The sequence below is a fragment of the Caretta caretta genome, chromosome 1 (assembly GCF_965140235.1).
Source record: "Caretta caretta isolate rCarCar2 chromosome 1, rCarCar1.hap1, whole genome shotgun sequence".
NCBI classification, from domain to species: domain Eukaryota; kingdom Metazoa; phylum Chordata; order Testudines; family Cheloniidae; genus Caretta; species Caretta caretta.
In genome coordinates, this window is record NC_134206.1 from 177,484,649 (window position 1) to 177,628,827 (window position 144,179).

Here is a 144,179-nt window from a genome sequence, read left to right on the forward strand (position 1 = left end):
GGTCTTTTAGGTAGGTGGGGCCTATCCCATTAAAGCTTCTGAAGAGGAAGACCAGGACCATGAACTGGACCATTACAAAATAGAATCACAATTGTAAGCAGAGTACAGATGTGATGTGTTCTCATCCACCTGTTCTGCATAGAAGATATGTGTAATTGTGTGGTAGACCATCTGGACCTTCTCTGTGGCTTCTTCCATCAGCCTCAGGGAGTGAGCATTGCAGTAGTCCACCCTTGAAGAGGCAAAGACCTAGCTCTCTCTGATCTGGTCTTGGTGCATGAGAAATGGGTTTAGTCTTTTAACCAGCTGGAGATGGAACTGTTTTTTCTAGCCACTGCTATAACCTGAGCATCTGTGTGCATCTGAGAATCAAGCTGACTGCATAAGCCTGACTCACCATCATGCAACTTTGTCATAAGACTGATGTAATAAAATGGTTAACCAGGGATAAGACTACACACCTTCCAAGCTATCAGTTTCCTTGGATTCTATAAGATATTAAAAATACTTCCCCCTAGCCACCAGCATCGTGTCTGTCTTACTTGGGCTAAGCTTGAGCCAGTGCTTATTTCTTTCAGAGACTGAGATAACTGGGTAATGTCATGATCCGTTTCAAATGAGAATTCTGTGTATGGATGTGTATAGCTGATATTTGAAAAAATAAACACTAATTGAGTGAATGTTTGAAAATAGAGTCTTAGTGGTGTCTCCCAGGAGTCTGTACTGGGACCAGTCTTATTCAACATATTCATAAATGATCTGGGAAAAGTGGTAAACAGTGAGGTGGCAAAATTTGCAGATGACACAAAACAACTTAAGACAGTTAAGTCGCAGGCAGGCTGCAAAGAGGTACAAAAGGATCTCTCAAAACTGAGTAACTGGGTAACAAAATGGCAGATGAAATTAAATGTTGAAAAATGCAAAGTGATGCACATTAGAAAACATAATCCATATAATACATATAAAATGACAGGGTCTAAATTAGCTGTTACCACTCAAGAAAGAAATCTTGGAGTCTGTGGATAGTTCTCTGAAAACATCCACTCAATGTGCAGCGGCTGTCAAAAAATCAAACAGAACGTTGGGAATCATTAAGGAAGTAATAGATAATAAGACAGAAAATATCATACTGCCTCTATAAAAATCCAAGGGCACTATTTCTTGAATATTGCTTGCAGATGTGGTCGCCCCATCTCAAAAAAGATATACTGGAATTGGAAAAGTTTCAGAAAAGGGCAACCAAAATTATTAGGGGTCTGGAACAGCTTCGGTATGAGGAGAGCTTAATAAGACTGGGACTTTCCAGCTTGGAAAAGAGATGACTAAGGGATGGATATGACTGGTGTGGAGAAAGTAAATAAGGAAGTGTTATTTACTCCTTCTCATAACACAAGACCTAGGGGTCACCAAATGAAATCAATAGGCAGTAGGTTTAAAACAAACAAAAGGAAGTATTTTTTCACACAAAGCACAGTCAGTCTGTGGAACTCTTTGCCAGAGGATGTTGTGAAGGCCAAGACCATAATAGAGTTAAAAAAAGAACTAGATACGTTCATGGAGCATCAGTCCATCAATGGCTATTAGCCAGGATGGCCAGGGATGGTGTCCCTAGCCTCTGTTTGCCAGAAGCTGGGAATAGGTGACGGGATGGATCACTTGATGATTACCTGTTCTGTTCATTCCCTTTGGGGCACCTGGCATTGGCCACTGTCAGAAGACAGGATACTAGGCCAGATGGACCTTTGTCCGCTGACCCAGTATGGCCGCTGTTATGTTCTTATTTATGTGGAGTACTTTTCTCCAGAGGTTTTGACACACAGACAAGTTAATTTTCCCATTTTCCACAGAGACTCATGATTTTGGGTGCCCTCTGGTATAATCCTGGGCAATTGCCTGGATATCCAGAGAAAATGGTAAATTCAAAAGGAATTGGATGAGACACTCTAATCCCACCGTCTCCCCCAAAACAACTAACAAATCAACATTCCTGATCCCTAAGATCTCAGGCAGGTTGCTATTGTCTGTTTCTTTTCACATTTATTTAGGTACTTAAATACGAATTTGGGAGCCTTAAATTTTAATTTACATTAATTAAATTAAATGAAAGCCTTTAGGCACTTAAATTTTGGTCTACTTTATTTTCATAGAAAATAAATGTTAAATATATTATTTAAACCAACAAAATCAAGGAAAGTCAGTGCTGAGGGTGGAACACTCCTCAGCTCCATGCAACTGTAACTTAACACACCTTTTTGTAACTATATATTACAAACTTCATCAATCAATCAACAAGTCACGTGCCCTGTCTGGTGACACAACAAGGTGGACTGACAACTCTGTCACATATGGTAGTTTCTTTCATTCCATATGGTGTTAAATCACTTTGGCCCAGATTCTCATACCCTTACTCGCCTTGAATAGTACCTTACTTGGGAAGATTTCCCACTGATTTGATTAGGACTATCCAAAAGTTAAGGTGATAGGCAAGAGGAATTAGGGTATTGGAGAAACTGCCTATTTAAATCATTTATTTATTAATTTATTTATTTAGATTTATAATAGAGAGGCATGTTTACCCAAGGCTCTAGGTGCCCCTGCCATAAATTAAAAGAATCAAAATAAAATTAAACAGCAGCTTACCCCTGACAGCCAACAGAACCCAAACCCTGACAAAACATACAACTCCACGCAAAGACCCAGATCTAACCCACTTTCTTCAACAGCTAGCACATATGAGATGTATCTTGCAGTGCATCCTTAGGGTCAATGTGTGAAAAATGTACACAAAATATAGACTGCAGCTGAGAAAAAAATTGCGTAAAATAACAACTAATTTACCATATACAGAGCAAAAACTTATTCTGCAGTCATAGGGCATAAGAGCAGAAAGGTGCCTCCCGCTGTTCATATCATAGCTTTAAGAACTTAGAACAACGGTCATATAGGGCATAAGCCTGTTTTCATTGAAGTCAGTAGCAAAGTTCTCATTGACTTCAGTGGTGGCAGAATGTGACCCCTAATTAGTCTATCTTAATATAAAATCCAAGATACAACCAGCGCCCTCTCATGAAAGACTTTGTAGGTCATCAGCAATTATAGCTAACGTAGATCCCATGGGTAACAGATAACCAGTGTGTCGATGCCAAGATGTATAATGTATTTGTTTCTCTGCACAATATAGTGCCCTGGAAGCAGAATTGGGTATACAAGATGAAATATGATAAACAGTCTCATTGGCAGATCAGCAAGGCAGGCATTACTGTAATCTAGTCTAGGGAAGATAAAAGCATGAATGAGCAATATACAAAGCAAAATACTTTTATTTCAAGTAATAGGAGGCCTTAATCTTCTGAATGCAACACTAAAGGAGAGCTTGCAATCAAAAACCAAAACAAGGTTTTAACCAATGAACCTAAGCTGAATTTCACGGATGGGTTAAAAGTTCAAATGCCAGTCATAAACAACTCTGCTTTGTTTGATTTTAACTAAAGAAAATTGATGCTCATATAGGCTTTTATAGTCACCAACTTGTCAATATGGTAATAGCATAGTTTGAAATTGCACACATAGTTGACACATAGATCTGTGCCTTGTCGGCATAGAAATGAAAACCAATATCATACCAATGAATAATCCTGCATAAAGGCAGTTTACGAATGCTGAATAAGAGCAGAGCCAAAGTGGAACCCTGCGGAGCACAAGAAATAAGTGCACCAGCAAAAGGCCACAAATTACCTTTGGAAATATACTGCAGATAACTGTTGGATAAATATGATTCAAGCCAATTTAGGACTGTGGCAAACAGAAAGTCCCTCAGGCATTCAAGAAGAACATTGAGATCTAGCAAAATGAGAATGGATGGAGAATGAAAATCTGCCTTTAGGAATAGATTATTTCATTTATATTTTATTACGAATTTTAAACATACAAAGACAGAGCATATGGGATTTGATGCTACGCCCACTTAAAATCAATGGCTGCTGTGAAATGAGATTAGGCCCATGCAGACTAAAATATCGTTCATTTAGGGACATCTATTTTTTCCACTATCATTATAGATAAAATTATGTGCATGTTTCATCTCTTACTTATTATGGCGCCAGCTCAGAGATAACACTTCTATTTACTACTACTCCTCTACCTGCTGATATTCTGGTCTTTATCATGGGGCAAATTTGAAGAGTATTGTAGTGAGGGAAGAGGAGGAAAGTAAAGAGAAAAATCAGTCCCAACCCAAATTAAATGTGTTAAGTTTTTGATCTAATAGATTGTACCTGAATCCATAGACAAGATTATTTTCTGATCACTGAAAGCATATGTCTTTGGCAGGATCCTTTTCTTCTACCTAGTGTAAAGCTATAGGATGGTGTTTCTGCCCCAAAACAAAAGCAGGTGTGTTTAGAGTATCACGGTCATTAACAGAAATCTCTGAGGCCCACCACAATCAACAGCATAGATAGGCTGGATTTTTTTGCAATTAGAGTTTTCATAAAAATTTTGAATTTTGACAAAATAAAATCACAAAATATTTTCATGAAAATTTCCCCTTCAACCACCCATTTTTCAACCAGGAAGGGATCTAGTCGAAATTCTAAAGTTTTGATGATTTTTTGGTTCATATTTCAGTTAATGAAAAAAGAGGAAGGGGAATTTGCTATCTAGGAAGAACTCTTGTATGATCCAATGCGTAATTCTTCCCCTCCTTGCATCTGGGTGGTGCAAAATCTGGCCCTGGGGGAAGACAGCAGAATTTTCAGTGAGAGTGAGAATAGAAACAAAAAAGTATAAATTGTAGATAACAGAAGTCTTTGTGTTTCAGATAGTAATTTGTACAGTCTTTTAATCATGTGAGTGTAAGAAGAATTCACTCGTTGAATCATGTTGGAGCCTCTGCTTCTGAAAAAAGAGTGCAGTCCATTGTAATGAAGACCAATTAGCATGAAATTATAATTAATATTTACCTTGTCTCTTTCTTGTAAGAAATGAAGGAAACCTCCTAACAACTGGGGAGATAGTTCAAAAAACCATAAATATTTGTTGCAATAAAAACTGTGAATTTGCTTCAGTGGTATTTATGGACTCTTTCCCCAGCTTTCCTCAAACATTCATATAAGCAACTTTCTGTTTGTGGACCTAGAGACTGGTGGGAATACTCCTGCAGATTTTTTTTGTACACCAAAAGTGTTCATTTGGTGATTTTGAAGTTTTTTGCAGGCCTGGAAATCATCCAGTCAGGGAGAAGAAATAATATCATGTGATTTAAGTGATCAGTCAAACAGAATCTATAATTAATTACAAATGGCAAATAAGTGAAAAAATAGTTTGGGTGAATAGGTCATGAGCCATCCCTGAGCTGAAACATGTTAATTTAGGGACTGAAGCTAAGTGTGGTGAAGTCAATCAGCTCACAAATCATTTGTCAAATAATTCTGAACAATGAACAAATTAATAAGAGTTGGTCTTTTCATAAATAAATCACAAATAAAAAATGAATAATTATTTGTTGCAAACACATCATTCAGTTCTAAACTCTTCTATATCTCTTTGGCAACTAGACAGAGTCACCTGCCAAAGAAATAGAAGAAAGGTACTACTACTCTATGGGTATGTCTACACTATCTTTTTAAGTATGGAGGCATAGTTTGGGAGAATGATCCAAATCTTGCCGTCCTGCAAAATGAAGTTAGCTATAGCCCATACTGGAATAAAACCAAATTTGAAATCTCAAAATCCTCTGTGAAATGGAATTACCATATTCTGCCCAACTCTACAGTTAAACAACTCTCTGCCACTGAGGCTTCTGTGTAGTGGATGCCATTTGGGCAGCAATGTGTATATTTAGGAGTATGTTTGAAGAACTTTGACAGGAGGACTGTGTGCTGTGAATCCAAAACCCTGACTGTCTACTGAAAATGTTCTCAAGTGTGTTTTGTTTTATTTCATTATACATCAGACAGAAAAAAGCTGCAATCTTTACAAAATTAAATTTAGAAATTCTAGACACAGCCGCAACAGTTGAAGTTTATATTTGGAAATAAGTCACGTGCTTACTAAAGGGTTTTTAAAGCAAGAGTAATCTTGTGAAAGCAGTTCTTTGATAAGACAAACAGTATGAAAAATAGCAAGAGAAATTTCCCCACTCCTGTCAGAGGGACACACTCTGTATGAATATAACGGTTGCCTTCTGGTGAGTCAGACTACTATCCTGGTCCTGCCAGATTTATGTGATGTGCAAAATCACAGTCTTATGATCAACAATATCAAAGTCTGATTTGTCATGTATCTAACATTTACTAAGGCTATCTTCTCCTAATATAACTTGAATATTGAATGTTAATAAACCCACCGAGGGGTATTCCATTGGATCTGCTATCTATACCATGAATGTGATTATAAAATAAAAATAAATAAAATAACAAACGGGCAAACAAAAAAGCCACACATGGCCTATGTTGTCAGAAGTGCCTAGTGATAGTGGGTGCTTCAGTTTTTGGGTGTCTAATTTAAGGCAACTTGAAGTGTTCTGTGCTTCTGATTTTCAAAATGTTGAGTGCCCGACAATCTAAGGTAGCCAAAATCACTAGTTTTATGTATGTAGGGCCAGATTTTCTTAAGTATTCCGCACCCACAATTGGGACGATATTTCAGAAGAGCTCAGCTCTCATTTAGGTATCCAAATGATATGTCCAGATTTTCAAAAGTACTCTGTGCAGTCAGTGCATGCAGGGTTTATGGGAGGTGTCAGCAATATTCAGGTAATACTGCATCTTATCTTCACTTCTAGTCTGTTTTCCTGCATTTGTCAAAGTTATTAATTGTAGGCTTTTGAAAACAAAATGATCTGTCGTCATCCCCATTCATCACTGGACAGGAAAACCTTATAGGTCTTAGCTTCAGCACTCAGCAGGCTCTGAGGTTTTGACTCCCACAAAATCCTTGGGAGAAAGGATCTCTTACTTTTCCACTCACTAGTTCTTTTCTTAAGGTCACAAGGCCTGGTCCTACAGACAGAGATATTTTACCACTAATTATTATGGCCCAGTCTTCTGAGATTGCTAGGTGCACTCATTCTCAATTATTCAGTGAAACTGGGAGTGTTCTGCACACACATGAACAGGCCCTACTTACTTTTTCTCAGGTGTTCTTGGATCCTCACACTTAATAATTCTCAATTCTTTTTTTGAGGAAAAACAAGCAGGGATATTAAAACACCAAAACTTTAGTTACTTTAATCTTAAATTTACGAATATAAGTGTTCAAAAGTCAGTGGAGAGAAAATGATTGTCCATGCAGGGATCGGCAACCTTTGGCACATGGCCCGCCAGGGTAAGCCCCCTGGCGGGCCAGGCCAGTTTGTTTACCCGCTGTGTCCTCAGGTTTGGCTGATCGCAGCTCCCACTGGCCGGTTCGCTGCTCCAGGCCAATGGGGGCTGCGGGAAGTGGCCCAGGCTGAGGGATGTGCTGGCCAACGCTTCCCGCAGCCCCCATTGGTCTGGAGCAGTGAACCGTGGTCAGTGGGAGCTGCTATCGGCCGAACCTGCGGATGCAGCAGGTAAGCAAACAGGCCCGGCCCACCAGGGAGCTTACCCTGGCGGGCCGCGGGCCAAAGATTGCCGATCCCCAGTACATAGTAATAACTTGGCTGCATTGCACATATGTTATATTTTCTATTTCTGTTATTCCTTTAAAGGTGAACTGTCATATATAAATATATGTGTAGTTGAAGATATAACATAAAATATACACGATATGCAGCACAGCTGAGTAAACAGTATCATAACATTCTCATTTCCTGAGTCAGAGCACTTAAATTAGGAACATTTATATTCATGTATTTTCTTGATTTAATATGTAATTAACATAGGTATATGTTATGAAATATTTACTTTCGGCATAGTTTATTTTCAAAGTTGAACACAGAGAACAACACTTAGTTTGTCCTTTCAATTAATTCCTAATGTTAATGTCTCAAACTTTATTCTTTTTATCGTTGGGCACTGGCTGCCAGCTTTCCTTATGTATAATTTGTACATAGTGTTCATTTTATTTTAGAACATACAGTTTCAACAACATGGTTTGTCTCACTTAAGGACCAGTGCAAAGGGTTATCCAGATCAGATGATAGCCAGCCAACAAACTGATACTGTGAAACAATGGTGTTGTACTCTGATAACCACGAACTGTTTAGTCTGACAGAGGGCCAAATCCTTAGATTATTACTCAGTTTGTTCTCACTGATGTGAGTGACATCTTTGCCTGAGTAAACACTGAGGAAGACCAGGGTAAGGACAAAGTCCAACAAAGAATATGCATAGACTAAAGATGTTGCAGATGCAGTCATAAAAAACCGGAACATCTCCATATGTAGCAATACCATTAACCCGTGGATACCATGGTTTTTTTCACCCAGACTTTTATACCTGCTATACTGGTGCTCTCTGATGTCATCCCTGGAAGCAGTAACTCCAGACTATTTTGCTTCTGGGCATCACTTCACCCTATCAATAATGGTGATATGTCAGTGTATTATAACATCATTCTTGGAAATACATTTTTCAGGAATTTTTCGGAGAGTGACTGCAGTAGTTTTACAAGTACGGGATGTATTCCCATGGGTAAAGACAGAAAACAAGTATTTACTACCCGGATATGTTGAAATTATTTAAGCTTATTTCTAAGGGATAATTATTTAAGCTTAATCAAGTAATGTTTGTCCAGCTCTTTGTGATTCTTACATGAAAGGTGTTACGGGGCATGAAGTGTTATTATTTATTAATAAGGCTACGATTTAGTCATGGGTATTTTTAGTAAAAGTTATGGACAGGTCACAGTCAATAAACAAAAATTTATGGCCTGTGACCTGTCCATGACTTATACTATAAACATCCCTGATTAAAATTTGGAGGGGGGGCACCCTGGGAGACCTCTGCTTGTGAGGGAGCTGGGGCCTGCTGCTGGGGACGTCTGGAGGACCCACTGCTGGGGGGCTGCTAATAAGGGGGAGCTGGGGCGGCTCCAGCAGCTGAGGGCCGCTGAGCAGTGGCTGCTCTGGCTGGGACCACTGCTGGGGTCCACCGAGAGCGGCTGCTCTGGCTGTCCCCGGGACAGCTGTTCTGGCAGTCCCCGGGGCCAGCTGCCCAGGGCTGCCCCAGCAGCAGCCGGTGTGGCTGGCCCTGGGGCTGCTCCAGTAGCAGCTGGTGCGGCTCGCTGCAGGGCTGCCGGGGCTGGCTGCGGAGCTGCTCCAGCAGCGGCCGCTGTGGCTGTCCCCGGGGCCACCTGAGCAGCTGGCCCTGGAGCCAGTTGCTTGGGCAGCCCTGGGGTCAGCCACACTGGCCGCTGCAGAAGTACCTGGAGGTCATGGAAGTAACGGATTCCAAGACTTCCTTGACCTCTGTGACAAACACAGAGTACTATTAATTATTTCCTGACACAAAATATAAGGACGAAATGGTAGTTCCTACTTAGGATGTAGGCATGCACACACATGCTCATGCGCATGCACACACGCACATACACACACATACACAAACATGCAAATAAACACAAACAAGTCTTAGTGTGTGAATCAAAACAGATACAGGCATGGACAAAACCAACCACATGTTGCAAGGCATATGATGCCTCCATGAGTTTATAGGGTACAGCTGGCTTCACATGTTTTTGTAATTGAAAAGGCTATAACATTTAGGTCCTTGGGTTATTACTCTTAGATCAAAGAGTCATGATATGAAGTCTACTTTTTAATCATCCAGAGATTTCTGATAATGAAATAGTGAGAAATATATTTTTAGAATAGCCCATCCAGCTGAAAGAGAAATTCCAGAAACATGGAAGACTATGAAAACAAAAGAAAGAAGAAAGAAGAGAGTAAATATTGGCAGGGACTTGAGGTGCTGAGGGTACCTCTCGTGGAATGACTTTTCTAGATAATGTTTGTAAAAAGCATTTGGTCTGAAAAGCAATGCCAATACGAATGTTAAAAGAATTCACAGAACTTCTGTAAATACATAAAGAGTTTTATAATTTTTCGGAAATATAACTTGGTTCACTTTTTGAAGACATTTTGAAGTTCATTTTTTGAAGTAGTCTATAATGGCACACACTTTTGATATTTTTTTACTTAGGTTTGGTGACTCCCCTTTGCAAATACCCTTACATAAAGATCCAATTATCTTTCATTTGCAATTATTATAGACTTACTACTCACATGCACAAGGCAGTGTATGAACAATGGTATGTCTACACAGAAATTATCTCTCTGAACCAAATTCAGCCCCCAGTTACACCAGTGCAATTCCCACAGATTTAAGTTAATTATAGATATTACTACTGATTAGAAGATAGATTCTGATCTCCTTATTTGAGATATACAGATGACGAGCACTAGATAATCGTCATGTGTTGTTATTATTATTATGTATTATTATTTAGGCAAAACTCTCATTAAGTCAGTGATCCAATATATAAGATGTGTCAGTGTGATTTTCACCTGTGTACAGGCTGCAGTATTGGGTGATCTGATTTTCTAAGGGACCTTCCCAAAAGTGGATAATCTGACATATTGTATGAATTGAACTGGGCTGAATCAAGGATAGAATTTAATCATTTGTCCATGAACCTAACAAACTATTTTAGAATAAGAATTTTTGTGTAAATATATTTCTGTGAAGCCATCTAACTTCTCAAGCATGCCACAAGCACGGTTTAAAGCTAGGCTAGCCTAATCCTGCTCCAGTTGAAGCTCATGGGAGTTTGGAAGTTTTGTAAGATGCTTTTACAAATATACGGTCCATGTGGGAAAAGATGTTATCCATTTATGTATTTTATTTCAACATCAGACAGACAATCTTTTTCTAGTTGGAATTGTATTGTAGATTTGTTAACCATTTATGGAAGTAATTTTCCTAAGCATAAAGGTGATCAAATAGAAAGTTATGTATAAGTCAACAATTTTTAAACTGTTTTCACATAGCTAAATAGAAAGATCAAATTTGTACTTCAAGAATGTAAAAAATGCAATTACATTTTGATTTTCAAGGGGTTAGTAATACAGAGGCATGTTTGCTTTTGATCTATTTTGAAATTTCTGGTGAGAAATGTAATATGTAAGTAGAAATGGCTCACTGGCTTTGGCAAATATGAGTTTATACTTCACAAATGTTAAGCACAGTACCAACAACTTTCCAGTAAGTGCTTGTAATTCTGGGAAGCAATTCAACAGTAACTTCTGTAAATATATATGTCTTTCAAGAGCAATTCAAAAGTAGTCTGCTTTCTAGCTGTCATAAAAAGTCTTGGACTTGTAGATGATTTGACAATGAAGAAGCCCCCTAAAGCAAAAACTGAAAAAGTAGCCCTCTATCCTTCACATTGTCTATAATGAAAAAAATGTATTTAGATTATCTACTGCGTGTGTACATCACACATGCACACATGTACACTGTCTATGTTGGGGAAATGAACACGTATTTGACTTTAGTTGAAGACAAGCTATAGAAAGAACCAATAAATATATACAAATAGCTTGATAAAATCTGGCAGACTGATTCATTTTTTCATTATGGGCTAGATTCTTCCACCTTTATGCATATGGCGTAGTACCTTATTTGGCAGCGTCATTTGAACTGCCCAATGAGAACTCAGTGTGAGTAAGGATGTCAGAATCTAGCCCTGTATAAATATGATTTAAAATACTCAAAATAAACTGGTTTGTAAATGACAACACTACTTAATACAATCTCTGCTGACTGTGCCACATAAAAAGATGCTTTCCAAGCCCTGTTCATTTTATATTTTGCTAAAAGTCCTATTACAGAATATTTCAGATAAGCATTCTTACTATTGCTTGTTCACAGTTCCTCATTTTGTAGGTTCCTTCTCTATGCAAGACATTCCCTAAGGTTAAGAATGAAAAGGTAGCTACTACAGACATACTTGATTGAAATAGCTGGTAAATTGCTGCAGTAATGAGAAAATTCCCTTTCCTCTGGATAGTCCAACTGCTTAGCACTGAAGCATTTTTCAGATAAAGAATTTTAAAGAAATTAAAAATTAAAGAGAATTTCTTTAAAATCACAAAGGGCCTGCACCCATGGAAATTAGTGGCAAAACTCTCTTGCAATGTTAGGCAAGATCAAGCCATAACATTAGTTTATGCTTCATAATACAGAGACTGATTTTACCGGCATTCTGATGTGCAAATGCAATGATGCTTTAGAAAATACTGGTGCCTCTTAAAAAATGTGGTTAAAAACACAAGATGATGAAGTTCGCCAAATCTCTCATTGGCTTAAAAAAATAGGTCAATTAATACATTATTAGTTCTGCTAGTACACAATTCCTACATTCCAAAGTGCAAGAGATTTTGCTTAATATTTCAACATCCTGTTTCATTCATTAGTCTGTAGATTGAAATATTTGGCGTTAGCCATGTGCCCCTCTCTTTTGTTTTTTAAACTGGAATCCAGATGCTATTTGTATAGTTATATTATTAGATATGTCTGTTTATTTAAAAAAAAGTTTGAATATAGTCATTTGTTAGTTTCTTTGTGGTTTTTGTTTAAATGTGTATTTTTGGGTCTGTTTTATCTCTAGAATGTTTGCCTGTGTTTTTGATGGTTATTTGCTTGTATGTAGTTGTGAATGTATTGTTTTCTTTCCTCCTTTAATACTTTGTTTTTAAAAAGGCAAACATTGTGTTGATTTAGAAAAGGCAAGGATTACCATGTTTTTTGCTGTGTGCATAAAAATCTTAAAGTGTGCTGCAAAGTACTTATAAACCCATTTGTTATGTTTGCAGACTCTAAGCACAAGCACTCTGTTTGTATAGATAGGATGTGACCAAGGTCAGACATTTTGTGGTTTTGCACATATATAAAACAAATAAAGCAGCAGCATATCCCATATCTATCTTCAACTTTTTTCCAAGAACGGCACTAGAATACCTGTAGCAAGAGAAATTAGACATTAGATTGTAATTCCTTGGGGGGCAGGGAAAGTGTCTTCTTCACATAGGTTTGGACAGCACATCGCAAAATATTTGGTAGCCCTGAATAAGTTAAACACAAAGCTTTGCTCAGCCTTAGCGATGAGCGTTACTACCACAGTACCCCTTCACTGAAATATTTGAACTAAAGGCAAAGATTCAAGGCCAATAACAAGAGTTTCGTCTAGCAGTGAAAATGCTGGTTCAGTGGGCAGGACTTGGGAAAGGAAGGACGCAGTTCTAATCTCCTGCGCTCCCTTCATCACTATTGTCAACTCTGGAGAATTTACAGAGCAACTCACCATATTTGTTTTCTTTCCTTCAATCCCAGCTTCTGAAGCCATGTGATTGGAGAACCCCAAAGTCTCAAAACCAAGAAGGCAACGAGAAAGAACCCCAAGTTTATTATTTTCTAAAAACTCATTTGTTTTAACCAATCTGAGGGGGTTTGGGGGCCCTGGCTCCATGATTTTGGAGTGCTGGGGGTTGGCAGGACTGGCCCTTTCCAGTCTCACTCCCAGGGACGCCTTTCCTCTCTTTGGATGCTCGATTTCAGGCAAGATTTATTCCCTGGGAGCCATTTACCACCGTGTCCTATCATCTCCCTTACGCAAACAGAGCCAGCTTGCGTGGCAGCCCTGCTGAGCAGGAGGCAGGGGAAGTTCCCTTTCTCCGCCCCTCCCTCGCGGTGGCGGGAGGGGCCAGGAAAGGGTTAAGCAGAAACTTGGCAGAGGAGCTGAGCGGCATGGAGAGGGGAGGGACTGGGCTGCGCTCAGCTGGGTGGAGAGGGAGGGGAGGATGAAAGTCAGCCTCCCAGCCATTGCAGCAGAGCGAGCCAGGGCGGAGGGCGGGCAGCGAGCTGTGTGTGTGTGGATGCGCGCTGCCTGGCAGGGGAGGCTGCCCCGCTTGCCGTGCAGCCCAGGGAGGAGGCTCGCCCCCGGCCCCCACCCAGCAGCCCTCTGCCCTGGAAACGCTCCCCGGAGCCCGGCCCCAGCCAACGCGGCTCCGCGGGCGCCAGAGGGACGCGCAAGGCGCCTGCGGGCCGGAGGGGCGCCGGGCTGGCGGCAGGGGTGAGTGCCGGCACCGGCCCGCGGGGAGGGGGGCTGGCCCGGGGCTGGGGGTGGCCCCGCCGCGCGGGGAGGGAGGCGGCTGGGAACAATGCCGGGGTGGCCGCGGAGCGGGCGCTGCTGCTGGCTGGGCGGGGAGGGATTGTTTCCGGTGACACCTTCCTCCCCCCACCCCCCTTTCTAGCTGCCTGCCCAAGCCTCGGGCGGGTGAGGAAAGCGAAAAGTTTGGCCCAAAATTGCGGCTTTGGGCGTAGCTGGGAGCGTGGCAAAGTTTGTGGCCGCCGCCCCGCTTTTTCCTGCAACCTCCTTCCCCCCCCTCCGGCCTCTGCCTGGGTGCAGGGCTCCGGCAGCGCGAACTCCGTGCGCGGGGGCTGCACGTCCAGCAGCTCCCCGGGGCTGCGTGGCTGGGGGGCGGGGAAACAAGCCCTGGGATCTAGAAGCGTTAGACCAGGTCCCCCAACCCCGCTGTCTCCCCCCCCCCTCCATCGCCGCCTCTTGCTGCTTGCACGGCAGTAGGCAAGGCCATGCTTCCTTCTGCTTGCCCCTCTTGTTGTTCATTTCCCTCTCCCCGCCCCTTCCAAAGGCGCCCACAGTTTACTGTGGGTTAGGAATTCCCGCCGCCCCTCCCCACCGACCCCATCTGCTGTGTATGTTACACAACTCTTCTCCCACCCCCCCACCCCCGGCGCAAAAAGCTGCCTTCTCACCATTTACCTTCCATAACGTGCAGCCCCTGGGGGCATCTCTTTGCTTTTTAAGCTGAAGGTTTGTATTTCAGGACTTGTCACATATTTGGTGTCCCCAAAGCCCTTCAAGGTTGCCTTTTGTCCCCTACAAAATTATAGTGATTGAGGGTTTTCCTTACTTCTCTCAAATAGTAACAAAACTGAAACGTACAGAAATGTACTTTTGGGTCATAGGATAATAAATTAGACAAATAAATAAATTAGATAATAAATTAGACAATCAGACTTCCCTGATGTGCACTATACTATGTTGCAAAAAGAAAAGGAGGACTTGTGGCACCTTAGAGACTGACATATTTATTTGAGCATAAGCTTTCGTAGCTCACGAAAGCTTATGCTCAAATAAATGTGTTAGCTACGAAAGCTTATGCTCAAATAAATATGTTAGTTTCTAAGGTGCCACAAGTCCTCCTTTTCTTTTTGCAAATACAGACTAACAGGGCTGCTACTCTGAAACCTGTACTATGTTGTGTGGCTGTGTGGGGTACTCTTTGTCTCCCTTGAGTGTGGTGGTATGCATTATTATTATTATTTATTATTCTTTTTTAACTGAAAGCACCAGGGTGGTACTGGAAATCCTCGACACATGGAGATGATGTTCTAAGAACTGTGGAGTTTCTGACTTAGGGAATGATTCAGCGTTAGGGCAGCTGGTATGCAGTTAACTCGTTCTACTTATTACTCCTTTCACTCTTCTTGTGGCAAGATACCTTTTTCAAAAGAAAGTTCTATTTGAATTGTTTGATTCTGGGAATATTTTGTGGGTATTTGGGTGCTGTATTCAGTTGATGACACACATTCTATCAGATATATACATTTATTGAGTTTGTTCGCAAAGAATTGTAATACAGCACACAGAACTTGGTAAGGAAAAATGCAGTCACTTCTGAAAAGGGAGTGATCTGTCCTTGAATTTATGACACAAAGCCCACTTTTTTTAAAAATGTGCTCGAGTCAATTGCTGTCTTAAATGGTTGTTGGACTAGAGACTGGAATGTGACACATCAGTAAGCCATCTCACAAACAAAAGTTGTCAGAGGTGAGAATGTTTTGTGGTTAATCATCTGATTTAATGGCATTCAAGGGAAAACTTGCTGTAAAGTGAATTTTACAAACTTATTAAAACTGCAAATTTGCCAGAACTAGAGTTGACATCTCACGCAGTGAGCTCTCATGCAGAACACCTAAATTCAAAGCAAATACAAGAGTTCGCTGTCTGGCCCATTGCTGTGCTCTCAAACTTCTTGTTAACTTCTCAGCATTCTCTTGTACAGCCTGAGAGACAGAATTGAAATTGACATTTAACTGACAGGAGCGCTTGACTATAAGTTCAGCACACATACTTATGTGCAAGTTTTGGTTGTGCAAGAGATAAATAGTGAACAGGCATTCAATAGTGAATGGGAACTCCTGCCTTTCTCTTGGACTGGCCTGCAATCCTTTATTATTATCATTATCTAATGAGGGCGAGATCCCCTGGTACATGTTGTTTTAGAGCATGAGTGGACTAAATACAAAGTGAAGTCAAATGCACAATATAATTAAACTGGCAAACCCAGGTGAATTACTTTTCTAGTTGTCTGAAGGGTTACGTATAATTATGACACATACAATGTTTTCAGAGGGAAATTTCTGTGGGTTTTTTTCTTTTTTGGTTGAAGGTGACTTTTTTTTAAAAAAATCAACATTTGGAGAGAAACAGATTTGATTTATTATGGTACTAAAAACAGTACTAGGTAAAGAAGTATTGGTGATGAGTGTCTTCATTTAGTTAGCTTGAATGACTTATTTAAATGTTGACTGTTATATGTTGTATCTATCATTCTGCAAATGACACCAAGGCAAAAATTGATTTAAAACGAGAGGTTTACTAAAGGTCATCAGAGTTCAAACCTGAGTGAACAGAAATACTGATCTTATTTCCCTTTAGTTTCTGCTTAATATGGGATCTGTTAAAACAAAGACACATGCCTGCTAGATAATGGCTTATCATATTGTCCTTGCAGAGAAAATTTGTTCTCTTTTTGCATAAGTAATGTAGTCTGACAAAAGAAGGCTTCTAGAAATTTTAATACCAGGCCAAAATTAATACTGTCTTGCGTGACCTTCTCATAAACAACCTAAATGGAGCAACTGTAAGGTGGGTGCATAGCTTGGTTGGAAAATCATCCCCAGAGAGTAGTTACCAGTGGTTCACAGTCATGCTGGAAGGGCATACTGAGTGGGGTCCCGCAGGAATCCGTTCTGCATCTGGTTCTGTTAAATACCTTCATCAGTGATTTAGATAATGGCAGAGAGAGTACACGTATAAAGTTTGTAGAGCATACGAAACTGGGAGGGGTTGAAAATCTTTGGAGGATCGGATTAAACTTCAAAATGATCTGGAGAAATGATCTGGTGTAAATAGGACGAAATTCAATAAGAACAAATGCAAAGTACTCCACTTAAGAAGGAACAGTCAGTTGCACGCATACAAAATGGGAAATGACTACCTAGGAAGGAGCACTGCAGAAAGGGATCTGGGGGTTACAGTGGATCACAAGCTACCCGAGAGTCAATAGCGTAACACTGTTGCAAAAAAAGCAAACATAATTCTCGGATGTATTAGCAGGAATGTTGTAAGCAAGACACGGGAAGTAATTCTTCTGCTCTACTCTGCGCTGATGAGGCCTCAGCTGGAGTATTGTGTCCAGTTTTGAGTGCCACATTTTAGGAAGGATGTGGACAAATTGAAGAAAGTCCAGAGAATAGTAACACAAATGATTAAAGGTCTAGAAAACGTGTCCTATGAGAGAAAAAAAAAAAAAGGGTTTGTTTCTTCTGGACAAGAGAAGTCCGAGAGGCGACATAACCTTTTATGTACTTGAAAACTGTTACAAGAAGGAGGGAGGAAAACCTGTTCTCCTTAACCTCTGAGGGTAGGAGAAGAAGCAAAGGTCTTCAATTGCGGCAAGGATGGTTTATGTTGGACATTAGAAAAAGCTGTCTAACTGCCAGAGTGGTTATGCACTGGAATAAATTTCATAGGGAGGTTGTGGAATCTTCATAGTTTTGAGCTCCATTTGTATTCATATGTATATGAACATATGTCTAAATTTTCCCCAAGCAAGCCTATGGAACTGCATTTCACATAGTAGCCCTGCCCAGGAAACATGCAGTTGTGGTCGCTCCAATCTCAAATAAAATATATTGGAAGTGTTGATGGGGAAAGTATGGAGAAAGGCAACAAAAATGATTAGGGGGTATAGAACTACTTCCATTTGAGGACAGATTAAAAAGACTGGGGCTTTTCAGCTCAGAAAAGAGACTGGTAAGGGGGAATATGATAGGTCTATAAAATGATGACTGGTGTAAAGACAGTAAATAAGGAAGTGTTCTTTACCTCTTCACATAATACAAGAACCTTGGTTCATCCAAGGAAATTAATAGGCATCAGGATTAAAACAAAGAAAAGAAGGTACTTTGTCATACGACATACAGTCAACCTGTTGAACTCGTTGCCAGGAGATGTGAAGGCCAATATTATAACTGGGTTCAAAAAAGAATTAGGTAAGTTCGTGGAGGACAGGTCCATCAGTGGCTGTTTATTAGCCAAGATGGTCAGGGATGCAGCCCCATTCTCTGGGTGACCCTAGCCTCTGACTGCAGAAGCAGGGAGTGGATGACGGGGGATGGACTATTTGATGGTTGTCTGTTCTGTCCATTCCCTCTGAAGCACTTGGCTTTGGCTATTATTAGAAGACAAGATACTGGGCTAAATGAACCATTAGTCTGAACAGTATGGGTGTTCTTATGTAGGTGCTTGACTCCTCACTGAAGGACTATTACTGGGAAGTCATCAGGATTACGCTCTGAGGCTGTTGACTTTGAACTACTGACCTACCCCTATGGAACAGTTATTTTTCTACAGCTGGCTGGGGAGGCTGAAGTATTCCAGTTGCACACATAAGGAGACAAGAGACTTTAAAAGCAGAGTACTGCTCTGTCCAGGTGGGCTGACCATTGCCATGTGTAATAAGGACATATTAGATAGAGGGCAAGAGATGCTGAAATGCTCATAGACCTCTGCCTCACAGAAGAGGCGAGACCAGACATGGGGAAAGTGCAGCTCAGGACCTTTGATTGTTTTCAAAAATCTGTAAATCTCAAGTGCTTTAACAGTGAAGTTATGGTGGTTAAGATAGTCCTTTTGCTAAGCCTGTGTTCCATGCTGTCCTCCCACATTGTTCCCAAATGAGTTAGAGTAGAAGCCCTGAAAGCCCTAGCCTGAGTGGAGCTCTGGGGGAGTGTGTGTAAGCAACTGGGGGGCTTGAGAGCTGTGAGACACTGGTTTTGGAGTCTAGGATGGCTGGACTGTGGAGTTCCATGTTTCAAGGAAGGGCATCAGATCAGCTGTGAGCCTGGGGCTGTGCCTTACAGACCCAAAGCTGGGAATGTTGATCAGACTTTGGCCAGCTCCAGTTGACCTAGAAGCATGCGAGAGGCCACTTGCAACTGACTGATAATACAGAGAGGTACTGGGCCAGGTTGTAACCCTATCAACCGCTAATATTTTACAATCCTGAGACCAAGTGTCTAAATATAAATTAATCATTAATGACTGTGGGTTTAATAGGGAGTTATAGATGAGTGGAAAAATTACCTTTACTAGTTTCTAAGAGAACAGGTATAGTGTGAAATTTGAACAGGAGGGATAGAATATAAACCAACCAGAATAACTAAACAGATAGGAAAACTTTAATCAAGAAGGAAAAAACAAACACAAAGTTTGAGGCCAGTGTATGAAATATTTAGGGTTATATGAAGCTTTTGGTTTTAAAAACCAAAAATTTAAGGTCAAATTAAGACTTAGTTTCAGAAACTTTTTTATTGTACGTAACGCACATTTAATGATTACTTGATATTCCCTTAGTTTATTTGTTGTTGAAGGACATTTTGTTCTGTTTGAAAATACTGAATTTGAGAAGAACATCTTGAGATGGGGAGTCTGCGTTATATGTGAGAAGGAAAAAGTCCTTCCTTATATTCTCATATGTAAGAAGGTCCTTGCTACAAGAAGAAACTGAATGTAGCAACTGAAATTTCAAAGGAACGTCGTTGGTAGAGATGTATTTATTTATGGGAATCCCCACAGAAATATGGACAGAACTATGGTACTTGGATTCCAGGAAATTTGAGAGAATGATACGATTTGGTGTTTTGTTGCCCCTCTTTTGGGTACCAGGCATCTAGGCTTCCGGGTTAAGGAAGTAGGATGCAAGCTAAGGATTTGTAAACATGGCAAACTAGGAAGGAGAAAGAGGTTCTGTCTTGCCTCTGGCCAAAGAAAGAAAGAAACCTTGTCTTCCGTTAGGTCCCAACAACAATTTACATTCCAACCTATTTCTTTTATAAGGAGGGTGTTATTTAATTAGTGTGACCTTGAGAAAGACGACATGTTCTCAATTTTTATATGTATATTTTATTTCTAAATGTGTCTGTGTCTACAACAGAGGAAAAAGGAAAGGTTTTGTTCTAGACATAATCAGAATAAAGCCAGAAGCTGCCGCCTGTTTGGAAGAATGCCTGTCTTCTGTCGGAGATCAGTTCTTTGAAGTTGATCTTCCTGAACGCGCGCGCGCGCACACACGCAATCTTTCCTTGTGTGAAGTACTGTAGCCTAGTTTTCCTTAAACATATCTAGTTTGAGCAGGAGTGAAATTAAGTGAGATAAATGCATTTTATAAGCAAGTGCTTTGCTTTGTGTGTGGGGGTGTGTGTATTTGTTTGGTTTTTTGGCAAGGATTACATGAAACAAATAAGGGAAGATTTGGAAGGTTCCACAAAATATCTTATTGGATTTTTGTGTAAAAGTGTCTGGCCCATAGGAAGCACATAGTACTTCAGTTTCCTTTGACAACTGATTGGTACTAATGTTCCGTATTGTCTGTTTTTCAATGTCTATATTAAGGTTTGTGGCTACTACCCTTTTTAATTTCAGAGCTGAAGAAGAAATTGAAATGAACTTCTTTTGTGAATGAAGTGGGCTCCGATTCTCACAGAGATAGAAATGCATTTCTATCTGTGTTATCCCAAGTGGTTGCCATATTCAGATCTTTCATTTTTTCTTTTCAACCGCCCGTAATTTTAAAACAGTCAAACTTAGTATTCCTGCAGAAACTATACACAACCCATCTTCCAATTCAAGGAGTTGTTCTTCCTAAAGCTTTTATCAGAATTTTGGCAAGTGTAGGAATTTCTTCCATCTTTCCAGAAGTATCAAAATGGAATTGCTTGTGCCTTTCTCTCTAAACTTTTGTAAACTTGAAGCCTCTTGTACATCCTTGGAAAAAAATACAGCACAATACTTAGCCACTGGCTTTTCTTGAAGCCAGCAGTATGTTACGGCATCAAAACGGTTTGCAGTTACATAGAAAGCTTAGCTTCTTTTGCTAGTTTTGTTTTATTTTGGTATACAAGAAACTTTTGATGTGATGGTGATGGCAATACAGAAGAAGACTACTCAGATTTACAATAAAGAAAAAAAACTATTCAAGAAAACACCTTGCTGAGCGCTAAGATGGTCTCAAAAGACAAACATCCTCTAAAGAAGCATTGCTTCCGCCTCCTGTCTTACCCCCTTTCCTCAATTTGTGAGTCATAATAGTCTGTGAGAAAGGTGGATGTTGTTACTGTGACTACATTAATAAGAATTAGTATTTGATCAGATTTGTACTCACTTGTCTGTCCTCCTTGCACTTTTAAGTTAAAATGAAGTGAAAGACTCAGAACCCCTGTTTTTTAATGCTTTTTGGCAGCACAGGCTAAACCCACCATTTACTTATTAATTTTTTTATTGTGACTCCAATGATAGCCTAATCTCTCTTCCTAATTAAAACAAAAAATGGAGACTCGCTTCTGTTTAGCGAGGCCAAATAACTTTTTGTTTATTTGGAGAAGCATGGAAAAATATTACCTGCTTTTGCCCAAAAGATTTACAGTATGGTGGTCCTAATAGATCCATCATTCCCTATGGATTTGGGTGGCAGCAGTGGTCCAGAGGGCATCCAGTTTATTTGTAGCTGGATGCTTTGACTGCTCTTCTCTTGGTCGATGACCCTTGTGGCATCTATCTGCAACTTTATTGCTCCTGGTTAGATAGCACTGTTACAGCCATCTTTAGAATTCCTTGGAAGTTCATCTGGAAGCATGCTTCTGTTGGTGGACATTACAGCTGGGTGTCACTGCAATAGAAGGAACTACTGTGTACACACAGCACAGATGCTCTGGTTTCTACACTAGCTACTTGTTCGTTTCAAGGTGCATTGAAGGTGTAGGTGATAACCAGTTCCTATGGCTTTTAAAGGTAATCTCAGAGTAGTAGTTAAAATTGATTAAAACAGAAGATGCACACAGAGCCCTTTTGGTCTATTAAGGCATGTTGGTAGTGATAGTTGTGGGAGCAGCAGATTTAAAATTACCTATAATGTGTATCACTTTTTAATCAAAATTCTTAGTTGCTCTAGTGACAAGCACTATAGAAGTTCTTTATTAAAAAACCCCAAACCTGGTTTGGTCCACCTCTAAACTTGAGGGTTTTATCATGTGTCCATTTAAGGAATGGTAGTGAGGGAAGTAGTTACAAAAGTGCTTGAGGTGGATCGTGATCTCACTATCCACCAGCTTTTCATGCCCGTGGATTTGTTTTAAGTCAACAAATTTCTCCAAACTAAAAGTCTTTTGTGTGTGGTGGGTTTTTTGCCTGGTCTTTAGAATGTTTTGGGACATGCAATATGGTATATAAAGTAAAAGGTTCTGCTATGGACTGATATTTTCCTTGTTGCTATATTCATTTTAATAAGGGCACTTTTAGAAAACATGACCTCTGGTTATTTGTGCATATGAAATAAGTGTTAAGTCATAATCCTAGTATAGCAAGTCCAAGTTTAAAAAAAAAAAATCAAAGAGCTATTGTCTCTGAATCCAAAGTTCACTGTTTTACATGGATATTATAGTTTTTATGTTGAAGAAACACTGTCTGGGTAGTGGAGTAATACATTTTTCTGTATTTACTTCAAAAATGGTCCTGTCTGGGAGGTCTTACTTTCTGGAGTTCAAAGTTATGTTTATTTTGCTGACATAAGCCGTGCATTACGTGTAAATCTAACACACTCAGTGAAGCGTGTTAACTTTCCTAACAGTAAACCAATCCCTGGGTGCTGTGATAGAAGACTGTTATGCAGATACTCATGGTGTGTGTGTGTGTGTTTTTTTTTTTTTTTTTTGTCTTCAGATCGAGCATGGAATTGTTCAGGAGAACTAATGTACCCTTGGGCTCCTGAAGGATAGGCTTTCTGGGTTGGAACATTCTGAAGGTAAATCTTTTCTTTGGGTTAACTATCTTTGACGTCCGATGAAGTGAGCTGTAGCTCATGAAAGCTTATGCTCAAATAAATTTGTTAGTCTCTAAGGTGCCGCAAGTCCTCCTTTTCTTTTTATCTTGACAGTATCATTATTTAATTAAAAAAAAAAGTGTCCGTTGGATGACTCTCTACCATATACTTTTAATCTTAAAATGTCCTGTATAATTCTATCTATTTTTTTGAAGTTAAAACTCGCCAAAGCAAGAAATGGAGAAGTTTTTATACAATGTATACCCAAGAGGCAGAAATAATACATTTTGGATGTTGCATTTTTTTGGTGTGGAACTGGCTAGTGGGCCCTAAGATCTTCCAGACTTGTTTGGGAGGTCATTCTTGGACAGGGAGGGATCCTGTTTTCTCACATTATAAGACTGAGAGGGGAAATAAAATACAAATTTAAAAATGATTTTTTAACCTCCTATAAAATGAGCTCAACCCATAATATATGTAATACGAGACAGGTGAGCTTATATGGGAAGTGACTGGTATTTTAAAATGGTTAATGAATATTATCCTACTTATTGCAAATGGTTTGCAGACATTTAATGCAACTATCAGTTTGTCGATATATGCTAACTTTGTCTCCATTTCTCAAATTCTGTTTCCCTTTGGTATATTGGAATCATCCCTTTAGTCTTGTCCAAAGATTGCCTGCTTTATGGCCCAATGCTGAAAACACTTAAGCATGTGAATAACTTTAACCACTTGAATATTGAATTCAGTAGCAGTATTTGCAGAATAAGGCCATTAATGAGCATGAAGGAAAAATGAAATGATTGGGCAGGGAGTGGTTGCAGGGTAGTCTGTTTGTTTTATATTTAGTACTCTTAGGAGTGTTTACTTGGAAAGGACAATGTCAATGTCAAACCAACAAACAAAAAAGAAGCAGTAACAGAGCTGTACTCAGATTTTAAGACCACACTGAAAACTCAAAAGTACCTGGCTTATCAACTTCATAATTGTAATCAGTGTGGTTATAATGGATTCTTATTCTGATAAACCAATCCATGTACCACCTGACTGCAGCCCACATACTACCAGTAGTGGATGCACTACAGTTTGAGAACATCTGCACTAACACAGTATATTCAAGGATAATCACCAGAAAATCTGCATCATGTTGTTAAACTTTAGATACTTGAGTTTCAGAATCCATTCAGTATCTTTGATTTTTGCAGTAGCTAGCACAAGTGAAATCCAAATGTGGCTATCAGTCAGGATATATCTTCGCTTAGAATACTGCTGCTGTAGCACTTCAGTGTAGACACTCGCTACAGCGACAGGAGGGGTTCTTCTGTTACTAGTTAATCCACCTGCCTGAGTGGTGATAGCTTGATTAAGAAGAATGCTTCGGTAGACCTAGTCTATACCAGGGGTTAGTTTGGATTAACTGTCACCCAGGAGTGTGGATTTTTCACACCTCTGAGAGACATAGCTGGGTTGACCTGACTTCTTTGGTGTGGACCTGGTCTCAGTCCATGATTCTTTAGTTTGTTACATTTAACCACTCAGAAAAGTGTAGAGGATGATCTCTTGACTTGCTCTCGTATTTCTTGGTAATCTTGGCAACACAAGGTTGTTGAAAAGTTAGTTATGACTTTTGCTGATCTCAAAACCACCGAGTTATAAAATTTACTATTAAAATACATGGGTTTAAGTGGCCACTTTAAATTTATGAATTACTATTGTCAACAGCAGATGTTCCTTATGCTGTATTGTGCTTAATAGAACTGTGGCTTTTGTGGAAATGAGTATTTGAATATATCACAAGTGGGTTGAAGGTTTTGTTCAAAGAGCTGTGCTTATCTTTTCTTTTTTTTAAGAAAGTGGTTGGTTGTGCAACACAAAAATATATTTCCTTCATGGGTTCTAAAAGTCTGAATTGTAAATAAATGTTGTGCATTAAGTATATCAACTTGTCAAAAAAAGGTAGCTATTTGATAAACTTGAGGGAATATTTATTACCTGTTTATGCACAGCATATATCCTGATATGTTTAAAATTGCTTTTTCTCTGCCCATGCAGACCAATACAAATTTTGAGTAGGTGACCACATTCTGTATTGTGGTACAAACAGTCTTGTTATGGATGGTTTTTGTATTCAGCCTATTTCAATGCACAAGCTTGCATTACAAGTTGTTACAAACGGTTGTGCTGTATTCTGCCCTGAAACTACCTCTTGCATTAGAATCAGACATTTGTTCTTGTCGTTGGAATTGTTTTTTTGGATATCAGAGTTCTAGATCATTAGGGCAATTCCCAGAAGATCTTCTGAGTTCTTAAGCAAAAGTAATTTGCGTGTGGTAGGGAAGTACCAATCATCCTGCATACCAGAACAGATTTATTCCTTAAAGCAAGAGCTTTCAACCTGTGGGCTACAAGTTATGCTACTAAATAAGAAAGGTGTCTATTCCCCTATTGCTAAAAGAGGGGTGAGCCCCAGATACATCTCAATCCTCTTTCCCACAACAGACCATCAAGGAATGTGACATGGAAAAGGTTGAGAATCCCTACCTTAAAGATATTGCAAGTGAATCATTTAAGGCTAGAGTCTACCAGTTGGGGTGAGTAGTATCTTACTCTGCAAGTAGTACAACAGATATCACTGAGGCCATTGAAGGAGGAAAGTATTACCCAATGTGAGCAAGGACGGACAGAACATTTGCCGTCAGTGAGGAGAAATTGACATCTTAAAAATAAAATAGTGATTTGTTTTACAGGCTTCAGTGATCATCCATACAATAATTTACCATCAGAGTGTATTATGCAGTTTAAAAAAAAAAAGCGTAGAATGGGCAGTTTGAGGAAGGATGGAGGGCGAGAGCAAACATTGCAGTATTTTTTTTTTAAAAGTGATTTAGTGACCCTTTTTTGTTCTAGGGAGCATACTATACTTCATTACAGAAGAAAAAGAAACTGTATTTTTCTGTGAATGCGGGTTAGTGTTTTTAGTTAGTGGTTATGCAGTACCTTCTAGGATTTAACCCTTACATCACTGCCATTTTCCATTTTGCCTGCTAAATGAATTTGATGATATGATGTCTATAACCTTCGGGTTAAGAAAAATGACCCTTATGCTTTCAGTAGCTTGGCATTTAATATTTTACAGCAAAGTTTTTAGTTTAACATATGTGAACTTGTACTGGATAGGGTTAATAGGCTAGAACAAAAGGTCAAAGCATAAGGCATTAGGCTTAATTAAGGGAGAGCAGGAGTGGCAGGAGTATGTGACAGTTAAATGGGTTTCCCACAGACTAATGTCGGTTACAGTGCAACCATGCCTCAATTTAAGTGGGTTATTTTGTGCAAAGGGCAACAGTGATTAGCAGTTTGACATGCCAGACATTTCTAGCCAATCCCATCTGTTTTAGAGGTTAAGAAAGCACACCTTTATGAGCTGATGGATTGAATTGTGTGCCTGTCTGGTAAAGATTAGAAGTCCAAGGCCAGTGCAGTAAATGTCAGTTGCTGAATATTGTACTTTCTTGGTGGTTCTTTGTTTTAACTGTAAAGTGTTTTGTAATAGGTATAACTGCTATTATAGTGTTATAAACATTGACTATAGAACAAGAAAAAAACTGCAGAGATTCTGAAGCAGGTGTCTTGAATTGAAATAGGTCAGGGTGTGGGCACATTTGTTTTTAAGTTTTATTTTAAACCTTGAGCTGTAATGCTTGTTCATTGTATAAAATCTTTTATATGAGTTACTTTGTTTTGACATGTGGTGCATGATTTTTCTTCACAACCATCACTTTTTTTTAAAATGTATTTGTCCAGTGGTTAATTGTCTCAGTAATAATCTTTCAGACACAAATTAAGCTGAATGTAAGGAGGTTCTCTACATTTAAAAATGTCTGACTTCACACTTAACTTCATAATACTCCCCTAAACCTCTCCACTTTGTTACTTGACCAGAATATAGATAGATAGCATGTGTGTGTTGTCGTTTTTTCTTTTTTGCTATTACATTGCCTGCTCCTGTGGATCGCTTTCCCAACTGTGTCATAAGTCTGTTTACGAGCCTAAAATAAAATGAATGGTACAATAAGTCTGATTGTTTCTTGTCATCTTTATGACTTTCTGAAGTCAGGAAAGTAACATCACTATTGATATAAAACTATTAAATTGAGGCAATAAAAGTATTTTTGATGTTCAGAGTTCATACATAGTGAAAAGTGGTTATCCTTCTTTAAAGTCACGCAGAGATCAGGTTATGCTGTAAGATATGACATCAGCCCAAATGACATGTGGGTAGCTTCAAAACCAATGTAAAGCATGCTTTATACAAATAAGCACCCCACATTAAATCATTGACTATGAATGAGAGTCACGGTAACTTGCTGGTAGCTTTAATAATTTCTTAAAGGGAAATAATACAATGAAATAACTTTCTCTGTTTGATTAAGACTACCCTGGCTTAAAGTAAATGAATACTTAAAGTTTTGAGTTTTTAACTGGTTCCATTCCCTCAATTCCAGCTATGGTAGTTATGGCTGTACAAAAAAGGGAAACTAAATCACAGTATACATCCATTAATGCTCTGACTCTATCTGTTACAAAATTAGTCCATTTCCTAAAATTTTAGTTTCTAGCATCCCACAAACTAGTATAATTTTCTTACTGTTGTTCAGGTGGGGGGAAAGGGGGTGAATAAAATATTACTGATACATACCAATCTCTATTAATCTTGTGGAACTGTGTTCAGAGTATCTTTGGGGCATTTATAACTGATATGTAAAATGAGTTTTGCTTTATCACATACAAGGTGTCCTCATCTTAACTGAAATTGTGGTACCCCCTTCATTTTTTTTTGAGGGAGAAATTCTTTCCTTTGACTTTTGGTTGAAAAACATGGAGATATTTTCACTGTCTTTTTTTAAGAGGGGTAAGACAGCATCATTATCTTGCAGTTATTTCAGCTCCATGTTACTGAATTGGGTGTATTCAGCATCTTGTTCTCCGTGGAATATCTATTGAAATTATTTGGATCTCATACATATTTACATGGAAAAAGCATCTTGCCCTTCTCTGTGGGGAGAGAGAAGGTGAACAAGCATAAATTTTATAATACTCATTGCTTCACTTGTACTAAATCATTCTTAAATTGCAGAAGGTTGGCTTGAGAGTTGTGTAAAAGTGCTTGGCTAGTAAACTAAGGCTGTATGGAGACATCTAATTTACTACTAAAAACCATTGTCAGCTTCAGGGAATTGATGTGCGGTTGCTAGATCTCAAATGCAATACTTGAGATTTTTATATTCTCACATTTTGTAAAATTTAAAATGCTTCTATAAAAGACAATTGTAATTGTGCTACATTTCAGGTAATTTTATTGCTATTGATCACACCTAACACATTATTCAGTGCAAATATGATTGGGAATGGGATGGACTTGGTATCAGTCTTCTGCTGGTCCACAGAATAACATACTCTGTTCATACTACTTAGTGGTCACTGTTACAATCTTTACGATGCTGTTTGTATGTAATTTTGGTATTTCCTATAGTAAGTATAGCACAAATACTGTAGTAAATTGAATTAGGTAAAATAGAAAAGATGTTAATGACAACGACTGTGCTGGATATTTTCTCTCCTTCAACCTCAGGGGTGACATATTGGGCCCCATTGAAGTCAATAGTAAAACTCCCTCTGATAGGATTTCACTCCTAAACCTAACATCACTTATGTGATCCATGAGCTACAATGGCATGAAGGTAATACAGTGCCTTTTCCTACTGCCTACATTACGAAATAAATCAGTGCAAAACATTCCCATTTCATATAACTGAAAATAGTGATGTGGTGTTGGTAACAATCACAGCACATTTGGCAACCAACATCATCTTGCTCTTAATATTCTCTGTGCTCTCAATTAGAACGTTATAAAATATTCATCTTGCTTACATTGGTCGTTACGCATTAAAAGCAATTTTAATTGTCCAGTGTCTCCCTTTTTGAATCCGATCTAAAAATTGGAAATATGGTGTTATACAGTTCAGCTTTTTAAAACGTTGTTCCTTACATGTAATTGATGAAAAGGCAGGCGCTTGTTGATATCATGGGCCCTAAATAATTGGTGAGAAGAGACTGCCACAGCCTGTTTGAGTAAACTGCCCCATGTGTGTATCTCTTCATTTTACTTTTTCCATACTCTATGACCTTGCAGTAATTGACTTCAGTCTGGAACAATTTCAAAGTCATGTAAATGTAATTAAGGTATTGCTTATCATTTTGCAGAGTTCAGAGGCAAGCTTATTGGCTAGAAAGGTTTGTTTACTTAAAATGGAAGGTCAAGCTAAAGTTAAACTTTTTTTGCATAAAATGGTAATATTTTGTAATATTTTTATTTAGCTGCTAGAGAACGTAATGTTTGGAAAAGCAAATAGTTTTATTTGACCTCAGGGTGTTTGCTGAAGCTTGCTTTATTGAAGAAATTTATTTCCATTCCACAGCATTTGTGGTATGTTGTCTTCATCTCCCATCCTCCAAAGAACTCTCCATTAAAGCTAGTGTCTTATGTCTCCACCTATCAGTACTGAAGGAAGTTCAAAAACAGCCAGTCATAATTAGTATAAATAGTCTAGTTAGCCCACTCTCTTCCTCTTTTTCTCCTCTCCTCTCCTGGTGCTTGGATGTCAGGTTTTGGTAATCAAATAACCTCTTTTTTATGTCTTTTCCTCTCAGTCTAAGCAGAAAAGACAAGGAAAAATATAAAAACAGTTAAGTTACATAATTTAGTGACTTAATTCCCTTTCTCTTTCAGTCAACCCTCTGTTTCTTGGTCAGAGTAAGAAAAATGGCAGCTTCTTAGGCTTATTTCCCTTTCTTTTCTAGTCTGTTTGGTTTAAATACATTCAGTTCTTTCACTTAGTCTTTTGGACTTGCTCATCAGTGCCACCCTAAGGATGAGTAGAGATTGCTTGAAGTCCTCTTGGCACTGGGGAAACTGATTACTTTCCAGGAACCACTGCAGAGATGGATGCTGGCTTCCCCCTTAGCCATTCGTTCAGTTTGGACTCTGGGCCTAACTCTCCACTGCCTTGCACCCTGTGTAGTCATTTACACCCAACCAGCGTGAGTTCAAAAACATTACCAAATCAGGATGGCAGCATTTTACAGTCCCTTTGCATTCAGTAGGCACAGGTTAAAATGATAACGCAAGGTATGAGGCATTGGAGAATCAGGCCCGTTGTCTCTAGAACTCAAGTTATCCTTGGAGTACAATATCAAAAATGAAAGCTTGTCGTGACCTTTTTGGTGGAGCTCTTGAACACGGATGCCATTATTTTCTTGCTCTCAAACCTTTCTATGAAGTAATTTCACAGGGTGTTATTTTGGAGAGCCCTGTTTCCATTTTTGAAGCCACCTTTCTAGGGACCCTTAGTGCCAAGAGATGTGATATGACCATTTCCCTCTTCTTCAAAGCAGCCTTATGAAGGCCTTGTCCTTGCATCTCCTTCTGTTCCATCTGCTAAATGTAGGACGTGGCTTAACTATTTCACAAAGGGGCATACTCTTGCTTTCTCAGATTTCAATGGATTAGTTTGTTTTGACACTAAACTTGAGCCATAGAGCAGGAGCTAACATATATGATGACCCAAAAAGCTTAGTCTCAGGCTATAATGATAGGGGGCTGAACCAGGTGTGTTACTCTGGTACTTGGCCCAAAAAACAGGGATGTCTTTTGATCCTGACTTCTGAATCATAAAATAATTGAATAACTTTATGGGGGGGGGGAAGGCTAGACTCTTATCTATTGCATTTATGCTTATGCTTTGTAAGTCTTTTCCCCATATGCCTGGGGCAAGGTCAAGATTCTAGGTCATGGGCTTATTCACAGGAACCCACAACCTGTCCCTGACTTTTACTAAAAATACCCTGGGAGTGTGTGGATGAAAAACATAGCGTGGCCAGGGCTTGAAGCTGTTCTAGCCCCGCTGCTGCTCCTGTGGCTGGGGCTGACTGCTGCTGCTCCAGCCCCAGGGAGGCTGACCCAACCCCAGCTGTTGCTCCTGTGAGCTACAGGGCTGGCTGCCGGGCTGCTGCTCTAGGGCTGGCCACTGCTCTGGCAGCCTCAGGACTGGCCCAGTAGATGTCATGGAGATCCTGTAAAGTCACGGAATGTGTGACAGAATCATGTCCTTAACTATGATTCACAATTCTGATAGTTTTCAGATCTGCCGGGTCTTCCCAAATCTCTAGCTTCGGGGCTCCATTTTTCACCACAACCCTTCTCTACTGAATCATCCTCATGGGATGAGGGACTGCTTATTGAGATGGAGTCACTCTTAATAGGCACATGAGTGTTTCAGATAGTGGACAATTTTCTGACTGCTTAGGGTCATATTTTTAACGTGGTACAAAAGACGGAATTCCTAATCCTCTTCATGCTCCCTGTGGTTTGTTTAGGATTTATAATTGAGACAATGTTTTGGGTTAGCAGACTGAAGTTTCACATGGGAAGAGTGCACTACTGCAGCCAACATATTCAGGGCCTTGACTATGCAAACACTGACTGTGTTTTGCCTTTATCTGAGTAAACTTCAGCATTAAAATAGCTGTGTGAGTCCAAGCTTCTTCAATCGCCCCTCATATGCCTTTGGGAAAACTGTTGCTTTGGAGCTTAACTTTCCTGGAGAAATCGGCATGCGCGCATCACAATTAGATACCAAGAGCACTGAAACTCTTCGCATTTCAGCTACATGACTCTTTTTTGGACATCAAAGGAAATTGTTGCTGTGCTTGTAAAAAGCGATTCAGAGCCTTAAGTCTCTCTTACTTGTTGGATTAAGGATTGTGTGAATTTAACATACAAGCACTTTTGCCTGTCTGCTTCCTAAAGGTTATTTGTTGGCAAGGTGAAGTTGAGTCATAATATTGCCACTTCTGGGGCTGCTATTTTGAGCTAATCCTTGTTAGTTTATCAGTTATACTAACTGGACCTGCTGTTGTCTGAGGTGTTTTGGCAGAAAAATGCTTCAAGAGGCTACAAGAAAGTAAGCCCATTTCTGTTACAGGGCCTGATCCAATTCCTATCAAAGTTTGTGGGAAACTTAAGTTAATTTTAGTGGGCTTTAGATCAAATCCTTAAAGAAGGACTCATCACAGCTACTTTTTCAAAAGAAACTTCCTTTCTAGAAAAGCGGGGGGAGGGCAATATGGCAAGGAAGTATGATTTACCTGTAGTTTGTGTTGTCCCATTTTTTCTCCTACCCCGTTCTCCTGTGTATCTCCAAACATTAACCTCTTTTCAAATGTTAACCTGAATTTCTTTCAGTACTGAATGAGAAGGAAGTAGGTGGGGCTAATTCATATCCTCAGAGACCATTCTTGCTTCCTGGGAAGTGGAAAAACATCATAATAGCAGTGCTGCTTCCTTTAGAGGAGGAAGAACAGGACTCTCTGATCATTACAGGAAATCTGTTTTAAGGTTGATACAGGTGAAACACTTCGGCAGAAATCAATGATCATGCAAATAGAAGCATTTCTCTCTCTGCCTTTTGCTATTAAAGCAATGTTTCGAAACATGCGGGAGAAAGTGGATCTGCAGGACAGAGAAGAGGAACGTGGGGAAAAAACTGTGACTCTGGATTCACCTTTGTCCGACTTAAAAAGATGCTTGAAAGTCATCAATGTCCATTTTGCTGCCCTTTCTGTGACTGTGGGAGAGTAGTTAGCACATGTGAGCTGCAAGGTCCTCTGTTTCTCCCACATGACTTAATTCAGCCATGAGATCCCGTCCCGCTTTGGGTAGCGTGTCTAACTGTTAGAGACTGAGGAGAAACTTTCAAGGAGAGAAAAAAAGCACCTCCCTCCCCCACCTCTCCTTAAAAGAGAACATGCTCTGGAGGAGTTAGTGAACTCTATTAAGCTGTGGTGAACTGTAGCAAGAGGTGCCTTTGTTAGTGTTTCAGAAAAGAGACATAAAATGCAGAAGTGCCACTGTATGGTAGTTGCTGTGTTCCAGTATGAATTTATAGAGTGGGGAGAAGCTAAGAGAAAGGAATGGGATGGTATATTTTACTGGTGATGGGACTGGTAATTTGAAATGCACTGACTGTCTCCCTCAGCTTTAATGGATGAGGATTAATTTTTCAGTTCTTGGACAGCTATCCTGGTATCCCAGGGATGAAGATTCAAGCACATAACAATTTTTTCTCAAATCCTAATTTAGATTCTATATTTAAAACCTCTATCAAATGACCACATGCATGCTCATTAGGGAGAATTAGGGCATACTGCCACCTCATCCCATATTTGAAACTGTAGCGATAGTAAAGCTGACTTTGTGGAAACTTCAGAAAAACTTAACATGATGTTTGTCATTGCTCTTCATAGAGTATGAGGTATATTATTTTTATGGTTTTCATATAGTTTTCTAACGAGTAAGAGAATAGACCTCTTCAGGATTACAGAGGTCATTTAGCATAGATAAACTACTTGGCACTTTTGAAACAATTCTGCCAAAAGGAGTTTGTGTTTGAAGGCATTTCATGATTTGATGGATTAAATTAATTTTGTGTTTTTCAGAGATTCTTGAGAAACAAATACTTTACTTTCCAGGACAGTATTTTTTCAGAATGTACAGCTTGGTGTATCTGTTAAAATAAAGCTAGTTCCTCCCTCCCCACCTTTTTATCTAAAGATCTTGTCAGTTACTAATATATAGTTTCTATGAAACTATAATTTATGTAGCTAAGGGCCAGATTCTTGGTGGGTGTAAATTAGCATCGCTTCATTGACTTCAGTTGACCTATAAAGGCACTGTCTATGTCCTTATTTATTCAAGAGTATTCCTACATCATATTCTGGTGCTTTTTTTTTTTTTTATTTCCAAGTGAGGCACCTAAATGGGGAAGAACATTGTATTGTCATGTCTGTCATTTTCAGGTTTTTTTCTCCCCTGCTCACCTCATTCATAAGAGGGTTATGAGATGTATTTTTTTGGCATGTATGTATGAATGTATGTATATGTATGGCAGCAGGTTTTTGAAAATCACTTGTATTTGCCAGATGTGCTGTTCAGTCTTCAGAATTTGCTTATGTGTTTGGTTTGCATTAAGGAAAGGGTGGAGGGAAAATAAGTGAAAAATCAAGAACAATTTTAAATGCAGTTGTGTAATGGCTTTGTGGGGCTAGCATAGCAACCAGCAGGCAACTTGCCAGAAGGCAGCACGTGTTTTCATGCTGTTAGAACAGGGGTTTTCAAACTTCATTGCACTGTGACCCCCTTCTGACAACAAAAATTACTGCGTGACCCCAGGAGGGAGGACTGAAGCCTGAGCCTACTCAAACCCTGCACAGGGGCAGGGGGTGGCTGATTCCAAAGCCTGGTGGGGCCAAAACTGAAGCCCAAGGGCTTCTGCCCCAGGTGGGGAGCCTGTAACTGAGCCCCGCCATGCAGGGCTGAAGCCCTGGGGCTTGGGCTTTGGCCTCGGCTGGTGAGGCTCGGGCTTTGGCCCCAGGCCACTGCAAGTCTAATGCCAGCCCTGGTGTCCCACTTTGGGGTCCCAACCCACAGTTTTGAGAACTGCTGTATTAGACTGATACTAAGGACTTTGACCATTCATGTGAGCTATGAGGTCCATTCCCTCAGTATAAGTCAGTATACTACACTATTTTCTAGATCTGGATCTTCAAATGATGTAAATCTGCATAACACCCTTGAAGTCAGTGGAGCTTCATGATTTACACCAGCTGAGCATCTATCCCCTGTATTTAATTTGAAGTATTCGTTGTGTATTTTTTAATTTACTGAAACACATTGGTCTTGGTGGTGCTGACTTATAAAAAGGAATAACATAAACAACTGGTCTACTGAGGGGCACTTATTACTGCTGTCACAGGAACATAAATGTGGGAGAAAAGTATGTTCCTGTGAGAGCAAGTGTTTTATTAAGGCAAGAGATTGTTTTGGTGAACTGTTTCAGTGTATTATAAAATAGACAGGTGTTCCTGCCTAGTAGTGGAGTAATGAGGTTAGAAGTAATGCCTTGGGGTAAAATATGGCTCTCTCAAGTTGGGTGTACTTGGAGACAGAGTGGTTCAGTGTGTCCCTTCTGTCTCCTTTCCCACAAGCAGGAGTGAATCATAACACTGCTTTCTGTGCTGAGTGCCTGGGGAGCTGCTGCACTGAACACACACTACACATCCAGGATGTGAAAAGCTGGCATCATCTGCCTGGGAACCTCTGTCTGAAATCAAAGGGACTCGACTTGCTCATGTTCTTAGGCGCTTTACTGAATTGGGACAATCATGCTTCCTTGTGTGCTGCAGATACTCCAGTCTACACTCCAGTGGCAGTTCTAAGTTCTCCCGAGACATAATTTGCTCCTCTGCCATTTTTTGTGATGTAGATAAGTGTATATATATGTTCAGTTGTACCTTACAAGGTGGGACAATTTACAGATTATTCAGTGTGAATAAGAGCGTCTGAATCTGTCGCTTTTATATACATCTTAAGACACGTTAGCAAAATTGAACATTCTAGCTAGTTGTATGCCACTGTCATTATGGAGTGGATCAAATGAAGCTTATTTGTGCCATCACTGAGTAGTCTCTTTTAATAAGATGTACAATACTAACACAACTCTGCTTCTATAAATGCAGTGTAAAATGAATGTATGCAGCAACAATTTCTCTTCTGATTCATATGTACTCACCACAGGCTTTTAAGTACAGCACCTTTTTGTGATAAATTGAGGTGTGTGTTTAAAGATTATATACAGACAGGCTTTGATGTTTAAAACTGCCACCTTTTTGAGCTATATCAATTTTAAACATTTTTCAACACTGGTCAAAGCATCGTAGGTTGAAGTATATTCACTAGGGAGAAAACTGGCACCAACTTTAGATCCTTAATATCCTAAAGCCTACGGTATGTTTGTTCTGTTGCAGGGCTGTTGTCAAGACTGGTTAACCTAGCCTTAGACCTACTAGCTTATGGGTATAGACAGATATGTTCACAATTTCTCCTGTTTCTAAAATCTGCTTTAACAATACCTCTTTTTGTGTGTGTGCGTGTGCGCAAGGTAGCTATATATACAGAATGGTGCCTTCTGTGACAGCAATCGTGTAATGGCATGAATACAGTAGGAAGATATGGGTCTCAGCCAGCATGTACTGCTTGGGTCTTGTGCACATGGTTGACTTTCTTTCCTTGCTGGATTTGGCATCTATTTTAATGTAAAATAGTTGGATATGAACACTTTGGAAAAATTTGAGGCTGACTGACTTCATTTCTTCCTTGCTTTCATGAATGGTGTCAACAGACACAATAGGAAAATCTGCAGCATGGGATTTGAGCTAGTTCCAGAAGACAATCTAAGGGAGAGACTTCAGAACATATTGGAGCACTTCTGTGTGTATACGTGTGTGTGTGTGTGCGCGCGGGGGGAGGAGATGAATCCTGGAAAGACTCACTTCATTTTGATCTCTGAAACAGACAGGTATCCCTCTCAATTTGGGATGCAGTATTGAATAAATGAGGGCCGGGGACACACTGTAATAACGAGGGATACACAGATGTATATATCTGAGGAAAATGGAACACTCCTTTTTCTTTAAATTTAACAATACACTTCCTATTTTAAATTATTATTTAGTATTATAGTAGTTTCAGGCCCGCCGACAGCAATTCTGAGCCCCAGGGCCATCCCTTATGGGATGCGGGTCCCGTGGCAGAAGTGACAAATTCATCACTTCTGGGACTGACTGCGTTGGCCAATCGCACCAGCCCGTGGGGCCGTGAGTGGTTGTTACCCCGCGTGTGCCTAGGAGCCCTGCAGCCTGCCTGGGCGGTTTAAAAGGGCCCAGGGCTCCCAGTCACCACCAACAGTGGCTGGGGGTCCTGGGCCCTTTTAAACTGCCCAGCCCCTGGGCAGTTTTTTCCCCCTTTGCTCCACCCTGTCAGCGGGTCTGAGTATGTGCTGTACAAACTCATAGTAGAAAAGAGTCCCTGCTCTAAAGAGTGTATAGTCCAAACAAACAAGAAAGGGAAAAGAGGAGGGGGTGTGTAGTAGTGGTATTCCTATTATACAGATGTGAAACTGAGGCACAGAGAGCTATTAAGTGATTTGCCCATGGTCCAGTGGCAACACTGTGAATTGAACCCAGATCTCCAGAGTCCCAGTCAAGTATCTTGACCACAGGAACAGATTTCCTCTTTATGCAGAGTTCATGATTTGACAGCTTCACATGCTAACAACATGCAGGGTCAGAAGTTACTTAGTAGAGTACAGGGGAATAGAACCAGAGGAACTGGGTTGAAATTAGCAAAAAGGAATATTTAAGCGAAAATATTGGTGTCTTCCTAACAGTGCACTCCATGATACTCTGGATTAGATGCCAAGGAAAAGTGGCTGAAGCCTTTCCTAAGGGGTAGATAAGACTAGATGAGACCATATGTTAGACAGTACACTCCAGGAATTTTCTTCATTAGATGCAAAATAGAATAAAGGGTATTTTTCTTTTCTAATTTCCAAGAATATGAAGTGAACCAGGTAACCTTGGGTTTAAATTAAGGAAACAAAGACATTTTCTCTAGTTGGTTTCTAAATATAGGGTTGTGTGCTACTTTAATTTTACACTTGTCTATACCTTAGACTCCTTTACATGTAAGCAGAGCGGGTGTAAATAGGAGTCTAAAGTGGCATAAGCGGGGAGAGGTCTGATTTGTGCCAGTGTACTAGTCATTTCTGACTTTGACTCAAAATGTCAAGCAAACTGAATAATGTGAAATTAAAACTTTTGCCTGTTTTGGCAGACTCTCTACATTTGCAGAGGAAAGTTTGAAAGCTATGACTGAGTCATTTTCTGAATTAGGAATGACCTCCCAGGAGGCATGAGAGGAGTGACTCCTTGGCTATAATCAGCTGGCCTTTTTTTTTTTTTTTTTTTGGACCCTTGAAGGGTGAGCCTGCAGACCAGATCACCGAGAGCAGCAGCAGGAAAAGAAAAAGCAGGTTCTTATAAATGAAGGAATACTCTTTTCTTAAAAGAGAGCTGGCTACCTCAATGTTATGAACAGTTGTGTTTTTTCTTTCCCTTGCCCCTCTTTTGCTGCTGGGTTTTATTTCAGCTGCTTGCAGGGGACTAATTAATCGCAAAGGAGTGGGGGAGAGGAAATCCTCAAGAATTTAGGTGAAATGGGACCAGAGCCACCCGGAGAATATTTGCAGTTCATGCTCTTGTAAAAACCCTAATCTAGCCTATGGTTGTTCTTATTGGAAGTTTAGTTCAGGAGCCAGGCATGTAGAACTTGGGAAGTAGGACAAAATTTTATTTGTAGAAATTAAATCTGTATAGAAGTAGTCACTACAGTTAACACTTAGACCCAACTTTTAATTTAATTATTGTTGTATTAAAATGGAAATCTAAAAAGTGTTGTAGCACTTAACGAAGGATTATTTTGAATTACATAAATTCTTTAAAAAAAAAACATATACAGTAATATATACTAAGTTCCAAAACACTGGAAAAATGTTCTGAAATTTTTAGCTATTTAAAAAAGTAACTATCACAGCCATTTCATAACCTCCCCGCCCCCCCCCCCCAGTATTAGAAGGCACCAATCCATGTTATAGACTGTAAGACCCGTTTTTGTTTTTTTTTAAAGCTCTCCTTGTTAGAATTTCTGTCTAGTATATTGAGTTGTTTTATAAACAAGCCTTGGCAAAAGCAAGCTTGTCCGCTGTTTGTTTTTGTTTTTTGAGTAATTATTAAAATGCTCTGGACATAACTTAAAACTCTTTAGTCAATATAGTTTAATTTGCCTAGAAATACCAACATCAAGTTCTTTGACAAGTGGTTTAAAAGGTTGTCTAACTGTACTATAAGTACTGGAAATACTTTCATATTTTCTGCTGAAATGCTGCTTTGTAAATTGTTGCAGCAATACTCAGTGAATCTGAACAAAAATCCTTATTCCTCTTACAACAGTACAACATAAGAAATACTATTCTCCCCCCCCCCCCTCCTTTTGTGGTACAAGAACACCCATGACACACACATTGGTGCTAAACAAGGGAACTGGCCATTTCATCAGAACCTTGGACTAAAGACCGAGGTTCATTGCAGATTACTGTATTGTGTAAGTATATGAACAAATACACAACAAAACAGAAAAAAAAAATCACAGAATGTATATCGTAAACTTTATTTTGCAGATAGTTTTAACTAAAACCTTCAAAGTAAATTGTAAGGTAAATATTATTTTCAAAAAGGGAAATTATAGTTAAGAGGATCCATTACAGCATCTCCGATTGAAACTGCTCAGAGGTGGTAAAATTCACCCTACACTAGCTGTGAAAAGATTTAATATGGGCCTGAAGGGCCAATTAACTTGCCACCTTGCACCTGGAGTGTGGGCCAAAAATAAAGATAAAGCCCAGCTGGGCGAGAGCACGGTTTGTTTCCATAAAGAGCTCTGTGAGCTTTGTTGTGGGGAGGAAAACCTGAGGAGTGGAGATTAGGAGTTCCTGCTCCCTGAAAAGCAGCCTAAAAGAAAGTTGAGAAGGAGAAAGGGGCAATGATGGGACAGGCTTCTCCAGGGGTAAGACCTACCAGGAAACTGCCTGAACCCCTCAGTGGGGGAGGAATGGGCCAGACCCTGCATTGTGGGGTGGATTGAGGCATGGGACCGTCTGAAGGTGCGCCCCTGCTGCTTTGACGAGATGGCTGCCAACTGAGCCCAGCTGGACTAGAGGTTTGGTTTTTGTGTATTTTTGTTGGACTCTGATAAAAGACTCCTCCTGGAGGGGGAGTACTCTGAAGTTGTCTGGGTGGAGTAGGCCAGAGGACAGTGGTGGGGAACTGAGGCACAGCTGCCCCAATGCCACATCTGGCCACAAGGGTTCATATTAAGACATCAGCCTAGCACAAGTTGGGGGGGGGGGGGGGGGGGAAGCCACCAGGCTTTTTTTATGCTAATTAGAAACTGTGAATTAGTAAGGTTATGCTATAGCTTACACAGCTTTCTTGTTAGAGGGAGAGACTGAGACTCACCTCCTTACTTACAATAATAATCTGAGAGCATATGAGTGAAAAGTGTGTATGTTTAAATTGAGGAATATGATGGAGTGTATTGCAGGTATAGTATTTTTGTGACCAATTGTGGGTGACGTACTATTTCTGTTTGAATACTTTATCTTGCATTACTTGGAAGCCAAGACAGTCTAAATGACAGTAGGGTTTTTGTTTTTGTTTTTTTCTTTTTTATTTTATGGAAACTGATATTTTAGTTGCCTTCTGGTGTCTGTTTGCTTATTTAAAAAAGCAACATTTGACACCAGCAAGTATGTATTAAGTGTCAGATTGTAAATTAGTCTCTCTCTCTCTCTCCTATTTTTAATACTTGTTTAGTAGCTCAACCTTTTTTGATTATTTATATCAGATGCTAGACCTTAGGATCTCTGTATTGCATAAACAAATAATATTAAAACATGACAGATGTCTTTGGAACGAACATTGTACAGTGCTGCTGGTTTCACAGATGACCAAAATGGACATATCAACAGGCGCTTTCAGATCTGTTGAATTACTGCTCTTAAATATGATTCACTTTTCAAATTGACAAAAATAATCTGAATATTTTTGCTTAGTAGTTTTTCCAACTTTAAACATGTTTACAAATGTACTTTTATTGAAATATGTCAATTTCATGATTATAAATTGGTTTTTAAAACTGTTATATTCAAAATTATATATCAACTGATTTTCAATAACGCTGTTTTGAGGCAAGTATAGCAATCAGTTTGTACTGGATATTTGTTCAGTGTTAGTTGCTCAGGCTAATATATAGAACCACTGCAAGGAAAAAAAAATTGTTTTATAGTAATACAAATGGGCCCTCAACAATAGTGGTGTTGCAAGGAACTTCTGATATTACGTTTACACCATAATATAGCTATATGTAATATTGAAAGTGATTTCCTGGCATTTGGACATGGGAAAAGCAGTAGGCTGCAACCAAACTTAAATGTAAGGAAAAATACTGATTGTTTTGGAAACCTTCCTTTTGTTATTGAGTAATCTTTTACTCTTTAATTATTAATCCAATCAATCAATCAATCTCTCTCTCTCCTTTAAAATGCTCTTTCATGCTGCGAAGTCTCAAGAGTTTGAAGCTTCCCAATATTTGTTCTGATATCATTGGGCAATTGATTGATACAGCCAGAATTCCAAGAATACTTGCTTATTTTCTTCACAAGAACACATTCCGTGGCTTGCCATTCTGCTGTGACTATTGGCAGGAGTTGCAGGGGAAGATGTAATTGTATGAATAAACTAGCTCTCAGGATTTTTCCAGGAGCTCTCTTGAGAGTGAGTTTTGAGGCTTTCTTACAATTCTCTGTACTTAATTTGACCCAGATTCTGCCAGACTTATTCAGTGAGTGACCCCTTTTCGAATCACTGGGAATCCTGGGAAAATAATCCAGTACAAACAGTGATATTGGAATCTGGCCCTCTGTCACTTATCAGCCCAAGTCTAGGAATGGGGTTCATTAACTTTGAATTCTTTCATTTTTGCATTCGAAGAACGCTATTGTTTGTCTTACATAACTGTTAGAGAGTTTATTCCTTCACTCTCCCACTTCCCTGGTCCTTCTCACATGAACAGAGAGCAACAATACCCGAAGTCCGAAGGTGCAAACAATTCGATGTTTATTGGGGTGAACTTCCAGCAAGCTTACATACAAGTTCCTTTTCCTTATTTCCGAATCCCAACTTACTTCCTGTTTGCCCCTAATTTATATAGTAATATTTTTAGCTATACCTTAACCAATCATTCTACTAAAATTTAACTAACCAATCCTAACATATTGTAACATGATTATGTAACCAATTATATCCCACCACCTTAATTAGTTTACACCCAGCAAAATTAATTATACAGCAGACAGGAACAATCACAGAACCAGACAGAGATTATACAGACAAACAATAGCAAAGTGGGAACTATAATGGCAAGACAATACAGAAGTGAGGATTTCGCATCCCAGTATTGATAAGTGAGTTCTTGCCAGACAGTATGCTATCAAACTAAGTTTTCTTTTACATTTTCTAGGCACTTCCCTTTCTCTGGAGCTGATAAGCACTATCGGGACAGGATTGTATTCCTAACAGCCCAATAGCACCTTCTTTCCATGTGACTACTTTGGAATGTGAGGATGTGACCGGTCGCTTCCCAGCTTATGGCTGCCTCTGTCGCTTAGCCAAAGGCCTTAGCCTAAGAACGGGGCCCCAGACTGTCACAGTAAGAGAAGGACCTTACATTGGCAGACAGTGATTTTGATTCTTTCTTTTATACCTCTAACTAGCCAAGTGATAAAAATACGCCTAAATTCTTAAAATACAGGCCTTTACAGACAGGCCTGAATATCTATATCCTAACAATAACCAATTTTCAATTTTTTTTATCTACGCTTTCCTTTCTGCACAAGATTAAGTTGTTCTGAGGTATCTCTGGTATCGTCTGGATATTTTGGGCTTCCTTCAACCCCTTTCATGCTGGTATTTGCTCAAACAATGATGACAGCCTTAAAATACCCATTTGTTGGTTTCTCCCTCAAGATCTTTGCACTTCCTTGTGTGCTGCCCAGCTCTTAAATAATCCATCAAGCCACTTCCTTCTCCTCTCAGATCCTCCTGCAAGACTTTTTGGTGTGATGACACTAACAAAACAGCCTTGCAACAATGGTTACCCTGTATAGCAGTCGGGGAGCGCTGATTTTATTTATTGAAAAAAGAAATTAACTTACAGGCTCAGGGTTTCAAATGATCTCATCCTTCTCTGGAGAGAAGGAATTGCCCCAAACCATTCTCTGTCAGATGGAGCTCCAGTGAGTGGGATTCTGAAACACTTTTAGTGATCTGTCTGGTGGAAGATTGAGGCAATTTGGCTTGTTCTTCTGTCAATATGAAGGCAACCTGCAGCTCTAGGTCTCATTTGCTTCAGAGCCAGATACTGCGAAGGGTGAGTCCATGCACTGTGTAGACAAAATTGGTATGTGGTGAAACTGAAGATGCAGGTACTACTAGGAGGTTGGAGGAAAGGCTGTTTGGAGTGTAGTAGGGTGGTTTCTGCACCTGTAACTGAGGGTGTTTCATTTCACCTTTTTGCCTCAAGACTTCTGCACTCTGGGGTTGCTCTTGAACACCTTTCTGCTTCTGTAATTCCAGGGGTGTCCATGTCTAAGAATTTGCCTTATTCAATTTTCATTAGGCCAACTGTTTTCTTTAGGATATGGACTTTACTACAGCCCTTTGTGCCTTTTGTAACTTCCACATTGGACTACAGAAATATGGTATTCTGAGAAGTCTTCAAGCTTAGCCTCGAAGTTTGACTAAGGGCTTGTCTATGCTTACCGTGCTGCAGCTACGGCTCTTAGTGAAGATGCTACCTATGCCAGTTGGAGAGTTTCTCCCATTGTTGTAGGTACGTTGACAGGAGAAGCCCTCCTGTTGATGTTGCACTGTCTACTCGGGGTTAGATCTGTATAACTATGTCTCATGGTATGGATTTTCTACACCTCAGAGTGACATAGTTATACCGACATAAGTTTGTAGCATAGATCAGGGTTCATGAAGAATGCAGCTGCCTGCCTCTTAAGTGGAGTTGTGTGATGTAAACATACAACTGCGGTTCTTCAACTGCTGCACTGGCTTCCTATCTGGTTCTGGGTGCTATTGGCCTTGGTCACTGCAGCCCGACATGGCTTTGACTCAGGCTGAACGAGTGGGCTGCCATTTTGATCCAGCATGAAAATTAATGTTGGTTGGGATGTTCGACCTGAATTGCCCTAGATTTTAATGTCAAGTAGCCTTTGGCAGGAAGTTCTCTGAAGGACTTTTGAATCTGGAAAGAGCTCCACAACTTGGCCTGACAGAGTCAGTTTGCTGACAGGGTGCAATGCCGGGCCCATCTCATTTCTTTGCCTAAAGAGATGAGGAATTGTTCTAGGGCTTGTTCGTTTCCTCTTTTTGCCTCTACAAAGAGGCAGGTTTGCATGGGTTTTTAGTTTCTAAATTTTGGATCTGAGCCGTTTGGGACAACACATAAAATCATAGAATACCAGGTTGGAAGGGATCTCAGGAGGTCATCTAGTCCAACCCCCTGCTCAAAGCAGGACCAATTTTTGCCCGAGATCCCAAATGGCCCCCTCAAGGATTGAACTCACAACCCTGGGTTTAGCAGGCCAGTGCTCATACCACTGAGCTATCCCTCCCCCCCCCCCAACTAAAAATCCAACACAGGGAGGGGGAGAAACAAAAAGGGAGAAATGTGTGGTATGATGTGGTATTTTTCTTTAATGTACGTGTGTTAAAACGAAAGCGACTTTTCTTTGGATAGAAGGGTGAATTTTATTACTACATGTATTTGGCTCATAGAGTTCAAGGTAAGAAGGGACCATCATGATCCTCTAGTCTGACCTCCTGCACATTGCAGCCCACAGAACGTCACCCACACTCTGGCTGAGTTCCTGAAGTCCTCACATCATGTTACAGAAAATCCACCATTTACCCTAGTTTAAACCTGCAAGTGACCTGTGCTGCAGAGGAAGGCAACCCCCCCTACCCCCCCAGGGTTTCTGTCAATCTGACCCAGGGAATATTCCTTCCCAACCTCAGATATGGCAATCAGTTAGACCCTGCGCATATGGGCAAGATCCACCAGCCAGACACCTGGGAAAGAATTCTCTGTAGTAACTCAGAGCCGACCTCATCGAGTGTCCCATCTCTGGCTGTTAGAGATATTTGCTGCTGGCAGTCACAGATGGACTACATGCCACTGTAGCTACTTTCATTAGACCAGCAGTTCTCAAACTGTAGGTTGTGACCCTGTTTTAATGGGGTTGCCAGGGCTGGCTTAAACTTGCTGGGGTCTGGGGCCTAGCCCAAGCCCAAGGGCTTGAGCCCTGGGTGGCGTGGCTTAGGTTGCAGGCCCCCTATCTGGGGTTGAAGCCCTTGGGCTTCAGCTTAGAGACCCCCGCCCAGGGCGGTGGAATTTGACTTTGGCCCCCCACCCAGGGCGGTGGGTCTTGGGTGGGCTCAGGCTTCGGTCCCCCCCTCCTGGGGTCATTTTGTAATTTTTGTTGTCAGACGGGGATCACGGTGCAATGAAGTTTGAGAACCCCTGCATTATACCATTTTCTCAGTCTTGAAGCCAGTTAGTTTTTTTGCCTCCACTGCTCCTCTTGGAAAGCTGTTCCAGAACTTGACTTCTCTGATGGTTAGAAACCTTCATCTAATTTCAAGCCTAAACTTGTTGATGGCCAGTTTATATCCATTTGTTCTTATGTCCACGTTGGCATGTAGCTTAAATAACTCCTTTCCTTTCCTGGTATTTATCCCTCTGATGTATTTATAGAGAGCAAACTTCTCTCCCCTCAGCCTTCTTTGGTTAGGCTAAACAAGCCAAGCTGTTTGTCTCTTCTCATAAGGTAGGTTTTCCATTCCTCTGATCATCCTCCTAGTCCTTCTCTACACCTGTTCCAGTTTGAATTCATCTTTCTTAAACATGGGAGAGCAGAATTGCACACAGTATTCCAGATGAGGTCTCACCGTGCCTTGTATAATGGTACCAACACTACTTTTTCGAGTGATTGCTCATGTGTATTCCACAATAGGTGTGCGTGCTCGCCACATGCATCGGTGTCAGAAGTTTTTCCTCTAGCAGTACGGAGCGGCCCCCCATGACCCCTGGTGTGGTATAAGAGAGAGCTGCATGCTTCCCCCCACCCTCAGTTCCTTCTTGCCGACAGTGAAGGTGCATTGGAACTGCCCTGCTCCATCTTTGCTGTAGCTCGTCCCCAGAATTGTTCGTTCGTTCTTTCGTTTATTCGTTCAGCGTTAGTACCTGTAGTTAGTTAGCTGTTTAATTAGTTCGTGAGCCCGGGCCAGGGCATGCCCTGCACCCCGGGGTTTAAGTCGTGTGGCTCTTGTAGGCGTTCTATGCCAAGAAGTGACCCCCATACAAACTGTTTGTGCTGCTTGGGAGAAACCCATATCAGTGAAAGGTGCAAGATTTGCAAGTTGTTTAAGCCTCGGACCAAAAGAGAAAGGGACATTAAGCTCTGGGCCATCCTGATGGAGTAGGCACTAACCCTGACCCTGACTCCGACCCCAGCACGCTGCTCCAAACCAGCACCGCAGCGTCAATACACAGTGACCCTCCAGTGTCATCGACTAATTGGCACTGCTCCCCATCCAAGTCTGGGATGGAGGCTAGGTCCATATTGGGCTGTCCTCGATCCCCATTGGGCCCCAGGCTTCCGACTCACGTTGAGTGGAGTAGCCTGGCCCCTTCGAAACAGGCCTCTCTGGATGTCCAGATGCCGTCCACGCCTGAAGCCCTCCAGACAGCCCGGGACATTATGTCCATGCCTGTGCCTGGAGTGCCACTGATGTTGGCCCTGTGCTCCAGAGGTAAGCCGCCGCTGGGATCTCTGCAGTCGCCTGCGGCCCAGTACCGGTCTCTGTCGAGGGAACTTTCTTGACGCCGATCACCGCCCAGCGATCACTCGGGGCAGAGTCCAGGTGGATTGCTCTTGACGCTGACCAGAGTGTCTGGCTGGGTTCTGTCCGGCCGGGACTCGCGGCACCGCTTGTCCTCAAGGAGCAAATATTGGTGGGGCCACGGCAGGCCTCGTCTCGGAGAGAGTACCACGGTCAGTCACAGTGCGGTCGTCGACGCCGTTCCTGCTCCAAGTCTCCGCTAAGACATCGCAGCCCCGGGCGTCGATCGCCGGCGTCTTGACCTCCAGTTTACTTCCTCCCCACCCAACCATCCCCCCCATCCCTCTTGGGGGGACCCCTCTCATGAAGCTCTGCTTGAGCAGGAGGTGGGGCAGCTCCTAGGACTAGCAGCAATAGAGATGGTTCCTGAGGAGTTCATGGGCAAGGGGTATTACTCCTGTTATTTCCTTATCCCGAAGGCCAAAGGGGGGCTCAGGCCCATCCTGGACCTCTGAAGTCTGAACCAGTATATGGTGAAGCTCAAGTTCCTCATGGTCTCCCTGGATCCCGGGGCCTGGTATGCTGCCCTTGATCTACAGGATGCATACTTCCTCACATAGTTGAGGGGGCACAGGTGCTTCCTCCCATTTCGTGCTGGTACCGAATCATTACCAATTCAGTGTTCTCCCATTTGGTCTGTCAACTGCCCCCAGGGTGTTTACAAAATGCATGTCGGTGGTAGCAGCCTACCTCAGACGGCGGGGGGTCGAGATATTTCCCTATCTGGACGATTGTCTGGTCAAAGGTTTACCACCTGCAACAGGGAGGTGCAACACCTGTTGGTAAACAACACCAAGTCCACATTAGTCCCAGTCCAATGCATAGAGTTTATCGGGGCTCTCCTGGACGCAGTGTCGGCCAGGGCGCCTCTCCTGCCAGACAGATTCGAGACCCTGAAAGGTCTTATCGACTTGATCACAAGGTTTCAGGTGACGACAACCAGAGTTTGCCTGCAACTCTTGGGTCACATGTTGGCGTGCACATACGTGGTCCGTCACGCCACTCGGGGTGAGGCCCCTCCAGCTCTGGTTGGCCTCGAAGTTCTCCCAGGCCACAGACAGGATGGACAAGGTCCGCACTGTGCCGGACTCTGTGATCACCTCCCTGTGATGGTGGTCCGCCCCAAACAACATGCTCCAACGGGTCCCATTCAGGGACAGGGCCCCATCGTTGGAGCTGGTGTCCGATGCATCGGACCTGGGTTGGGGGTCCCATGTGGGGAACTTTCAGACCCAAGGCCTGTGCTTGCCTCAAGACCTGACCCTATATATAAATGTCAAGGAGCTCAGGGAGGTGCGGCTGGCGTTCATGGCCTTCCGCTCGCACCTGGAGGGCAAGGTAGTAAGGGTCCTCATGGACAACATGGCCTCTATGTTCAAAATCAACAGGCAAGGCAGGGCCCGATCCTCTGCCCTCTGCCACGAAGTCCTCAGGCGGTGGAACTTCTGTATGATCCACGACATCCACCTGAAGGCCTTCCACCTACCGGGCGCCCGGAACAGGAGGGCAGATTGCTTGAGCAGGGACTTTTCCTCACAACACGAGTGGTCCCTCCACCTGGAAGTGGCCCACCGGCTCTTCGAAGGTGGGGAACTCCCCAGGTGGACCTATTTGCGACTCAGCAGAACTGGCGTTGCCCCCGGTTCTGCTCCAGGGAAGGCCTAGGGAGGGGCGCTGTCTTGGAGCGCTGCCTTTCTCATGTCCTTGTCAGGCCGGCTTCTCTATGCCTTTTCCCCCATTCCCTCTAATCAGCAGGGTCCTAGAGAAGATAAAGATGGACAAGGCCTGGGTCCTCCTGATTGCCCTGGCGTGGCCCAGGTAGCATTAGTACGGGACCCTCGCAGGCGTGGTGGTAGCTCCTCCATGGCGTTTGCTGCTCCACCCGGACCCACTCTCTCAGGACCAGGGCCGCTTCCTCCATCCCAGCCTCACGGTGCTTCACCTCACGGCGTGGCTGCTCAGTGGTTAGGCGAAGAGGAAAGGACATGCTTAGAACAGGTTCAACACGTCCTCCTCAAAAGTAGATGACCCTCCACTTGCCGTGCTTATTTGGAGAAGTGGTCCCGGTTCTCTAGGTGGGTGGCGGACCAGGGTGTCTCCCCAGTGGCCGTCCTGATCCAGCTTATCCTTGATTATCCCCTCCATCTGAGGGCCCAGGGCCTGGCGCCCTCGTCCGTCAAGGTGCACCTGGCGGCCATATCGGCCTTCCATCCACCAGTGCAAGGTCACACGGTATTTTTCCATGCTGTGACTGGCCGGTTCCTTAAGGGTTTGGATCATCTTTTTCCATATTCTAGACCCCTAGTCCCGCAGACCTAAACCTGCTGGGGTCTGGGGCTCCTGTTTGAACCACTGGCCACGTGCTCCTGGTCTCTCCTCTTGTGGAAGGTGGCCTTCCTGGTTGCAATCATGTTGGCCAGGCGGGTCTTGGAGCTCAGGGCCCTGACTTCTGAGCTGCCGTACACGGTATTTCATACGGATAAGGTCCAGCTCTGCCCACACCCTGCGTTCCTCCGAAAGGTGGTGTCCGCCTACCACATGGGTCAGGACATTTTTCTACTAGTTCTCTGCCCCAAGCCTTTACGCATCCAGTGAGGAGCGCCATCTCCACACGCTCGATGTGCGGCGGACTCTGGCTTTCTACCTCGAGTGGACCAAACCATTCAGAAAGTCCTTGCAACTGTTCATCGCCTCAACTGAGTGCGTGAGGGGTCAGCCGATTTCCACTCAGTGGCTTTCTAATCGGATCACTTCGTGCATCTGCTCCTGCTATGAGCTGCCGGGTGTCCCTCCGCCATCCATTGTCAGGGCACACTCGACTCGGGCACAGGCCTCGTCGGCTGCCTTCGTGGCCCATGTCCCCTTCCAGGACATTTGTAGGGCCACCACATGGTCTTCAGTTCACACTTTCACCTCACACTATGTGATCGTCCCTCAAACCAGGGATGACACCAGGTTTGGCAGGGCTGTCCTCCATCCTGGGAATTTGTGAACTCCTACCCACCTCCAAAAGAAATAGCTTGGAATCACCCATTGTGGAATACACCATGAGCAATCACTCAAAGAAGAAAAGACAGTTACCTTTTCTGTAACTGGTGTTCTTTGAGATGTTGCTCATGTCTATTCCACATCCCATCCTCCTTCCCCTCTGTTGGAGTTGTCTGGCAAGAAGGAACTGAGGGTGGGGGGAGCGTGGAGCTCCCCCTATCCCGAGCCAGGCAGGCGCCTCTCCAGGGATCGCGGGGGGCACTGCCCTCCTCTTCTCCCCCTCCCCCCCAACGGGTGCAGCTAGGGCAAAAACTTCCGGCACACGTAGCGAGCATGCACACCTATTGTGGAATAGACATGAGCAACACATCTCGAAGAACAGCAGTTACGGAAAAGGTAACTGTCTTTTCCCTGCCTCTACTGGAAATACATTGCCTGATGCACCATAGGACTTCATTAACCTTTTCCATTGCCTCATCACATTAGTGGCTCATAGTCATCCTGTGATCAATCCATACATCTAAGTCTTTCTCCTTCTCTGTCTCCTCTAATGGGTATGTGCCCAGTTAATAGAAAAAATTCTTGTTGTTAGTGCAAAGTCATGTATTTAGGGACTATTAAATTTTATCCCATTTCTTATTACTCTAGTTTACAAGTTTGTCCAGATCATCTTGTATGATATTCTGGTCCTCCTCCGTCTTGGCAAAACCTCCCAACTTTGTATCATCTGAAAAAGTTATTAGCATGCTCCTGCTTCTTGTGCCAAAGTCAGTAATAAAAATGTTAAATAAGATTGGTCCCAAGACTGATCCCTGAGGAACTCCACTCATAACCTCTCCATCCCGAGAGTTCACCTTTCAGTTTGACCCATTTGTAGTTGCCCCTTTAACCAGTTCTTTATCCACCTTTCAATTCTCCTATTAATCCCAATGTTCTCCAATCAATTAATAGTTTCCCATATGGAACTGTATCAAATGCCTTACTGAAATCCAGGTAGATTAGATCTACTGCATTTTCTTTGTCTAAAAAATCAGTTATCTTCTCAAAGAAAGAGATCGGATTGGTCTGACATGATCTACCTTTTGTAAAATCATGTTGTGTTTTATCCTAGCTACCATTCAACTTTATCTTCTTAACTATTTTCTCTCTCAAAATTTGTTCCAAGACATTGCATACAATTGAGGTCAAACTAACAGGCCTGTAGCTTCCTGGGTCACTCCTCCTCCTTCTCCTCCCCCCCCCCACCACCCTTTTTCATAACAATAGGAGCTATATTAGCAATTCTTGGATGTTCTAAGTTTACAGATTCATAGAAACCATTGCTGTTGGGCTGCAACTTCATGTGCCAGTTCCTTCAATATTCTTGAATGGAGATTATCCAGGCCCCCCAGTTTAGTCCCATTAAACTGATTGAGTCTGACTTCCACCTTGGGTGTGGTAATTTCTACTTCCATGTCCCCATTAGCCACCCCGCCGCTAACTTTAAGCTCTTAATTGCCTCAGTTTTGAATAAGTCTAAAGTAATTTGTTTAGGTGTTGGGTCATGCCTAGATTAGCTTTAATCTCCACCCCATCCTCAGTGCTTAACAAGGAAAGTAGAGGGGCCACTTTCTTTTTATTTGTATGGCTATAGAACTTTTTTTACTATCGGTTTTAATTCCCTTTGCAAGAGTCCAGCTCTGCCTGGCTATTGGCCGTTCTCACTTTATGCCTGCACTTTCTGACCTCCAAGAAGTAACTTGCCTTTCTGATCCATCTCATCATCCATTCCTTGTAGGCTTTCTTTTAATCACCTGTTTGAGATGCTTGCTCATCTAGGTTGGTCTGCAACCCTTCCCTACAATTTTTTTTCCCCTTGCTTGGGACTCAGGCAAGTAATTTCAAAAAAGTAATTTCAAGCCGCCGCCGCCGCCTCATTCAGATCCTTGAATTTTTTCAATTCAGTCCACTTCCCTAACTAATGCCCTTAATTTTTTCAAGTTAGCCCTTTTGAAAGCAAGGACCCTAGTTCTAGATATATTTGTCTTTATCCTTCCATTTAGTTTGAACTGAATTAGCTCATGATGACTCAAACCAAGGTTATTCCCTACAACCAGTTCTTCTGAGGTCCTCACTACTACTCACCAATACCAGATCTAAAATGCCATCACCTCTTGTTGGTTTAGTGACTGATTTGTTTGGTGAAGAAATCTGTCGGTGATCACAGCCAGGAAAATCTGAGCCCTACTATTATTAGTAGCTCTTCTCCTGTAATCTATATCAAAGTTTCCCATAATCACACAACTCCCAGTAGTTTTTATTTCACTAAAAACGTTAGAGGTGGCTATCCATATCCAAATCCAGATCTGGGGGTCTGTAGCATACCCTAAGCACTAGCCTGAAGAACCTCTATTAGCTTTCTTCCCCAAAGTGATTTTGACCCAAGCAGACTGTTATCCATTCCATCACTTCTAATTTCTTTAGTCTGCCTCATCCTTCATACCTTTAAAATTGCTGTCTGGGAGGTAAGGTGATGGAGTAGCATTGTATATGATCAGTTCAAATTTACATCCCCACAGTATTTTCTTTTTCAGCTTTGTGTGAGAGACTAAGGTTGCATGTGAGTCCTTGAGAGACACCTTCCTGCTGGGAAAGGAGGACTTTCAAACCATTAAAATATCTCCAGCTTCCTGAAAATTTAAGTAGCCTCCCCCGTTGGCTGAAAAGAATGTAATAGGCCTAAGTTGGAACTGAGGCCTGGTCTACACCTAAAATTTAGATCAACCTAGCTACATCACTCAGAGATGTGAAAAACTAACACCTTAATATAGTTAAGCTACTGTAAGCCCTGGTATAGACTCTGCTGGGTCAATGGAAGAATTAGTCAGAGAATAAAATGCTGCTTTGTTTAAGTCCCAGGAGCTTGTATCATCTTTAGAAAAATCAGTAAAGTCTGGGGAATGTTAGTAGTAATAAAAATGTTACATTTGAGTCGTAGCTGACACAATCTACTGAAGGTTTGTTGTGTCCTTGTGGGAACCTCCTCAATGTTACTGAAAACATACATAGACAATTTTTTTCTTTTAATTATTTCACTTATGTTTTGCTGATTTCCTTTGTACTAGCTCATGTAATACTATATAGAACTACACCTTTACCCCGATATAACGCAACCTGATATAACGCGGGTTTGCATACAACGCAGTAAAGCTCCGACACGCTGCTCTGAGCAGCGTGTTAAGGGTGCCGGGCCGGGGCCGAGGGGTTGGATAAGGGGCAGAGGGTCTAGGGAGCAGTCATGGGCTCCCCTGACCAGGGTCTGGGAGGCAGGAGCAGTGGGGGGCACTTTTGGGGGTCCCGCAGTCCCAGAGTGGCCCGGGAGATTAGTGGGAGGCTGGGAGCAGCCCACTCCGCTTCCCTAGCCCCGGCCCCAGCCCCATCACTCGGGGGAGGGGGCTTGGGGGAAGAGATTCCCTCCCCCCCCAAACTCACCAACAGCGATGGAAGCGGAGCAGCCCGGCCCCAGCCCGCTCCACTCCACCAGCTCCCAGCCGTGGCGCTCCACTTCCCACCACAGGTGAGTGCAGGACCTTTTCCCCAGCACCTCCTCCCGCTCTCCCCCCGACACGGCTGGGGCCGGGGCAATGAAAGCGGTGTGGGCTGGGGCCGCGTTGCTCCGCTTCCCGCTGCTGGTGAGTGCTGGGCAGGGGGTGTAGATAGGAGTCGGAGCAGACAGGGAGCAGCGGGGATGGGGTCCTAGGGGTGATTAGGGACGGGGGTCTCTGGAGGGGGAGGTCAGGGAACAAGGAACAGGGAGGGCCAAAGCAAATTCAATATAATGCAGTCTCACCTATAATGTGGTGAGATTTTTTTTGTTGTCTCTCAAGGATCGTGTTATATTGGGGTAGAGGTGTAGTTGGAATGGTAGTGAAAGTATGTAATTAAACCCTTTCATAATTAAACTAAGCCCCAACAAAGTTCAAGTAACATTGGCAGCCAGATTTTTATCTGGTAAAACAAGGCAATTCAGAGTTAACCTCAACTCTGTGCTTTTGGAATTTTAAGACCTAATGGTATACTAAATCATTAGTTCTCAAGCAAGGAGCTCTTTATCAAATTATTTGCCAAAATTCAGGACTCACCCATATTTAATATAAATGTTCTGCTCGGCTTCTTCTGATCTTCAGCCTTACTGGTGTTGCAATAGGAGCTTGGGCTATGGCTGCTATAGCACTGGAGTTGCAAGTGCCAAGTGACCTGGGGCAAATAAATTTAGACCAGCTTACAAAATGTTGAGCACGGGGTTTACGCCTGGTGCCACTGAGAAGAGTGAATGACTTGAGGGGAAAAGGTGGCTAGGTTGCTTCAACAAATGATCATGCAAAGTGCTGTGTGCTCTGGCCTGCCCTGACATGCATTTGATATGCCCCATTCCCTGATGGGGGAGTAGAGAAGCTAGCCTACCAAAAGCAGGTGGAGCTAGGGTTGCAGATCTTGGCCCTCAAAGTGTGTGTGTGTGTGTGTGTGTGGTTGGGGGAAATGGCATATTGGGTGTATTGTTACAGCATGGCTGCATTCTCTATTATATAACAGTATTTCAATTTGCTGTCTCTTAATTGCTCCTGCCTTTTTACCTTCTCTCTCCCTGCACTTCGCTTTCTTTCTTCATTTATTTTCTGGGTCTCTTTTTCACTTAATCTCTTTGGTCTATCTTCCCTCATGTTCTTTCAGTCCCTCGCTGTTTCCTTTCTGTCTTTTCCTTCCTCCTCCTGCTCTGTTTTAATTTAGCCACCAATCCCCATCCTCCATCTCTCCATCCTTTCTAGTACTTCACTTTTCTGATCAATCTATCATACCTCTGTTCCCCTGCATCTCCTCCAAAATCCATTCAGATCCAGCCTCTGCTCAGGACCAGCCCTCTTGGAAATTACTGGGAATATGATGGCACCTTTTGAGAGCACAAGCCACCCTCCTGAGGCTGTCTGAGGTTAGCACAAAAATGGAGGGTATAAACATGGCTGCTTGATGTGTGTTGTCAAAAAGACTGATAGAATGGCCTCCCAGCCTTGACTCCTTTCATGCAGCTCATTGCAAGGACAAAGGGGAGGAAGCTAGCTGGGGAACTTTCCTCTTTCTCCCAGCACAGAACAGGCAGAGGTGAGGATTTAAACTGAGATTGGCTCAGAAGCACAGAGGGAGCTATAGGACTGGGGCAGAAGACCCCGGTTTAGGAACCCTTGGTTTAAATTCTTCAGTTTGGCGATAACTACACACTTGTCTGATGGGTTTGCTGTAAGGATAGAGGCTAGACGTGCTTCTGCAGATCCTTGCTTTTTGGAATTAAAATTAGATCCGTGTGTGTGTTTTGTGAGATTAATCTTTTTAACAATTGCAGTATAATACACTGTGTACATAACCGCTCCCCTCAATGCAAAAGTTTTGGTAGTTTTTTTTTTTTAAGTTTAATATTAAAGATCTGACTTGCACTGACAAAAAGCAAAGCAATTATTAAAGTCCATCGTTAACTCAAAAAGTAATCTAAATGTCTCTGAACTCATGTAAACTCTGCTTCAGTCACCTTCCATGGTAGCTGATACCACGTTTATTACCTTTAGCATGAAAAAGTTTTGCCTAATTTACACATTTACATGGAGTTTGTCATCAGTTTGTTTTTTTTTCCTCTCACCAGGAAAGAGAAGACTTTAAAAGTGATCTAGTAGCTTTTCAAAATTATTCAATGTCTCCTCCTTTCTTCCCCTCACCCCGCCCCCATTACATTTTCCTGAGATCAGGTATCCTCCTTGTTCTATGTCAAAGGGCTTGTCTACTCTGGGGACATGTAGGAAACTGAATCCAAAACAACTAGAGATGTGAATTTAAAGTAGATCGAACTGCATTAAACCCCTGTGTGGGTACACACATTCAGAATTAAAGTGGCCTTAATAATGTTTCACTTAATTCACAGAAGTGAATTAATTAAATTTAAACCGAATTCATCTTTTGGTTGGTTTACCCCCGACCTACAGCTTTGTGTGTGTAAACCCACACCCAGAATTGGCTAAATTATGGTTTTGCCTATGTGTTGTTCTATGTCGAGGTTCTCAACCTTTTCCTTTGAGGCCCCGCAAACATGCTATAACAACTCCATGGCCCAGAAGAGCCACGGTAACTGGTTTTTCTGTATATAGCAGCCAGGGCTAGCATTAAGGGTAGCAAGCAGGGCAATTGCCCAGGGTCCCATGCCATAGGAGGCATCGTGAAGCTAAGTTGCTCAGGCTTCTGCTTCAGCCCCAGCCCCAGGTGATGGGGATCAGGGCTCCACGCTTCAGCCCTATGCAGTGGGACTTCAGCTTTCTGCTCTGGGCCTTAGCAAGTCTAACACTGGTCCTGCTTGGTGGACCCCCCTAGGGTGATCAGATGTCCCAATTTTATAGGGACAGCCCTGATATTTGGGGCTTTTTCTTATATAGGTGCCTATTACCCCTCACCCTGTCCCAATTTTTCACATTTGCTGCTGCCTGGTCATCCTAACCCCCTGAAACCTGCTTGCAGCCCCCCAGGGGGCCCCAGACCCCTGGTTGAGAAGCACTGTCCTATGTGTTTTTCATGCTTGCTTTTACATAAACTAGGAGCCTGATCCTGAACATAACTCCCTATAGAACTCCCCTTGAACTCTGGGGGAGGATAAATACTCCTTAAACCAATCACTTTTCAACTGATTGAGTCTTGTAAATTCCAACATTAACACAGTCCTCCTTGGAATTGCTGAACTTTCTTATAAGAAGGCTAATTGTCTCCCAATATGCAATCAGGGATGATATTGCTTTATAACATGTTATTCAAGAGGCAAAAACATTGATGGGGATACTATCAAGGATGCTAGGTCCCAAATTTGACTAACTGTAACTTTTCTTATCACTGTCTTGCAAAGTTCAGGTAAATGGTCAAGTTTGTCCTAGATAGTGTTTGTTTTTCAACATTTATTTTTGTGGAGGTGGGGGAAAGGTAAGTTATGAGCAGCCATGAACAACCCTTGACGTCAACAAATGGTAAAGCAAAACAGGCTGCTGCAACGACTGTGTCTAGTATGCTGTCTATGGCATCTTTCTTTTTGAAACACTACACGGGGTGTTCTGAGGGGTCCAGGATTGAAGCCTGAGTAGGGGGTAACAGCTGGTGAGATGGGATCAGTGAGGACACACATTGCCTGTGCGGTTGGGAGCAATCTTCAGGAAAGTTTAATACACTTCTTAACAACTCCACTGTCCCCTGTTACATGAGTCTCATGGACAAGTGTAGAATGGAAAGATCAGGCTAGCCTAGCATGAGTCTAATAAAGCCACACCGCTGCAGGCCCTGAAACCAGACTGAAGACACATTGCCTGGGTTGTCATGTGCCTCCAGGGGACCACTGAGACCTGTGATGCTTGGGAGCTGAACTCCCTGCTTCTTTGGTAGAAGGGGCAAATCACCTACTGAAAGTAGGAAACTTGGAGGTGTACATGACAATATAGCCACTCCTGCTGCTGTTCTCATGGGGCTAGGTGATGTGAGCTGCCATATAAGTAAGTGTGCGTGTGTATAAATAAAAAGTATAGCTTAATAGTATTCCTTTAACATGCGCAACATTGCTTTATGTATTAAGAAAACAAGAAACGTTTAGTAATAGAGAGACTAGCAGGATTAGAAAAATTAGGGTGAATAATTTTTTTGATGTGTAAGTAGGTGTTTTCACTGTAGCTATGGCAAAATTCTGGTCAACACAATTTGTATTGGAGTGGTAAACTTTTATGCCAATTTTGCAACGTTGATATAAACTTATTTTGTAAGTGTTCCATGTTGTCATAGTCTTCCAGTTTTTAGCATGAGTTTAGTTCTCATTGCACATCTGGTAGCTCATCTTCAAAGAAATTTTCTGGGCTAGCATTACTTTATATTGCAATTTCTAAACAAATACTCTCCAGTTGCTTATCCGTTAGAGCCTTCCTGTTCTTTGAAATGGTTCTTGTTCTTATGTTCTTCTTTGCATTACTTGACTTCACATTCTCCACTTAAGAAATGGGAGAATACCAGTATTTCATATGCTTAATAGTATTGTTTTTGTTGGCATTACGTAGTTATTTGCTTTTTAAGTGTTTTTGGGCTCAATCCTGTAAGCCCTTTCTCATGTAAAATTGAACCCAATGGTATTGATTTGAGTAGCGTTGTTCATGATCAAGCCCTATCCCTGTTCTGTATTATGGTTGCTTGGAATTTTTATTGAAATGGTTAGGTCTTAGCTTATCATTGGTAGGCATGTTTGGAAATATAGAGAAGATCGGAATTCTGACTTTGGCACATCCATTTTATTAACATGAAGACTTCCTGACCTCAATTGAATTAATGTAACTAGAAAAATTTGTTGTGAAGAAAATCTTCTCACTGCATTTGTAAAGAGTTTACTACTAAAACAAAAAATAATTTTTATCTTTTTGATCAGATAAGTAACAATAAAAGGAATAAATCTACCAAAAGAGCTTAAGATGACCATGTTAAGTTCTCTGGATACCCTAGGACTAGTAATATTATAGTACAATCTTTCTGCCTTTTTTTGTTCTAATTTTGAAAGAATCAAAGGTGTATGTTCTACATGTTAAGATGAGCTATAATAAAACATACATGGAAAATGTGGCAGCAATCCAAGGACATTAGTATGCATGCCTCCATCTAGCTGGATGGCAGCTAGCATTCATTCTCAACTTTCTGGTGAGTTCTAAGCAGTCAGCTTGGCTGGCATACGATCTCAGTGAACTGTACCTAATTTGAAGGATAAAAATTTGAATTTAAGGCCTTCAGTATACCAACTGAGAGAATTGGTTTATGAATATAAAACATGCAGTATAAGGTTTTTGTAGAAATAGTTTCTGGACACTACTTCCTCAAAGTTAGGGATATTTTGAATTTTATATTTGTCATGTTCAGGCACAAGGTCCACATTTTTGCAATAGATATATTATAGAAATTAAGAATGGGAAAGACTTGCTAGATTTTTATCTAGCAGTTATAACTGACTTTTTGGTTAAGTTTTTAGTTTTGGAATATCTATTAGTGCTTTTCCTTCATTTTTGCTTTTCCATCATTAGAGGCTTCAGATTTGTTTACTAATATGAGTAATTCTTTATAAATCTGTTAGGCTTTTATGCATGGTTTCTTTATCCTCCTTACTCTCACCCCCCCCCCTTTCCATTTTAATGGGCATGATCCTGAGAGACCCATTATTTAACCAAGAGTTGAAGCCTTTTCAGGGTCAGGCTTAATATTGGTCCAACTATTTTGTGGTATACAAGTTAAATGTACAGAATGGCAATTGCCAGGATCCATTTTCTATATCTTTTTGAAGATAATACTACATTTACTTTCTCTCAGTACTGTACCTCCTGATCAGCCATGATTTCTCAAAACTAATTCAGAGGGGCAATAAGATAGTGAAACAACAGAGTGATATTTTACCGCTTCTCTTGATGTGACTAGTGTTGTTCTACAAACCATTTCTTCCATTATTAATTATGTAATGCAAAACATTGAATATTTTTGAGTGAGATTTTTTTTAATATTAGTATGGGTTTAATGCATACTTGGGAGTAGCAGAGGAAGGACTGATGTATCTGTCATGACTTTAATTTAGCCAGCTTTCCTGCAGTCGTATTTCTTTTAGTTTTTTTTATGCCTGTGTTAATTATTGAATATTAGTCAACCATAAATGAAAGTAATTTGAACGTGACAGACTCCTGTAAATATTGTTAAATCAGTATGTACCAAAAGCACATTCAGCTGTTCTTCACTGCTGAGTCAGTAGTTGAATCTTTCCCTGGTTCTCTGGAGGTGGCTGGTGTACAGCTTCGTGAGCCAGGGGAGTAAGGGGTAAGCTGTGCCCCCCCAGGGTGGTGATTGGCATTTCATCATTGCCAATGGTAATCCGCCAGTCAGGAAAGAAGGTTCCTGCTTGTAGCTTTCTGAACAGTCCTGTATTCTTATAAATGCATACATCATGCATCTTCTCTGACCAGCCAACATTGATGTCAGTGAAGTGTCCCTGGTGGTTCACCAGCGCTTGCTTAACCATAGAAAAGCGGTCTTTTTTCTTTTGATGCACTATGTGACAAGGTGGTCTGGTGCTAAGAAGGGGTGTGTGTGCCATGTATTGTTCCACCACAATTTGGGACCCCTCTTGCTGCAAATCCATCCATTATGTCCTATATTTTGCTGAGAATCACAGTCCTCTGTAGCAGGAAACAATTAATGGCCCTACACACTTGCATTACATTGGCCCCCCATAGTGGATTTTCCAACTCCAAAATGATTTTCCATTGACCAGCAGCAATCTAGCAAGTTTCCACAGTGTGATCTCTGTAGTTGATTCCACTTGCTTCACCACTGTCAGTGCAGCTTTCATTGTGGTCCCCGTGCTGGAGGATTGGGGCAAGCTCAGCACCAGAACCAGGAATGTCGCCTTGCATATCTGAAGCTTTTCAGTCACCACTCATCATCCTATGCCTGCATTACGATGCAATCCCACCTGTCAGTGCTCGTTTCTTGGGCCCTGAAGTGACTTTCCACCATCTGCAGCCACCCAGTGAGCAGCACCATCAATTATGAATTGATTCTTGCTATGTTCCACAGCAATCTGCCCTCTTGGAAATTGTTACATTCACCACGTTTCTTCTTGTGGCTCTTCAAGTACCAGAGAATCGTGTGTTCTGTGCTTGCAACACTCCTGACAACAGTGCAGAACCATGCAGGCTCCATGCTTCTGTCGGAGATGGCAGACAGTGACAAGTCTCATGCGGGTTTGTTAGTTTTTGCTCCTGTGAAAATCTCATGTGCTAGAGATTGCATTATGTGGTGGAGAAAATTACAGTCCCAGTCACCCCTGCACGACTTAGTTCTGCCCACCATGCATTGCCAATACCTCCCAAAAGACAATGCACTGGACAGTGGCGAGTTGCACACTGGGATGCCTATCCGTGGTGTGCCGCACTGTACATTTAAACAAGCACTCCTTGTGAGCATGTGCACCACGATATAGAAGGAACCAAGTATGCATGTGCAGAAGTGATCTATGAATTGTGGTGGCTTTATGCTGACATAACTTGCGTTGGGAAAAGTTGTAGTGTGGATATGCTATAACACCCCATATAGACAAGCCCTAAAGTGTTTCCTACAGATGGCTATGCTTCTATTACTAATCAGTGTGATGCAAGACAGCAGTAGTGCATTCGAAGAGCTGGGTATTGCAATCCTCAAAGAAGGAAAAACTACCGTATATACTCGTTCATAAGCCGAATATTTTTGGTTTAAAAAAAAAAGTGACATATCAAAGAGTGGGGGTCGGCTTATAAACGGGTCTACCCCAAAATTTGATTTTAAACTCTATGAAATCATTGAACACCTAATACGTTGTCATTTTGTTTACCTGGAGCGTCTCATGGCATGGAGCCCTTCAGTTCCCTGTGGCCACGGTTTGCCATTCCCAGCCAATGGGAGCTGAGGGGCTCCATGCCTGCGGACACTCCAGGTAAACAAAACGTCCCGACCCGTCAGCAGCTTACCCTGATGGGCTAGGAGCCAAAGTTTGCCAACCCCTGAAATATAGGATCAGCTTATGAAAGAGTCATGCAGTTTTTACTATTTTTACCTATCCATCTTTGGCGGGGGGGGGGGGGTTGGCTTATAAACGAATGGGCTAATGAACGAGTATATATGGTATACTAAATTTAATCTTGCTGGCAATACTAATGACCTCCTAATAGGTTTTTTCCTTCTGTAATATATATGCTTTGATGATCTTCAGGACATGCTGCAAGGCCCACTGTAAAACTGTAACCATCTAAAGCAGTGGTTCCCAACCTTTCTTGTGGGAATAGCATATTGCTATTCCCAGAAGACTGTGGCGGACGCTGGACACCCCGCCGCCGAAATGCTGCCGCTGAGAAGCGGCAGCGGCAAGAAGCGTCGCCGCCAAAATGCCGCCGGGGAATGGCAATGTTTCTCGGTGGCATTTCGGCAGTGGGGTGTCCTGTAGGCACACACAAATGCCCCAGCGGGCACCATGGCGCCCCCCGGGCACAGTGTTGGGGACCCCTGATGTAAAGGGAGTGAACTCTTCCTTATGTTTGCCCAAACGAAAGGGGAAAAGATTTGTTTGATGTTGAAGGATGTTTTTGCTGTGGCTGACATATCGGAGGAACATGAAAACAGTTAGTCCTTGCAAAAATATCTACCTAATAGCATCATCTTCACTGCTTACAGGGATTATTTGCTGCTTGCTGATCTACTGTAAAATTAAAGTTTATATGATGGTCAGCTCACACATCTTAAAATGTTTTTCTCATTCTTGAACTTCATTGGCAATAGAGCAGTGAAGTTCTTCACAACTTGATGAATTTTCTCACTGACCGAGACTATCCCTTGAACGGTAGATGTCTGTCCTATCGCTGTAATCTGTTACTGAATACAAAATTGTGTAAGTTTCTTGAAGGTTTTAGTTACAGCACTTGAAAAAATGTCCTGAGCTTTAAGGAAGTTGTGCCAATTGCTATTTGAAGTGGGTTGTTTAGTCCAGAACAATGTCTGCATGTATTGTGGGGTGTGGTGTGGGTGGTTGTTTGTTTTTAAATCCTAACAGTTTCAGAAAATAATTTGTAATCACAAGTGTGCAACTCTTCTAGTAATACTTCTTCATACACACAGCTTTAGTGAAAGGTTAAAGAAAATATGACTTAAGAATGTTATTTTGAGATTATTCTTTATAAACCTTTTATTTTGGGGTTGAGGATCTACTTAACAGGGGTGGGCAAACTACAGGTCGCATCTAGCCCATCAGGCCTTTTAATTTGGTCCTCAAGCTCCCATCGGGGAGAGGGGTCAGGGTTGGTGGCTTGCTGCCTGTCTCCCGGAAGCAGCGGCATGTCCCACTCCAGCTCCAACATGTAGTGGCAGCCAGGGGGCTCTCCACACGCTGCACCCACCCCAAGTGCCGCCCCCGCAGCTCCCATTGGCCACTGCTCAGGCAGTCCCAGGGACAGCCCTGAGGAGCACCGGAGCAATGGTCTCGGAGGCTGCCCCGGGGCCAGCTGCACCAGCTGCTGCTCAGGCGGCTGGCTCCAGGGAAGCACCTGGTGCTGTGCCTTCACATAGGAACTGTTGGGGGGGGCATGCCACTGCTTCTAGGAGCTGCAGGGGTAGCGCCTCTGGACGGGGCAGCGCACAGAGCCGCCTGGCTGCACCTCCGCATAGGAACGACATGGTGCTGCTTCCAGGAGCTGCTTGAGGTAAGCACTGCCCTGAGTTGAGTGCATGCCCCCGCTCCCCCTCGCACATACTCCAGCCCTGAACCCCCTTCCGAACTCCTCAGTCCCAGCCTGAAGCACCCTCCTGCACCCCAAACCCCTCATCTGCAGCCCCATACTAGAGCCCACACCCCCAGCCAGAGTTCTCACACCCCCTCCCCGGCACCTCAACCCCCTCCCATGCCTTGAATTCCTCACTTCTGGCCCTACCCCAAAGCCCACACTCCAACCCCCAATTTCATGAGCATTCATACAATTCATACAATTTTTATACCCAGATGTGGCCCTCAGGTGAAAAAGTTTGCCCACCCCTATACTATAACAATGGTTGAACATCTTTGAGCAACTGTACCAGCTTGGTAGAGAAGACCTCAGATCTAGTAGGCAGCACCTAGTATGTCCCATTTAGTTCCCTAATTTGTATATAGCTTGGGCTGCTATAAATCTTTGTAAGACAAATACTTGAAGTAGTCCGATGTGTATTGTAAGCTAGAATATATGTCACTGAATAGGAGGTGGACAGCAGCAATGCAAGAAAGCCTAGAGTGGGGCTAATCATCAATGCCATGACCCCCTCTTCCATTGTAATCAATTGTAACCTTTCAACTAACTGACTGCACTGAGAGTTGGATTGAGTCCTAACTACCAGCTCCTGCTCCCACTAAGATTCTCAATTATGTGAATGGGAGGAGGATTGGATTGGATATGGTATGGAGTGGAGGCTACATTTCCAGAACTAAGGTGAATATTAGATAAGTAACCACTTGTGTGTTTTGTGTTTTAAGGTTGAATGAAGATGCCTAATAACGTTAAAATTCTTAGCTGTAGTTGGCTATGTGTAAGGCTGTGATTCTGTCATGGATTCCATGACTTTCCATGACCCCTGAGACTTTCACAGCTGCAATGGCCAGTTCAGCTGGTCCCAGGGCTGCCAGAGCAACTGGCCCCAGGGCCAGCTACTCAGGCACCCCGCGGCCAGCCACTCCAGACACTGCTCAGGCAGTCCTGGGGTGGCTGGCCCTGGGGAGTGCCTGAGTAACGGGTGCTCCCCGGGGCCAGTAGTCCCGGGACGAAGCAGGGGTCCCCGGGGCCTTGGAGCAGGTGTGGCTGGAGGCAATCAGCCAGTGCAGGGTCTAGCAGTCAGCCCCAGGAGCTGCTAAGTTCTAGTCAGGGGTATTTATAGAGTAAAAGTCATGGCCAGGTCACTGGCTGTGAATTTTTGTTTATTGCCTATGACCTGTCCATGACTTTTACTAAAAATACCTGTGACTAAATCTTAGCCTTAGCTGTGTGCAGTTTAAATAATTTGGGTGTGAGATCCACTGACTCAGTATCGAGCTAACTAAGGACAAAGTTGCATGGCGGAATCAAGCCAAAAGCCCTTGAAACTTGCTTCAAACGGTTCAAAGTGCAAAATCAATAAAATAGGGGCAAGACCTTTTGCCTTTTAGATGCACTTTGGCACACTCTGCAAGAAAGAAGTTCATAATTTTGTTGAGTAAAAGCCATCGGCTGTCTGGAGATGAGCACTGGCACTACAAGCTTAAATTATTATATAATACAGGAATAGGAATGGCTAAAGATGAACTGAAGCGCATTTGAGGGAAAAATGACACCTGAATTCCCTAATGAATATTGTCACCAGGAATCACAGTAAACTCTTCAGTTGCCCTTTGGCACCTCTGTTGTTACTCCCATGCTTACCATACGCTGGACCTGTGGCATCGGTATTGCTGTTGATCGTTCCTGGAGCTGTGCACTCATGATTTATTGATTCACTATGCCTGTCCGGTTCTCAAGACTCTTACTTCTTATCCTAAAGGACATAGAATACCAAATTTAAAAAAATACATAAAACGGTCACCCACCAAACATTTCCAGTCTTTGCATTTCATGACTAAATAATTTTATCTCCATTCTGTATTCACTGGGCTTCTCTGTATTTTGCACAGGGACTATCTAGGGGGAATACATTACAGAAAGAAATCAAGTTACTTGGTTTTCAAAGGCAATTGCAAAGTATTGTAAAGACAACCATAGTAGACATAGTGAATGTTCAGGATTTAATGTTCCAGTTTGATAGATTCCCCGTTATAGTGATTATAGTGACACTAGTGTCCCACTGTATGGTGGGTATATGAGTAATAACAGCATGTCAGGTGTCCTCAGGGTAGCAATTTATTTCGGTCTTTTTAAAATGTAAGCTTGGGTAATGCAATTTAAGAAATTACTTTTCTTCAAGTTTCTGATATTCATTTGGGCAGTCAGGTACTGCTAAAACTATTTTTGATAGTTAATATTTAACAATCAGATGTTGGGTTTTTCTTTCCCAAAACCAGATCTTCTCTGTTACAAGGAGTGTGAGTGTGTGGGGGAGTGACAGAATTTTTTATTTTTTTTTTAAATGGGAGAGACATCTATCATAGAGACTTGCAAGGTTTCATATTGCGAGACTTGCTGAGCAAGGCCTCATACAAGGGGCTGCAGGGGAGAGCAGAGCAAACACAATTTTAAAAGATGTTTTTCAATATTTCTTTAAAAAAAGTTTAGACATCTCTTTCTTAGATTTTTTTTTTTTTTTTTAAAAGTGCATCTCTGCTGTGCACACAGCCAGAAAGCTATGCTTGTGAATATTTACAATGACCATGGGGAGAAACCCTTGACAGGTGGTGGTGCTTTTGTATTTTACTAACGTAAACCAGTGAAGCTATGTGAAGAATCTGCATTAAGGGTTAAGGCCCTGGTTTAGCAAAACACTCAAGCACTTGCTTAACTGTAAGCTAGTAAGTCCTCATTGACACTTGTGGGAGTGCTCACGTACATACAGGTGCAAATGCCTAAGTCCTTGTATGAACTGGAAACACATTCATTAATGTGTGCAAAGCTGCTATGATCATGAGGCCTGTGTAAGTAATTGTGAGGTCCATGTGTCTGTCTAATCAGCCAGTAAAGCCCTAAAAATGGTGATGCTAACTGTGGAGATGTAGCAACATGTGTAAGAAATGATTCAATTGAATATATCTCACCAGGGGGACACCATGAAAGCCCCAAGTGCAAATTTAAATCTGCCCTCTTCTGGCAAAACGCCTTTTTGGAGGTGGTTGGTGCAGTGGTTCTCAACCTATTTACCATTGTGGGCTACGTCCTGTACTACCTGTATGGCCCTGAGGATGTCACATGGGCCGCAGCACTGTGCTGATTGGGCTGCAAGCAGCTCATGGGCTGCAGGTTGAGACCCGCTGGTGCAGACCCATGGGGCTCAGTAGGGGCCATGATTCAAACAGTCTGTACATTTCTACTAACACTCTACCACCACCACCCCTCCACAAAAAAGGGTGGAGGGATGAGGGGCTACAAAAGCACATGGATGTTATCCAAAGACTTTAGCCCAGATAAGTTGCTTGTTTTAAATTGTTACGCTAAAGTCCAAATTCTGCTGTTTCTGTTAAAAATGCTTTTTCTTTTTCTATCTATTTCAAGTGGTTCACAACTATCTTTACAACTTTTAATCAATAATGCTCTGTTTACTAAAAACAAATTCAAGCTTAAAGCAGCAACAATAACTGACATTACCTCTATTACTAAGGATTATGTGCATCCTCATAGTAGCTATTAAGTGTTTATTAGAAGTTTACTGTAAAAGCTTTCTGTGCTCATGCAGCTAAATAAGCTTGGTCTCTTATCCTTCAGTCATTTTTGGAGGTGTTTTGTTTCTATTGTCTGTAAGGCACATAATTAGAAAAGCTGATTTTTCTTTTTTGTAAAGCAAACCCCACCCCACCAAATTTATCACTGTTGTCTGCATTATGACTTTTAAAACCTGTGAAAGGATGTTTGATAGTGAGCAGCATGATGTGTGGCTGTTGTCTTTGTGGAAGACTAATATGCAGTGCTGAACTATGATAGTAAGAACAGTGTTTGAGACTGCACAGTGCAACAGGATCCATGTCATGGTCATAGTACAATTTTTAAATTGTTCATTTTTTGATAAGGCGGATCTCAAATGAGAGTGTGCAGTGGCTTACAAAGGGGAACTTTAGCTTTTGTAGATTTAATTCTGTAGTTGGTAGAGTTCCAATTGAGAGGAGGATAAATTGTGATGAGAGTTCCACAATCCCGATCTCCTTTTTGGTTGATTAACTGGGGTGGGGGGAGAAAGGGGAGGGTGTTCATGTGTGTATTATAGACAGCACACACAATCATCAATGTTTAAAGAATGTTAAATGGCTGCAAAATCAAGAACTCAGCCATTAGAAAATGCCAGAATTAAGGATGATGCATGGATACACAATGATAGTCTTGCCTAATATCACAAAGCAGATCGAGGTGGGGGGAAGAACCAAGTGGATCAACAGAATCATACTTTCTGGAACAAGGTGTTCCTCTGCAGAGACAAAGCATGACAGATTTTAGGCCCAGTGACCGATTGCCTGACTTGGTACAGTTGTGATGGATAAATGTATCTGTATGGTTGAATTCCATGCATATGGGTGTAGAGTGCCACACCATACCTCTTGGTATGTGCATGTAGGTGCTGTATGTGTATGTAGGCATTCCACCTCTTGTTTGATGTTCTAAAGACATTCCGATTTTGGACGTTCTCACTGGAGTGCTAAAACTCCAGAATGAAGCTATTAACTTGCATTTTGTTTTCTGGCTCCTGGGTTTGGCATGACTACATTCTCTCTCAAACTTGGCAGCATCTGTTGCCTGACTTAAAAGCTTTCATTGCGTCTTTAACGCACCCTGTTCAGCCAGGTCATTGCAACACATTTTTGTTTTTGTTTTGAGGAGCTTCACAACACTTGGTGGCGATAGTCAGGGAACTAGTAACATTTCTGCCTCCACCGTGTGTAGTTCAATTACATGAAGGAAAAATTTGGGAGGCCACTTATGCTGCACTACATTTCACTGCATACTTATGGTATAAAAGGCATCATAGTACTTTCTTCTAGAGGGACTTATAATACATAGACTTAAGGGATTCTCTCCTAGTCCCTGCCTAATGAATGTTAAAATAGAAAGATTACTAAAAAATGAAGTGTAGAAAACAGTCTTGCAATGGCAATGAGATAGATTTAGACTTGATGACGCAGTAGTTCTTTTTCACCTGTGTTTGCTGCCTGTGTGTTCTTCTAATGCACAAAGGACACAGAAGGAGTTAATGCAGAAATTCAGTGGGCCTAATCCTTGGCTCTGGGCAAGCTGTGCTTTCTGCAGGGCCCTAAATGGGGAAGGGTTGCAAAGACAATCTTATGCCACCATTTATTCCCCAATCTGGCCACAGTCACATGTCTGGGAAGTGCTCATGCCCAACTGCCAGTGATCCTTAGGGGCTCCTCTGACAGCAATGAATATAGTGGCACTTCACCCAAACAAAATAAGTACATTTGAAACTTGGGAGATCTATGAGGTGTTTCACACTGTGTAGCTTCCCTCTGTGGTGATAAATGTTGACAGTTCCTTCATATTTATCTGAAAACAGACTGTTGAAGTAGGCTGTTTTGTGAGAAGAGTTGTCATTCACAGGAGTGACCAATTGAGCCCATTTTAGCAGTAGATGGGTAGTGCTGTAACAGTTGTGATAGAATTGCCAAAGCAATATTATCTTTTCAGTAAACTTAAATATCTTTCTTGTCTATAGTAGAGCCAAGTACTTTAAAAGACAATGTACAATAGCAGATTAAATTAAACTGTAAGTGCACAGCCGGTGAAGAACTGGAGCACCCTCTGCTGGTGTTAGTGGGCTCCTTTTCCAGTTCTCCTTCCCCAAGGACTTGTCTGGCCTATATGTTGTAAATGTTAAAAGGCATTTCTAAAGTGTCATGGTGATTTCTCACAACTACGATGAGTCTGTTTTTGACCCAGCTTTACTTGTAATTTCCTACAACAGTTGTATTGTTACTGTTGACCAAATCAGCCATTGTAATGTGAGGTAGGTTATGTGGCTAAGCCATTTTTTTTCCATTTACATACACCAAAGTCCAGGTAGTTTTCTATCCGCTGATACAGAAAGCTGCCTTTTATTTATTTATTTTTTTTGGGTACCTAGAACATTTTTATTTCTTCAGATAAAAAATGAAGTAGAGGATTCTGTGCAGAAACACATCTCTGAATAATATGCTTCTTTTTAGTAAGAGTGTTGATAGTTCTTAAATGACACTGACAAATTCACTTGGTGAATACAACTCCTATTTGTCAACCAATTGAAGGGAGCCATCAGCCAGATAGCCTGGTGAAACTGAGGCAGGCTGACTGTTCTTGTCTACTCCAAGTACACTTCCCAGCTCTACCAGGCTCGTCACATGTAGACATCCCCTACTTGAGTGATTCCTTACTACCTTGCAAGTCCTTAAGTCTTAATCAGCCTTTCCCTGTATGTACTCAAATGCACAAGGTGGCTGAGAAGAAAAACATTTTTGTTGCATGCAGTTCACCTACTACCCACCTCCACCGTCCTTGTGGAAGGGGGCCTCTTTTCCCACTGTAAGAGAATCAGGCCCTTCATGACTATATAGGGTTGCCAGATTCTGAGGTGCTGAGCACCCTCTGCTCCCATTGAATTCTTAAGATTGGGCCCAGAGAGAATAAGATTGTTACTGCAGTGTCCTGTAATAAATATAAGAGCAGCAGAAAAATAACATAGTTCAGGTTTAAGGAGGGGGGAGGGGAATGCTGTGTAGTGGGGTTGCTGAATATTCACTGTTAATAACCGTACCATCCTTAGTGCATGCTTGCTTACATAATTTTGAAGGAATGCAGCTGGTTAAACTGTGTGCATCTGTTGCTTATTAAACTGTCTTTAGAATGCCTACACTACGTTGCCTTCTGCATGAGAAGGGTTAAGAGGAGACAATATTCTGTCAAAGACCTTGGTTTTAATTTTGCCTCTCACACTGGCACAGATCCTGCTAAGAGCAGCCCAGATTAGTACGGAAAACCTTTGAAGAGATTTAAGATGTCCTTCAGCCAGTTTGAAGGTTTTGTCTTGCAAATCCAGTACAAGGGCGCCTGCAGGCATCTCGACCCTTGCTGTGCTGCTGATGCAGCTCAAGGTCACACTAACCCGCCCTGTGACATTCAACAACAAAATTATGCGGTGAAACTGCTTCAGCATTCAGCCAGCCAACCAACAACTTCCTCAGTTCCTCACTAAAGGAAGAAGTGTTCCTTTCTGTTTTTTGGCTTCGTGGATTTTTGCTGTAGGAAATAATCCAGGATTTCTGGTGTGTGTGATGACAAGGTCATTTCTTAATTAGAACACATGTAAAGAACAAAGCTAAATGGCTTCAAAACAGCTTTGTAGTTGATGGAGAGGATTTAAATTATTTAAAGAGAGAGTCACCCAAGTATGATGGAAACTGAATTCTAAAGACATTAACTCTTTCACTGCGCTGCGATTTCCATGTGTTACTCAAAAAGAAATGTCAAACTTCATGAGAAATATTCTAATTGCTATTAAATGAACATTATCCATCTATTTACAAATAAGACAATAATGTGCATATAATGATGATCTGTATCTGAACTATAAAAGTCAGGGAACTTATTTTCTTTTTACCCTGAAATGCTACTCACGGCTATAGAACAAGAGTATAAAACTTTTTCTGAAAGATCAGTGAATTCATTCCTGCTGCTGTATTATTCTTTTAACTGGTTCTCAGTGTATGTATATAAATGTTTTGACTTTTTGTGTTCAAAACTGTTAACTTAAGAAATTTGGACTAGTTCCCCTACCACTGAAAAATATTATGAAGGAGAAGCCCTGTGGAAGATATATTTGAGAGGAGGGAGAGAGTGCTCATTTGTAATATAAAAAAGAGCTAACTGCAGTTAAACTTAAAACTCAATTTTTTTGCACAATACATAACATGTCTTGGAATAGGAATTTTTTATTGGATTTTGTGTTTGGTCCAAAATACGTGTGCAAAATACTGATTCAGTACTGTTAACAGTGTGCTGGGGTGCTTTATATTAGTCATCAATATTTTTTCTGTCCTTTTTTTCTTTCTTCCTCCCTTCCTTTACCCCCTACTCTTTTTCCTTTTGACCGTAGGGTAGGAAATAGCCCAAAAATTTACTATAATGCTGTTGTAATAGACTTGAGAGGAGGAGAAGGAAAGGATGAGTATTTAGTGTCCTGTAGAGCCTGGCTTTCATGCACAGCTGCAAATTGCTGTCCTCTTAAACCACGAACTTAAGTTAGTTAGGCAGTTTACCAACTTTTTAAAAATATTATACATGAGGCAAGAAATTTTTTGCCAACAAACATGGAGTAACGTGACTGATAGCATTCTTTGTGCTTATACACAGTTGCTGCCTCAAGGAGAACTGAAATAAGGAGAAATATTTCCCCCTTAATCTGAAGTGTAACACAGTTGTTGACACTTCAAATAGAGATTTAAGGGCTTTCAAATGTAAATGAAATAACACATGGAGGATTTATAATTTGGATTGTTGTTCTGGTCTTTCTGGACAAACCTCCTCAATGTAGAATGTCAGATGCTGTGAACATTAAATGTCAGGCTGAAATTAACTCTTAGTATAGATAAATTGTGCTTGCTCTTGGTGGGGACCTCCCTATGAGAAGTGAAACTCGGCCTTTGCCCAGATGAAAGGGTAAGAGTAGGAAATGCAACTTCTTTTCTTCTTGGGTTCCCTCCCCTCCCCCACCGCATTCTGCACTTGCTCTATGGCAGCAGGCATGTAAGAATAAAATGATGGAGGAAAACAGACTTCATGCAAGAAAAACGGATAGAAGAAAACTGATACACTGTGTAAAATCTGTACATTCTTGCCCTTGCCTGGGGTGTAGTATGCCCTTAACATTATGTGAGACCTAAGCTCACCTGCTAGTAACTTCTAATTTACTGTCCTAATTCATCGATTTGTTATCACTAATTGTACTTCATTTACTTCTGTGTAGTTTCCAGTACCTAAAGGGTTGAAAGGTTGCTGTAATTGGCACCCGCAGCTGCTCTTTCTTTTGACAGGGGATAATTTTGCAGCCTATGCTTTGTGTGACAGCTGCCTAATTGGGCATTCTCCCCTTGTAGCAAGCCTGCCTCCTCCAGCCTCCCTGCTGACAAATGGTGGTGGATTATAGATGAGGACATGCTGACCCATTCGACCTTGCTGAGACTGCGGGGAGGGGCCTCCTGCTACTTGAGGGAAGCTTTGGGTCATTTAAAGGACAAGGTCATGAGCCAGGTGGGGAAATGACATGATATCACATGACAATAGCCTCATGACACGGTCAGTATGTCAAGGACAAACTCATCTGTATTGATTATGCTTCTCTTTTTTTATATCTCATTGAAGCCACTGATGTTTCAAAAGTATTTTGCTAATTTTAAAGGTGGTAAAGTACCAAATGGTAACATCAGAGTTGTGTTTGAGTATTTTTACATTTATTTCTTCTTAATACAGATCCCACAGGAGAAGCAATATTCGTTAAGCCGTGTTAATAATGTTTTATAGTGGTGGCCTTGATGTATTTTATAAATGTGCGTACATACTCGGTTTTACTGCTAAAGAAATACCAAAAAGCAAATGCAGCTAGGCAAAATTAAAGGGGAAATAAACTGCTGTTAAATTTTAACATTTCTCTTCCCAGACTTTGTATGGTGATGATTCAGTAATTTACAATGTGCGGATGTGCACACCCACGTATTTATAATAAAAATATTTGTTTATATATGTGTTCATATCATGTAGTGGTAAAATATTATAATAGTTTAAAAGAAAGGAAGGAAAGTAAAATAAACGAATGTTTAAAGGAGAACTTTTAAAGTAGCTTTAGGGCTATGTGACTAAGGTAATGCCATGCCCATTTTAAGGGAGTAATGCAATATCCAACTATGCCAGCCAATAAAAACCTATTAAATGATTTTGAAAATATGTTATGAGTACTGCTGACAATATTTGAGAGCATCTGGATGTTACTTTGCTATGCTAATAAACTTCAAGGTAAATGAACAGCTTGTTTGACTTTTGCAATGTTAGACAAAAGTGAAATTCTTATTCTTACATAGATAGATTGATTATGCTAAAAATTAAAGATAAATAGTTTAGAAAGAAAATTCCCCCAAAGTACATTAAATGTGTGTTAAACTTAATGGCATAATTCCATTTTATCGTCTTCAGAACAGTTTGCCATATACATTTTGTTTCTGAAACAGTCAGCCTTTCACTACAGAGAGCAGGGTTCACTAGTTCTCATTTCAAGGAAAACAAAATTGTTGTTGGATGCTCTTATGTCTAAATCTCATCAGTTCACCAGGATGTAATTTTACTCCCCTGAAGTAAAAAGCCGTCAGTGGTAAAGTGTGATGAATAGTTCACTCAAGTAGACGCGTCCGTGTGCATGTTTAATTCTGACCTTGCTATGCATGTGTTTAGCGCCTCTCAGTGCCTGAGTCAAGCCTGGTGGAGGTTTAATCCTGTGCCCTTGTACACGTATACTTGATTAGTAGTTGTGGTTATCTCAGCAGAAGACATTCCGCCCTCTTCCTTGTATTGGTCGGGACCCAGGCACTGGGGAGTCAAGTCGAAGGAGAAAGAAAAGAGATTTTTACATTAGCATTCTATGAAAGCCTTACTGTCTGCAGAACAAATTGATTGCTACAGTGTACCTGTGCTTGGCAATACTGCTGTGAAAGAAAGGTATGGTTGTAATCTGTTTTATTGTATTACGTATTGTGACACTCCAGGCATATTTAACATTCAGCTCTTTCTGTGGCACATGCTGTAAGCTTAAGTAAAGAACAAGAAATGAATGAATGAAAGTTTGAGAGCATTGAGTCTGCAGCTTTGTTTACTACAATCAACTAAGCCCATTCTAATAAGACAAATTTGCTGTGTACTTCACTGGTAACATAACCAGATTGATAACAAAAACTCACATATAGCGCTGAGTGACACAAATCTGTGTCACTGGTTGCAACATGCCTGCACAGATGCAATTCCAGGTTGAGGTTTTTTTAATATCCGAATGAATGGGGAAAAATCTAAGATGTGACTGTTGATTTGTTGTTCTAGTTAACTGCTGAGTATGGGTTCTCTTCCCCCCCCCCCCTTTTATTGAACTGGCCCAATGTATTGGTGCTGCAGAGAGAGGAAAAGCAAGAGGAATATATTATAGGGTATATGATACTGTTTAATATTATACTAGAGCGAGGCTTAGGAAAAAGTCTTGTGTAGTATTTGTGCTCTGTAGTTTATTTTCATTTGCATAGACATTTGTACCTTTTTTTTTTTTTTTTTAAATGTAGGTTAGTGCTGTTCATTTGCTATGTCAGTTACAGACTTTACCTAGTTGATTCTCTGGGTGTGGGTTTTTTTTGTTTGTTTTTTTTAGATGCTGTGCTGATGTCAATTGTATGTTTGATGGGAAGTGTAGAACAATCTCTTAATAAGATTCAGGCTGCTTCATATTGAGCTGTACTCAGTGCTCCATTCTTAACATTGCTGAAGTTGTTATATTAGTGATTGTTTGGATGTTTGCTTGTGGCCACATTTGAAGTATTTCTGCCCTTGTAATGCAAACAGTCTCAACCAGTTAAGTTTAGGACAGGTGGAAGACTTGTCCAGGACATTTAAATCTTGATGCAAACCCAATCTAATAACTTGATGGGGAAATGAAAATCTATCTTTGCTGATTTTTTTTTTTTATCACTAGATACAAGTTATCAGAGAGAGGCTTTTAAAACTGTCCCTCTACACGTTGTTCCAGTAGATGACGACAAGTAAACAATCTGCTTTAAGGAAACCAGGGACTTAAAAGATGCCAAATGCTGAAGTATTGACATGCATTACAATAGTTACTTTCATCATATGGCCTTGTAGATTTAAGATTAACACTTTTATAGATGTGCAATATGTTTATACAAGAGTACCCTTGAGTTTATATTTTACAGCTTGCAAAGAGTGTGAACGTAGCCTTATGGGTGTAAGTTATTTATCATATAGACCCTTTTGAAAACTAAAAATTTCTTCAAGAGGCATGGACCTAGTGGCAATATGATGTGATGGTTTGTAATTAAGTGTGATGGTTTGTATTTAAGTAACACATAATGAAATTAAAACTATTTAGTCTAAACTAATTTATACAAGGAAAGTACTCTGTGAATGGGATGTTCTCTTTCCCAGCACCTTTTGTAGTCAATTTAAAGCAATAAAAAACATGTTTTGTAATAAAATAAAAAAACAGTTACACAGGTTCTTTATATTCAAACCATAAGTTAAAAGAAACTGACCAAATTTACAAGAGTTTTAAAAAATCAATATTTAATTACTACAACACCTTAGAATTGGTTAATTCTTTCTTAAAGCTTATTCCATTCTGCAATGACTTTTAGCAATTTTTAACCAGTTATTGAAAAGCTGTTTTGCTTTGAGTTTGGAGGAATACATTTGTTAGACAAATACAGGGCAATAATACAGTATTTCAATGCAAATAACTTTCCTTCATAAATAAATCAACCTATGACTTTAAATAAATGATAGAGGAAAAGAAAATTTCAGATTAAAATCATGTCAGACCTTGAAAACTCTACCAGCAAAGATTTTTCTGACTATTCCAAATATATGTATAATTTATTTTATTTTATTTTTGGATAAGCACTGCTTTTGGTATAGTATATATTCTGTGTTCAAGAGGAAGGAAGATGTTTTTGTTTTTTAAAGGCAAAAGCTTCCTTAGTGTTCATCACTTTTCATGCTAAATGACTTGTCATGGGATCCAGAACAATCTGTATGCTTAGGATGGGGTGTGGATTTGTTTTTTAATTGGAATGTAGGACTAAATCTATAGAATTTAAACTTTCGATGTACAATATAATATGTTAATATGTTTGAAAGCTATTTCCTTTTGCTGTTAATGTGGTGGGAAAACTTGGCCTGGAATGGATTTTGTGACTGTATCTTTTGCATCTGGGTTTTTTAAATCAAAGTGCTGATTTTACTGACTTTACAGATTGCCAAGATCCGTAGTGAGTCCAGTGTGGACCTATCTAGTATAGCCTGCCCTTCAGATACATAAAGATATCTTTTAAAAATATGCAGAGTTGCCTGTAAATGCAGTATTAAATCATGGAAATGGAAGGGAGAGGTTTACAGTTCATGCATCTTCCAACGAGTGTTATGCATGCCCAAGTCAAGATTCAGAGGAACAGCCGTGTTAGTCTGTATTCGCAAAAAGAAAAGGAGTACTTGTGGCACCTTAGAGACTAACCAATTTATTTGAGCATGAGCTTTCGTGAGCCACAGCTCACTTCATCAGATGTGTACCGTGGAAACTGCAGCAGACTTTATATACACACATATATATAAAGTATATAAAGTCTATATAAAGTATATATATGTATATAAAGTCTGCTGCAGTTTCCACGGTACACATCTGATGAAGTGAGCTGTGGCTCACGAAAGCTCATGCTCAAATAAATTGGTTAGTCTCTAAGGTGCCACAAGTACTCCTTTTCTTTTTGCAAGTCAAGATTGTGAAACTTCTGTTCCCCATTTCCATCCCTTTCCCTTCTGTTACCATGTTTCAGCACAAAGAACAGAGGAAGTTGACCTGTTGCATAACTTTCCTAAGCAAACGGAAATGTGTGTAAACAATTAATATAATCTTGTTGTTGTGTCTGCAGCTGCTCAATTCACATTAATGCTAGAGGCAGTTGTGTAATTAATGTCCCCATGTACTGAACTGAGACTATTGCTAAAACTCTTTGGGGGAATTGTTGCATCTATTATGCTGGGTAATTCTTCCCTGAAAAATACAGGTGTTACTAATATTCTCTATTTTGAAACCTAGGGCCAGATTTTTAAGGCATGTAGGTGCCTAACTCCCACTGCAATTAATTCTCATATTGTTTGCCTTATTTCAAATTGTTGGATGCTGTATCCATTCTGAATTAACTAACTTTAGTTTAAACATAAAATTTATCATATTTGATCATGCAGTATGATCTGGATGGTGGGGAGCAAGCCTGGGGTCCTCTCTCATTTTATGGACTTAAACACACAAAATTTCTTAGTGTAGATTATCTGCAGGCTTTAGAGTTGCCAATTTTTGGTAGAACATATTCCTGGAGGTTTCATCACATGACATAATATTTAATTTCTGAGACTCCAGGACAATCCTGGAGAGTTGGCAACAGTAGCAGGCTTTTATGACAGTGGTAAAAACAACTGAGCTTTGTCTATACTTGTAGTTCCTGTGTTGCCCCACTGCTAAAAAATGATACATTTTCTAGTGTAGACAAGGCCACATTGTGTAAATGGCCACAGACGCCTATGTTTGTATTTGTCTTTGTTTATGTATTATTATGAAAGCATTTGCAAATCTAGAAATAGCTTATTCTCTAAGTAGTAATTTTGGTGCTTAAAGGATGCAAAAGTTCCAAACTATTATTTTTTTTTTTCTTCACTCTCAATGTGCTTTTCTTCCATTTGAGCCATAATAAGTAATGACCGATAGCAGAACCAAAGTCTGGGGCTTCCCCTTCTCCCCTCCCATTCCGAAGTTTCTTCTGGTATTTGCTTTTTTTAAACCAGTGGCGTGCACTTGGTGCATTCCTTTCTAAATGTTTTCTTTCATTAAAGCGATAAAAGCCATGTAAGGGGCCTACAAATTCTACTTGTAAAGGGGTCCAGCAACAGAGACATTAAAACACTCTTCAGAAAATGCCACACTTTTTTTTTTTCAAGACCAAACAAGAATGTTTGTGTCGTTGAAGCCTGTTTTACCAATTTCTTTATCCATAGGTGAAGTTTTGCTAGAGTTTAATAAAACACACATTTAAAAAAGTTAATATTGTTTGATTAAAAAATACAAATTCTTTCTATGCTTTGGCTTCCGCGATACCCATGGGATGATTAATTTCTGAAAGTTAGATTCTGCTGCCCAGTCACAGAGTAGTATCTTTTTTCTCCCTGCTATCAGCCCCAGTGAAAATGGGCTCCTTACAGAGTGAGATACAACTTTGTGTGAGGAAGTGTTCCAGAACCTGGATCTGAATTAGCAAAGCTGTTAAATGTGAAGGAAAAAAATCAGGTAGTCTTATCATCTGGCTTCTTCAGATCAGGTCCCTTTCCACTATGGCCCATCAAGGCCTCCCCCATCTGCTTCTCCTCTGCCTAATCAAGCCACTCCCAGAAGCACTCCAGGTGATCCAGATCAAGTGGCGAGTAGAAGCCGTATGACCAATTTAAAAAAAAATGGATTTTTGTGGGAGGGAGCAACAAGTAACGTGTGTGTGTGTGTGAGAGAGAGAGATTTATTCCAAAACTACAGGGATTCATTGCGTTTAGAAATTAGTCGGTATTGATACATAGTTCAGTAGGACTATGTGGAGCAAGACAGTGGACCAATGACTAGCTTCAAAATTCTGTCTTCTGAAGCTGTACTGCTGTCCCATCAGCTCTCACAAGCCAGGAAGGCTTTGGGCCAGGTCCTTGCTTGGCCCCGCTGAGCCAGGGTGGGAGAATCTCTGAGGGAAAATTAGGGTGCTGCAGGAAGTAGTGTCCCTGCCCCAGGATGTGGCCAATTCAGTATTGGACCAGTTGCCCTGTGTAGAGTTGTGCAGTATGCTACTGCTGCATATGCTGTCTGATGTGTAAAACCTAGATCTGGACTATATTTGGTCATTAAAGACCCCCCATTGTTTATTGTCAGATCAGGATATTTATTATAATGTCCTGGGTCTATTCCAAGTTATGTAACTGCAGTCTCCCCCTGCAATCCTGGATAGATGAGGAGATAAACTGTTATACACTATTTTCTGATACTAAACAGATGTGACGTTTTCACCCCGTATGCACCTATCAGTGGGGAGGAAGGATAGTCTTGTAATTAAAGTGCTTGACTGAAACTCAGTAGATCTGTGTCCCGTTCCCAAGTCTGCAACAGAGGTCATGGGTGACCTTGGGCCGGTCGTTTTAATCTTCCTCTATCTCAGTTCCCCACCTGTAAAGTGGAGATAATAGCACTGCCCGACCTCAAAGGGTAGTTGTGGTGATATGTTCAGTGATGTTTGTGAAGCACTCTGATACTGCTATGATGAGGACCATGTGTGTAGCTATTACTGTTTTTTTGGTTTATTGGTAGTATCTGGAGACCCCAATCAGGGATCAAGCCCAGACGGTCAGACTTTGTACAAATAAATTACAAAAAGACATTCCCTTGCTCACAGAGCCTACAATTTAAATATATGATGCAAGCTAACCAGCTAATACAACACACTTAAGATAAGTGCATAAGATAAGAGTAAAACAATTGTGATCAGTGTCATAAGCAACGATCACAGCAGGGTTGTTTTGTTTTTGGCTTTCTTTTGCAGAGAAAGAAACATACTGTATTATTGTCAAAATCTTTTTCTCATAGTTAAGGCTTTCGGGCATCACTTCACCTAAGTGGAGGAAAGTAACATCTTTTTTCATGCCTCTTGTGCGTTCAGTTGAAGAGAAGTAGACTGCTAAGAATGTTCGAATTAATCTAGAGAATTTTTCTCAGTGTGTATGTTTACTCCTGTGGCTATCATTTGGCAAAGAAAATAATTTCATGGAAGAGTTGCGTGAAACTGCACTGGATGAACATTTTTTATAAATAGTAAGTAGAGGCTATCCTATAAAGTTGAAGTTCCTTCTGTGTCCCACCATGGGATAACTTGAGAATAATGGAATCTGTTGTTTGCAGTTCTGTATTTACATGTGCAGTTTCTCTGGTTGTGTCATCTGAGATGTATCACTGAGATTAAAGGTGGCTGAACCAACTTCACATGAAAAAAACTAACTAGATAAAATTTGATCAAAATGGGCAGCAACTAATCACACAGTAGAGGAGAGAAGGAAAGGATTTACTGAAGAAGGGATTTATTGGCGTCACTAGATTTGTACAATGCTTATTTGCATATCCCAGTGCATCAATTTTATCATTCTTAGGGTTTGTTCTGGGAAGATTAACTTCAGTACAACTTCCTTTCTTTTGATCATTTCATGCTATTAATGGCCACTACATATTACTGCACCCGGCAAGTGGCTCATTGTCCAGATGAGTTGGAACATTTTATCTATCCTCCCCATCAATGAAATCCTCTTTACAATAGTGGAGAAGGGAATCCTATACTATGAAGAGAGAGCCCAAAAACCATGCTGGTATTTCCTTATATCATCGACAAATCCTCCTTGAATATCTCCAGGGGCTTCATATCGTAGTGCATCAGTTTCAGGTTTCTTATCCTAGTTTACAGTATAAGCTCCACATAATTTTGCTTCCACTTACATCTTTGCCCTCACATTACACATGCTTCTTGCTGCTCCATCTTCTTCTCCTTCCTCCACTCATGACTTCATGCTCTTTATCACACTTTCCCATATACGTGGAATAGTATCTCTTCTCTCATCTTCTAGTACCTTTTCTTCCTTCGTTCAAATGCCTCTTTGAAACCTATCATGTAAGGAAAACCCTCCTCCCATCTTCCCTACTGCCAGACTGTTTATTTCCTGAACTGTTGTCCCCATGACTTGTCTTAGTTTGTAAGCTCTTTGGAGCTGGAGACATATCTGTGTTCTGTAATGTGCTGTGTGAATTTATGGTGCTACAAAAAATTATTATAGTAATAATTAATGCCATTCTCTAGGGCTAGAGATCATTTGCAACACAGTTGTTCAAGGCAAATGTCAAAGGCAGAGAGACTTCTTCACATAAATCTGCCAGCATAAGAAAAGCCCAGGAGTACTTGCAGCAACTCTTGGTACACCAAATTGTTCAGCTTCAGAGAGGCTGTGACTGAAACACTGCCTATATGAGCTAGGAGAGGAATACCAAGTCAACTTTGGGGGGGGGGGGGAGGGGGAAAGCCAGGCTTCCCCTCTTTTCTCTTCTCCCCCTCCCCCCACTACAGGTAGAGAAGAACAAAGTTTTATTTTAAAGCTTCTTTTGCTCCCATAGCAAAAAGAGGGTCATTATAGCACATCCGGTTGAGTGACCACCTAGGGTCCTGCTTCCTGCATTACAGTGGGCCAGGTTCTGATCCCAGTTTTATATTGGAGTCAGTTCAGAGAAATAGAATTTATTTTAGTGGTGTTACGCTGGGGTAAATCTGTAGTAAATGAGGTCAGAATTGGAGCCAATGGCGGCTGCCTTCTCTCACTCAAAAAAAGTGGTGGAGTGGGGACTCCATTGAGTTAAAAGCCTTTTGTTTTGAGCCAGAAAGGTTAGTTCTGTTTATAGGATGATTAAGAGGCATATTGCAAAGCCTTCTCTATTACATTGAACCAGGGCCTAGTTTATATTTAACTAGATCCCTAGGGTGATTTCCTTTCTCTTCCTTTAAATCTCTCCTCAAAATTCACTTCTTTTTTTTCATCTATAATCTCCACTTTGGCACCATTTGCTCTCATGATTGTTTTAAAAATTATATCAAACAACCCACTCTCAAAATAAAGTTCCTCTATAAGCAGTGTTTCCTTTCTTCCTCTAGCCTCTCCTCTGTTTGTAATCTCAGGAGTGAAAGTAAATTGGAATCGGAGGGGGAAATCTCAGAGGGAGAAATTTCACTATATTTTTAATAGCACTAACCAAAGAGGAGGGGAGAGATCTAATCCCCTTTATGTTAACCCCCCAGGGCATTTTCCTCTCCTCATCAACACTCACCATGTTCTGTTGCCCTTCTCATTGCGTTATCAGTTTTAGTTTGTTGGGTTTTGGGAGGAAGGAACCATATGTGGCTTTTTATGTGTCTATGAAGCACTTTCTATCACTCTGCTGTTTTTTAAACAATAAATAACATGTTCTCTCCAGATCCTTTCTTTGCAATAGGAAGGGACAAAAATCAGTCTATTCTAGGGGCTAGTCTTGTTCATGGACTTCATTTAATTATCAGAGGTCAGTCTGACAATATAGGTATGCGAGGTGCCTCACAGACACAAATTTGTTCTGAAATGTTAACAGTCTAAATGTATACATGACATGATGAGGGAGGGCAGCAAACAGTAAGGAAGGACAGGCAAGGAAGGACAAGCAATGTGTTAACACGTAGACTCATTTTCATCATTTTGGTTCAGTTGTGTGTTTCATTTGACTCATTTCTCTTGGGTATTGTGGGAAGGATATGAATGGGGAGAACACAGTGGCTTGGCAGGCTAGTCTTAGGAGGCCATCCTTGTGCAAGGAGGGAGCATGTCATGGAAATTCTTGTAGGAGAGGTTTCTGTTGCAATGAAGTTGGCATTGGTGAAGCAAAGTGGGTGTAGGGAGAGGGCTGCGATAAGAGATGAAGTCATATATGTCAGTGGGCCAGAGTTACCCAGGCCCAGAAAGCTATTAAAGCAAGACATTAAAACTTGCTATGGTGGACCGGGGAAGCCAGTAAAGGGAATAAGAGTGTGTGGTGAGGTGAGATGTGATCAGAGCAAATGGTAAGAGATAAATTTAGCAGCTGCATTTGGGATGTGCTAGGGGAGGGCCCTGATGATACCAGTGAGGCCAGAGAAGAGCAGGTTGCGGTAACTTAGGCCATGCCTATGCTAGTTAGCTTGCAGTGGCACGCTGTACAGATGCAGCTGTGCCGCTGTAAGATCTCTCATGTAGCCACTCTGTGCTGATGGGAGAGAGCGCTCCCATCGACATAATAGCTACTACTACTCGTGGAGGTGGTTTTATGTTGGCAGAAGAGGCTCTCCAGCAGACATAACGCTCTGCACACGATCACTTATGCCAGCGAAACTTACGTCAGTCAGGGTGGTAGTGGTGGGGTTTTTTTGTTTGTTCACACCCCGAGCAACATGAGTTTTGCTGACATTGGTGGTGGTGTAGACATGGCCTCAATCGGTAGGTGATAAAGGCATGCATAAAAGTCTTAACTATGGGGAAAAAACAGGATTCCATCTTGGAGATGGATAAAGAAATGTCAAGTTAAGGAACAACCTGGACATGTGGCAGGGGATGGAGGAGTTGAAGATGACCCTCTGGTGATGAGTAGGTGACACTGGCTAGTAGTGATAATAAACAGTGACAGAGAAAGAAGTAGGGACAAACAGGTAGGGTTTATCTTCACTGCCTCTCGTACTGAGCGTTCTGACTTTGATCTCATGAATGGACCACTTATACATCCAAATTAACCGGGCATGGGGGATTCTCTTCTAGTTAGTTATTGACACCTCAGTAAGGGCTAGGAAAGGTTCCCTTTCATTGAGCTAATACAAAATTAACAGAATTTCTTTCTCACTACTATAGAAATAATGGATGTTTCCTGTCCTGTCTTCACTTTCTACTTTTCTGATTTAGTTTGTTTTTTGTTCTAAAATGGATTTGACAAAGGTCCAGGGCTGTCTCCTTCAACATAGGAGTTTCTGCCATCAGGGTTCTGAAGAAAAAGTATGTTTCCTTCTCCTCCTTCTTCCTTGTTTTCTCAAGCAATGAGTGGTAACTTGATCCACTTCAGAGGTTTAGTCTTTGTCACTTTTGTACAAGGAGGGATCGGATGATAGTTCAAAGACTGAAATGGGATGAGAAGTGACCTTCGTTTCCTTAGAACACCAGAGTGCCAATGAGTACTAATAATTGTATTGTTGTGTTTTGGGGGCATGGACAGGTGCTCGTTAGGAACTGAACTGAGGATTTTTTTTGCAATACACAATTTTTTTTTCTGACTGTAGGTGTAACTAGCCACCTTCGGCACCCGTTTGATTGGACTGTACTTTGCCTGTCCAATATGAAGTGTATTTGTAATGACTCTGTTCTGTGAGCTTGGCTCTGGTTCTATAAGGCATGTTCTGTAACTGCATTAGCCCGAAAAGGGTTCTGCCTCCATTTGTATAGTAGTGAAACCATTCTCTTTTGAAAGGCATTGAAGGCAATCAACACAATAGTGAAACCTTCTGTGAAACCTCATAATAGCATCCACTAGTCACCTGTAGTCAGTGGAAGCGGGACCGAAATCCATTTATTAGTTTCATGTTCGTATTTTTGTAAGGAAAGTGAGACAAAAAGAAACAACAATTAGCATAATTCAGTAAGAGAACACCTGTATGTATGAAAGTTATCCATGTATCAGTACCATTGCATTACAGTGTATTGACTTAAAAACCTGAAGTCTCTCCACAATGGCGTGTTGACTTGGGAAACACCCATCATATGCACATTAAAAGAAAGGTGACTGTATCAAAAAGGACCTGGAGCAAGACCTTTGAGCCACGCTGGATCTCGGCACTGACAGATTAAGCTGGAAGTAAGATGCAGTCAGTTAGGCTGGGTGAGAGAGATGTGATTATGTTATACTGTAGGTAGTAATTTTATGCTTCATAATGCAAAGAAGTTGTGTGGTTTTTTTTAATTAAGTAAATTGCATTTATTTTTGTATCTTGGACCCTCTTATTTGTACTCTGCCTACTAATATCTGCTGGGATGACTCCTAACATTCCACATCACTGTACAGCTTTCAGTCAGCCTTTTACAAAGAAAATAACTTTGGGTGTGTATACACAGCGCCAAAAAAAACACAAAAAAAACCATGGCAGCTGAGTAGGGCTTGCTTTACAGGACTAAAAATAGCAGTGTAGATGTTCAGGCTCAGGTCTGAAACCTGGGGAGGGGGCAGGGTCTCACCGCCTGGACTCTAGCCCAAGACTGAACATCTACACTGCTGTTTTTAGCACCTTTGCGTGAGCCCTACTCAATTGACCGGGACTCTGATACTCATTGTCATGGTGGGTTGTTTTGGTTTTGGTTTTGGTTGGGGGTGTGTGTGTGTTTGTGTGTGTGTTGAATTTTATATGCAAATGTCCCTTCACCCACCCCCGCCCTCATTCACTCCAGATGGGGTAAGGAAGTGTGAATTATTGTCCTGAGGTCCAGAACTGACACATTTTGGTCTTAAATGGTCATTGAGTTTAAGATTTTAGGAATAATAGTAAGTGCTAGACCCACCTATACCATTACATTCAGGAGCTCACATTCCAGGATTTGAAGTATTATATACATTTGTTTCTTGGTCCCAATGGTTCATGAGATACCATAGCTTAAAAATATGACATGATTCACGTGAAAGATTTTTTGTTTTTTTTGTTTGTAAACCCTCATGGTATTAAAAACAAAAACCCTCACTGCAAGGCCTGAACATCATAAACTAAGGCAATGTGGTCAGATAGGTGGAGTGCTACAAATATAGTACCCATAAAACATTTTAAAACTTTATTTAAAAAAAAGAGGGAGGGGACTAAAGCAGTTTAAAACGTGGCATAAACAAAATAATTGAGAGCATATTATGGAATAAAGGTTTTATTGGCAGTGTTTGAGATGCCTGAATTACAAGTGACTTATGCAGGTCACCCCAAATGAGTGCCAGTAAAAGCTTTATACTAACACACATCATCCTATTTATAGAGCTAGATGTCTGTCTATATATAAACTGCTCCCAATCATGTCTAGGTTGACATCAAGTGAGCTGTATATGTGTTGGGTCGAAAGAAAAGCACAAGCTATACTCTTCCTCAAGCAGTTACGCATTATGAAAGCATCTGCACCCATCTCTCTCTCCATTTAAAAAAGTAAATGTCACATGACTTTGTTGCACAAGGCAATGTGTCTTTTTTATTTTTGTCTTTAAGTGTCAAAAGGTATGTCTATGAATGTGACCTATAAGCTAAATATTCTTTTGTTTGTTTTTTAAGCATTGAGAACGTAGAGGTTGGTGGATGGATGAATCGGTAGATGACTTTCATGGCTAACTATTTTCAGCAGTTTTAATAAGTTGCTACTGTGTTTAATCTGCTTATTGGCTCAACACTCAGCATTAAGGAGGCTGTCACAGTACAGCAGTATTGACATGGTTATGAAGAAGGTTATTGTGATTGTGTTCTACATAGACCTTGTGTTTAGTTACTCGCTTGTTTCATAGTGAGATATGTGGCGAATGCAGTTCATGGAGATGGATGTGCAAGTGGCAGGACTTCAGTGTGTGCAACTAAGCAGACTATCATTTTAATGTAGGTTTAGATTGTGGCATGGAAAAAAGTCCTGTCTCACAAGCGAAGACCCTTGCACCCATGTGGAGACCCATAGAAGTCAGTGGAATTCCAGACTGAAACAGGATATTAGATCTTTTTGAATCTTGACTGTTGGATTTTTTTCCCCCAATGTTGGGCTTTAATGTATGTTGATTGACGGTTGTAGTTAGTGGAAAATGGTGGTAGAAGGCACTCTCCCCCTTTTTTTGTTCAACATAAATTGTTCTTCCTCAGTTTTGTTGTTAATTTTCCTCATAACGGTCCATATCAGATAAAACAGGCATACGGTATTGGTCTACAAAGATGGGGAACATCTTTTTGAAAATACAGCGTACGGAATGAATAAAATGTAGTGTTTCACTTGTAAGTTGACTTAAAAAACAAAACAAAAAACCAGGAGCTTTGAACAAATGCCAGCTGTTACATCAGTCCTGTTTTGTAATCTTTCTTGCTGATCTGTGACCTTGACCTTGTACTTGTACTTGTTTGTATGTCAAATCTATTTTAGGGATGGACAAACCGTAGTTCAGTTTAATAGGCTTTATATTCCAACCTCACAGGATGTCCCACTGCAATATAAAAATTAAAGGAAGTTATTCCATTTCGGGTTTTTTCCTGACCGCTTATAGTCTTAAAATCATACCTTTGAAACTTGGTATGATTGACACAATAATAGGTTTTTGTTTGTTTGTTGTTTTTTTTTTTGTGTAATCTGGAAGATATTTTCTAGACAGTGCATGCTTTTTGTTAGTCTTAAGAAAGCTAAAACGCTTCAAAAAAATTTTTTTTGTCTGTTTGATGATTGGATTCCCCTCTTTCCAGTAGAAGATGGTCTTTGTTACATACAAAACCTCTACAGCTCCCGAACATATTGGTTTGTTTTTGTTGTTACTTAAGTTTTGTATACGGCTAAGTTTTATGTTGGTTTTCAGATAGATGATACTTGTTCAATGTCCATTTAGACCCCCCAGTTCAGAAGTCCATCTCTATTCAGCAAAGTACTTGAGCATATGCTTAACTTTAGTATGTACTTAAATGGGACTTAAGCACATGCTTAAGTGCTTTGCAGGATTGAGGCTTTGGAACAAATGACTTTTGTTGTATGTACAGTGAAATTGTTGGAATGGTGGTGATCACCCGCTAATCCTATTAACAAGCAGTGGTAGCCAAAAATTGTTGTTTGTGGGATTCTAATTAGCAAAATGTTGCCTTGACTTTTTTTTTTACTTTGGGGGGAATGTTTTATGTATGCACAACCATAAACTTTTTTCAGAGATCAGTAAGTCCCTATATACTTTTTTGTTGTTTTATATAGTTTTAAATGAGTCCGAGTACCTGTCTGAACTTTCTTGACATTTAATGGAACAATCAGTGAAGATAAATAGCCTTTTCTTGTTGCTTTGCAATTATTTTCTTGTTTTAGCATTCATGAAAGACCGATATAAAACATCCTGGTAAGAGCTATTTCCACAACTTTGTGACAGCATATCATCTTTTTGCTTAAAATGCTTGTCATTTTTATCAACATAAAATTTGAGGAATTACTTTAGAGTATGTCCTTGTGTTGAGCATTTACGATAGTTAAGCCCCAGCATCTTTCCCCACCCCTTCAATCATAGCTTTGTGGCAGTGAATATAGAATAACATTCTCTATTCATGTTAAAGTAGTGATTCAACTACTCGAAAAACATTCTGATGCTATAGCTAGCTTGTGTTCATAAGTGAGGAGGTTGCAGCCTAGTTTTTGATGTTTTGAATATTATTTATTTATTTATTTGATGTATTCATGTACAATATGTGTTACTTTTAAACTGTGCAAATAATATTTAGGATTCATGTTATGAGCACTTCTCACAGTCATTCTTGCACAGTTATGGTGGAGTTGCCATACCGTTCCTTACTGTATGTTGTTAGTCTCTGAAATATTTCCCGCTTAGTTTTATATGGCGTTGGCTTTCAGGTTGCATCTTTATTTCCAGTAAATAATATGACTTCTCTGGAGAAAAATCAATTTTACTTTGTAGTAGAGATTTTCTGCTAATGCAAATAGTTCCTGTCCCACTTGACAGAAATTGTACAAGGTCTTCTCCATGCTAAGCCATTTGTGGTTTGAGAAACTAATAGTACCAGTTAACATGGGGGCCATTGTTTAAAGATGGTGGTACGATATTGCAGTGGATTTTTCATTTTATCATGGTGGTAAAAGACAGGATCACTGAATTCTGCCCTATCTTGTTCCCATTAGTATGAAATGATGGCTTGTTTGTTTTTATTGTTCTAATCTGTTTTGAGGAAAACATTCAAGAAAATGACCCACATCAGAACATTAGTCTCAAAGTGGATGAACTGGTGTCACACTACCTTGGTTACTAAGCATTGTGTGCCTTGATGCACATGCATTTGATGATGATGATTTAAAGAAAAAGAAAGAAAAACCTACAGCGGGAGGTTACTTTTCAATGTGAATGTCACCAACCATTTAAAGCTATTCCAGCAATTCCAGTAGTGCTACTGAGAATTGTAAAACTTCCTGCAATAGAGAAATTGGCCACTATCTTTCTACAGCAGGTATGAGGTCAGAGTTCTGTGGAAACACATCATCTGTGAGTATTGATCAAACCTCAATGGCATGACTGTCCTGAGGAGAATATTGATTTCTTCACTGTATATGAATGAAGTTTCATTCTTTGGGTGTTGGCAAGTAAAATGCTGAATTGGTAATTAGTTGTCACAAGTTTAAGGACAATAAGAATCTGGTGAGATTTTTTTTTTAATTTAAATTTAAAATTAAATAAGTATCGAATAGGATTGGAAAAAAACAACCTCTCCATCCCTTTTTCGCCATCAGTCTTGTATTCAAGTGTGAATTAGACAGTTCCACTTTCAGCTGTCAGTCAAAATGATCAGTTGCATATTTCACTGTCGAGATTTGGTTTTCTATTTCCCTGCCGCCCCCGTGACCTCTTCTGTATTTTTCGGTATTCTTCAGTATGTTCTTCCTTACTTTTTCTTTTTTCTCCAATAGAAGCAGGTTGCTGACAGGGACAGTTCTAGGTGTCAAACACTCAATCCGACTTTGTGACTTAAATTATAGGTAGGGCTATTTCCCTTGACTGCCAGAATAATGGACAAGAGACTTTGCAAACGTATCAATTTCTAGATTAGAACATTACAGGTTAGAAGATCCGAGATTACTTGTATGGGCTTACTTTTCTTTAAATAGCCAGGCATAGGGTGACAATTGTGTTTATAAAATATAATAAAATGCATATTATTTAAACTACATATTATTTTCTTTATTTATACCTATGGCTAAGGGGTTTTAAGAGGTCCTGTGATACTTGTGTGTTGTTAAAGATGCTAAATTTAAACATATAGAAGAAGAGTACCTGATTCCACCAGTAGTATTTCCAAGGGGAAAGAATTGACTTTCTGAATGTGGAAGGCTTGTGACAGAAACTTTCTCTGATTTAATTTGTCTGTAGTTAGATGTGAGAGTTGTACTAGTCAGCAACTCTGTAGGTTTATTCAAAATTTATAATAAATTCCTACTGCTTATCCTTCCAACTGAATTTCAGTCAAATCCTCCCCCACCCCATAGAAAGCCTTGGGAAAACAAATGAATGTAGGGCAATTTCCTAATGTCACTAACTCCAGGCTCTGAATGATCCATTGTGGGAAGTGAGTGCCAAAACTGAGAATCCATCCCTTCCTAACAAACTGCTCCCATTTAAGCCAGGCTGTCGTTAGGTAGGACACCTGAGCTTATCACAGCTGTCATGATATCAGAAGGAGAAAGCCAGGACCCAGACAGTCTGGGACTTGGTAGGTCAAAACCAATGCCTCAGACTTTGCTCAGGTTTCAGAGTAACAGCCGTGTTAGTCTGTATTCGCAAAAAGAAAAGGAGTACTTGTGGCACCGTAGAGACTAACCAATTTATTTGAGCATGAGCTTTCGTGAGCTACAGCTCACTTCATCGGATGCATACCGTGGAAACTGCAGCAGACATTATATACACACAGAGATCATGAAACAATACCTCCTCCCACCCCACTGTCCTGCTGGTAATAGCTTATCTAAAGTGATCATCAAGTTGGGCCATTTCCAGCACAAATCCAGGTTTTCTCACCCTCCACCCCCCCACACACAAACTCACTCTCCTGCTGGTAATAGCCCATCCAAAGTGACAACTCTCTTCACAATGTGTATGATAATCAAGGTGGGCCATTTCCTGCACAAATCCAGGTTCTCTCACCCCCCTCCAAAAACCACACACACAAACTCACTCTCCTGCTGGTAATAGCTCATCCAAAGTGACCACTCTCCCTACAATGTGCATGATAATCAAGGTGGGCCATTTCCAGCACAAATCCAGGTTTTCTCACCCCCCTCCAAAAACCACACACACTTTGTTGCCAGCATGGATTGCAGGCAACAACTAAATGCTTCTAAGGTGTAGCCCCACATAGGGTGCCTTTCAGTAATATGTTGTAAAGAGGATAAAAATTTGGATAACTGCTGATGAGGTCAGCAGCAGCGTAATTCACAGGTTCTAGTATGTGCCATCCCTCAGCATTTCCAGAACCTTAACTGGGTCAAGTTCACGCAGAGAAGACACTCTCTTTTATTGCCCCAGAGTGACAACTGTGCTGCAGCAGAGAGAGACAGGTTGGTCTAGTTGTTATCTGCAAAATAATTTGGAATTGTCTCCATAAGAAAACGCTCTATTCTGTTGCAAGATGCAGCAGAATAGAAGTTCTGACATCCACAGATTTCTGGATGTTGTGTTGGAAGTGAAGAGATAGGTAGAACCTAGAAAGGTTCAGAAATAGTCTGATTTAGTTTAGTGTGAGTATGACTTTGTTTTAAAAGTGTGTGTGTGAGAGAGAGAGACTGTATGTTAACTAAAAATTGGCTTAAATGTATGAACTGTACGTTTATATATGTGTAACTTGGTGAATAAGGTGGATTTGCCTCACCCAAGGATGACACACATGTATTCTCTAGGTTTGTGGATAGATGAACTATCCATTTAAACAGGTTTGAGATGGGTCAGTATTTTAATGGTGCAGGAGACACTAGAAGTGTTTCTTTCAGGAGATACAATTCACCTCAGAAAAGTGCTATGTCCCAGCAGTATATTTTGTGATGCAGGCAGGGCTTGGAATCAGCTGGTTTGTGGTAGTACCAGGTATTGGCACCTCTCTCAGGCAGCTACCAAGGTTTCCAGAAACTCCATTTTCAACTTAAAAAAAAAAATCTTCTGGCTTTTATGATTGTGAAGAAAACTTCAAAAATGTTGACCATGTAATTAATGCAAATATGTCTACCTGAGTCTGCAGAGAGCCTAGAACAATAGAGGTGTGAACTGTGCCAGTCATCTCAGTGAGGTGTCCATGGATGATAATTGATTTAAATGTTAACTGTTTCATTCCTCATCTCAGAAGAAAGAGAAGGACCATCACAGATCTGCACAATTAGTCTACTGTGAATGAATGAAGTCTCACTTTGGTACCAGAAGTAAATGACATTTGAGAGATACTACCACTTATCTTTTCACTGGTTGTAAAGAAGCCAAGCCTAAAGAGCCCAGTGTTGCTCAGAGAGCTGTATGTTCATATTTTGAACCTCTCCACAAACTGTTGCTTGTAAGGTCTTTCCTTTTGATGGTTCACACAGGTGGAGATAAATTTGTGGACAGTGTTTGGGAGAATACCACCCCCCACACACACTCACACTCTCACTCACACAATTTGACCCCTGGGTGCAGGAGATATATTAATTCGGATGAAATGTAAAATCAGGGTCTTGACAGCTGTGGCTATTAAAGACCACAATGCTAGTCAAAAGGTATCTAATATACATGGTGTATCCTGTTGAGCTCTATAACTTGAGAAATACCATAAGGTATTGTAATAAATGAGGAAAATTAGTGTGTATATAATGTATACAGACCTGATGTTGCATTAACCTGTGGTCTGACCACAGTTCTCCCTTTTATCTTTACGCTGACTGGTTTCTGGTTCTTTTTCCTATCTATCCTGGTCCTTCTTCCTGCCCCCACAGCACCCTCCCTATACATGCCTGCCCAGGCTTCTCACTCATTATGCAGAAGCACTCATATAGCTTTCCACCCTCTCTACCACCACCCCAGAGACAGGCAGGCTGTGGAAATGTAGGCCTGCCCCTTTCTATATTACATGTCCTCCCAGAGCTCCTTATTGCCAGGGAAGTGACCCACTTGTGGATCCCTGGACTCCTAGAATTTCTCTGTGAAACTTGGGGGAAGGAGAGAGAGACATTGTCTCCTGGGAATCTGATCAAACTTGTCGTATGGGAGGAGGGGAAATTTTGTGAGGAGGCCTATGTTCTGCTTCATCCGCCAGAGCAGTCATCCTTGTGCTGTTTCTCAGGTGTTGGGTTACTGCTACTGAATTTGATTGAACAGTCTGTCACTTTTGTTCTCACTGGCAAGAACATTTGTTGTGTTAGCCAGGAGTTTTGTGTTCATGTCAATTTTGTGTGACTGAAATATTGAACTGTTCACATGCTGTGATGAAATGGTACATTTTGACGACTCCTTGAGCAAGGATGTCCTCCAATCTGGAATTAGTTTTCTTGAGGATTATTTTAATTGATTATAAAGAACTAATGTGAGTATCTGGCCTGGTGTGTTCTAGTGTTTGAATACGGAAATATGCATGTGAGGGTACGGGGTTGGAGGGGGGAAGAGAAAGAGAAACCTATTCTACTCCCTTTTATGTTCAATAGCTTTTTTTGTTATCAATATCAAGACTGTTTATGGGTTGATTTTAAATTAAAATGTGTTACGGTCCAAATTAATTTCAAGAACTGTGTGTAGCTTAATTTCGTGTACCAGCCAGTTGTCAAACCTTCTCTTATACAGTATGATCTTAGCATTATGAATTAATTCAACAAAACAAAGAGGAGAAGGTTTTATTCCTCTTCCACCATTTTGTCACCAGAGGGTTCTCCCAGTGATACATATATAACACATAATGGCTTATCCCTTTTCTAGACTATGGATAATGATGATGTCTTATCGTTCAAGAATTCAAAGAGGCAAGTCTGAGCATGTCTATAAAGTCGTCCTACAAGCTGTCTAATATTTGCATGTTGCTACGATAAGGAAGGTGTTAAAGCAACCCACCTTCATTAAGCGGTTTCTGTGTTCTTGATGATCAATTCCTAATCCCCTTCTTTACTTCCTCATCCTTATTTATTTAAATTCACCTCTGTTGCTTCACATCTTTATTTCATTGTTACTTCATATTGAAAAGAAAAACAAAAGCATTTGAAGGTGGTGAGCCTGGTTCTTCACTTGCATCCTTATGCAGTCATTTACATCTGCACAAAGTGAGTCCAAACCAAAATGGTAGTATTTTGAAAACATTTTGCAGAAGTGTAAATTACTGCATCATGCATAAAGTCACAGAGAATCAGGCCATGTATTGCCAGTAATGGTGGGGCACCCATCCAGTCCTGTGCAAAACGTACTGTTCAGGAAAGACTGGTGGGTACAGCATTGGACTAGGACTCCTAAATTCTTTTCCCAGTCCTGCCACTTGCCTGTTGTGTGATCTTGGGTAAGTCTATTCACCTTTCTGCAACTCTCCTTTTAGATAGGTAGGAATGTTGGTCTGGTGGCTAAAACACTGGACTAGGATTTAAGAGACCTGGGTTCATATCTGGCTCAGCCAAGCTTCCTGTATGGCCTTTAGCAAGTCAGGTTAATTCACCTGTGCCTCAGCTAATTCATCCATACTTCAGAGTTGTTATGAAGACAAAATCCATGAATGATTGTGAGGTGCTCCAATGCTAAGGTGATATGGCCATATAAGTAGGCAGATAGATGAGAAATTGTTTCAGAGTAACAGCCGTGTTAGTCTGTATTCGCAAAAAGAAAAGGAGTACTTGTGGCACCTTAGAGACTAACCAATTTATTTGAGCATGAGCTTTCGTGAGCTACAGCTCACTTCATCGGATGCATACCGTGGAAACTGCAGCAGACTTTATATATACACAGAGAATATGAAACAATACCTCCTCCCACCCCACTGTCCTGCTGGTAATAGCTTATCTAAAGTGGTCATCAGGTGGGCCATTTCCAGCACAAATCCAGGTTTTCTCACCCTCCACCCCCCCACACAAATTCACTCTCCTGCTGGTGCTAGCCCATCCAAAGTGACAACTCTTTACATAATCAAGTCGGGCTATTTCCTGCACAAATCCAGGTTTTCTCACATCCCCCCCACCCCCATACACACACAAACTCACTCTCCTGCTGGTAATAGCTCATCCAAACTGGCCACTCTCCAAGTTTAAATCCAAGTTAAACCAGAACATCTGGGGGGGGTAGGGGTAGGAAAAAACAAGAGGAAACAGGCTACCTTGCATAATGACTTAGCCACTCCCAGTCTCTATTTAAGCCTAAATTAATAGTATCCAATTTGCAAATGAATTCCAATTCAGCAGTTTCTCGCTGGAGTCTGGATTTGAAGTTTTTTTGTTTTAAGATAGCGACCTTCATGTCTGTGATTGCGTGGCCAGAGAGATTGAAGTGTTCTCCGACTGGTTTATGAATGTTATAATTCTTGACATCTGATTTGTGTCCATTTATTCTTTTACGTAGAGACTGTCCAGTTTGACCAATGTACATGGCAGAGGGGCATTGCTGGCACATGATGGCATATATCACATTGGTGGATGTGCAGGTGAACGAGCCTCTGATAGTGTGGCTGATGTTATTAGGCCCTGTGATGGTGTCCCCTGAATAGATATATGGGCACAATTGCAACAAAGCCCGTTGCCAATTGTGCCCACATATCTATTCAGGGGACACCATCACAGGGCCTAATAACATCAGCCACACTATCAGAGGCTCGTTCACCTGCACATCCACCAATGTGATATATGCCATCATGTGCCAGCAATGCCCCTCTGCCATGTACATTGGTCAAACTGGACAGTCTCTACGTAAAAGAATAAATGGACACAAATCAGATGTCAAGAATTATAACATTCATAAACCAGTCGTAGAACACTTCAATCTCTCTGGTCCCGCAATCACAGACATGAAGGTCGCTATCTTAAAACAAAAAAACTTCAAATCCAGACTCCAGCGAGAAACTGCTGAATTGGAATTCATTTGCAAATTGGATACTATTAATTTAGGCTTAAATAGAGACTGGGAGTGGCTAAGTCATTATGCAAGGTAGCCTGTTTCCTCTTGTTTTTTCCACCCCTCCCCCCCGCCCCCCAGATGTTCTGGTTTAACTTGGATTTAAACTTGGAGAGTGGTCAGTTTGGATGAGCTATTACCAGCAGGAGAGTGAGTTTGTGTGTGTATGGGGGTGGGGGGGATGTGAGAGAACCAGGATTTGTGCAGGAAATAGCCCGACTTGATTATGTAAAGAGTTGTCACTTTGGATGGGCTAGCACCAGCAGGAGAGTGAATTTGTGTGGGGGGGTGGAGGGTGAGAAAACCTGGATTTGTGCTGGAAATGGCCCACCTGATGATCACTTTAGATAAGCTATTACCAGCAGGACAGTGGGGTGGGAGGAGGTATTGTTTCATATTCTCTGTGTATATATAAAGTCTGCTGCAGTTTCCACGGTATGCATCCGATGAAGTGAGCTGTAGCTCACGAAAGCTCATGCTCAAATAAATTGGTTAGTCTCTAAGGTGCCACAAGTACTCCTTTGCTTTATGAGAAATTGTGTTGTTTTTTTGCAAATGGGAGTCTAGCACAGCAGGACACTGAGGAACTAGAAGTTTTCGGTTTTGGGGTGGGGTGGGGCGCTAAGAAAGGTATGTCATAGATCCAGCTGATTGCTGCCCAAACTGACCCTTATAACCAGCAAGATTTTGAGGTTAATTGCACCTTCTATAGTTTTCCTTCCGAGGGTCCTGTCTGTTACTTTTTGCTAAATTGGTCTATTTGTGTGTTCCAAGGAATTGCATTTGAGTCCAGAATTGGAAAGTGCAGTGGCCTGTGACCACATTAACTTGCTCTTTTCCCATCCATAGTTTGGATACCCACCCTCTTTATGAGAATTCCTGTAAGGATACTTCCAGCCATTGCAGATTTTTCTAGATTTATACTCCTCTGAGACATAGTAGAGGTGGAGAGGAGAGATCTCCATGTTACCCAGGCAAAGAATTCCAAGGAAGCACTATGAGAACAAATTTGACTACCCCTGAACAGGAGTAGCCCTTCAACTGGGATGATCTAGTCCAATATAATTTACTTTCATTCTCTACCCCTTAGAAATTGTTAGTTTAAAATGCAATTCTGAGATAGTGATGATACTACAGTAGTTGCTAAAATGTCTGAATAGAAAAATCAGGAATTAATTCTGGATTTGATTCATTGGACTGGAGATGCAATGTGCACATAGTGAACTAAATAGGAGAATGACAATTCTTTATGGTCTCAGATTAGGTTTTAAACTGGTGTTTAGAAATAGATTCATTCTTACAACTTTTCATTGTTTTAATGGGGTCTTGAAAGTTCCTTTGTCTCTAAAGTAGTGGTTTAACTTTTGAAAAGATGTTCTCAGAAGATTAATTACCTTTGGCTTCAGTGGTATCTTGTTATCAAAAGAGCCTAAAAGTATGTTTTAGTCACTTGATTTTATTTTCCCATCTTTTGAAATCACCAAAAGTATAGTCTCTGGTAGCAAATCTGTTGACACCTGAAAGTTATTGCTATGGTTCAGGGTAGGTGTACCTTTGTCCCCACCAACCAGTCTCCCCTAGGCACACTTTTCAAGTGACAGTCCCAGCACCTCCTCTTCTCAGAGTGGAATCCTACAATTCACCCCTCTTGTATACTGCTGCTTCAACTTACAGCACCTCTGTTTACCAACAGTTTTTCCTTAGCAGATCCAAGTAGGTTTACCCATTGCTTTTAAACTTTAGTCCTATCTAAAGTTTACCATTCCCTTCAAGATTTAGACAGGCTTAGCTACTCCCATGGACCTTCCTCCCTGCTTCTGAGGACTGGGATTCCCTCTGCTTTTCTGCAGCCTCTCCCTTTTCAGCTTCAGGGCTAAGACTTTTAACACCCCTCTCCTCTCTCCCCCCCTCCCCCCTTTGTTTCGTTTTCCCCACTTGGATTTCTCTTTCCACCCCACCCCTTTCCTTGGGTTACTAGCCAACCTGTTGACCAGAGCATAGTGGGGTTAAGAGGTCAAAGTAATTGACACCTGTTCTGTTTGTTAAGCACAGGTGATTGGGCTATCTACAGCCCTTGATTTGGTTTCTGCAGATATGCAAAAACTACTCAGAACTGAGTTAACCCTTTTCACCCCTGTAGCCGATAGCATGATAGTAATCAAATAGAGGTGCACATCATATTCATAAAAAATAATGTGGATAATGGCATTATACCCAAGAGATAGTGAATTAATCTTTTGGATCTTGTTGCAATGGAAAGTATTATATTTTTAGTTCAGAGACAATACAATTGGTCTGCTTATCTGAATATTTGCTTAATTTATCCATTAGTTTGTCATAATATTTAACTACAGTATCTAACTCTAGAGGTGCATATATGTTAAGGATCCATTTCAGTAAGGTTACTGGTTTGTTCAAGGATAAACACATTCCTGAAGGTTTCTTTATTGTTTTCTACCTTTACCTCTTACAATCCTGCCTTTCTCTTTGCTGCTGTACGAAGCTTCTGTAATACTGTGTATTAATAACTTTATATATAATTATGAACTTTAAAAGAACTTTGTAAATCTCTCAACCCATATCTCCGATGTGTGTATCAATGCTGCTGATCTACCTTTGTGTATTAAATCTAAACCTGATCTCAATTTCCACATAGCCATAGTATTGAGCAGAGTGGAACAAAAATACGTGAGACAAAGAGGCCTTTGAAATCTGCAGTTTGGAGACAAATACCTTTTAGATCCAGACCCAAAAAAGGCAACTAGCTACTCTGCTTCCCATCAGAAATATGAAAAGTGTATTTCATCCTCTGCACCTGACTTCGAGACCCAGCTTAACTCTCTTGACAGATTAGCTCAGCACATTTTATCTGTTATAAAAACATACACAGTGATGTACAATATTACATAATAACTTTCTTCACTTGCCCCAATTAATTGCCTTATTAAAAGAGCTGGTGAAGTCCTCATTCCTCATACTTCTATGTATTTTTTTCAGATTTAATCTTTAGCAAATGGCCACTTTGATCAATGTATCAGTTTCTCTAAATTATCAATTTCTCCTGCTGTGAGTAATTTTAAAAAAAATCACTTCTTGTGCAGTTTCTATGAGTAAACTAAACTGTCTACTATCACAGAGCTCTTATGCACCTGAGGGATTTGCATAAATACAATGTCTTTGTTCAGTTACTCAGAGCTGGAGAGATTTGATTTAAATCAAGAATTGGCATAAAACATTAGCTAAAGTATTTAATTTAAAAGTTACCTGCAAAGGATTTCTTCAATGTTGCACTTTATTAGTTTGTATGATATCTGAAGAAGGTTTAAAAATATTTGGGTTTCCTCCCCCCATCCCCCCATTTGTGTATGGGGTTTTTGTTTTTTCATCTCAAAAATATCAAGAACGTGTAGTCTTGTTTTCTCTGGTTTTGCTTAAGGTCCTCTTAAACAGATTAGAATATGCTTATTGTAAATTCTGATACCTTTATTTGGGGGCTGGGGGGAATGCAGAAATTTTAACAAAGGCCTTTCTCCAAAATGTTAACAATTAACAAAAACATCCTCAACTTTCACTCGCTTGATTTTGGCAATGACATTTCATTCATTCATTCATCATAGAACCTTTCCAAGGCAAACAAAATCTGGATTCCTCCTTTTCTAATAATACCTTAAGTTTTACACTGTTCAGGTCATTTGTCCTGAAATACCAAAGCAGGGCTAACTTGGATTATCATAAGTCTTTAGGAATAGTTGGACTTGTGTGTTTAAACCATTCAAGGATGAGTACAATTTTTCTAGTTGTAAAAGAAGTAAAATTATTTCTAAAAAGAATCCTCTTAGGCCAAATGCTGCCTTCAGAGTCTTCTGTGGACTCCTGATTCTCTTCTGAAATGTGCAAACACAGCAGGAGTAAACCATTTTTTCTCCCTGAATACACAGCATACCCAAATATTTGAAGAAATTAGCTTCCCACAGGGTGATCCACTGTGAGTCCTTTCTTGCCTTAAGTGCAAACCACACCCCCTCTAGGTAGTCTTCACCACCACCATGCTTTATTATACTGTTCCAGCAGGCCACCGCCTGTAGTGCTATTTGCATATTTACAAGTCCTAGCCAGCTCCTCCACTTGCTTCTGGGAAAGGGAACAGTCTTAGCTGCAGCCAACTCTACCTTCCTTCAGGCTCTCAGCGCCTCCTCCTTTCAGGGCTTCCTTCCTCCTTGTTTATCATGCTGGGGTTGCTTCCCCCTCTAATTAGCCCTTCAGCTGTATCTTCGCTTTTAACTGATCCTCTAATTAGGTCCCAGTTAGTTTTATATTGATGGGAATTTGAGTGACAGGGTTCTGAGTCGGCTCCTGACTCAGCACATCTATTACACAGCCTTAGTTTATTAGCATTGCATTTGCCAACTACTTGATGTTCCCATTAGGAACCCTGATTTTCAGGGACTGCTGATTTTAATTCACACTGAGGTGATATTTGGCAAGAGTCTGCCCCGGGGCTCATTGTTTGGGAGAAGCTGTAACATAGTAAACAGCATTTAGTTAGATGAATACAAACGTAGCATACTTATTTAGTACTCCTTTTCTTTTTGCGAATATAGACTAACACGGCTGCTACTCTGAAACCTTCTTTAGGTCTTGTTCATATCCTTGACTAAACGTAGAAACAACTGTAGTTAGATCTGTTATAAAGTATGGGTAGTGTGTGTCTGTATCTCTGAGAGCAAAGCTGAGACTTCAGTAATCTTTAGATGACTTTAGACTTGATGATATTCTAAAAATGCTGGTGTGTAATTTTTTTATGACAGATTTGTAGGGATTCATTATACTGCTTGAAATATGAAAACTGAGGATTTGCACAGCCTGAGTATATAGGTTACAAAAAGTATGCATTTTTAACTGTTCTACTGACATTTCTAGAACTGTGGTGTCCCTTTAACCTATGTCTGTATCTCTTGGGTGTAATTCTGGTCACAGTGTAATCAACAGCAAACCTCGTTCTTTAAACTTGAATTCACACTGCATTTATAGGAAGTCATAGAGCCTGATCAGTCTTCCGCTTACAACAGTTGACTTGCATTTGTTGAGCATTTGAGTTGTACGCTGGTATAACTTGAGAGAATAATCAGGCCTGTGCAGTGATCCCAACTGTTGCATTGTCCATACAGTAGCCATTCCCTTGGTGACCAGACTAATACAGTTAAGAACGGTAGACCTAAGAGGTTACTGAAAATGTCTCCCCTGATTCCAGTGCAAGTGCCGTTGCTGGGATTTCCAGAGAAGAATTTTATGATCTTCTACTTTCACTGATGAAAGAATCAAATAGGCTTCTCTACATATTCAAATCAAGCTGAGAAATCAAGGGACACTTCCCTGGAAATTAATATAAAAGTAAAATGCCTCCAAATATCCATGCATGCAGAACTTGACCCCAGCCGCTTTTCTATTCCACCTCCAGTGTGACTGCTGCTAGTTGGGAGCAGTGAGGGGAGGTATTGAGAAGAGTGTAGTTATCAGTATTCAGTGCAATGCAGGGATCTGTTGTGTTGTGCCCATTGATAATGGGAGGGGTGATATGCACCTCATGATCAGGCTTCTCAAACTGTGGTACGTGAGCTTGATGTTTCGTCTCTTTATTTAACAATATTTTTTTTAAGAAGATGGTACTTGAACCAGTAAAGTTTGGGAGCCACAGCTCAGATTTCTGCTAGTTGGAGGGAGGCAGAGAATTGGCCACATGGATATTTAAGTATATGATGGATGTTAATGAAAGACTGAGGCAGACTATTTAGCATCAGGGAAAGGAGGGAAAGGATATTTAATTGGCACCTGGTCTGGGATGACAGCGATTATTTTATTTTATTTTTTTTACTTTTAAATCTCCAGTGTGTCATCTGTCTGCCGGGCAAACATGTAAAAAATGAAGCTACCTATTTAAAAACAAAAACAAACAAAAAATCCAATATAGATTCAAAATGAAGGCTGTTAAGGTTAAGGCTTCCTTCTTCTGCCACTGATCCTCATTAAGAGTTAGTTTTATGTCCTAATTTGACGGTGTGCAGGATATTCTGTGTTAGCTTTATTTGCTAAAAATAATAGAACTATGAAATATATGCCAACTTAATTTTTTTAAACTGTGAAGTTTTGAAATACATTGGGATTTTCCTTTGTGCTACTTTTTTTGTTTTGTGCCATAGAGTGCATACTTAGAGGTGTATTCATGACCCTGTCTAATACCTGGGCACATGAGGGTTTGTGTTTCCTCTACATTTTCATTCTCTAGGGTAATTTCAGGGATTTGCTTTATTTTAGGTGTAGGCTTTATATACTTTTTAGTTTTTTATTTAATTTGGCTATTTATTACATGTGTTGCTAGTTACCTGCAATGATCTAGGAAATGGGACCTTACTTTTTTTTTTTTAAATGTCCTGTGCCATTTGAGTGTGTCTTATGTTCTAGATCTCTCCCTTGTATCTTTCCTGATCATTTTTATTTATCTTTGCTCTAGGAATTTGACATGCATGATGGAGGTGAAAAAGGATGAAAAACAAGCTGCTGTCCTGGACAAAGGTGAAGAAGATGAATGTTTAGTAGAACTTCATTACATTGGAACCATGTTCTAAGTAATTCTTCTAGACATCTTTCATAAATATTTTATATATCTACAGAGACTGATATGACTGAAAATTTGGCTCTTAAGCAATATATGCTGGAAGAAGCCTGCATGGAACGTAACATTTGTTTTAGTTCAGATTATGTGAAAAAATTATAGACTTCTACCTATTATTTATTAACCTTGCATCTCAATTCAGCCACACCAAACTCTAGTCTTTAAAGTGAATAGAAGCAGAGCCTTTGTGGATATTTTTATTGAACATGACTCATGGAGAAGAGCCTGGCTCTGAGATGCACCAGGATTCTGTTGTTCTAACTTACCTAGAGGGATTACTAATGCATCAGGCAGCGGGAGGCTCAGGTACTGCAGTTGACAAAAAGCCTACTGGGCATAGTGGAGAGGATCAAAACTTTAAGATTTCTGGAAATATATTTCCCAACTGTCAAAGTAATGGTCCAGTTCTTAACACACATACATATCAGGGATCTGGCATGTTGCATCTCAAAAAAGCAAGACTATTACAGTCTTCTGAAGACTGGAATGCAGCAAAGAGAAGGCGGTTGTCTGATTCCATTGTGGATTTGAATGGAAAAAAAGAAGCTTTGTTAGCTGGCATGGTTGAAAATGTGCCTAAAGGCAAACAGGATAGCACACTACTTGCCTCTTTGCTTCAGTCGTTCAGCTCTAGGCTGCAGAGTGTTGCTCTGTCACAACAGATTAGGCAGAGCCTCAAGGAGCAAGGGTATTCCCTCAGCCATGATTCTTTACAAGTGGAGAAAGATGTAAGGTGCTATGGTGTTGCAACTAGTCGCTTGAAGACTCTGCTGAAGAAAAGAAAAGCAAAAGATCAAAAGCTGGACACCACTCTGCCTGATGTAACAACGAACCTGCCTAAAGAGAGGTTTATAGAATCTCCACATACAGGGCAGAATGGACCCAAGGTGATGAATGAGCCTCTGTCATGTGCTGCAAGATTACAAGCAGTTGCAAGCATGGTAGAGAAAAGATCTAGTCCTACTGCTTCTCCTAAACCCAGCGTAGCTTGTAGTCAGCTAGCTTTACTTCTTTCAAGTGAAGCTCATTTGCAGCAGTATTCCAGGGAACATGCTTTAAAAGCACAAAATGCAAATCAGGTAGCAAGCGAGAGACTTGCTGCTATGGCGAGATTACAAGAAAGTGCCCAGAAAGACCCTGGCCATTTCAGTCTGTCAAAAGGAATGCCAAGCCATTTTAATGGTCAAATGAGATCATCAGCAAAAACAATAACTAGCCAGAGCAATATGGCACCATTTCAGAGCCCCATTGGAATCGTTCATTCTCCTCCCAAAAATGTAGGATACAAAAATACGTTGGAAAGAAACCATTTAAAACCATCTCCCAGCAACAGTTTGCTGTTACATCTTCTTAAAAGTCAGAATGCAACTAAACAAACAAAAGGGCATGAGCAGAATGAGAGGCCGGGTATTTTTGAGGACAGTAGCACACCAACTACTGTGGATGAGTATTCAGACAACAATCCTAGTTTTACAGAAGATGACAGCAGTGACGATGAAAGTTCCCATTCTAACTGTCTTCCTATAGATTTATCTTTCAAACAGAGGACAGACAAACAAGATTCTGGACAGCCTGCTTCTATAGATAATCTGAGTCGGCCATTGTTTCATAATTGGGATCCAAAAATTCCATGTCTAGATAACAACAGTATGGAGAATAAAGAAGATAAAGACACTACTAAAGGTTCTAAACTGAATCCACATCAGAAAGTAACACTGCTTCAGTTATTACTTGGGCATAAGAGTGAAGATAAAGAGAAAAATACAGACTCTCAGGGACCACACAGTACAGCTGATGTGGCAACATTTACTGTACAAACTGGTAAGAGGACTCCTGTGACAGAAAGTTCCAGTGCAAATCGAAGAACTCCATTAAGCACTCCACCTTTGCTTATTTCTACAAAAGCAGACTCTCCTATAAATCTCTCCCACCAATCTTCTCTAACAGTCAAACATAATTCTCCACCATATGCTTGCAGCGTCCAGCCAGAGAGGTTAATGAATCCAGCATCTAAACATTTGATAGATCTTACAAAAAATAAAGAACTTAAAGGAACTAAAATGAACAGAAATGAAAGTGCACAAAATTCTGCAGCTTTCAGTGCCAGCAAGCTGTTGCAGAACTTAGCTCAATGTGGAATGCAGACTTCCATGTCAGGTGAAGAGCAAAGAACGAGCAAACAGCTGCTAACAGTAAATACAGATAAACCTATAGGGTTGATTGATAGATTGAATAGTCCTTTGCTCACAAATGTATCAGGTAAATTTGAAGAAAACAACAAAATATTCAATTGTCATCCTACACCCACTGAACAAGGACTTCCTAGTTCAGAAATAGAAAATCTCCTTGAAAGACGCACTGTCCTTCAGTTGCTTCTGGGAACCCCCAATAAAGGTAAAAGTGAAAAGAAAGAGAGGATGCTTTTAAAAGATGAAAGCTCACAAGAACAGGTGGATAAGGCTTTGAGTGAGCAAATATTGACTGTGAAAATAAAAACTGAACCTTGTGAAGAATCAGATGTTCCTCATAATCCAAATGCACAGCCAATAAGAGAGAGTAAGGGTAACACATTTCAAGGAATAGCTTGTTCAGTGCAGAGAAACACAGGTGCCTCTCCGGCATCTGAGGACTTGAAACCTGAGCCTCTTTCACATGAAGATTTTTCTTTTTCAAAAAATGGCTTGTTAAGTCGATTGCTGAGACAGAATCAAGATAGTTACCCCGTTGATGATCTGGACAGAAGTCACAGAAATAGTGAACTGACACTTCTAGACTCAAAGAGCCTTTGCACCATTCCTAAGAAGAGGAAATTTCATACTGAGCCTTCAGAAAGTCCATTAAAAAAGGTAAAAAGTAATGTGACTGATGCTTCAAACAATCACATGTCTCCTGCAGAGACATTGTATCGGCCTTTGCTTAACCAGCAAGAGCTGAAATTTAACAGAAGCGATCTTGAATTTAAATATACTGCAGGTCATGGTTCAAATAATGAAAGTGAAAATAGGAGTTGGTCTAGAGATAGTAAAGGCTTTAATGTGTTGAAACAACTGCTTCTCTCAGAAAACTCTGAGAGAGATTTTTCACAGCATAGGAATAATGCAGTGACAGAGGGCAAGAAGAAAGGAAACAAAAATAATGTAGCAAATAATAAACCCGAATGTAGCATTTCCTCAATAAATGCATTAATGGGAAATCCTGTGCAACCAAACAGTTGTGTAGATCACAGGACATTTCAGTACCCAGTAGCAGTGAAGAGTCCTGCTAGTTCCCCCTTCTCTGAACATTTGGGATGTACAGTATCTAGACCTGAATCTGACCAATTTAGTGTTTGCCCCATACCCAGTGAAAAAGGCCCCATCAGATGGGTTATCACAGGAATGGACAAGGGTGAATATGAAAAAGACTCCCCAAGACTAACCAAAACCAATCCAATATTGTATTACATGTTACAGAAAGGAGGCAATTCTGTTAATAGCCAAGAAGCACATGATAAGGACATTTGGAGTGAACCTTCATTTACGGAAAATTCAACTCCTGTTACAATAAAGGAGGAGTTATTACCTGACACAGAACCTAAAATTCCTTTTCATAATTTAAGAAGCCCTTACAATAGCCATATGGGGAATAAGAGCTCCCATCAACACAATGTGAATGGAGAAGTGTATGGACTCTTGGAAAAGGTGCTAACAATCAAAAAAGAACCTGAGTGAAATATACAGCCAACACAATGAGTTTATAGTCAATGAGTTTGAATCTGTGTTAATAAAATAAAAAAAAAAAAGTATGAACTGGAATACTGTATAAATTGAGCATGATTTGAGAAAAGCATGGTCTTATTGAATCATATTTTCATTTGAGAAACTTTGTTTTTCTGGTGATATTTAAAAACATGTAGATATGTTTGCTTTACCGTAGATAGTCACAAGGAAACTGTAAGAGTTATAAGCTGTACAAGACACAATTCTGTATGCATCAAAGTAAGTTATGAATAGTCTGTGACTGAAGTCTTATTTGGAACAACAGGTATTTAGGTATAAAATAAAGTAAGCATACAGCCAAGGTGGTGGTAATGCATTCTGCTGCATTTCATTCTTTCCACGTAGTATATTCCCTTTTTTTGGCGGTTTAAGCATAGAGACAGTGTAACCTTTGATATGTGTTTAATACGTTTTGTGAAACTTTAAGAATTTTTTTTAAGAAATGGAACAGTCCATCCAGGGTAGTAGTAGAGTAGAGTTAGTAATCTGTCAGTGTTTAATTAATCAAATGCACTGAAATGTAATTTTTAGTGCTTCCAAATTTTGTGTTCTTATTATTTAATTATTTTTGTGATTATCCCCGAATCATGGTGTGGTGGGGTTTTTTTTTTCCCCCCTTCCACTTGCTTTTGACTAGAACATTCTGCAGATCCCGGAGTAGTAGTCATATAAAATAGGGGTTATGATTAAAGATTGTTTTCTAGGTTTTCCTAGCATTTTATATAAAAAGCAGATTTTCATCAACACTGTTTTTAAAAAAAAAAAAAAAAAAAGTCTTTTTTGGTCCACTTTTACCTGTTGCTTCCCCTGTCTTAAGCCAAGTCAACAGTCAATATTAAAGGGGTGGGAGGAGGTATTGTTTCATGGTCTCTGTGTATATAATGTCTTCTGCAGTTTCCACAGTATGCATCCAATGAAGTGAGCTGTAGCTCACGAACGCTTATGCTCAAATAAATTGGTTAGTCTCTAAGGTGCCACAAGTCCTCCTTTTCTTTTTGCGAATACAGACTAACACGGCTGTTACTCTGAAACCAGTCAATATTAAGTTGACCCAATTATGTGTCTCAGGGGTGTGACAATTCCACACCCTTTGAGCAACACAGTTAAGATGACTTGACCTCCAGTGTAGACAGGGCTAAGTCAGAGGAAGAATTCTTCCATCAATTTAGCTACCGCCTCTCACTGATGGGAGAACCCCTCCTGTCAGTGTAGGATGTGTCTATAATGCAGTTGTGCCACTAGGAGTTTAAATGCAGACGTATAAAGGGAAGGTAAAAAAGGCATCTTATAATTTTGGAATAAACAGACCCGTCTTCTGTGGCCAGAAAACTGCCATTGATACCAGTTTGTGAAACACATAAGCAAAATGTTTTTTCAGCACCATGTTGCTTCCTGTTAAAAGAACAGTTACGGTATTTATAGAACACATATTCCATATTTCAGTGGAAATTGTGAGATAGTGGTGGAAAACATGGTGGGTCTTCCTGTAACTGCATATTCTGCAAATATTTATTACTCTGTGAGCAGCTGATCTGTGGTTAATACACTGGCCTTTCATCCCTGAAAACCTAGATTCAGAACAATTTGTTAGGTGTCACTGTGTGTGTGAAAATAAGATTGGTGGTTTTGTTCTATTCCATAGTGAATATCATCTCAGAAATGGCCTGTCACCTCTGTTCCCCTGCCTCCACCCAACATTTTGTAATGTTGGCAGCATTTTTTCAAAATCAGCCTTGGACTGTAGTAGTGGAGAGTTGTAGGTCAAAGCTGAGATACATTGAAAGCGTTGTGGGAAAAGCTGAGCAGCACGCTTTTCTAGTGGCACACATGAATGCCAAGAAGCACCAAACATTCATTGAAAAATGCAAAGAATTACCTCCCCCCACTCCTCCAAAACAAAAGTAACTGTATTAATAACCATAAGTATTGCTGAACCTAATTTATCCAATACTGGATCATGTTCTCAATAGCTGCTTATTTCATTGAAAATTCCCTATGTTATGAACAAAATCCTGATACTATCTAGATAATCAAAGTTGTAGTGTGTTAGGGAACACAAATATTTAACAGTGCCCTATACAAAACATCCCACAAGGTATAGAGATTTATAGAGGGAATAAAAAATACATTTTTATGTTGTCTAGGCAAAGCTTAATATATGCTTGAGCTGTATGAAGGAGATATGTATTTTAAAACTTTCACATGAGTCTAATATTATTTTAAACTTCATTATCACTAGCCTGACTTCAGCTATGCAGTAAATTACAAAAAAAAAAAAGGTTTTTTTGTTTGTCTTTCATAGTTAGCATTTATAATAAGTGGCCTGCTAACAAATGTCATAGAAATTAACAAGGTAAACTATATTTTAGATTATTTCCATTGGAGTTGAATCTTTTTATATGAATCAGCCTGACATAAATATTAGAAAAAGACGGCATTTTGTTCCATCCATGAAACATGTCTCTTAGAGTCTTAAGTGATCATTTTTCTTGAAATTACATGTATATAGCTATGAAACATAGAATAATAGATGGTCACTAGAATAAACACAATGATGTAGTTTACTTGAGGAGCACTGCGTACTTCATACACAGTAGGAGGCAGCTTGAATGTGAGTGAAGTAGATGTGATTGGAAAACTTCTGTCATAACAAAATTCTGATGAAAAATGGGGGAACATCAGACTTCGCTGTCTTCTAACCAACCCTAGCAAGAAGTGAGACAGAATCCCCTAGGGGGTGCTTACCTTGTATTTATTCTATGGTAGTCTATTGTTATTTATAATATATAGTTTTTAAACTTGTTTTCTAAAGCTTATGTGACATTTAAGTTAAAATGTTAACTGTTTTAACCGTTAACAATTTAGCTTTCCTTTTAGATGAGGTTAATGAAAGAGAACTAAAATTCTAAGACATCAGTAAATTACAATACAGCATAATATAATTTTAGAACATGTTGATAGAAAAATCTCACCCATGGCAGAATTTGCAATGATCAGTAAGACCCTAGAAAAGAGGTGAGGGCACTCTTCTGGCACACAGTTCCTGCTAAACTGGTTACTTAATACTGTTTGGTTAGCCACTGGTGGATGGGGCAAAACTATTGTTCACTTTAGCTTCCCAAATACCAATGTGATTCTTGCCTAGCAACGAAAATTTTAAAGCCTGGTTTGCCCCTATCCATATTGGCAAGCTGAAACCAATTGGAAAGGGTTTAGCTGAACCTAAAAGGCCTGATAGCCCTCTCTGTTAGCTCTCACCCAGGAGTTACAGGGGAGGAGATCACTAAAATTCTTCTTATGGGTTTCTCTTCCTAATTGTTCCATCAAACAGCATGCAGGGGCAGGGTTTGCTTCACCAGCAATGGATTCTGAAGGATCAGTGATAGACTAAGATCATCCATACAGAGGCCTTGTGTTTCTGTGTTTCTGCACTTTCTCACAGCTCTATCCTTAGTAATCCTCAGCCCCATGACTAGTAGACCCTTTCTTCCAAGGCGTACGCAGTTGGTGGCTTTCTCCACTACCACTCCTCAAATAGAGGGTTCCCAATTGTGGGAGTGGGGGACAAAAGTGGGAGAGGAAGTGGTTGGGGTTGCAACTTGACCCTTATTCTTCAGACCTGCATGGAAGGAGCTTAAATTATCATACTATGGATGAGAATAGTAGTCTAGGAGGGGGTTGTAGGTTTGGTGAATACTGCTGTGGGACCTGACTAACAAAATCCAGGTTTGCAGCACCATGGAGGAAGAGGGGCTTGCACTGCAGCTAGATAAGAGTGTAGAATATTCATGTAGAATATGATAGCTGGGGTGGAGAGAGCCGAGAATTGCACTAAGTCTCAATGGGAAATGAGGTATGGAGGACTGAGGGCAGAATTGCTATTTCTGGTTTCTCTTCTGCCTCAGTTTTAGAAGCATAAACTGCTAAGGTGCATGTGACCATAGAAAGAATAAAGGTTAGGGCGGCTTCCACTGATATGACTAAACCATCATTTCAGGTGAAACAGTTTATGAAGATCAGAAGATTGAAATGGAATTCAGCCATATTTTTCACTTGTTTTAGCCATCTATTGTTTATAACACTTTAAAATGTTTAATTTACGATTAAAAAAAAAAGATATGAATGATTTAAAATTTCCCTGCTAAATTTGTCAGTAAAAGAGTATTACAGCTCTCATTGACGTCTGTGAAATATTACCAGTTTGTTCTCTGCAGCATTTTACAGAGGAGTAAACTGGTAAGTATATATTATATATATTTATATATGTAAATAAATTGATTTGTTAAACATATAATATGTTGAAATTGGTTTTTAAAAGGTGATGTAAATAGTGGTTTCCTTATGAAAAATACATATTTTGTATTCTAATGGAAAGGAAAAAACCTTCTAATCTTGTTTTTGGTTATGTATATTCCATGTATAAGTGTAAATATGATCACATAGATTTAAAAACTTTTGCATGTAAGTATACAGTTGCAAGTCTGGAAGAATGTATAGAAAATACCTTTTATTTAAAGTTGTGATTACCTTCTGCATGAAAAGTGCATGGGGGACCCTGTGCATTGGCAAAAATGTCTTAAAGTCAGGTCAGTTCATCAAAACACACAACAGTATTCCATTTCTGGACATGACTTCTGTTGTGGTATTTTAGCTTTGTGAAAGAATGTGCTTCAAATCAAAAGGGTCTTGAAAAAAACCTCAAAAGTACTTTTAAAGCATAAAGAACTCACACAATTGTAATCGGTCATATACGTTTTGAACTCTATTTTAAATAATTGAAATATTGTACCAGGAGTATTTCACCATTTTAAAACAATGGAATGACAGTTCTCATTGCCATACATAAGAATTCTGGGGTTTACTGCAACCAAGTTTGTTGTGATGTGTTTTCAGTAATATAACTGGTCTCATTTTTTATTAGAAATTAATTTCTTCATGTGACGTCACAAACCTGTACATACTGCAGAGTGAAGTTTTTTTTAAATCTTTCAGTGTTTACTTCCTGCAGAAAATTTGAATAAATGAGAAAAATGCATTGTGTTGATGGTTTTTAAATCTACTTTACTATGTGTCCTTTCTGTTTTTGAGTCTTCGTGGTCCAGTAGCACCACACTAGTAATGTAAACTTTCATCAGCCAAAAGTAACTGCAGGATTTCAAGGACCCCACATTTTCTTCAACAAAATATGCAGTAAGAAACCAATGAAAATTGGTGGAAATGAGTTAGTAAAACAGATAAGATTCTCAGCCTAAGATTCAACATAATTTTTAATTCTGATATGTGTAAATGTCCTCCGTAATTGTTACTGTGAACAGCAATAACTGAGGGGTGCAGAAGATTGTGTTCCACCACAGAATTTTAAGCAAGTACTAGAAGAACTTGTTCTTAAACGTACTGTATGTGGAGTTGCACAACTGCAGGAAAGTAATTCAGATTCAGTTTTAATTGATTATACACTTTCCTTGTCTGCACTGCCAGACAGGATGATAAATATCTGTTCATAAGATTCTGTCAGGAAACTTCATCTGGAAAGTATGACGCGATGGGGCGGGACAGATCCTTCTTCCATTGAAGTTGATACAAAACTCCATAGATTACAGTGCGGTCAGGCCCTTATTTCATGTAACGCCTTCTTGTTCTGAAGGATCCCAAAGCGCTTTGGTACCCCCTCAGAGCTTCACTGGAGTCAGTAGTGTTACCAGGACATTAATTGAGCAGGTAGATAATTTTGCTGGCAAATTATGTGACCCTAATTGCAAATTTTTTTTTCAATTTTTGGAGTCTCTACAAGAAAATCTTAATTTCTTTGTACAATAACTTCTCTGGGGTTAAACACACGAAACAAAAGGTGTCTGATGTTGAAGTAGGAAGAAACTGGAGATCAATAGGATTCTGAATGGGCATAGGTAGTCTATGCAGAGCTCTGTTGCTGGTTTGAACAAACATTTGGACTTGCTGAACAAAATGCTGCTAGCACTCGGTGATCAAAGAGAATATCTTTGATAATATCTACACCCCTACAAGTTTTCTCTTCCCTCCAAACACTTTTATCACACTGAACACTCCCACAGGGCTGTTTGTTTCTGGTAAAATATGCTCACCTTAAACCAGGCAGCAAGACCAAGGTTTTTCTATGTGAAACTGTGATTCATTCAAGCTAAATGGTGGGGGAAAGCAAGTAGGGGCAGGATGTGGCCCTTCTTGTTGTTCTGACACTGACTGAGGCATCGGGGGGGGGGGAGTCTGTAGGGGTAATATCCATCACTAACCTGTTTGTTTTTGACCATTATAAAAGTGTATCCCTTTGAAACAGTATTTAGAAGGTACAGTGTCAGGGCACAGAAGGTTTCCATGCTTGTTAATTCTCATACCACCAGCGAGAAAGCACAGTATGGACAGCGCCTGCTGCATCCAGCACCTGGTCGGCCATTGAGACTTTGGGTACCTTCAATTCATAGCTATTATTTCCAAATTTCTGAGTGGTTCCATGAGAAAAATAACTTTTCTAAATGCTAAACTAAAACTTCCCGGCAATTGTGCCCATTAAATAAGCTTTACGCTACAATTTGTGATCAAAGTTAGTATTCTTGGAGTATATGCTTCCAGCGTGAGTCACAGAATGAAGGGTGGTGATGGGAGTCCTTGGGATTGGGGGTACATCAGTCACCGTTCACTCTGAGGTGTTAGTTAATTTTTCGTCTGCTCTGATCTAATTATTTTGAACAGTTCCACAGAAAACCCCACAGGTGGTGATCACACCTAGTACTACTACTCAGGAAATTCTATGCCAGAAAAAAAGTGCGCAAAATATTTTAAATTTCTGCAAATTCTATTTGTCAATAAATAAACCTCATCCCCCTTCACCCAGACCTGGGAGGGGTGCGGGGGAAGCTGAAGGGTGATCTCCCACCTCTGTGCAGCCAGTGGTCTGTGCTCCCAACAGCCATGCTGGAGCCCCCCCGCTCCGCCCAGGACATGGGCTTAGTGGTGGGGCTTCACCCAACCCTGATACAGTGCAAGATCCAGGTCTGCCCCGGAAACGCCTTTGGGGCCCTGCCCTTCCGCACCAGGTGTGGATAGGCAGGCCAAGCCTGCCAGATCCAAGTGTGTGGAAGGGATCCAGGTGTGGGGTGAGAGGGTTCCATGTGGGGCAGTCGGGGTGTGGGTGGCTCAGTGTGGGGTTTGGGTGCAGGATGGGGGTATCTGGATGCATTGGGGCTCGTTGGGGGGATTCCAGGTTCAGGGGCAAGGGGACTCGGGGGCAGGGGGGTGTCCAGGTGAAAGTGTTTGGGGCTCAGCAGGAGGGTCTGGGTGTAGGGGATTAGTGGGGGCAGATAGGGGTGCTGGGGGAATGGGGCATGGTGAATGGGGGTCCAGATGCTGCTGGTTGGGGGTCTGGGTGCAGAGGGCTCATCAGGGTGGGGGTTGGAGTGCGGGTCTGGTTGAAGGGGGATGGGGTTTGGGGGGGGGTTTCCACAGCAGGAAGTGAGACTCAATGGGGTGGGGGTTCAAGTGTGGGGACCTCAGTGGGGGGGGATTTGGGTGTGGTAAGGACCGGATACATAGGGGAGCAGCTCCCCATATTATGATTCTTTCCCTCATGGCTGAGGCGTGATGGGGGTGGGAGGTGTGTGTGCAGAGCTCTCTGGTGAAACCAGGGAGGTTTCTGGGGGTGGGTCTGACCTGGGCCTGGCTGCTCTTTTTAGGGGAAGAGCAAGTCCCATCCGCCCCAGCCAGGACTAGCATCTGAGCCTGGTACAGGGTGGGAGCCACCAGACGGGGCATCCTCAGCCCTGCCTTTTTCCCCTGCAGTGATTTACCTCTCCACCAGCTGCTCCAGGTGCCCAAAATGACACATCTGCATTGCTGGGGAGGAGCACATGACCACTTTTGCGGCGTACCTTTGTTTTCCCTTCAGAAAGTCATTTTTCTGCAGGGAAGCAAAGAAATCTGTGGGGGACATGAATTCTGCACATGCGTAGTTGTGCAAAATTCCCCCAGGAGCATAGTACTCATGTATGGCCTCTGGGACATTCAGGTATCTGTCCTATTTATGTGGTTTCCTGATATTTGCCTGCCTGGGTCTCTGTGCCCACAGGAAGGTGACAGTCTCCAAGTTGTCAGCTTTTACAAATCATACTAGGACAGAGAGAGTGAGATGTGAACTTAGCATGGTGGCTGGAACGGTTTGTCCCGACACAAGCAGTCTTTGAAGCGTCATGACACACAAAGGTATTGCTTAGGATCTTGTGTATTTAGGAAACTTCCTGTTTTCATATTCCCTTTTTGCAACGTCAGCACAGAAAGCTGCTGTAAGTATAAGATATATATTTATTTTTTTAAAGGAGTGGGCTTTTTCTGTCTCTTCACGGACAGATGTGCTTTTTGTAATGCCTTACTATATCACAGGTGACACAGGAGAGAAGCAGTGAAGTGTCCTTCCGTTGGTGGTAGGAAGTGGCAATTCTGAAGTTGGCAGCCTGGTAATGCACAGAAACTACAGCACTAGACTATGCTTTTTGAAAATCCCAGTGACCTGAGAACTCAGGATTAGACTGCGTGCCTACCCAGTTTGGAGGAAGAAGAGTGAAAATATTTTAAAAGTATAGGTACCATCCATATTCTGCTCTTAAAAGTCCCTTTGTTTTCTGAGAATCCCATAATAGCCTTTCCCATCTTCTGCAAATAGCCCAGCATGTGATTTCCCCAGATCACACAGGAAATCTGTTGCAAAGCCGAGAAGAGAAGACTGATTTCCTGAGTACTTGTGCAGTGCCTTTAACTATATGACCATCCTTCATCTTTGTGCGTGGATGCAAAATGAGTAGTTGGTGGTGCAACCACTCAGATCTAGGCCCACCTTTAATTTTGCAGGTACCATTTGTGCCCCAGATTACACAAATTAGCAGTAACTGAACTGAGATTTCATACCATCTCACCATAATTTGGTGCTGACCTAGCATTACCCCCCTCCAGATTCACAGCCATGACTTTGACTTTCTCATACAGAGGGGCTCTGGAGCCACAGGACAACATGCTGCAGTGTCATTGCTTCGCCATGTCGGCTACATTTCAAGGGGCTTTTTTGTCCCCCTTTGCTCTTCTATTCAGTGTAGCAACTTGGGAGTATCTGGCCCTTAGTGTTTGAATTAATACTTCATAATATTAAAGAACTAGCAACAGCCGGGAAGCCCGGGTAAAACTAAAACTCAGCGGGCCAGCTCCTCTGCTCATGCGAAGTCAATGGAATTTACCCTGGTTTACACCAGCTGAAGAACCATCCACAGGTAAAAAATCCCTCAGTACTAAAAACTGGTTTATTTGTAAATAAGTTTGGAAACCTAAAAGGATTTGGGTCAGGTAATCCCTGCAGGTGGTGGTGTCTGTTTTATCCCAGTCAAAGCCAACTCAGACGTTACTTTTTCCTCCACTCCTCTTGCTTTGAGTCCTCTCATCTAATTTTATAACTGTGTGGAAACCTGACCATACCACCTGAAGGGTAAAGAAAAAACATATTGTAATATAGTTTTTGTTGGACAAAAAAATGGTAGGGGAATGTTTCTTCGGAAAGGTACTGCATTATGCATGACTGCATGCCATACCTAGCATTCTCCAGCTGTAAGTATTAACCTAAGGCACTGTGATATGGCTGCCCACTGAGAAGAGAGGAGGTGACCTATAGCTGGGTCTGACCCTAGTATCTGTTTATATTTCTGGAAGCTGCATAGCAGGGCAGAAAGAAAGGAGTGTGGAGTGCAAATCCACACTTTTCTTAAACCAATGTTATCTTTTTTTTTTTACAAAGGCCACTGGATAAAAAGTATTAGCTCAAGGAGAGAACATCAGAAAGGACATAAGACAAATAAGAGAGAGGTGTGGTATTTTCTTTTTGAAGTCTACATCATTGATCAGAGATGAACTTAGAAGTTAGGGGAAACATGGAAGAAGATACAGGAAAAAAGCGCTCCTCAGTCAGTGGAGAGGACAACGGAAAGTGCTTAGTTTGGTGCCTTGTGCTAAAAGGGAAGAAATCAGAAGCAATGTTGACAAACATAAATTAGAGTAGGTTCAGACTTTTCCTGTGCTGCTCATAGCCTCCCATCTGGAAATCTAGCAATTGCAGGGCTTGCTGAAACTCAAATGTTTTCTTAATATTGTTTACTAGTTGTATTACCATAGTGCCTAGGATTCCCAGTCATGGAACAGGACCCTAGGGTGCTAGGCACTGTAATATTATTCAGTTGTGTTTTGAGTACATATTGAATACACAAACAAGAAGCTTTAGGGTAAAATCCTGACCCCTGAAGAAATAATTATCCGTGAAGAGGCAGCAGTACCCGCACTGAATACACTCTTTAAAGGGTTGCCTGAAGTATAGGTAATTCACAACAGAACTTTCATTATTGTGTTTTCTCTTTATCTGCTTGGCATTTGGAAACTTTATTCATTGTGGTAGAATTGCACTACTTTATTTTTTCTTCATCTCCCTCTGTCAGTGTATTGCAGAGGCATTGCTGTCTCTCCCTCTTCCTTCTGGTATACCAGATCTCCTGCTGTTTGTTTTATTTTTACAGTTTATGAAGTGTTACGCAAAATAGAACAGACAACTAATTAGTACTTTAGGTAAAGTGACTCCTTGCTCAGAACTGCTCCATACCTCTCATTGCATTTCCTCCCCTTGCATCATCCGACAAATGCATGTGTAAGTAGAGGCGCCTGTCTACTGTGCTCTAAAGGTCAACAAACACTCTGAGCCTACACAAATAAAATTTGGCTTGTGAGCCATCACATGGTTCCCTAGCACACCTGTAACACACAACCTATTTACACACAAAATGGCTGCTGAAGTAGACCGGCATTTGCACCATTATTCTGAGCGAAGCTAACCATCCTGGGGTCCTCCCTGGTGCCTGTCTTCACTGATGCATTGCCATGGTTGATGGTAAGAGTTGGTATAATCCTAATGGCATTGGAGTCTGATCACTGTCTAGTTAGATGCTACTAGAAGAGCTTTACGTGTACAAATAGCTTTTCACAGACCTATCATTGCATATCATTTTACAAGCATCAACAACGCCATTGTTCAACTCCTTTAACAGCAAGGGTATTGCAGAAGGAGACTTCCTATGAGCGTGCCATCTGCTGGCCAAAAACAGATGTCTGTGCACTGGTGCCTAGGAGGTACGGTTGCAGCCAAACTCTGATTTGGGAACACCCTGGTGTATGACCTGGTGTCCAACAAACCTTGGCAGAAAGAAAAAGGTTGGGGCCTAAAGGTGCAATAGAATAAGGCCCAGGAACAGTAATGGGCTAGGGATGAATGAAGACTTCTTAGAGCTCACTGTTCAGCACAGTCAGCTATGCTGTTGCCCACTGTTAAGGATGATGAAGGGAGAAGACAAACAATGACTCCAATCCACTACATGGAATGAGGAGCCAGATCAGGAGCTTGGCAAAGACCATGCTGGGAGTGTGGGACCTCCTGAGCAGTCCCAAGATCAAGAGACAGTGACTCTGCTGGTTTGAGATGAGGAAGAATTGGGTGATGAGGTTATCTACATGCTCTCTAGGCTGAGTATGTAGCTTTTTATTGCTATACAAACAGACGAGCTGGTTAAGCAGGCTCTGGTGCTGCAAAAAGAGTTTTCAGGGATCAAATGAATGTGGATAGTATTGTCTTGAAACTGGCAGATGCAACCTCACATGAGGGCAGTGGTCCCTGTTCACACCTGCCTCCACCGCTATTGCACGAGTGGCAGCTGTTGATCCCCTCCCTACCCACATGTATCATTTCTCTTAGCAACTCCCTCCTCGTAAGCAGCATGGGGTTCTGTTGCCAGGGAAGGTGGAAGTGCCTGGTACACAGTACAATGACTGGCTGAGCCCTTCTTGGAATGGGGGACCGGTAAGGGAAATAATATAAAGTCAAACAGAAACCACAATATAAATATGTACACGGAGGAGTTTTTTAGTGCCAAAAACTGAGTGCTGTGGCCTAGGTATCACTATGAGACACATCCTGACTCCTGCTAAAGCTGTTTTTACCATTCTGGCACAAAGCCACATTACAACCAATTTACCCATAGGAGGAAGAATGGTCCAGTTGTGAGGGCACTCGTTTGGGACCTGGGAGACCCTGGTTCAGTTGCTGTCTCTGCCACAGACTTCCTGTGTTATCATGCGCAAGTCACAGCCTCCCTGTGCCTTACTTTCCCACCTGTAAAAGGGGGATAATAGCACTTCTCTGGTTCACAGGGGTGTCAGGGAGGTTAAATCAATTGCAGCTTATGAGGTACTCAGATTCTATATTCATGGGGTCCATAAATAACTCAGCTAGATAACAAAACAACTTGCTCTTCTACATCTGAATGAGGCCTGCTATACCAAAGCCAGCAAATTTGACCTTTTAAAATATTTAGACTAGATAAACCAACAACCTGTGGGGTGGGGGAATCCCAGGGTCACATTGCTGCTATGCGCTGGCAATCCCCAGATGACTAAACTGACTTCAGCAAGTAAGGAACCACAGAGCAAAAGAGAAACTCCAGAATTCTGGCCTCTTCTGCTTGCTGTCTCTGCATCTGTTACCTGATCATCTCTCTGCAATGCTGGCCCTATATTGGTCATCTTGCCTGCAGTCAGACAGTGTGACTGGATTTAAAAAAAAAAAATACTGTTGAGAGGAAATATTTTTAAAACATAAAACAATTAAATAAAATGAATTAAACAAGCTGGTTAAAAAAAACAAACTGGGGATGGCTATAAGGAAGAAGAAGGTGAAGTGTGAGAGGAAAGGGTTCTCCTCATTGGGGAATAAATTAAAATGGGGTCAAAGTGCTATTTTAAATTTTGACCTGGACCCTGTACAAACTGACTGCAGCCCTGATGATCACACAGCAGGTCTAATCCCTAGTTGGTTTGGGAATCCTCATGCCCCCGTATAGTGGAAATGCTCTATTTCTACTGTGCTAGTGGGAACCTGGTGAGGATTTCTTTCTTTCCTCAGTATGTTTTCCTCAGCCCTTTTACTTAGGCTTTGTTCCAGTTTTCAGGATTACAGTATATTTTTAGTCCTCTGTTTATCATCTGTGATATACTAATAGATAAAACAGGGCAAGCTAAACATGGGGCTTCCATCTAATACAGCCTCTTTTTACTTTTGTTGGATTAAGGCAGGACACTAAAACGATGTTTTTATTTTCTGAGATTATTTTTAGGGTTTAAAAAAGAAAGCTTGCTATGAAGAAAGTGAAAGTGCAGAACCTTTAAGAGACTGATTGTGTCCCCAGCTAACCTAGAACGGTCTGAAGTGTGTGAATTTATGTGGAAGGAATTTTTGTACACTGCAATATAATTTGTCTTTAAAGTCCATCATAAAAAGTTCAACATGTTACAAAGAGAGAAAAATGTGTGTACATGCACATCAGAGATCAGAACAATGACTCTTATCAAAAAGGAAAAATTCAGTAAGAAAATGGACAGCAGAACAGCAGACGTTTAAACCAGCAGTTGTGTAGAGTAAGTACTCTTGCAGGCTATAGCAGTTTTTTATTGAGTACCATCAGTGTGATTGGTGCCATACAAAAATATAAGGAGACATGCTTCAAGGAATTTGCAGCCTATTACAAACACAGAACAGTTCAGGCACATACAGTACATTAAGTGCTGGTACAACTTAGAGGTGGTGAAGGAATCTAGTAGAGGTCATTGTCAAAAGTTATTGTGAAAGAAACAAGTTAAAGGGGGAAAGTCACTGGAGGTGAAATTCTTTTGAAGGCTTAATTGGAACTTAAATGGTGGACAGAGGCCTGGGACTGACCCCTCTGCAGGGGAGGAATTTCATTCTTGGAGTATGAGAAGAGAGATGTCCCATCTGTAGAGCAGGTTTGATGAAGGGAGACTGGAAAGAGAGAGGAGTTTAGAATCAATTGCCCATTAAAGTGATGAGGGGGGTTTTATGATAGAATCTGAAAAGAAATGCCTTAGAGAGAGAGATCTGGATGGAACAACACAAGTAATAGAGCATTCATCATATAAAGAAATGTACGAGCAAGAAACTGAATAATGAAACCTGAGAAGAATAAACTGAGTGAGTGGGTGAAAGAGCAAGAGGAGGTGAGAGAAATAGGGTGGAATAAGTTCAGAGGCAGCTTTGTAAAGTTAGTGAGCGATTATGAATGTGATTTGAAGTTAAGTTGGAAACAAAGGAAGATGATGGTGGTCTGATCCTTTGGATTAGTCTGACCAGAACATTTGGTACCCTATGCAATTCAGAAAACAGGGATTTATAAAATCATAAAAGGTAGAGTACACACAGTGAAACCAGCAGAAAAGAGATTTTTCAATTAAAAAGGAGTTCAGTATATATTCCCAGACAAGGGCATTTGCTAGTGTCAGCATACCACAGCTTTCTGGGTATACGTGTATATATACATAGCATATATACAAAACTTTCTTGGGGGAAGAGGGGGAGAGAAGTTATTGATTGAATTGCCCTTGAGATTTAAAAAAAAAAAGAGAAAATAAATTCCAGCTAGGTTTGTAAAACACAAACACCTCGGACTATAGTTTGGGATCTCTAGTAAAAAGTTGTGTTGCTAGAAGCTGACATTTGAGTCCAATGGGAGAGAGAAACCACAGAGATTCAAAGGAAATGTAGAGCTGTGTCCTAGATATTGTGGTCTAGGGTATCATGTAATGTCTGGATACAAGCAGCTTGTTAGTCCCGAGTGCTCTCTCCCTCAACCTCTACCACTCCTTTCAAAACCTGCAGCAACACTGCTCAGCTGTTACGTTTTTGTTTGAGGCTGGACCCTGAATATCAGCCAGAAAGGTAGAGTGCATCTGGATCTCCAAATGAGCAAGAGCTATGTAAAAATGAGCAGGCCTCTGTGGAGGAGGATGCATAGGCGTCAGGCACCATCTTGTTTGCCTTCTTTAACTGTCAGAGGAGCACAACCTTGTATGTGCAGCAGCGATGCATGCAATTCAATCCTGGCCCTTACTTTGTCAAAAAAGACAGCTGGCAATGTAGTCTTCTCTGAGCAAGTAAAAAAAAAATAGCACTGGACTTTGCCTTAAGACAAACGTCTTTTGCGGAATTTACCATGAAAACTACCTGTAGGAGAGGGGAAAGAGACTGAAATTATGGGTGATATGGCTATTGTGAAGAAAGAAGCTTGGGACCACCAGGTTTTTAGGCTGACTTTGAATTACACAGTAGATGATCTTGAAATGTATTCCTGAAAGTCTACTATAGATGTTGTATGAATACCTGAAGGCGTCAGTCTTGTTTTGATGCAGTTCAGCATAGGAACTCCTTAGTTTCCTAGTATTGCTATGTGCTCTTCAGGGCTTCAGACCTTCAGTGGGGCTCAAAATCTATAGATGGGAGGCTGATTAATCCTTTAAGAGATGGGGACTTCACCATTTCCCTTGGTAGTTTGTTTAAAGTCTTCAAATCAAGACTGCATGCCTTTGTGGAAGACGTGCTTTAGTCAGGATTAAATTCTATGGTCTGTGTTATTCAGGTCAGACTAGATCTAGTGATCCTTTCTGGCCTCAAAGCCCATGAAACTGTGAACGCTCAGACCTTTTCATTTCCCTGCTGAAAGGAAATGCTCTCACTCGGCTATGATTTTTGTTTTTACTGGGTGAGACAGTCAGGGTCCAGAAACACAAGGCAAGAACAGGGGAGCTTGAACCCCAAAGAATAGGGTTGGCAATTTTGGTTGGAGGTATTCCTGGAGGTTTCCTCATATGACATAATCTCTAATTAAAGATTAATCTGCAATTCCTGGAGACTCCAGGGCAATCCTGGAGGGTTGGCAACCCTACCAAAGAATGAGTCATCAAATCAACAGATTGCATACAATGTTGTTGTACTATAGAATGTACCCAGTAAGATCATCTATGAAAGCTTATGTTCAAACGTGATAATCAGTGTGTACACACACTGATTTTATGTAAATAGAGAACTGTGCTCATAAACTTCTGTTCCACCTCATAGCAGGGAGACCTCCCAAGCCAGGTGTTTACACAAAACAGGACTCAAGTAATGATCCATTGCACAACCCGGGGGGAGACGGGCCATTAGAGTTAATGGAAAGATATTGAGGCAACTGGGAATTTCCCCCACTCTGAATAACCACGAGCCACCATGACAGAAAGGGTGGGGGAAACGCTTTGAAAAGGAGGTTTGAGACTGAAGCTATCATCCAGAAACTGAGCGGGAAGCTTCGTGAATGCTGGATCCCTCCTACTGTTAGTAGGTATGCTGGGGAACAGTTCAAAGGCAATAGGTAACTTACATTAGAAGAGGGAATTTATCTAATACTTAAGTGTAAAGCCTGAGATTGCATATTTGTTTGTATTCTCTGTAACATATGTTTGCTCTTCCTATTTCATCTTTCAATCTGTGGGTTTTCTGTTAAATACATTGTTTATTTTTACCCATGTAGGTCTCTAGTGTGCAAACTGTGTGGAATGTGTGTGCCAAAGTGAGCTGATAACTGAGGGGCTGGTTTCACACCTTCAGGTGTAATGAACCATGGGGGAAAAATCCAAGTGTCTGATAATTAGGAACTTGGGCAGGATGGATTTGGTGAGATGTGGAAAGGTGGTTAGGGAGGAAGGGAGTAACTAGGCTGCTGGAAGCAAGTCGAGACATTGTGCTTGTGGGCAGGCTTCTGGTGTTAGGGATCTGAACAAAAGCTGCACAGCATAAAGACTCTCAAGGTGCAGGGCAGGCGGTAACAAACTCCTTAATGGTCTGGGTGGCTCCCAGAAGGTCACACGTTGTGTAACTAACTAAAAACTGGCCTTACACAATAGCAGTAGCTTTTATACTTTGCAGACAAACTTCGCTGCTTTTCTGAGAGACTGCTCACAAACTCCTTTATTTATAGTCACTCATACTGAAAAACAGTGCAGCTGGCGATATAACTTGGTCAGATCATGCACTGGTCTTTCGAGGCCTGCTCTTGTACACTGACGTCAATAGGCGTTTACCATTGGCTTCAGTGCAGGATGAGGCCCTATATCTCTTAGCTCAGCAGCTCACAGCCTCTGCAGATTATATATGTATCTTTACTAAAATATACAGTATTTTTTGTCAAAATTAAAGGAGACAGTTAAAACATTTTAGATTGAATTATATGCAAGATATATATATTCACACCTCCTTTGGGAAATGCTCAAAGTGACCTTTGAAGTGAATGTCTCCTTTGCATCAACTTGGCAAAACTGTTTCGGGCAATGTTCACAGATCTGAAACACAAATTTGCACTTTGAAAAAAGTGCCAAAGTGAACTGCTGCCCTGCCATGTTACAAGAGTTTATTACTCTTAGGGGAAAGCTTAATAGTCTGTTAACTGAGAGAAGGCAGAAGATCTTCTACACGTGACTGTGCCGAATTATTAGGCAAATGGTAATAAAGTGAGTAAATGTCAGCTTGCATGTTAGAGTAAAATCTTGCAAAATACGATCATTGCTTATTTGTGTGGCACCTACAGTGTTTTCGGGGTTGTACAGAACTCAGAAATATAGTTTCTGCTGCTAAGAGCTTATGGTGATAAAAACAGTTTACTACAGATGAGGGGATATCTAATGTTTCAGTGGGTTTTACAAGCAGTTCTACATTTCAGTGTACGCTCGCACAAGAAAACAGTAAAACTTTTTTTAACAAATATAGTTCAACTGCCAGCACTGAAGGGAGGGGAGAGTTCCAGTACGTCAGCTCCAATCCTGCAAGCTTCCCTGCACAGACAGGCCACTGAGCCCAGGTGGGAAAGCTTGCAATGTTGGGGCCTCAAAGTCAGATCTCCCCATCAGAGATATGACAAGCTACCCAAAATCTCCCTGCTGGTAAATGATCGGTCCAGATGGCTAGATCTGACTGAACACTAGCAGACTTTTAAAGATACTGCACACCTTTTGCCAACGTAGGTGTTTGGCTTTTAAGTTTTATTTACTGATTATTATTGGCACTTTTATTAACAATGGTGTAATTTTTCAAAGGTGCTGCGTAATATTGGCTCCAGTTGAATTCAGTGGGAGTTGTAGTGGAAAGTGCAGTTAGGGTATGATCCAAAGCCCATTGAAGCCATCTTCAGTTGGTTCTGTATCAGATCCTAAATTCCCAGGTACATTCGTCTCTATCAAATACTGCTATCAAAACTCCAAAGAGCGGCTTCTCCAGTCCACTAGTTGCTTAAACCATCAGAGAATTCTTGAGACAATTCACTTCCTTTAGAAGTAACGTGCCCTGGCGTAGAACTGGCAAAGGCAGCAGAACTCTCGCCCCTAGCAAAATGCCGATTTGCGAAAACCAAAACTTTTCATGGAAACATATTGTTTGAAATTTTTGGCTAGAAGATTTCTCTGATCCAGAAGAGGATTCAGAGAGGAGCAAAAGAGACCCTAGAATAGCCTAGTGGCTATCGTACTCACCTGGGATGTGAGAGATCCATGGGCAAGATCTAAGTCAGGCAGAGCAGGGTTACTAACACTCTAGCTGACTGCCTTAATCTCTGGGGGGGTGCAGGTGAGAGAGAGAGGGTGTTTGGTCCCAATTTGGACTGAAAACAAATTTCAAAGCCTCAATTTGTTTTCTGCCCAACCCTAGTGAGAATTAATTAATGCAGCCCGATAGAAATTTGCAAAGACCACATGAACTCTTCTTGAGCTATCACTGTGTGGTGGTACATTGCTGGGCTCTGTTTGGCTTCTTCTTCTTTAGCTGTTCGTTTGTCATTTGGTACAAGTATAAAGGGAAATGTGTGCATAACTTCCTTACTTTGCTCTCAGTTGTGCCTTTAAAGTTACTGACTTGCTTGCGGGGAAAGGGATGTGATTGTCAGCTGTAGAGGGGCCAGGGCCCTGCCTCCCTCTATCTCCTCCCCCACTCGCTTTGGCAGCATAATCGAAGAGCAGCCCTTGTATGCAGAGGGCTCAAAGGTGCAAATACTTGGGGTCCCTTCCCCTCTCTCGTGAACATGCCAAGGGCCTGACTGCAATCTGGCTCTTCCCAAATGAGCTCATTCTACTTGCATTACTTTGTTTGTTAGTTTTCTGCACCTATTATTCTTAATGGAAATATGTATATATAATTTCTGCTTCAGTCTTCCCCTGTGTAATTAAAAGTGTGATGCTTAAAATACAAACTGACCTTGTGATGTGTGTTTATACAACTTCCACTTGCTTTGCTATGCTCTTGAAATACAATTAGAGCCTTGAAACACTGTCATTTCTCTGGAAATAGATTCTGTCCCTACCACTCAGACTACCCACTATCCATCAAAGAGTCAATGGCGGTACTAGACATTGGAGTTTAGTATTTTCTTTGCAGTTTCGTTTTATTTACAAAAACTGTATAGTATCACGTGCAGAAGGAATCCTTGCAGGAAACCGCTTCTTTGGCTTACAGCACCCAGGGCACTCTGTCATCCTGCTCCCCCACCCCCAGAATGTCTCTGCAGCCTTCTTCCAGTGTCAGCCTCTGTGCTTTCAGCTACTCCCTTTTTTTTTTCTGGTGTCTCTTGTTCCTTGTGTGTCTTTTTCTGTATGTTCTCTTCTCTCTCCCCCCTCTTCCTCATGCCCCAAACACTAGGTCACAGTATCTCCACCACTGCATATTAGTCTTCTGGGGGCAGACTCCATGAGGGTTTCTTTCAGGTGTGGTCCCTTTAACCGTCTCTTACAACAGACTGGAATAAGGGACTCATTCACACATCAGCTCAAAGAGATTTTACCTTATCCCAGAACAAGATTCCTCCCAGCATGTACCAGTGTTGTTGCACAGGGTAGTCAGTTCAATTGGTGGCACGTTTGTTTTATTTCTCCCTCTAGATGGCATGCTAACTAAAGATAAAAACAGACTGAGCAGGCAAGCCCAGCTGGGCTTCCTCTAGTGGTGGGCTGCAGCATGACAGATGTGCCTGCCTCAGTTTCCACTTTCTTGCAGAGTCCCCAGTGACTGCACCCAAACTCTCCACACACATACATAGTCCTTACAGGGGTAACTTAAAACCAAAGTCCAATGCATGAAAATCATAACAAAAGTCCTACCCCCATAATCCGGAATTCCCCAGCACAGTCCAAACAATATGTTGTCTTCCAAGTCCCAACAGTCCCTCAAAGCACCAGGTACAGCTCCAGCATCTCTCACCATGCCTCATTCCAGGCTCTTCAGCTGGGGGGTACTTCATCCTGTTTCCTGCCTAGGTATGGTTCCAGCTCCGGAGATACTCAACAGGCTCACCCCATCATCATTCCTCAGTCATCTGACAGGTAGGGGATTCCCAGTGTCAGGGGAGAGGTGTCAGCCACACACTTCTGCACAAACACCCACCCTTCCTCCTGTGGAGGAAGGGGGCCCAGCATTAATCCCCAAACTAAGCACCACCCTTAACAATAGAATACCTCTTTTATCTAACCTGGGCAAAGTCAGGAGTAGACCTAGGTCAGGATCCGTAGCTGGAGTTACACAGACTCCCTGATACAGCACACACACCCCTGGCCTGGAAAATAACTCCTTTCAAAGGGAGCAAACAATGGCCTGAATTCTGCAAGGGTCTGCTGACATGGGACTCATTGCAGGACCAGGGCCAAAGCATGCTTGATTTCTGTTTCACAAGAATGTGTAGTGGTCTGTGGGAGCTATGCTTTGAAAGATCAAACCTATTGTCTAATATCCCATTTTTCTCTAATTTGCGGTGCTGAGAGGCCCGTGGGAAGTTCCTCTGGTGGCTTCTTCAATGCCTGCAAATTCTCATAATTTTTAAAGCAAAAAAGCTGAAGCCTAAAGGGGCAACATGACATTAGTGTGGAAGGTTATGTGTTCTAATAATGCTTTTTCTCCACTTATAATTCCCTAGTACATTTTTATTATACAGTGCAGCTTTGCAATGTTTCCATAGATGACATGGAGTGTATCAAATGAAATTATTTTAGAGGGTGAACTTAAACTGTTAAGACAAAAAAATTGAGCATTACACTTGCTAATGCTTTCAGGTCCCACATTTTTATACCTAGGTAAAACATGCTAAGCAATGAGTGATTAAGCAATAAAACTCACTAAGCAATGAGTGATTTTTATGAACCATATAAGGCCTGATTCTAAACTCACTACACTAGTATAAATTAGGTGTCTCTCTACAGAACCAGTGTAAATTAGATTATGCCCATGCACAAGTCCCATGGCACTGATGCTGCAATCAGAGCCCCATGGACATACCCTTGCTCGTCTCTGAAGTCCTACTGAAGACAATTGAGCTCCATTCAGATGTTATTGTGAGTAGGCTAATTGTAGGATCAGAGCCTTTTTCATTGTATAGGTTTAAATCAATACATTCCCATTTTTCTATCTAATAGGTCCAGAGAAAGTGATTTTTAAGGATTTGTGTGGATTTCTGCATTGTAGAGTCTAGAAAGTGTTTAAGCTTTTTGACCATCTGCTATATTTCATTTTGTTTATACAGCACCTAACACAATGGGGCTCCTGACTGGAGATGCTACTGAAATAATAATAATAATCCCCATCCAATGAATTAATATTGCTTCTCTTTTCCACTCTCTTGGGCTCTTCTGTGAAGTGTGGGAAATTCCCTGTCTAAAGAGTACTTAGCCGAATGTAAGGGTCATGCGTCCAAGTTTGGCTGCATCTATGTTTCAATCAGGCTCTCATCTGTTTTTAAGACAAGCAAATGCTTACAATGCAGACTACCATCTTCACTTTTTTTGCTTTCTTTGTCAGACACGACCCATGGATGGTACAAAGTTATTTACCTGGTATTTCAACATTTCCCAAGAATGGATCCCCCAGATCTCTCCACCATTTTTATGCCTCCCTGAAGCTCACTGCAGGCTTGCAGCTGACACTTACAAATGGAAAATAGATATGCCAAACAGCTGCTTAACAGAAAAGCAAACAAAGGCTCTAGGAAGAGGCACAGAGGCCGTGACTATAAATCTCCTCGGAGGAAAAATAGAAAATAAAAAAGAAAAGGAAAATAGATATGCCTAAGAAGGAATGGTGATGTAGCAACTGCCCTGAGTATAGTGAATGTCGAGCATTCAGGCAAAGGCGTAGAAAGCCCATCCGCTTGGCAGAAGTGTTCCAGCAAAGCAATGGGCTTTGGATCAGAGTGGATAAATATCACAATGTAAGAAAAAATGATAAATCAATTTTTAAAATTTGAATCAGATTTTTCTCTTACTTGTTGCTAATTCTTTACTTTCTTTCCATTTTATAGTCTCAAGTTGGGAAAGATGTTTTGTGCCTGTTTCTTTAAATAGTTTCCTAAGTGTGAGTAGAATTTCAGATTTTACAAATCTTATTTTCTACTAAAACATTTGCAATTAAAATTCTCATCTATGCTGAAAAAGACAAGTCCTGAGCCTGGACAACACAAACTCAAACACAAAATTGATGTTTGTTTATTAGATTTAAAATAAAACAGACACCTCTTCAAAGCACTAGGAGCGCTAACATCATTAATTATACAATCAATGCAATTAAGGGTTGTAGGCCTGGTTTAACATGAGTAATTGGACAGGGGCAAGGCCTCATTTCTTGGGAGACCGGATTAGGGAGGAAAATGAATCAGCTGTCTGGAAAAAGGGTATGTCTACACAGCAGCTGAATGCATCTCCCACGAGAGTATGGACCCAGAGCATCAGGTAGGTTTGTACTTGTGGAGCTAGGCTAGGTCCCACCACTCATCCCGCAGTGCCCATACTGTTACTTTTTGCTCACTAGCTCGAAGAGAGCTAGCACATATCTGACTCCCCGAGTTGGAAGGCACACTCCTGCTGCAGTATAGACATAACCCTAAATTAAACCACAGCAGCATTAAACAAATCAGTTCCACAGTATCTCAGCCAGCCAGCTAGCCCTTTCATCATCTAGGAAGCACAACCTCCGCCCTCTCCAAAAGCCCTATCAAACAGCTGTCTTTTGCAACAGGCCCAGAAAGTCATCAAATTCAGGCTGTATCACACCCAGGTAGGGAGCAAATTCTAGTGTCCTAGAGCTCACACACTGTGCCAGCCACTCCCTATCTTTTATAGTGAAGGGGATACAGTTTAAGTGCCGCAGCTCACCACAGCTGTGGCAGGATGGCAGGGGGTGAGGGCTCTGGGTCTCTCAGGATTTGATAACCAAATATTCTGTGCTATATTGGCAACCAACACCACTCTCCAATATATTGAGCATCCACAAGTCAAGAAAATTGAAATGCTTCAACCAGGCTATTCACCTGCATCAGGGTTTACAGTTTGAAGTCAACAGGATTTGTGATTAGAAATCACTTAGGTGAAGGGAAAAAAAATCTCATTTTCTGATTCAAAATTTTTTTTGAAAATGCCCTCCTCAGATATCATATAACTTTAGCCTATTTTTCAAAATGTCAGCTTGTGTGTATAAAGAGTTCACAATGTCTTTGTAAATGTATTGAAAGGCTAGATAACTTTTCACTGTTGACATGGGACCCATTTTATTCTGACGTTAAAAAATATTTTTACACCACTCAGAGAAGTTTTTAATAAACCTACAATTTTAGCCTTCTTAGGCTATAACCATGCTTATTTTAGCTGGACTATTAATGTCAGTAATGCTAGCTACCTGCTTAAGGGTTTTCTGGGACAGGGCAAGTCAAGTTTAAGCTACTTTACTGGTAGTGGCATTAAAATATATAATTTACTTATCTATTAGAATTTAAAGTTGCCATAGCACAAATTTTCAAATTAGTTCGACAAAGCCTCAACCTGATTTCTGTCCAAGATATTTTTAAAATATCAAGGGATTTAAATGAATGATACAAAATGTCTTGGTTTTAAGTTGCTCCACCCTGTTCTATATCAGGCCTACAGTGAGAGAAAAAATTCCAGTCCTGGGCACACGTGAACAACCGGTGAAGTACAGGTGCAAAATATCCACACAAACTTAGGGTTTACTGTAGATTGAGGAAAGAGACCAGTCTTGGGCTTTCCTGTGAGGAGCTGGTGCTAGGCAAGAGGGAGATGCCACAGAGAGTCAGAATACTAATTCTGATAGCCTATCTGCCTCTGCCACATTTTGTTAACTGCACTATATGACGATACATGCCAAGGAAAGGGTGTCTCCTGGAAGCATGCAAAACATGGCTATGGGAGGATGCAGGACATGCCACCTGATTTTATTAAAATTATTCATTATAGTTCTAGGTACCATCCTGTGGTCTGGACAACTAGGCCACACAAAATACCAACTAATAGGAAAGGACTGCATATAAATATAACCACCCCAGCCCTCAGCCTGCTCCCTCCTCAACAGCCTGAGAAAAGAGAGAGACGGCTTTGTAGAACTCCTGAAAGGTTGAGAAATACAGATTCTGACAGACCAAGGGAGGTGTGATTTCCAAAATGGAGAACTCCTCACAGAAAATGCCCTGCCAGTGGAGTCTTCCCATTTATCTAAGTTAGAGCATCTCAGATGAGTTCAGCAGTGGCAGTATCTCATGGAGAGTGGAGGTGAAGGCTTTATAGATTAAAACCCAGTACCTTGAATTCCACCCAGAAGATTACTGGAAGCCAAGGCAGATCTTTTAGTCCTGCTCTAGTGTGCTCCCATTGTGTAACTCCACTTAATAAGCTGGCCACAGCATTCAGCATTAGTTCTGAATGGTCTCAAGGTACCATGTAGAGCGCTTGACAGCAAGGGTTCTCAACGTTTTTCTTTCTGAGGCCCCCCAGACATGCTGTGAAAGCTTCACAGCCCACCTGTGCCGCCACAACTGGTTTTCTGCAGAGAAAAGCCAGGGCCGGCATTAAGGGGTAGCAAGCAGGATAGTTGCCTGGGGCCCCATGCCACAGGGAGCACTGTGTAGCTAAGTTGCTCAGGCTTCTGCTTCAGCTCCAGTTGGTGGAACTCAGGGCCCCGGGCTTCGGCCCCATACGATGGGGCTTTGGCTTTCTGCCCTGGGCTCCAGCAAGTCTAATTCTGGTCCTGCTTGGAAGGCCTCCTGAAACCTGCTTGCAGCCCTCCAGGGGTGACTAAGGAATGAATAATTGTGGCAAGGTGAGAAAAGGCTTGTCTTGCCAGGTGGAGATGAAAAAAAAGTGCTCTGATCACAAGCTGTTCCTGGGGCATTCAGGACCAGCCCAGCATCTACCAGCATTCCAGAGTTGCTCACCTCTTTTACAAATAGTGGTTTCGCTCCCTCAATGCAGGGGATCAGAAACAAGTTCTGCCAACTAATCTGTGTACTCCCCCCCGCCCCCCAGCACAGAGATTATCTCAGTCTTATTTAGATTAAGTGACAACCAGCTAACTCTGACCTTAGCCCCAGATTCATTTAGGCGCTAAAGGCTGTCTACATGGAGCAGTGATGCGCGCTATGGGGTTTGTGTGTGTTTTCTAAAGTTCATTGACCTGTTGTGCATTCACTGGTCCATGCAGACCTTGGTGGTGTGCACTAAAAGTTCCCTAGTGCACTTTAACATATTACTGTTTCAAACAGCACTACGTTAAGGTGCACTAAGGAACTTTTAGCATGCATCACTAGGGTCTACATGGACCAGTTGGTACACAACATGTTAGTGCACTTTAGAAATCGACCCCCTCCAGCGCATTGCCACACCAGATAGACAAGCCCTGCGTAATTTATTCTCCTGCTCTGGCTGGGTCAGATATGATGGAGTCGTAGAATTGCCATCTGTATAAATGCACTGCAGCCAATGTTACCTCATTAATCTTCCCATGCTTTGAACAAGAAGAAATCACCAACTAATACTACCAGTGTAGTTTCTACGCCATACCAGGTTGGCCAGGATCAAGGTAATTTGAAGAATCAAGAATCTGCCAAAATTGCCGGACATCAAACTTCTCCACAACAGGCCCTGAAATGGGACACAAATTGACAGCCAGTTTGTCAAGGTCAAGAGTTGGCTTCTTGAGCATGGGCCACAACATCTTATTTAAGAATTGTAGAGAAATGCTGATAATCTCAATGACCAATGGAGTCAGTACTTGGCCAGTAAGTAAGGACAAGGCTCCCACTCAGACTAGCACAAAGCAGTCTAAGCACCTCCATAAACTCAGTGAATGATATAGGCTGAAACTCAACATAGTATGTCCTCTTAAGACATTGATCTTTTTCCATAACAGTCTGTAGCAAAGCCCAAATCTAAACAACTTTGTCTGCAAAGTAACATGAAAATTCCTTGCAAGAAAACTCGTGATAGCAGCTGGCATAATTCATAGAATAGAAGAGTCAAGAGACTGGGTTCACTCAGATTCTGCTTTGCCCCTGAGAAACTGAACAAGTACGTTAAAACAGAACATTTCTATTTCCTCACCAGGACTGAAATGTTTGCTGGGCTGAAAGAAGCCATATTTTTTAGCAAATTAAATGTGTTGGCAGGATTTTGGCAGATTCCCTTGGATGCGGAAAGCTCCTAGGTTTGCATTTTGAATGTGCTATTTGGCAGATATTCTTGAGGTTTCCTGTTGGAATATGTCTGGCAGTGGCAATAGCTGTGGATGCTAGACGGCCTCTCGGCGTGAAAGTGTACATTGGTGACACCCTAATCTGAGGCAGCAGAGCACAATCAGGAATGCTGGTGCAAAGCAGTGGAGAGTGTGAGAAAGAATCTTGCATTTGAACAAAGCCCAGGGTCAATTTCCAACAATGGAAACCATCTGCTTAGGAGAGAAATCAACAACAAAGCCAATTATGCATGATACTCCTAAGATTGGGACAATATTGAACATGCAGGTTGTGATGTCTCAGGTCTAGAGCCATCCTGGCTTCTACCCAATGTCTTTTGAAATGTAGTGGGTTGAGAAGCTTTTAAGACTGTTGCTCCTCTAAGGCACCACCCAAGGGAGACCTGATTGGAGGATCGCCTGGCTACACTGTTGGTCCAGCCACGCTATTTAAGCGAGAAGGTGGCACAGGAAGTTTGTCTGAGTGACAAGGTGATTTCCTGTTGTGGCTGTATGGGAACCTGCTTGTGCCTGCCTCCTGCATCCACCCTTGTTCCTGATTCTTGCTCGGCTGCTGCCCCACCCTACCTTTGCTCTTGTTCCTACCATGCTCCTGCTCTGTGCTTGAGCCTTGCCTTTTCTCTAGTTCCTGCCCTTTTACCTTGCCTCCAGTCATCAGTTACCAGTCCTGGCTCTGACCTCAGCCATCATGTCTCCTCAACCGACTCTGGCAGTTAGTATTTGACCTTGGCTGTGACCCTCAGCTTCGATTCCTGGTTCTCACTCTGGCTTGACCCCTGGCGCTGGTAATTGGCAGTTGATTCTGGTGCTGACTGTTGGCTTTGTTACCCAACTTGGACTCCTGCTCTGACTACTAGGCAAGACTGCCTACATCCCAGCCCCTAACACAGATAAAAAGGAAAATAAGAGATAAATTCAGACCCACAGAGTTCATACCCAACTTTGCAGCAGGAACAAGATGCTGAAGAAGTCTGCACATTTATAAAAACATGGGCATTACCTAAGGCCACTACTTTCCAGTACATCCAGAAAGCTGTTAAAACAGCTAAAAGTCTGAGACTTGTTGCTGCTGTAATAACATAGAAAGATGAGGTTAAATCACTATATTTGTTAGAATTTGTTCAGTCAGGGAAAAAAATAAATTAAAAAAAGGGTTAAGCTGCAACAGGAAGTTTTAAACATCCAATATGTAATAACAGCCACTGGAGTCAGTGGGAAATGACCCATTTTGTGATGGAAGTATTTGCTTTATGAGACTGTGAACTATGTCTCAGACTGGGGCCAGGAAATAAAAGTTAGGTTTTGCCAGCACTCCAATGTGTCAGATCCTTATTATACCACACATCCTGTGGGATGCTGTGCAGTGCCACACTTCCTGTTGGCTCTCTTATGCCCGTTGACAGGTACCAATTGCAGAGACAGCGAATACAGCCTGCCTGGTTTGCGGTAGAACCAGTGGTATGTTCATTAAAATGCCTCAGGGCTTGTCTACCTGTTGTGGTAATGCACTCTACAGGAGTGTGATTTCTAAAGCACAGTAATGTGTTGTACTTGAATTGGTCCATTTAGACCCAGCTGATGGTCTAAAGGATTCCTCAGTTCCTTAATGTAGTACTGTTTCAAACAGCACCATGTTAAAGCGTACCAGCAGGGTCTATCTAAAGAGACCAATTAATGTGCAACCCATTAGTGTGCTTTAGAATTCCCACCCACCATAGAATGCATTACCCTACCACGTAGGCAAAGTCTCAGCCATCTTTAAAATGACAAAGGTGGGGAGCTGAAGGATGAATAGGTGTCTGAGAGCCCTGGTTTGGACTGTGCCTTCCAGAGTTGTTCCTAAGGCGGTGCAAAAATGTGGCAGAATGCAGGGCTTTGGAGCGGAGCCCAGAGCTGGAGCGCGGAGCAGCTCCGGAGCAGTGGAGCTGCAGGTTTTTGCCTGGAGCTGGAGTGGAGCCGGAGCACAGCTCCAAAGCCCTGGCAGAATGGTCCAGTGTCTATCAGTTACAATCTATCCTGGTAGCAATCAGAAAACCATGCAGTAGGATCACTACTTCCTGACATGGATCTAATGCTATTAGTAAAAATAGATTTGTTAATATTAACAATTACTACTCAAAAGCAGCAACATTTACTGATGCTGGCAATGGTGACTTTATTGGTTTGTTTTTAAAAAGGAGCTGTATTTTGTTTCATAAAGAAAATAAAGCTAGGTTTCTGGCATGACAGAGAAATTTTCAGCTCCAAACAAGGAGATCAATTAAACAAAAGCAGGACAAAGTGGCACTATGTAGCCAGCTAGAGGCCTTAATCATTCCTGATAGCGCAGGGAATCATATACAGACTTTCACAGTGAATGACTCAGGTTGGTATTTAAATTTATTTGAAAAGAAATCAACCTCAAAATATAACAAGACTGGTGCAGTTTTCTAGGTTAGCTCTGCCGTATTTAGTGAGCTTCATTACATATTCAATGACATAAAACCAGGTGGCAGTTGACACACTAAACCAGTCTAAGCAGGTCACAGTCTGCTCCAATGTCAATCATTTGCCTAAGGTCAGGAAGTAAAACTAGGCCATGACTTCGTTTGTAAAAACATCAGACTTGTTTCTTATTAGTTATGTTCAACTCTTGCGTTAAAATGAGCTGGTCACACAACTCTGGCACACACAGTGTGATTCAGAGTATTTCTTAGACTGAATGCAAAGACAAGATTTGGCTGCTGCCCTCAGAGATGTTTGCCTCTCCATTATTGGTTGTTGAAAGAATGCACCCAATAAGATTATTAGCTGACATTGCCTCCCCTCTCCCTCCATTAAAAATCATTTCAAATTTCAGTGCAGCTCTCTTAAATTAATTTATGTTGAAGGAATACATAGCAAAAGAACAAATTTCCTAGGCCAAATCCTCAGCTGGTGTAAATTAGCATAACTCTATTGACTTCAATTCAGCTATGCCAATTTACACCAGCTGAGGATCTGCCACCTCTATTTTCAAAAATAGTTTACAGTAACGTGACTAATTGCTGGAATGAAACTTTCCTATAAAAGTGACACCTGCAGGAACCACCTTAAAGGGACAACCGGTGAACAAATAGTCTTGCTAAAGAATTACATTTCTGTGGAACAGGTTCACAGATTTAATAGATGTTCACTCTATAGACAGAACTTAATTGTACAAATCATACCAGTTTCATCCTCCTGGTTTCCTTTTTCCAGGAAAAAAAACAACAAAACTCCTTTGAGAAGGAGCCACTGTAGCCTGAAGCACTGAGAGTACATCTACACTACAATAAAACACCTGCAGCCAGCCCAGGTCAGCTGACTTGTGCTTGCGGGACTCAAGCTGCAGGGCTATAAAATAGCAGTGCAGACATCTGGCTGGAGCCCCAGCAGTCTGGCTGGAGCCCCCTCCCCTCCTCACGGAGTCTCAGATGCCAGATTCCAGCCCCAGCCTGAACATCGACACTTCAGTTTTCTGGCCCTGTAGCCTGAGTCAGCTGACACAGGGCAGCTGCGGGTGTTCGATTGCAATGTAGACATAAAGTGAGATGCAACTATGGCATTTTGCTTTGCTTGCAACTCCCCACTCAATTACAAGAGCTAGAAATGAAAAGCAAGGGGTTTGACTGTCTTCTCACACTAAAGAATGGGGTTACGTGGATGTGAAAGCAATGATAAGTGAGATGAAAATCAGGCCCAAGAGCTTTCAGTGTGAACTTGGCAAAGGCCTGCTCCCTTTTCCTTTACTGTTGTTCCACTTAAATTGGGTGACACCTAATCATTTCTGACTCTAAGGGTAGTTAACCTCTGGAATAGGCTTCTAAGGGAGGTTGTGGGATCCCCATCACTGCAGGTTTTTAAAAACAGGTTGAACAAACAGGGATGGTCTAGGTTTACTTGGTCCTACCACAGCACAGGGGGCTGGACAAGATGACTTCTTGAAGTCTCTTGCAGCCCTACATTTCTATGAGTCTATGTCACTGATGCTTTCACCAGAGAGTTGAAATATTTTGGTAAGTAAAATATAGACAGCCACTGAATGAAGTGGAAATTCATTACAATCCTTTTAGATAAAAAGCTAAGGAACCATGATCACACGTCTTTTTATTCAGAATCATATTCCAGTTTTTAATCCCAGGCAGCTGTGTGGATCATCAACATTCCTAAAGGATCAGCAGTAAATTCAGTTACTGAGAAATGTTTCACCTGACAGAGAAAAGCTGAGTGGTGTGCATTACACGATTAGATGTTTGTTTATTGATTTCTGAGGAGTTATCTTATTATAGTTTTTTAATCCTACTAAGGCTTGCCTCACAGTTGTCTGAGAAAAACGTTGCGCTCATAAGGATCCCCTTCATCAAAGGAGCAACTTACTTGGGATTATGGTGAGTGGAGAGATTTAATATCTTGGATTTTTCATTACTTGAAATCTGAGATTAAAAATTGATTTGAGTCAAAATTAAATTGGCTTAAATCTACTCCCTTTTGAAAGAACCGAGAAAGGGAGAAAAAATCTGAAATTCAACCAAAATTTGTAGTATAGAATTCTCTGGAGCTTTGATGTGAAAGTTTTGCAAAGTAAGAACCACATTTTTCAAACTGCTGTGGGATAAAGTGGGGTTTAATGGTATCTTCCATCACTACTGTCCATGTCAGAGTTCTGTGTGCCTCAGTAAAGTGAGTAGTGGAAACAATTTCATTAATGACTGTAAAGTGCTTTGAGAGCTTCAGATAGAGGGCTCTGTAGAAATGCCAAATGCTGCTATCATTATTAAGCAGACAGAACTCCATTGGCTTCAGTGGATTTGCTGCTGTGATGTATGTAGCTGGTAGCTTCGATGGCAGATTGTTTTCTCATGCTGTGCCTTTAAATGTTGCAGGCATTTGCTTACCTACAGTTGCCATTTTGTGGAGGATAAATGATGCAGGATGTTAGAGGTGGCTCACATTGTGCAATCTAACAGAGAGATTACTTTTTAGACATTTTTGTTTTATTTCCCTTTAATTTAAACAGACAGACAAACAAACATTCAGGTTACCTGAATGGCTGGGTTTTTTGGGTGGAAAAACCTAAGAGCATCCATTCACACCAGTGGCTGAATTTGACCCCAAGTCTTTTCACCTTGGGCAGTAGCTTATTCTTCTTACATCCACCGTGGTGATACAACCACCGGATGAGTTTACTGCACCATGGGAAGAAGTGGCTGTATCCACAGAACTGAGGCAGTTTAAAGCTGTGTAAACAGGTTGGCCTTAGGGTAAAATTCCTGACTCATAATCTGTGGCTCTGGGAGGCGCAAATCAGAGTGAAACCACAGCAATTGTACTGCATAGGGGGGTGGGCAGGAAGTGGAGAGACTAGGATGGGGAACTGTGGAAGTGGGTTTCTGGGTAGGATGCAGGAGTGTTGTTGGGGACTTGGCCAGGAGATACATGAACTGTGCAGATGGACTTGCCACAAACCAAGCACTAGGTGGGAATGGAGGGGCAGACTGTAATGGACTATGACTATTGCTAAAGTACTGAGTGGTTTTGGGAGCCGGGCGGATGTGTTGAGATTGCCTGTGGATTTTAGGGAGGATTCTGTGTTGCCTAATATCTGTGTGGGTTTCATGCAAAGCACCTCTAATCAGGCTTTGCATAGAGGATGTGAATTATTGCTCAAACATTTTAACAGAATCTTGAATGTGTGTTGAGAATAATTGCTTATAAAGTGCTATTGAATGGGATGAAACAACATTTCCCACACTCTCCAAAACTGGTTTTAAATTGTGCAGACATGTTTTATTCTCCTAAATCCAGCTGTAAGAAAGCCCTTATACTTCTCTATTTCAACAGTGCTAAATATATGCTTGAGAATGACTACAAGTTCTTCAGAAAAAATACATGACTCCCATAAAAGGAAATTTACATTTAGTAATTGTATCAATATACTCTGCTTTTGCAAAACATTGCAGTGCTAAAATCTGTGCAATACAGTGCTAATACTCTTCATTAACTGGTTATATAAACTTACAAAAAAATTGTTGTGTTTTTACACTCCTAAATAAATTTCCAAAAGAGGCAGACGTTGGTTCTGGGAATATACAATGGGGGCAGTGAATCAGAATTCAAATAATTGCCTGAGTAGAGTGGTTGATGAATCATTTCTCTTTATTTCCTTTGGAGAAACCCTTCTCAGCAGTGCAAGGTTATATACTTTGGGATCATAGAGTAATTGTATCCCCAGAGCATATCAGTTCAGTTTATATGCAGAGCATCCTGGCATGTGTCATATGAATTCACTGGTCAAATGCTATCTAGTAGTGGCCTGCTTTAGCTTGGGTTACAATTGTGCAGCAAGTTCAAAACAGTGATCTTTGTTTTCATTTATAATTGATGGGTAGCACCATCTTTCATTGCTAGCCATAGGTTACCAAATCTTTACCATGAAATCATACAGGTTTTGCAAATTTTATTTATATTGGTAATAGATATACCACTTTAATTAGCTCTGAAAATGCCCTGCTGTGTCACATTTGCTGAAGACTATAGAAATTAATAATTTATTTCCATAGGACTCTCGGGAAGTGGGTGATCTTTTACTGTTTACATCAGCAAAGTTTATTCAGTAAAACTGAGTCCTCTAACTCTTTGTCATTGCAGTTCAGTGTAGGTATTGAGAACTGTGGGAAGTTTTCCTGGAATCTTTAATAAAAACTGAGTTTCATTAACAGAATGTCTCAAACTCTCTTTGCATCATTAGACTTACGGTACATACCTTATTGTGTTACGTGCATTTTCGATATTCAGCAATACTGACTAGGATGTAATGGAGGTTCACCTGCATATTTATTTTTTGAGATCACAGAATATTCAATCGGAGGTAGAGAATGCCTATTAAGTTATCTAGGGCCTGATCCAAAGCCCACTGAAGTCATTGGGCATGTTTGTGTTAGACGCAGTCAACAGCAACAAACATAACTCAATTGTTTTTGGTTGGTTGTTTCAACCAACATGAAAATTCAATATGTGATTAATCAAAGAGAACTGGGTGTCTATGATAGACTAAATAAGAAGCAAATGGCATCAAAAGCATATCTAGAAAGGAAGTTACTCATAGGACATTCAAGAACTTGTTCAATTACAGATCTGCATCTGTTTTGGGGAAATAAGAGAGGATTATGCCATAAGTGGATCATGGTAGGTCTGAGCATTTTCCTTCATTAACATCAGTTTCTGGAACTCTGGCAAATTAGTATGCTTGGAGGTCAGAGGATCAAATTGTGCATTCGGCCATTGGCCCACATAGGAAGCAGCAAGAAGGCATAGCACTCCTGTAGGACACCAGGAGGAGTCTTGTTTTAGGGAGGTATTGCTCCTCCTTGAGCAGCTCAGTGCTCAGAGGTATTGCCTGTACCCTTTAGTGCCTCTGGCCTACTCTCCAAGCCAGGCCAAACTGGACGACAAATGGACCAACCTGTCCTCTTTGGGGTCTTCAGATTTCATAAACAAAGTAAATGGATCTGTATAGATTTACTCCAGCAAAGGATCTGGGGCTCTGTTTTAAGAAACATACAAGATAATGACATTGGTGAGTCTCCCTTACTAAATGACCCATCTTTGCATGCTTTGAAAGTATCTCAGGATCTTTAAGACTGTTAATGTTTATAAGAACACCTTCCATGTGTGCTATCTGCATAGATCGTCTTAAAATATTATTTGTCAACAAATGTATTTTAAGGTGTTTCACACTATTTGTATGTGTATTCTCTGGGAGCCAAACATTTAATCATAGCCCATTGATTTCAGTGGAATGGTAATGTATGTTTACAGACACCCCTTAACCTCTTTAGTCTCTCAGTGTAGTCTACTTCAGACAATTGTAAAAATTAGTTTAACTGTAGATATTTAATGTCTCTTAAACCTCATTATGGAGGTGAGCATTGTGTTGTAATCATTGACATCTGTTGTTTACTCTGTTTTCCTTTATGCTAGACTTTCACTTTTAGAAGTCCTGAGTTCAAATTTGCTTTAGCTCACAAGTAAAGTTGACTGTGGGTTTTGCTGTAATCAGTAATCAATATCTGTTTAGAAAACGGGAAGTACTGGATCACTCAGAGATTTGCAATGGCAGAGCTGTGTGGGGAAGTTCTCTCTGCTATTATACTTGGCCCTAGTCAGTGGTATTAACTTTATATTTTGAGCACCCAAATTCACCTTTTTTTTTTTTTTTTGGTAAAGTCAGCTGGTATTTTCTACCTGCATTTTTCTGTCATTCAGAATGTTGTATGGCTATTTTATGTCGTTGCAGTCAAGTTCCCTTGAGGTGTTTTTTTTTTAACCTTGCTTCTGACATATTTTTATATACTAGAATGTATATTTTTCTTCTAAAAAATTGTGAAGTTTATCTTTTCATTGCTTGCCCACAGCAATTCTGGTAGAGACCAAGCAGCAGGTTGCGTGGAGGAGAACAGCAAGTGACAGTTGTTGAGATGTAGAAAAAGTGCATCATGCTTTTGCTTGAAATATGGAACAAGGCTACTCTAAAGTGAATGTACAGCTAGGTGCTCACCTGTGTCTATACTGAGGCACACATCCCTCTACAGAGAATGTACTTTGAGACAAACGGAAGGTGATATAATAGGCTGAGTCTTAACTTCAGGAGTGAACTCAATGGGAAAAATTCCAGTGACTTCAATACCGTCAGGATTTAACCCCAGATACATATTCTGGGATGATACATAGTTTCTTTATCCTTTCATTGTGCATTCCATTTCCTAAATTTCTCTTTTTCAGTATCTTATTTTTTAGCTACAGTATTCTGTGTGTTTCACTAGAGCAAGGACCATCATCCAATAGGACAGGATAATATAATCAAGCTAGTTCAATAAAAGATCATGTATTTGGGGGCTGGAACAAATACTTTATAGAGTGCTCTAGATTATTATTTATTTATTTTTAGCAAAACTAGCCATATAATATTTGACAAATGCAACTTGCATTTAGATAACCCCAACAAGGCTGTTTAATATCCTGGCTCGTATACACCTTTGGAATACATCTGTTGATCCAGACATTTTTGGTATTGATCTTATAGTGGACCACAGGATTTAATATTTCAGTGCCTCTTGATAGCCTGGCTGTTTTCTGGTACCATATGTAGGCCAGAAAAATAGACACATTTTAAGAGCAGTTTGATTGCTTACTCAGCGTGATATGATCCCTCTGAATACTGCTGGGGAAGCAGTTAGGTTTGGGTTTTTTTGTTTTTAAGTAAATGTGGTTAGAGTGTACTGGCCTTTGCTGGAGGGATGGTCTATTGGGGAAACTGGGGGTAACAATGATCAGCAAAGGTCAGTAGAGTTGGCTGGGGAGAAAAGGCAAAATTGTTGGTGAAAATTTTCCCCAGATTTTCACCTGCTCTGGGATTTGGTCTGCTTAATTAAGGGAAATGAAAATGGATGGAGACCTCTTAGAGACTTTAAATTCCCCTTGCCTCTGGACCTTATTCTGTGCAAGTTTCCAACTGGAATAAATCTGTTTACCTTAACTAATGTGTGTGTCTGATTTCATTTTCAGGACTATGCCTTGGATCGTCACAATGGATCAGACCTGCTCAGGAGGGTGCTGTCAGGCAGATTGTTTTGATTTTTTTTTAATTAACATTCACCATTCCACTTTAAATAGATAGTTCTAATTGTCTAATGCCACTCACTCCCTGTTGGCAATTCTTATTATTAGATGAAAATATTCTGTTGCTTCACATCCCATTGATTTCAGTGTCCAAAAGATCAGTCCCTAACACTCTGCCATCAATGCAGAGACTAAATGGGTAGCTATATTTTAAGTGGAGTGGCAGATTAATGGTCTGTCTTGTATTTTTCTTCTTGATGTTTATTGACTAGTTGTTTTTTATTGTGCTGGTTAAGCACCCACACAAAATAAACCAGTTGTTTTTATTTACAAACCAAATGTTGACAACATTTTTTAAAATTGCATTCCTTTAGCAATTCCTCTTGCAACTAACAATTAAAAGTCCTATTTATGGTAGCTAGGAATGGACTTTGCAATCTCACCTCATTTCCAATTGTTAAGTTGGAGGGGCTACTCCTGCAGATACCTTTCAACCTACAAGACTTCAGGAGTGAACTCAAAGGGAAAAATTCCAGTGAGTTCAATACCATCAGGATTTAACCCAGATCCATATTCTGGGATGATACATAGTTTCTTTATCCTTTCATTGTGCATGCCATTTCCTAAATTTCTCTTTTTCAGTATCTTATTTTTTAGCTACAATATTCTGTGTGTGTTTCACTAGAGCAAGGACCATCCTCCAATAGGAGAGGATAATAATCACTTTACCACTAAAGGCACTATTAGCCTGATGCAAAGCACGTGGAAGTTAATGGAAATACTCCCATTGAGGACTCCTGTTTAGTTCAAGTAATCCAATCCTGCAATACAGGGAAAAATCAGATTCCAGGTTCTTAATTGCAGAACTCTGTAGCATTGTAGCTATATTGCTCTTTGAACCAAAATAGCTTTGCATACAACGGTGTTTGCTGAGGATGTCACATTTGCATTTATGAAAGCATATCTTGTCTTATCGCTGGTTTTACTTGCTGCAAGTTGCTCACATTGTAGCTAATCAGTGGCATAACAGTAATAGCTCAACTAGCAGAAATGGAAAAATACAAGCTAGGGAGAGGACACGATCATGGAAGAGCATCCACTGCAAAACTGTACCAGAAGGTGGATCAGACCAGACCTGGGTTAAGTCAGAATAATGAATGATGTATCTAAGAAATTGATTAGTCTGGCAGAGAGGAAATAAAGCCTGCAAGTATATTGCCCAAAAGATTAATAGTATTTTGTCAATTATTTAAATATATACTATGCTTGATCTTGTCAAATATAGTCAATAAATCAAGAAGTAATAATGAGAGAGTATCCTGGAATCCAGCTACAATATTAAAGCCTTTACATTGCCTTACAAAGACTGACAGACCTAACACTTTCTAAACCAAAATGGACTTTGTAAATAAATAAACGTAATGAACTGTAGCAAAAACACTGAGAAAGGGTTCAGAGAAGCTAAATACAGAAGTTCAGAGGTAGATCACTAGCTGGAAAAGTCCCCAAGGAAGAAGTAGGAATGCTTTTAAGGGTGGGGAAAAAGAGCGATAACCATTTTCAGTTGAGGCTCAACTGGCAAGGTTACAAAAGAGCATTAAGGACGGCTGTGATAACAGAGCCTAAATGCTGAAAACATGTTTTTTTTTTTAAATCAGTACATGAATGAATGAAAAAAATAAATATCTGGCACTTCATATGTCTGGTAAATGCAAATCAGTGACTTCTGGATTATCTCTCCACTCATTCTGTTATGAATTATGTATGCATACGGTGATGCCATTGTCATGTAGGGAAGGCAACCAAATATTACTAATTTTTATCTCAGCTGGAAAAGGCATAGGGTCTAAAGGGATGAACCTCCTTATCAAATGCATCCATCCTCCCTTTCTTGCCTTAAGTGTACAGTAGGTGACACAGTTCTTTCTTATTCCTGTAAAAGGATTGAAGGATTTAAAGGCTAAAATCTACCGTGGACATGTGGGGATTTAAAGAAGGCACTTTCTTATTTGTAACACTGCCAAAAGAATATTGTGATGCCTTGGAAACATTGTTAGGTATTGATCTGAAAAATGATGGCACATACTCAGACCTAGTGAAAGGAATGGAGTCAGATTACCCAAATTTGTTTTAAAGACTTCAGTCATATATCAATTCAGCATAAGAGTTTTTGCATATCTGAACAAATCAGGTGTCTTGCCCTTGTTGTTATAACAAACTGATCGTGAACCGTGAATGCTTAGTTTTTTGTATGATCTGTTTTTAAAAACAGTCATCTTTATAGTTTTTTAAATGACACACACATTTCCTCTTTTATATTTCATTCCTTTACTGTTCACTGATTGTTTTCTCCAAGGCACATTTACTGTGATTTTTAAGTTTAAACGAACGATCATTAGTGTCACAGATGATGACAGCCTT

At 41.0% G+C, this 144,179-nt stretch overlaps 1 protein-coding gene and 1 long non-coding RNA gene across 7 annotated transcripts; one reads left to right on the forward strand and one right to left on the reverse strand.

Moving 5' to 3' along the window:
• Positions 1 to 2,118: 2,118 nt before the first annotated feature.
• Positions 2,119 to 13,734, reverse strand: LOC125630080 (uncharacterized). The gene is made up of 3 exons (XR_007354548.2): positions 13,288 to 13,734; positions 8,421 to 8,498; positions 2,119 to 4,731 (listed from the first exon to the last, which is right to left on the reverse strand). It is a non-coding gene; the product is annotated as an uncharacterized LOC125630080 (long non-coding RNA).
• Positions 13,735 to 13,806: 72 nt separating this feature from the next.
• On the forward strand, positions 13,807 to 110,687 carry NRIP1 (nuclear receptor interacting protein 1). 6 transcript variants are annotated; one of them, XM_048868547.2, is made up of 3 exons: positions 13,807 to 14,055; positions 101,733 to 104,740; positions 105,347 to 110,687. In XM_048868547.2, exons 2-3 carry the CDS (start codon positions 102,101 to 102,103, stop codon positions 105,602 to 105,604), a joined length of 2,898 nt encoding a protein of 965 aa, XP_048724504.2. In that variant the 5' UTR covers positions 13,807 to 14,055; positions 101,733 to 102,100; the 3' UTR covers positions 105,605 to 110,687. The 6 variants fall into 6 exon arrangements, with proteins under 6 accessions (XP_048724504.2, XP_048724486.2, XP_048724475.2 ...); XM_048868529.2 differs by adding an exon at positions 23,071 to 23,152 and having other exon boundaries at positions 13,809 to 14,055; positions 101,733 to 110,687; XM_048868518.2 differs by having other exon boundaries at positions 13,809 to 14,055; positions 101,733 to 110,687.
• Positions 110,688 to 144,179: the final 33,492 nt, after the last annotated feature.

Coding starts and splice junctions, on each gene's coding strand:
- NRIP1 (XM_048868529.2), top strand. CDS start 102,101: ATGACTCATGGAGAAGAGCCTGGCTCTGAGATGCACCAGGATTCTGTT.